At 36.9% G+C, this 144,179-nt stretch overlaps 10 protein-coding genes across 11 annotated transcripts; 6 read left to right on the forward strand and 4 right to left on the reverse strand.

Moving 5' to 3' along the window:
- The first annotated feature begins 14,117 nt into the window (after positions 1-14,117).
- Positions 14,118-26,033, forward strand: LOC123702437 (aldo-keto reductase family 1 member B1-like). Its single transcript, XM_045650184.1, has 7 exons — positions 14,118-14,241; positions 16,724-16,866; positions 21,684-21,825; positions 23,606-23,800; positions 24,138-24,337; positions 24,814-24,969; positions 25,654-26,033. The coding sequence occupies exons 1-7, from the start codon at positions 14,170-14,172 to the stop codon at positions 25,691-25,693; spliced, it is 948 nt and encodes a 315-aa protein (XP_045506140.1). The 5' UTR covers positions 14,118-14,169; the 3' UTR covers positions 25,694-26,033.
- Positions 26,034-26,940: 907 nt separating this feature from the next.
- LOC123702341 (3-oxoacyl-[acyl-carrier-protein] reductase FabG-like) lies at positions 26,941-27,784 on the reverse strand. Its single transcript, XM_045650060.1, has one exon. It carries the CDS (start codon positions 27,753-27,755, stop codon positions 26,997-26,999), a length of 759 nt encoding a protein of 252 aa, XP_045506016.1. The 5' UTR covers positions 27,756-27,784; the 3' UTR covers positions 26,941-26,996.
- Positions 27,785-30,973: 3,189 nt separating this feature from the next.
- LOC123702340 (3-oxoacyl-[acyl-carrier-protein] reductase FabG-like) lies at positions 30,974-32,142 on the forward strand. Its single transcript, XM_045650059.1, has one exon. It carries the CDS (start codon positions 30,989-30,991, stop codon positions 31,763-31,765), a length of 777 nt encoding a protein of 258 aa, XP_045506015.1. The 5' UTR covers positions 30,974-30,988; the 3' UTR covers positions 31,766-32,142.
- A 562-nt stretch (positions 32,143-32,704) lies between these two features.
- On the forward strand, positions 32,705-40,724 carry LOC123702338 (WD repeat-containing protein 74). Its single transcript, XM_045650058.1, has 8 exons — positions 32,705-32,863; positions 33,022-33,176; positions 33,387-33,606; positions 34,762-34,933; positions 35,464-35,556; positions 38,163-38,355; positions 39,284-39,438; positions 40,502-40,724. Exons 1-8 carry the CDS (start codon positions 32,800-32,802, stop codon positions 40,704-40,706), a joined length of 1,257 nt encoding a protein of 418 aa, XP_045506014.1. The 5' UTR covers positions 32,705-32,799; the 3' UTR covers positions 40,707-40,724.
- A 2,367-nt stretch (positions 40,725-43,091) lies between these two features.
- On the reverse strand, positions 43,092-48,334 carry LOC123702317. The gene is made up of 5 exons (XM_045650036.1): positions 48,119-48,334; positions 47,915-48,003; positions 46,486-46,610; positions 45,632-45,708; positions 43,092-43,283 (listed from the first exon to the last, which is right to left on the reverse strand). The coding sequence occupies exons 1-5, from the start codon at positions 48,195-48,197 to the stop codon at positions 43,162-43,164; spliced, it is 492 nt and encodes a 163-aa protein (XP_045505992.1). The 5' UTR covers positions 48,198-48,334; the 3' UTR covers positions 43,092-43,161.
- A 230-nt stretch (positions 48,335-48,564) lies between these two features.
- On the forward strand, positions 48,565-50,341 carry LOC123702273. Its single transcript, XM_045649967.1, has 4 exons — positions 48,565-48,811; positions 48,936-49,119; positions 49,417-49,524; positions 49,957-50,341. Exons 1-4 carry the CDS (start codon positions 48,735-48,737, stop codon positions 50,254-50,256), a joined length of 669 nt encoding a protein of 222 aa, XP_045505923.1. The 5' UTR covers positions 48,565-48,734; the 3' UTR covers positions 50,257-50,341.
- A 5,264-nt stretch (positions 50,342-55,605) lies between these two features.
- On the forward strand, positions 55,606-61,077 carry LOC123702550. The gene has a single exon (XM_045650326.1). The coding sequence runs from the start codon at positions 55,606-55,608 to the stop codon at positions 61,075-61,077; it is 5,472 nt and encodes a 1,823-aa protein (XP_045506282.1).
- Positions 61,078-61,853: 776 nt separating this feature from the next.
- LOC123702493 (segment polarity protein dishevelled homolog DVL-3) lies at positions 61,854-71,995 on the forward strand. The gene is made up of 9 exons (XM_045650271.1): positions 61,854-62,792; positions 65,599-65,770; positions 66,036-66,221; positions 66,511-66,656; positions 67,673-67,830; positions 68,251-68,352; positions 69,121-69,203; positions 70,457-70,607; positions 71,818-71,995. Exons 1-8 carry the CDS (start codon positions 61,911-61,913, stop codon positions 70,603-70,605), a joined length of 1,878 nt encoding a protein of 625 aa, XP_045506227.1. The 5' UTR covers positions 61,854-61,910; the 3' UTR covers positions 70,606-70,607; positions 71,818-71,995.
- An 11,955-nt stretch (positions 71,996-83,950) lies between these two features.
- LOC123702472 (UDP-glucose 6-dehydrogenase) lies at positions 83,951-98,249 on the reverse strand. Its single transcript, XM_045650234.1, has 2 exons — positions 96,421-98,249; positions 83,951-84,183 (listed from the first exon to the last, which is right to left on the reverse strand). The coding sequence occupies exon 1, from the start codon at positions 97,860-97,862 to the stop codon at positions 96,423-96,425; it is 1,440 nt and encodes a 479-aa protein (XP_045506190.1). The 5' UTR covers positions 97,863-98,249; the 3' UTR covers positions 83,951-84,183; positions 96,421-96,422.
- A 2,371-nt stretch (positions 98,250-100,620) lies between these two features.
- On the reverse strand, positions 100,621-127,469 carry LOC123702471 (U4/U6 small nuclear ribonucleoprotein Prp4). 2 transcript variants are annotated; one of them, XM_045650233.1, is made up of 15 exons: positions 127,128-127,469; positions 126,172-126,281; positions 124,856-124,950; positions 124,115-124,273; positions 123,207-123,312; positions 122,332-122,402; positions 116,019-116,148; positions 115,458-115,591; positions 114,618-114,748; positions 103,689-103,773; positions 102,695-102,759; positions 102,211-102,287; positions 101,801-101,870; positions 101,221-101,342; positions 100,621-100,738 (listed from the first exon to the last, which is right to left on the reverse strand). In XM_045650233.1, exons 1-15 carry the CDS (start codon positions 127,291-127,293, stop codon positions 100,646-100,648), a joined length of 1,614 nt encoding a protein of 537 aa, XP_045506189.1. In that variant the 5' UTR covers positions 127,294-127,469; the 3' UTR covers positions 100,621-100,645. The 2 variants fall into 2 exon arrangements, with proteins under 2 accessions (XP_045506189.1, XP_045506188.1); XM_045650232.1 differs by lacking the exon at positions 102,211-102,287 and having other exon boundaries at positions 102,618-102,759.
- Between the last annotated feature and the right edge of the window lie 16,710 nt (positions 127,470-144,179).

Consider the following 144,179-nt stretch of genomic DNA (forward strand, 5'->3'; position numbering starts at 1 on the left):
TAGGATTATTTTAGCAGATTCAATTGTGTCATAGCAAACCTTTATTCTACGATTTTTCCCCGGTGAATACTTGCCAATTCTATATATCTTTACTGGCTTCGGTAGGTCTGAACTTATTAGCGAGGTAATTTTTAAAATTTCGTAGTTGTCTTTAGATATCCTCTCCTCTGAGTTATAAGATGTCGATTCTGGGAAACCAGCAAAAATTACATTTTTTTCGCGGCTTTTTCTGTCTCGTAGTTCCTTGATTAAGTGTTCATTTATATGTAGTTGATTTTTAGACGTAAAACCCGATGGATTGGATGACTGATTTATTGATTGAAGATTTAACTCCAGTGATTTTATTTTACTCTCACCCTGGTTGATCTGGGATTCTAATTGAGAAATAGTACTCTTCAATATGTTTTGTTCAGTAATTATCATACATGCTGATGACTTAATTTCATTGATTTGATTCGTATTTTGGCGAATTAAATTCAAGGATTGTTCGTTGGACGATTTAATTTCGGTAATTTGTGTTTTTACCTCAGAAATGTTTTCATGAATTTTGTTTATTATTTGTTCGTTTGAGCAAACATATTTTTCAAGTAATGTACTAATACGGCTCAACTCCGAGCGAATATCCTTCATATCATCACTACTTCATATCATACGACATTACGTTTTATAAATTCCAAGTAAGTATACATATATCACATCTAATAATTTATTATTTGCTTAATCTGTAGGTTATAACATTTATTTTATTTAACTTCTTTTTAACCAAAAAATAACAACTATTTTATACGCTTACACTTTAGTCAGTAATCATAACAAAACAAATACTTAAGTAGATAAAATAAATTGAGACAACTCAGACAATTATCACCAAAACTTAACTCTTAACTCACCAAATATTAACTTACTTAATACAGTATGAGTAAATTTGACGAAATATTTACCTGCGGCATTCCAGGCGGCTGACCGTACGGCGGAGGGCTTACATTAGCCGGGGGCGGATAGGTATCCTGATATCCAGGGCCGAACGGTCCTTGCGGCCCTATGCAGTATACAAAGTGCTTGAGAATAATTGTATAGCATAGTACAAGAAATAAATACCTTAAGCAGAGAGCAAAAAAAATTTGTGATAAAATAAATAAAATTATTCATAACATTCAATAAGCAACAAAATAAAGTATAGGTGATTGATAAACATCGATGTTATATACATATATTAACTAGCTGCTCCGCGCGGTTTCACCCCCGTGGTTCCTCTCCTGTTGGTCGTAGATAGCGTGATGATATTATAGCCTATATTACTCGTGGATAATGTAGCTTGATGAAAGAATGTTTAAAATCGGTTCAGTAGTTTATAAGCCTATTCATTACAATCAAACAAACAAACATTAAAGTTTTCCTCTTTATAATATTATTAGTGTAGATAAAGGGATTGTGATCTCTTATTATTAAATAGAAATAATAATCAACTTTATTACTGAACTGATGCTGTTTTAATAAAAGTTAACCTTGTGGTCCCTGTCCAAAAGGGCCTTGCGGTCCCTGTCCCAATGGCCCTTGCGGTCCCAGCCCAAATGGGCCTTGCGGTCCCTGCCCAAAAGGGCCTTGTGGCCCTTGTCCAAAAGGGCTTTGAGGTCCATAAGGACCACCGTACTGACCATGGGCACGACGAGGCTGTAAGCATTTTAGTACATTTATCTTAACTTGTTGGATGTATATTTTTAAGTCACAAATAAGTATAACATGGATATGCTAAAACACGGCTAAAACGTTTTAATCAATATAAATAATTGTGATTCTAAATATCCAAAGAACAGAAAAATGATTTGATCTAACAAGGGGTAAAACATTTTGTGCGAAGAACGGAGTATTAAATAATTGTTATCAAACTCTGTAGATAAGTACTAAAGTTACATTAGTTTTTACTACCAAATGTATGTGTTCTGCTCTGTGTATGTTTATGAAATTACGTACCAAGATATTAAATTTGTTGCGCCTGTGAAAATTATAAGTTACGATGCAAATAGATTCGACATTAGAATGTAAAAGGCGCTAAAAAACTTACTAAGGTATTTCCCATTAATATCCTGTGTACAAAAACTCCATAATTTATTATATAAAAGTAATACTAGAATTTCTAATTAATTTCTTATATAAGCTTATTTACATCAAAATTTTTGAAGACATGTTTTTATTACCAGTGACATTTTAAACGTCTTTCTGCATGTTTGATAGAAAAATTATTATCAAAAAGATAAAGTGAATATGGTATTCATTTATTAAGGCAAAGTTCTCACACATAGTACTAAAATCATTGAGATAATATTACTACGTATGGAGGAGACACCACGAACAAAATCTGTGCGCCGTTTTTTTGCTCTAAGTTTTAAAAATTATTATCTAGTAAGGTACCTACTTACCGATGAAAGTAATTCCTTTGCACTTTTCCGTATTAATTGTATTATTTGTGCAATATCGTAACACACACGAAGGCATATTTGATGCGTTTCACTTTAAAACAAATAAAAAATGAGCGTGCAGTTACGCCATATGGCGTATGTTGAGCGGAACATAAGTGATGTAGGCGGTGTCGTCTCCATATGTATATTTCTATGACTAAAATAGGCTAATGCTCTAAGGTGGAGCCTGTGGGTGGAGCCCTGTGGTGGAGCCACATATAAATGTATAAAATTAAATTGTCTTTAAAATTGATAAATATGTGCGAAAAATCATGCTTTGCTGAAACATATAATATTGTTCCGAGCTGAGCTAAAATATATAAAGGAAAGTATATTAATTTAAAAAGCCCGCACAGCACCTATGGACCGTAGATTTGAGTAGGTACTCAATGTACTTTCAGCTTGATAACTCCACGCGTTCCTGAGAAAAATGGTTTTGACAAACAGACTGACAACAAAGTGATGCTGGGTCATTGAGTTACCATGTATAGTACTTTTTTTTTTTCTTTTTTTTTGGGTGGTGTCTCTCAATGTTAGCCAGAAGGGCTTCTACATTTTAACGCGGACGCGGGGGTGAACTGAAGGTTCACCCTGGTAGCGACATGCACAAGGGCGTCCCCCCTTGACGGGGATCTCGAACCTCGGCTTGGGCTGTCGCTTGAGTGGAGGAGGCCAGAAGGGCCCTAATCGGACGGGCATGTATAGTACATATTAACTCAATGTGCTGGGTACCGTTTTTTCCTTTTAAAACCACTTACTATGTATAATAGTAGTATGTATAGTAATCTCTGACGTAAACTGTAGGTAAACAAAACCATAAAACATTACCTACCTCACATATAACATTATGGATCTAATTGGCCATGGAGAAGCATTCAGTTAATTTTCAATGCTTTTATGTATGTAGCCGACAGTGAAAGATGATCGAGACGATGTATAAGTTAATAAATGGTGACAATAATTCATAAAAGAACAATACATTAAAACAATACAAATTGCTGCTTGCGTTGTTGCTATTGGAACAGCTAGTACCTAATAGATATTGATTTTGCCCTTTGCTTAAAACGAGAACTAGGTAATCATTATATTATTATCATAATACTAGCTTACCACCCGTGGCTTCGCCCGCTTTGTGTAAAACCTAATAAATTATATACTAAAACCTTACTTTTGAATCACTCTATCTATAAAAAAACCGCATCAAAATCCGAAGCGCAGTTTAAAAGATTTAAGCATACAAAGGTACATAGGAACAGAGAAAGCGACTTTGTTTTATACTATGTAGGTAGGTAGTGATTGCAGCGGTACCATAGAGTTTAGTTTCTGTGATCTGTGAGCGGTACCTAACAGCGCTGAACAATATTACTTATTTGTTTCAGCAAACCATGATTTTTCACACATTATACCTATTTTTCCATTTTAAAGAAAATTTTATTTTATACAATATGACATCATAAAACTTTATTTTATTAGTAACTAGCTTTCCGCCCGCGGCTTCGCCCGCTTTTTCTAAAATCTAATAAATTATATATCTACTTTTACCTTCCATATCTAATAAAAAACCGCACGTATTAAAATCCGTTGCGTAGTTTTAAAGATTTAAGCATACAAAGGGACATAGGGACAGAGAAAGCGACTTTGTTTTATACTATGTACCTAGTGATGATGTAGTTAAGTACGTGCATCACTATCACATCATGATTCAAGAGGAAGGTTTTAGTATATAATTTATTGTTTGAGACAAAGCGGGTGAAAAGCTAGTATATGTATATAAAACTTCTCCAACCCTTCTAAACCATCGCTCTTTTTTTCCAAATTCACCATTCCGTTCGAAAACCCATTCCTACAGGTTGTTTCCGTGTGTGTCATGCGCACACGCAATTATTCAAGGCCGCTATATTTTTCCACCCTTGCGCTTTGTCATTATATCATACACGGTGTGATTTCATTAATGTCGCTGCGACTTTTTCGTCGCATTGCAAAGGTGGGTCGATTAATAATCGCTGAGTTTTTGAGTGACTATTTTGAAATGAAACGACGATCTACTTTTCAAATACTTTATTATTGCAATGTAACATGTGGGTTTAAATTCATATCATACTTGTATAAAGGGTAGGGTATTTCGTTACATTTTTTCTTAGTGACCTATCTCACCAATAATAATTTTAATACATTTTTAAATACTTTGATTTAACATCAATTATTATTTATAATAAACTACTAGCGGTCCGCCCCGGCTTTGCCCGTGGTACCTACTTACATGTTTAAACTATCCTATCTCTCAAGTTGGATCGAACTGCACATGGTGTGTGAATTTTATTATAATCGGTTAAGTGGTTTAGGAGTCCATTGAGGACAAACATTGTGACACGAGATTTATATATATTAAGATAAATAAATATCAATAATCAGGCTGGAAAATGTAAAAGTTTAAACATAACATTATGTAAAGCCTGAAGGTATATTATTATTTATTAATACTACATAATCCATACTAATATTATAAATGCGAAAGTAACTCTGTCTGTCTGTCTGTCTGTTACTCAATCACGCCTTAACTACTGAACCAATTTGCATGAAATTTGGTATAGAGATATTTTGATACCCGAGAAAGGACATAGGATAGGTTTTATCCCGGAAATCCTACGGGAACAGGTTTTTCTTTGAAAACGCGGGCGAAGCCGCGGGCGGAAAGCTAGTGGTATATAAAAATAAACCATAAAATATCGTTGATTTATGACATATTTTTTACACAATTATAATTTTATTTATATCTGTACAAACTATGTATACGTAATACATATAATATTTATGTTTCGTATTAATACGAAAACAGTACTTAAATGAGCAATTAATTTTAACGATTTTTGAATGCGATTTGCAAATTCAATCTTGTAAAGTGTGAACTATCAGCAATTTTTACGTTACATAAACATAGATCCATGCTCACAAATTTTTTTCACAATTCATCTATATATTTGTAAAAAAAATTGCGTCTGGAATTTTATAAGTATTTTTTACGTACTCAGTTGATGCATAAGTGTTGGTTAGTGTATGTGTGTGTTGTGTGTGTGTGTAAAAGAAGGAAAGGGTACACTTGTATACGTACTACGTAGTATATTTTATTATTATTATAGTCTGTGCTTGTACTATCATTAAACAAAAGAAGTAGGGTCATTGCGCCTGTTCGCGTCCACCTGCCTATTCGCGTCCATTTTGGGGACATCTTTTAGAAAATTCACGAAAATAAGTATACTTTAAGTAAAATTGTAATAAGAAAAATTTCCGATAATACCTCAATGTATAAGAGACATGCACACATATTCAAAATATACCTGCGGACCGCCTATCCTATTTAAAAAAAATATTTAATTTTGGCTATTAAACGAGAGAGCTAAAACGCGCGGGATTTTGAAAAAAAAATAGTACGCAGCGTCGCGTTTGACGGTAAGTATCTTATTGTTAAATGTGAATTTTTGAATATGTAACTGTTTCTTTGCTTTGCTAACAAAACATGGAATAGTATGGATTATAAATCAGCTTATTTATTTTACAATTAATAGCTAAAATAAGGTGGACGCGAATTACTACACCGAATTTGTACAACTTCCATTTTGCGTCCACGGTGGGCGCAAACTATACCTATAGTGCATAACAATAGAACATATTGCGTCCACATTGTTTTTCATTACGTAGCAATGAATTGTTTGTTAAAATATGTAATTTAAAATAGATTGTAAATTTTTGACTAAGACCACAAGTTGATAATTTAAATTTTCATTCAAATTAGCAAATTTTGATGCTATTTTTTCATTTTAAAAGGGGTATTCTGTGAATGAGACTTGATCATCAATTTGATATCCGTCCGTCAGTATGTCCGTCTGCCGGTCTTTCTTTCTGTCAAGACCCTTTTTCTCAGTAACGCGTGGAGGTATAAAACCGGAAGGAAGTTAGCGCGGAAAAGTTTTTTTTTTTTAATTATTAATATCTCAAAAAATTGCTCCTTAAATGCTCCATCAGAATCAGTAATTGCTCCACTTCTATAATTATTAGTTTATTTATAATTAATTTTTTTAAAAATCCAAATACTGAAAACTTGATTTCCCTATAGAATGAAAAATATTCACTTTTCATAAAAAATTTTTTTGCAAAAAAATTGCTCCTTAAATGCTCCATCAGAATCAGTAATTGCTCCACTTCTATAATAATTAGTTTATTTATAATTAATTTTTAAAAAAATCCAAATACTGAAAACTTGATTTCCCTATAGAATGAAAAATATTCACTTTTCATAAAAAAATTTTTTGCAAAAAAATTGCTCCTTAAATGCTCCATCAGAATCAGTAATTGCTCCACTTCTATAATTATTAGTTTATTTATAATTAATTTAAAAAAAAATCCAAATACTGAAAACTTGATTTCCCTATAGAATGAAAAATATTCACTTTTCATAAAAAATTTTTTTGCAAAAAAATTGCTCCTTAAATGCTCCATCAGAATCAGTAATTGCTCCACTTCTATAATTATTAGTTTATTTATAATTAATTTTAAAAAAAATCCAAATACTGAAAACTTGATTTCCCTATAGAATGAAAAATATTCACTTTTCATAAAAAAATTTTTTGCAAAAAAATTGCTCCCGATTTGCTCTATCAATTACAAAAAAAAAAATTTAATTTTGATAATTTTTACAATAATTAACTGAAAAACTATGTTTGCATAGTAAACTACTGCGCTGTGACGTCATCAATTATTGTCGTTGCGACGCATAAGGGCCATATTTACATGTATCAGCACTGCAGCGATATGTATAGACCTTAATGTTTATGTTTTCTTATTTATATTATTCACTAGATTTCCGCCCGCGGCTTCGCCCGCGTTTTCAAAGGAAAACCCGCATAGGTAGTTCCCGCTAACGCAAACGATAGATACTTGACACCGAAAGATGAAACAAACGACTGAAACACAAATTAATTGATAATTACTTGAAGTTTTAATAATACGAATAAACGTACGAGTTTAGGGATGGGTAGGGAAATGTTTATAAAAATACCTATAATAAGAATGATTTAAATAGGTACATAATAATATCTGTTCCTTGAAATTTTGCTAGATGAAAACTCAATAATTAAAATATGGCGCCTAGATATTCTTAGAGTACCTATAATTAATAGCAACATAAGGTAAGTACTAAGTATTAAATAATAATATTATTATTCCCAGCATAAAACTTATTAATGTCATTTTAAGGTAATTAATCATATTAAATAGTTGCTCTTTTAAAATCATGTCAATATTACATAATCTGTAAGTTATATCTAACTTCATAATATATCATTTTCATCTTCCATATATTCCTTAATGCTCTAATAGGCTCTCTGAACTAATATATTTTTTACATGAGTTTTACCTGAATTTAGCACTACCAAACTCTATAATACAATGTGGAATTCTGTTGTAAAAGCGTATACCTAGACCCATAAATGAATTTTTAACTTTGGCTAACCGGTGAAATGGCATTTCAATTTTATTTCTGTTCCTTGTGCCATAACAGTGTTTATCTCCTACTCTTGTGTGTAAGTCGGCGTTTTTGTGTACATGCAAAATATTATTAAATATATACTGTGATGGTACAGTATGGATACCAGTATTCTTAAAGAGATCTCTTAGCGAGTCCCGAGCACGTAAATTATATATAGAGCGAATGGCTCTTTTCTGTAAGATAAATATAGTTTCTATATCTGCTGCCGGGCAGGGCATAGTAGAATTCCATAGGACATAATACTTTTTATACACCATTACAATTAATCTAATATTGATTGTGTTCATTGGTTACATTTTTAAAATCTTCGTGTTTTATAAATTTATAAAGAATAGAAAAAATTCGATCACGAGGCGGGACTCGAACCCGCATAATTTCGTGATCGAATGTTTATATTCTTTATATTTATAAATTTATATTTATAAAGCATTTGAATGTCATTAAACCAAAAATATCAAATTCAATCTTCGTGTTTTGTGAATTATTTAATAAATCATTTACGTGATTCTTTTTTTGTTCGATGCGGGAGGGTGTCGAATTGGTCCCATAAAAATTTTATTAGGATAGGCCCAGTATTTTATTTTATGAGCATTTTTGTCTGTATTTGTAAATGTTGCAAGTGCAAGTTTGAAGTCGGTTGTTTTTAACGCAGTTATGTCTTGTACGTAAAACCTTTTGTCAAAAATAAAATTCTTTATAATTAGCACATATTTTATTATTTATACTCTAGTGAAAAATTTTCAGGTGATTATATAAAAGTAGGGCTCAATTTTTTCGCGAACCCTACTTCTAAATAATTACCACTCTTCAATAATTTAAAACTCCTTGACTGAATCCCTTCACACCCTAAAATAAAAAGTGCCTATTAATTTTTCTTATAGTAAACAGAAATTTAAATTCAATTATAAAAATACTTATTACCGATTTAATACTTTGATGATAATTGATAGTAGAAATATTTATTACTAACCTTGATATTGTTGTGGACATGATGAAATGTCTCCATATTATGTTATATGTAATATATACGATGGTATACAAAAATTATTATCATTCGAACCTGCAATCCTAACTTGAAGACTCAATAAAACAAAAATTATAATTATTTCTTATTATTCTTATCATCAGAACCCTTTAGTTTCTGTGATCTGTGATCAGAACCAAATAATTACATGATAATAATTAATTACCTTTTAATCCTACTAATCTATACTTCTATACTAATATTATAAAGAGGAAAGGTTTGTATGTATGTATGTATGGTTTTCACGCATAAACTACTATACCGATTTTGATGAAATTTGGCACAGACAATCTTTAGACCCTGAGAAAGAACATAGGCTACCTTTTATTGCGAAATATGTACCACGGGCGAAGCCGGGGCGGACCGCTAGTAATATAATAAATGCGAAAGTTTGTGAGGATGTGTGTGTGTTTGTTACTCATTCACGCAAATACTACAGAACCGATTACAATGAAATTTAGCACACATATAGACCGTAACTTGGATTAACACATAGGATAGGTTTTATCCCGGTAATCCCACGGGAACGGGAACTATGCGGGTTTTCCTATGAAAACGCGGGCGAAGCCGCGGGCGGAAATCTAGTGAATAATATAAATAAGAAAACATAAACATTAAGGTCTATACATATCGCTGCAGTGCTGATACATGTAAATATGGCCCTTATGCGTCGCAACGACAATAATTGATGACGTCACAGCGCAGTAGTTTACTATGCAAACATAGTTTTTCAGTTAATTATTGTAAAAATTATCAAAATTAAATAATTTTTTTTGTAATTGATAGAGCAAATCGGGAGCAATTTTTTTGCAAAAAATTTTTTTATGAAAAGTGAATATTTTTCATTCTATAGGGAAATCAAGTTTTCAGTATTTGGATTTTTTTTAAAATTAATTATAAATAAACTAATAATTATAGAAGTGGAGCAATTACAGATTCTGATGGAGCATTTAAGGAGCAATTTTTTGAGATATTAATAATAATAAAAAAAAAACTTTCCGCGCTAACTTCCTTCCGGTGGTATAAAGCTGAAATTTATATTGAATACTCAAATCTACGGTCCCTTGAAGCAGTGAATAAATCAAACTTATAAGCAAAAGATACAGCCGTTTATGCTGCAAATTTTCGCAAATTTCGTCATTCGCAAGGGAATCAAAACCTACAGGGTACTTTACGTGAATACAGACACTTGAAATTTGGTACGATGCAACGTCTTATAGCACAAATAAGGGAAACATTGAAAAAATAATCATTTACAGTTAAAACATACGAAAAAAACAGGTTAATACGGAAGCCTCGATGTGCAAGTCCCACTCGCATTTGGCCGGTTTTTATTAAATAGCTATATTCGTAAATAAATAATTCATTAAAATCTATTTTTTATTTGCATATATCTGATAAAATATCACCCAATACACTCTTAATTCCTTTTCTAATCTGGTGGACGCGAACTGGTCCACGGGTGGACGCAAACTGGAATTTTTGGACGCGAACTGGGTAAAACGCCTAATTCTGCTATTTGTCTAGATAAATAAAAACCACATGATATTTCCAACACAATCGAAAGTAAATCTTAAAATAGACTATGTAATGAACACGTTACATAAATTTTGCGTTGAAATTTGTTCTGGAACATTTTTATTTTCTCCTTCAAACTTTCCAACTGCACTAAGTGGACGCGAACAGGCCCAATTACCCTATGTATTTACGGAACTAAAAGGGCTGCACTAGCAGGTAGCTTAAAAACCCTTAACAAATGGTCGACAAATGGCCTGTATGACCATAAACCTTTCTGTGGGAATTGTTTAGGCGTTAATAAAAAATTAAATCAACCCCGATACGTCAAAAAGGGTTTGCAATTTTAGTAAAAAAATGCCGTCTTGTGATAATAAAACGCTGTAAAATTTGTTCCCGAAAACAAAAAAAAAGATAAAACATCGTTTCACAGGTTTTCTGTAGATTATTTGGCTGATTTATTTCTTTAATACGAATTAATAATTTTACAGTTATGAAGGAATACAAAACTTCAACGTATGTTGCCAGTATTTTGAAAATGAATTTGCCATTTTTATTGGTAAAACGGTAAAATGGTTAAAAGATCTTCAGGGTAATGCTGTTGGATTTTTCGATCGTGAATGTGATTATTTGTATAGTCAATAGTGCACTAAAGGTTCATGATAATTATTAGATTATTTTAATAAGCATAATACATTATTTTGCACACGGCGGTGTGCTTTCCCCTCTTCTTTTTAGTATATTTATAAATTCAATATCCCTGAACATCACTTCTCTCTATCATATGTATGCAGATGACTTTCAAATTTATTGCCACGCAGCGATCGATGATTTGTCGAATGCTGTGACAACAATGAACAACGACATTTCCACTATTGTCAGATGGAGTTTCAATCATGGCTTAAATGTGAATCCCAATAAGACACAAATTATTGTTTGTGGTACGAAATATTTCGTATCCAAGATAGATTGGACTTCTCTGCCAAAAGTTGTAGTTGATGGGGTTGCAATACCATATCGCAACGAAATTAAGTGTTTAGGGATTTGGATCGATTCATGCTTAACTTGGAATAATCAAATAAAGGAAGTGCGTAAAAAGGTTTTCGCTGCTGCTAGTTCTATTCGCCGGCTACGCAACTTTCTGCCGATACCAACTAAAATTGCGCTCGTTCAAACACTCCTTTTACCTATTATAGATTATGCCGACGCGTGCTATCCTGTCCTCTATGAACACCACCTTGACTGCCTTGAGCGCCTTCAAAATTTTTGCATAAGATTTGTTTTTGGCTTGCGCAAATACGATCATGTCTCCGAATTTCGTTCTAAGCTAAAATGGCTTCCCATTCGTCTTCGCCGAAATACTCATATCCTTCACCTCCTGTACTGTGTTCTGTTTGATCCGAAAACACCGCAATATTTAAAGGAGAGATTTGAGTTCCTTGTGTCTAATTTACACCCAATTCGATCATCAAATCAGTCTCGTCTGGTCGTACCGGGGCATGTAAATCATATTTATAATTCTTCCTTTACTGTGCGTGCCATCAGGCTATGGAACGATCTACCATTAGACATAAGAGAAGCTCAATCTCTACTCACATTCAAAACACTGCTGAAGCGATTTTACCTGTCCAAGTCATGAACTCAGATCTACCTGTTTCATTTAAGTTAAATATTGTTATATTGATGCTTTCACCGTATGTGTCTGTTTTTGAACTAGGTAGCTCATTTCTATGTGTATGTATGTATGTGTATATATGTATGTATATGTATGTAGATATATTATGGATGTATATATGTTCTCTGTGTTTATACTATTTTATTTATGTATTTTAAACTTTATAAATGCACCTCTTGCCCATAAACGAATACTTACACTGTTTTTCCTTGACCACCAGGTTGTCTGGAAGAGATCGCTGTCTTAGCGATAAGACCGCCTGTTGTGCTCAACTGTGTCTATTTATTTTATATATTTACTCTTGTAATTTTTTTTTATTTATTGGTGCACAATAAAGTATTTTTGTTTGTTTGTTTGTTTGTTTGTATTTTGTTACTTTTATAAAGCTTAAAAATGTCATAGTCGTTTTCGCTAGCGATTTAATTTATGTGAACTCCATGATGGATATGATGAACATAAAATGTCCCGTATTCTCGACTAAAAACTACCGCTATTCGTATTCATATATTATGAAAAATAAAAAATAATATACTTAATTATTATAGTTAGTATTGAAACTTTTTTTATGTAATTTATTTAATAAAAAATTGAATACAATTATTTTGTTGTTGTTTGTTAGATCATTGCAATGAAACCTCACAACTCAAAATCGGTCCAACGGTTTATACTGCAGGGCGTGTCAAAGAAATATTATACATACATCCATAAACTCGAAAAACATAACCCTCTTTTTTCCGTAGTCGGGGAAAAATTTGGGAAATTTTTCAATATCTGGCAACATTACACGCACACAGAAGCACCGTGTACGTACAGTGCAGCGGCGAAATGACAGCACACATAGCTTTATTGAAAATGACGATAAATTATTCGGTTTAGTTCGGCAACGCTCCATCTGTCTTTTATTTTGTAATCTAAGTGTGTAGTATTTTTTTTTTATAATACTTTACTTATACGAATATTTGTTCGCTATCACCATGTTAACATTGAAAATATTTAACACTTCAGCCATATCGTATTTCACAAACAATATGCATAAAATTCTCTATGATTTTAAACGTATTACAATAAATAGATTTAATAAACTGTATTTTATCTGGTCCTTGACATGAATAAATACTTTTATCCGAATTAAAGAAAGAGGAGGTTCTCAATTCCATTGTATTTTTGGTTGGCTTTGTTACCTCTGACTCTGTGAAGCGATTTGTTAATGCTTAGAAGCGATTGAAAATCATGCATATATTTATGCATCTAAATTACAATAAGCTAATCCATTTTATACAGGCATGCTTATCTCGATGGCAAATATTTGCGTCCTCATTACCTTGAGTTCATCTAGGTCCATCAAAATAGATAGAAAAAATGAATACCTAGATGTGACTTAAAAATCTTTAATGATATAAAATCTCATCTGTTCAGTGATTATTATGCCGATGTTACTCAGAACTATTGATAAACATCAATCAAGTAGATAACATTTTAAAGTTTTAAAAATCCTACATAAAGTACCTATTGAAGATGAGTAGTGTGATAAAATTTCCCGACCCCAGTAGTTCCTGAGATTAGCGCGTTCAAACAAACATACTCTTCAGCTGTATAATATTAGTAACTACTGATAAGTACTTCTATTCTGATAACATAACTCTAACGAGTTTGTTCGTTTGAACGCGCTTATCTGAGAAACTATGAGCCCGATTTGAATAAGTAATTCTTACGGTGTTAGATAGCCCATTTATTTTTTATTTATTAATAACGCTAAGACCAACAGGAGCGGAGCCGCGTGGATGAAACCGCGAAGCGCAGCTACCAAAGTAATAGGCAAAAAATTGCGACTAAAAATCGCATTAACGCGAACCGCGACCTCAGTCTAGGCCACAGAGTAGACTAGGTTTAAAAATACTCAGTCCGACATTAAAAATTCAGTACACCGCTGACTGTGTTAGAGTAAAGACGTGTTAAAATGGCTAACGTACCTCTCGTCGTGTTGAACAATGGACATACCTGCCCCATCATCGGCTTGGGGACATGGAAGGTAAGGTTATTTAAGAAGCTATTACTTCATATCTTATTACATAACGTTGGACGTTCTTACTCATGAATTGTTGGAGTATGAACATAATAATGATAGATGTGGATATGGAATTAATTCATGCCGGCTTTTGCCGGGTTCTATGTTATTTTGATGTATGTTTGTCTATTTCTCTGACTGATCTCAAAATTCTTTAAAATTTTTATAATAACTGTATTACCTCTGAGAATTCGAAGTTTGGACACAATCTAGTATTTCTATAGCTTATGTGTTAATCCGGTTTATAAGCTACAAGGAACACAGCCAAGTTTCATCAAAATCAGTTCAGCATTTATATCGATATGGATTGGATGGATAACAAGCATGTAAATTATTTTAGGCTTTAGCTTAAATAGGTATTTTATTATTATATTGCAAATATTTTATAAATATCCTGAACGTCCCAAATTTTATATGTAACGTACTTATTACATATACAATCGATTTTCGTAAAAAGATATTCTTTTTTTATTATTATATTTTAAAAAAATATTATCATATAGTTAGGAATATTTTACAATATCAATATACTTAATTATTACCTAGTCATTAGCGGTAAATATAATATTATGTAGTTGTGTACCTACTTAACTACTTAGTTACCTACCTAGACAGTATTTTAATTTTATTAAATGAAGGTGAAATGAAGGCCTTTTTTTTTTGAGTGGGGAAATCTTGCATAGATACCCACGGCCTCCGGGATTAAATGAAGGCCTAATAAAAGCTATATACCTAACTTATTTACTTTAAAAACTATATTAAACTAGCGGTCCGCCCCGGCTTCGCCCGTGGTACATATTCACGTTTTCTCTACATAAAAACCATCCTCGAACTTCAAGGAATATTATAAAAAAAAAATTAACGAAATTCTCAAGTTATGCGCTTACCAACACATTTTGGGATTCATTTTTATATTATAGTTATACTTTTAATTCATATTTAATAATATAAGTTTAATGTTTCTAAATACAAATAAAGAAAATACATTTACAATAGGTAGGTACTTAACTACCGTAAGTAGATATATAAATTAAAATATTAAAATATTTTTTTATTAATTAAGTACTTGACAGAAATTTAATTCGATAGTTAATTGTACCTTATTACCATCAATCCACATTATGATTTTATTTTTTATTTTTTTTGAATTTTTCCAAAAAAATAACTAGGTAAAAGCCAATCTATTTAGTCATTATTAGCACTGCGGTAATATGACATTGAGAAAGCGTTAATTTTATGAATTGTCTATCTAATATTTATTTTTTTAATACACGGAAACCTGAAAAGTCAATTTAGTCCATTTTTCGAGATTATGCAAGCTGTGTTTGGAGTGGTTTGGAGTTATATTTCTACACTAGACAACTCGTATAGTATATCGTACCCACAGATCGTACCTATATATTTTGACTATAAAGTTATCGACACTGGTCATAAAGAGACAACGAAAAAACTTAAATGGTTAAAAAAATAAAATGACACCGAATAAATACAAATTGGCGGATCGTAGGCGACAAATTTGCGCCAAAATAACTTAGATATTTTAAAAAAATTTCAGGAAACTCGATCGAATTTTTATACTTATAGCAATATGTGGCAATCTTGTGACAATATATTTTATGATTTTATCTTTATGACATTTTTCAGAAAAAAATACTAATCTAGTTATGGTTATCACTTAAAACGACCTTGAACTAGGAAATCCTTTGGGAAGGTCATATAGGCCATTACTTTTGTTGAATAGTGTCAACAAAACATAATATCGATTATTCCATTACAATATACCTACCTTCAAGCAACTTGTTTATGGGCTCACAAGTGACAAGACTTTTTTATCTACACTTCGTACTACTTGTATACGTAGTATATTATTATTAGTCTGTGCTACTAGATATTAACATCTTTCCTAATATTAATAAGCTGAACATTTTTTTGGTTTTACCGATATAAATTTTGTGTAGTTCCAAGAATCGACCAACATATCTTGTTCATACTAATACATGTTCAACATAAACAATGTTATTCTAAAATCTAAATTAAAAGGTTAATTTAGCTCTCCGGGAGTGGCACGTAGAAATGTGAAAAGGCTAATTAGACAGAATTTACATCAGTTTTCCGCTTACGATAATTGAATCATGCCATCTCGCTTCGACGCCTAATCGTGCTCGTCCTCGTACGTTACTGCGCCGTTTTTTAAATCGAATGTTGTGTTAGTATCATTGCCTCTAAATGATAAGAGTAAAGCCCGCTACTCACATTCCTGCAGCAGGGGCAATATTGGAATTGCACCCAGGCAAGCAGGGGCAATTTAGAGAGCAACTGAAATTGCTCCGACCACCCGCGCCGTGCATCCGAGATTATTCCAATTTTGCCCCTGCGGCTGGTACGAGAGTCGCCAGCTTTAAGGCATTTGTGGGGTCAGCTAGTAACAATATTATTCTGTTTTCAGTCAAAGCCAGGTGAAGTCACACAGGCTGTAAAGGATGCCATAGACATCGGGTATAGACACATAGACTGCGCTCATATCTATGGTAATGAAAAAGAAGTGGGGGAGGCGCTAAAAGTAAAGATGGAAGAAGGAAAGATTAAAAGGTAGTTAAGCTATAAATTTAAAAGTGAAACTTTTAAGCGCATTGAGAGTGAAATTTCAAGGTCGCGTCATTGAAAGACCGTCACATCATGGAGTAAGGCGACAATTTTGGTATCTTTGAATCTTGCCAAATAAGTTTCACTTCTGACACGTGTGCTCGGCACAGACACACTGTTTTATATTTTTAAACATTTCACTATGATTTTAACATGCAATACAAAAAATATATTTTTAAAATAAGATACAGGACAGAACGCGGCCTTATCACTATATCTACTATACTATACTAATTATTATAAAGCTGCAGAGTTTGTTAGTTTGAATGCGCTAATCTCAGGAACTACTGATCCGAAAAATTCTTTCGGTTTTAGATAGCCCATCTATCGATAAAGGCTATATGCTATATATGATATATCATTACGCTAAGACCAACAGGAGCGGAGCCATGCGGTTGAAACCGCAGGGCACAGCTAGACAATAAAATCTTAGACAATAATATCAATACTGCAATCACTTACCCCATCACCTACCCACCCACACCCATTAAAGAAATCTGAACTGGGTCAGCATGTTTTTTATTTATTCAAGTTTTATTGATTCCTAATGCGCAGTGTATATCGCACATCTATCTGTTTATAGGTAAGTCACTAAATAGTATAAAACAAAGTCGCTTTCTCTGTCCCTAAGTCCCTTTGTATGCTTAAATCTTTTAAACTACGCAACGGATTTTGATGCGCTTTTTTAATAAATAGAGTGATTCAAGAGGAAGGTTTTAATATATAATTTATTAGGTTTTAGACAAAGCGGGCGAAGCCGCGGGCGGTAAGCTAGTATAAAATAAAAAAGAAATTCATGTGTTACTTACACCACATAACATAGGTAACTAAAGATAAACGGATAATAAATTTATCTCTGGTTGGCAGGTTACGAATGTTAGAATCAATTAGTTTTTCCTGTTCTGTGGTTAGAATACTAATTATTAAAAAACTATAAGGACTCGGGGGCAAAGAGGCTTTACAATCCTACTAATATTATAAATGCGAAAGTTTGTGAGGATGTGTGTACGTTTGTTACTATTTCACGCAAATACTACTGAACCGATTACAATGAAATTTAACACACATATAGAGGGTAACTTGGATTAACACATAGGAGAGGTTTTATCCCGGAAATCCCACGGGAACGGGAACTATGCTGGTTTTTCTTAAAAAACGGGGGTGAAGCCGCGGAAAGCTAAAAAAAATGCGTGAAAAATATTTGCACACGAATTAACGCTTAGACTATAAAAAGAAAAGTCAGTAAATTCAGTCCAGTACTTGCCGAGTTAAATCATAACAAACAAATAAAAACTAAGCCGTTAAAATATTAATTAAAATTAATTTTGTTTAACATACAAGTAGTCATTTAGTAGGTAATGGCTTCTCTTATCTTGTTAAACAGTTGAACAATCTGAATTTTTATTGAAAAAATCAGTTCTGAGATAAGTATTTAAATCTAGATATCGACTCTCGCTATAACAATTTGTTTGTTTGAAAGCGCGAATCTCAGGAAATACTGTGTACTATAGGCAGTAGCCTACAGTACTCATTTCACGTCGGTACGTATCCGGTGGTAGTAACCACGAGCGAAGCCGGGTCAGTCCGCTAGTTAAAATTAAAATAGTAAGATCGTAGGCTATCTGCCATGTACATTTTGTGTCGGGACAGAGTAGCCTTATTTTAAATTCATATCATTACTTCTGATATAAAAATCTTATCTAAACTATAAACAATTTGATCACATTAGCGACCATGATACAAATTTTCAACATGGCTGACCTTGCAATCAAGGTCTGTAAAAAACCTGTTAAATCTTCCTACCAGTGATTCATTTGTTATCTATACTAATATCAATTACAATAGTGCTAATATTATAAAGGCTGAAGAGTTTGTTTGTTTGTTTGAACGCGCTAATCTCGGGAACAACTGGTCCGATTTGAAAAATTCTTTCGGTGTTAGATAGCCCATTTATCGAGGAAGGTATATATCATCACGCTACGACCAACAGGAGCGGAGCCACGGGGATGAAACCGCGCGGAGCAGCTAGTCTACTATATAAAAATAAGTCAGATTTTCCTTCCTGACGCTATAACTCCAGAACACACCAACCGATTTCCACGGTTTTGCATTCTTTGGAAAGGTCTCGGGCTCTGTGAGGTTTATAGCAAAGAAAAGGTGTCTCTGGTGGCGAAACGGAGTTCGCCCGGTTTGCTAGTTACCTACTCATGAAATCATGACAATTCTCCCATCAGTGTTCGGAAGCACACTTTTAAAATTTGGATTAAACACGTAGATTTCTTTCTTTTCTAAATATCTTTAACTAGCTGCTCCGCGCGGTTTCACCCGCGTGGCTCCGCGTTAGTCTTAGCGTGATGATACCTACTATAAAATATAGCATTCCTCAATGAATGGGCTATCTAATACCGAAATAATTTTTCAAATCGGACCAGTAGTTCCTGAGACTAGCGCGTTCAAACGAACAAACTCTTCAGCTTTACAATATTAGTATGGATGAACAGAATTTGACCTGTGAGTTGTGACATTTTTCAACCGACTTCAAAAAGGAAAAGGTTCCCAATTCGAGTAGGGATATTTTTTTGTTATTTGAAAGCTGATGCCGCTTAAATTTGGTACAGTATTGACGATTTGAAATCAGTTTAGTTTTTGTTAAAAATAAATATCCTACTAATATTATAAATGCGAAAGTTTGTGAGGATGTGTGTGTGTATGTTTGTTACTCTTTCACGCAAATACTACTGAACCGATTATAATGAAATTTAGCACACATAATATAGAGGGTAACTTGGATTAACACATAGGTTTTTCCCCGGAAATCCCACGGGAACGGTAACTATGCGGGTTTTCCTTTTAAAACGCGGGCGAAGCCGCGGGCGGGAATCTAGTATCTCTATATTTCTGTATATAGTAATTAAAATGTGAAACGAATAATATTGAATATCTGTATTGTATTCATTATTTGCACATTAAGTAAATAATACAGGACAATTATTATAAATTAATGTTAAATAATATAATATTGCGTATTTAATTATTCATTATACAGAGAAACAATGGCTTTTTTAAACTACATAATATAATACATCGTTAACGTGTATGAGCTTTATATAAGACTAGCTTTCCACCCGCGGCTTCGCCCGCGCAGTCAAAGAAAAACCCGCATAGTACCCGTTTCCGTGGGATTTCCGGGATAAAACCTATCCTATGTCCTTTCTCGGGTATCAAAATATCTCTATACTTACCAAATTTCATGCAAATTGGTTCAGTAACAGAGTTGCGTGATTGAGTAACAGACAGAAAGACAGAGTTACTTTCGCATTTTTAATATTAGTAAGTATGGATGTCTGCAATCATTTATCCATCTAGATACACATAAATGGAATCTTCAAATGTGTTGAGAAGCGACAATCTGTACAAGGCTTCGAGGCTGCTCGATATTTCGGCTTTTCTTGCTATAAAATGCGATTATTGAATGCGATTATAAAATGCGATGATTGAATTTTAATTTCTACCTCTAAATTGTTATTATAATTCATTTTTATTTATAACTAGCTTCCGCCCGCGACTCCGTCCGCGCGGAAAAATTAAGATTTTTTTTTCTACGTATTTTTCCGGGATAAAAAGTATCCTATTTTATGCCCAGGATAATAAGGTATAATAATTATACCAAGTTTCATCGAAATCGAACCGTTACTTTTCACGTGATGCCTGAACATACAGACAGACAGACAGACAGACAGACAAAAAATTTTTTAATCACACATTTGGGCTTGGTATCGATCCAGTAACACCCCCTGCTATTTATTTTTTCAATATTTTCAATGTACAGAATTGACCCTTCTACAGATTTATTATATGTATAGACTAGCTTACCGCCCGCGGCTTCGCCCGCTTTGTGTAAAACCTAATAAATTATATACTAAAACCTTCTTCTTGAATCACTCTTTAAAAAAAAACCGCATCCAGATCCGTTGCGTAGTTTATAAAGGGACATAGGGTCAGAGAAAGCGACTTCGTTTTATAGTTACTAGGTACCTTTATTAACTTTAACTATTATAATTATTATTGTTTATTTTATTTTTCTGTTGATTGCACGAATTTATTGGGTTGCATTGTTTCGATTTAATTTTGATCTTTGTTTGTAATGTGCTGTATTGTTATTTGTTAATTATTTTTGGATGATTTTATTAATGTAATGTAATGCGTTGTATTGTGCCGATATTGCTTTGTTGTGAGTTATGTTTTTATTTATTTTTTAGTACCTACTTATTTGCGATTTATTACAGTTTAAATTGCATGTAATTTTTTTTTTGACTTTATTTAAATTTTTACTGATAATATCTTCGTGTCCGTGTTATTATAGTAAATGGAAGACACAGGCTCCTGAAAAACAGTTCTTAATATAAGAGCCTGAGTCACTTTGTTTTGTTTTTTTTTGTGAAAATAAATGATTTATTTATTTATTTATTTTCGTCATACTTTTTTCCGCCATATTTTTCATCATATAAATTATCTTTTTACGGTGAACGTAGTTAAAAAGTCTTCAATTTCTAAATATTTCTAATCGTAAAATAAAACATAAGAAACATTCGTATAGATGTATACCTAGGTATTATTTTTACATTTTTTTTTATCTGTGAAGGATTACATTTATAACTCTAAACGTGATGTAAACCTTATAAATAACCGTCTAATCAGAACATTCGCTTTTGTTAAAAGTTTTTTAATTAATGTATGTAACATTACGTATTTACTTTTTCCAGAGAAGACATCTTCATCACATCAAAACTCTGGTGCACGTACCATCGCCCGGACCTCGTGGAAGGAGCAATAAAGACCACACTCGCTAACCTCGGGTTGGACTATTTGGACTTATACCTCATGCATTGGCCACAGGCTTTCAAAGTATGTATAGAATTTTAATCATTTGTTTTCGTAACAAATATTTGTAGTCCCAATTTTTTAATGGTTATGAGTTATTCTGTTTGCTTTTTTCGTATTTACAGTAGGTACATATATAGTTCAGGATACATCGCCCATTTTTGCAAGTGACTAATATCAAGCTAATTTTCGGTTTGTAGCTTTATTTTGATGAGACGCCCAATAATTTCGTGTACGAAAGTCTCGATTGTGGTAGCTAACAGAGATAACAAGGATAAAAATTTTTGATTTGATGGTTCTCAAATATTTATTACTAGCTGAATTTTTTTTTTGTTCAATCTCAAGATAATTACCTAAATTATTCGAAAAAATATTTGTCCTACAAGACCTATGGTTGGTTCAAAGAGTCCCCCTTTCCAAAGTGTATCGATAACGAGGTCATCATAAATGATTACTAACAAGCTGATTTTTTTGTTTTCATTTAGTTAATGTTTATATAATTCAACAGACATATTGTCCTACAAATTGCGTAATAAATATTTGAGAACCATCAAATCAAAAAATTTTATCCTTGTTATCTCTGTTAGCTACCACAATCGAGAGTTTCGTACACGAAATTATTCGGTGTCTCATCAAAATAAAGCTACAAACGGAAAATCAGCTTGATAGTAGTCACTTGCAAAAATGGGCGATGTATCCTGAACTAATAGAATAAAACGCGGGAAATGCTTTTTACTTTTGCAAATATTTTGCAACAAAAGAACTAATTTTTTGAATCATTTATTTTCTTACCAGCCAGTGCTTATTACAATCATGTGTTTTTAATTAAATTATGTTTCCTTTTAAACGCTATAACGATACGCTAGAAGGCGTTAAAATCGGTCCGAATAATTTTATTGCATTACAATTGATAGAAATTATCGTTGTTATGTCTCATATTCAAAATCAAAATCAAAATCAAAATCAAAAATATTTATTCGTTAACAAATATGTTTACAATTATATCAGTCATTGAGACATCCTTTTAAGCATTTATAAGCTTGTGGTAGAATATCTCGCTCTTCCTAGAGTACATTACCATTTATTGTTACACGAATAACATTTCCTTAATAAAGTAAAAAGTGATATAAAGATAAATGGGTATGTAAAAACTATTCAGATATACTTTATGGAACAGAACAGGTGTGTATCTTTCTGTATGTGTGTGTGTGTGTGCGTGTGTGTGTAATGTGTATATATTATATATGTTGCTTTATTTAAAAAAATATTTAATTTAATTTTAATAATTCCTCTATATCCTCATAATTTTTATATTTTAACCATTTAATGAGTTGTAATTTACACTCCTTCGCTGTTTTAGGATATACATTTATGTCTATTTTGGTCTTTTTCTAGTCTTTCTAACAAAAAAAAATTGGTTGTCTGTAAAGTCGGTTTACTGACGATAGCTAAACGTGACAACAATTGTGCTTCTTTGTCGCTCGTTCCGCGCTCTCGCTTGCACTTCAAGCCTCACGGAACTGTGACGGAACGCCTCAGAGCGCGAGGTAACGCCGCATGAGTCATGTTTTTTCGTGCGTGCAGCCGGCTCTATCGAATTATAAGACGTTGTCACGTCAAAAAGTTTCTTACCGATTAAGCTTCTTGGATTTTTCTGTGTACAAACCACATTCCAAATTTGAAATCATATAAAAAAAAAACTCTTCATGACATGATGATAACACGTATGCTTTTTATAACAAGCCAGTGATCAATTTTACGAAAAAAATATTTTATATAATTCGGTCCCCCCAAACGCTTCCAGGAAGGCGGCGAAGAATTCCCCCTAGATGAAAACAACAAAGTGATCCCGTCTCCCGTTGACTTTATAGACACTTACAAAGCTATGGAGAGTCTTGTAGACAAAGGTCTAACAAGAAGCATTGGGATCTCTAACTTCAATAAGAAGCAGATAGATAGAGTGATGGAAGCTGCGAGAATCAAGCCCGCTGTTAATCAGGTGAGATTTTTTTAACTTCCATTTTGGAAATACGTATAATTTATCGTTTGAAATTTATCTTTAAAGATTAAAACAATGTATTATTTAATCTGACAATATAATGAAGAAAGATAAAAAAAAAATCTCTCGAAGTTCAATTTTTTAAAACTTACTGGCCCTAGCATGAAATAAAACAAGAAAATTCCATTTTTTTAATATCAATATATGTATTTGTCGCATATAACAATTAACTACATGCCTAGGCAAATTAAAGAATTAAACCTGAATCTATCAATTAATTACTTACCTACAAAAAAAATTATCCAAAAAAAATGTATCTTTTTTATTAAAATTTCAGATCGAAGTGCATCCCTATCTAAACCAAACCAAACTATTCGAGCACTGCAAGTCCCACGGTATTGCTGTAACAGCGTATTCGCCACTAGGGTCCCCAGACAGGCCCTGGGCGAAGCCCGGGGACCCTACGCTCATGGAGGACCAGCGGCTGAAGACAATTGCTGAAAGATATAGTAAGACTGTGCCGCAGATACTGATCAGGTATGTTTTGGTTATGGTTTTTGCTCAAAATATCAAAAACCCACGTGCATGAGGAGTTTTGCTTCTATGACACATTATTATTTATAACTTTAGCTTTACTGTAACAATGGATTATTTAACCATAAACAATATATATTACTAATAATAAGATTTAAAAAAAGTTAAACTGCCTCCGAGCATCAGTGCGTACGTCAGTCGCGCTTGTCATATGTATGGAAATACGCGTGCGTGTATGTTCGGTCTACTTGTCGGTCTAACTATGAACGGTTTTATGAATTTCCACACATATGACAAGCGCGACTGACGTACGCACTGATGGTCGGTAAAGCTCTGCAACCAGCCTAAATAATTCCAACAAATGTTTCAATTTTCATTAACTTTTTGCGTTAAAATGGAACCATAGACACCATTTAAAACCACAGACTATAGATTAGACTATAGATTAGACTATTAACCACAGGCCAACATATTTCCAGATACGCCATAGACAGATCAATGATTGTCATTCCCAAGTCGGTCACCAAGAGTCGCATAGAGCAGAACTTCGACGTTTTCAACTTCCAGCTGTCGCCTGAAGACCTGGAGCTTATTGGCAGTTTGGAATGCAATGGCCGACTGTGTATGATGGGAGAGTAAGTTTATTTAAAAAAAAATCAATTAATGAAGTTGCTTTTCGCGTTGAGAGTAAAATTACAAGGTACAATCATGTCAATACTCTCACGTCATAGAGTAAGGCGACGATTTTGGTTAGGTACCTTTGAACACATGTGCTCGGCACGCACGCTCATTTTTAAGCTGACTTAAAAAAGGTGGTTCTCGATTCGACTGTTTTATTTATTATTTATTATTATTTAAATACCTTATTGTACTGCCAACAAAAAATTACAAAAAGAAAACTTATACTAAAAGAAGACACAGCACAGATGACGGCCTTATCATTTATAAGTGATTTCTTCCATTTTTTTTGGATTTGTTATCTCTGAACTTTTGACTGAACCGATTTTAATGATTTGAAAGTTATTTAGTTTTTTATATTAAAGAAAATTTAGAGAGCGGACAAACGAGCCGATCTTCTGATTGATCACAATAGTTAATGATCTAAGGTTTGATCGATTTCCACATTTAAAACTTGAAAGGATTTTTACATTAAAAATCTATTTAACTATATTAGATTTGATAGGATTTTTTTATTTAATAAAGATTCGTAAATTGATTACCGAAGTGAATTTAAAACTAAATACCATAAATCTCGATATCTCCCGCGATTTTTGTAGTGGTTGTGTTACCATTTCTAAATATGTAATAATTTTTTTCAGTGACCACCACCCGGATTACCCATTCCACGATGAATATTAATTCAACATCATTGAAGATATTTTCTAAAATTAGTGCAATTAATTTCAGCCGTTTTATTTAAGTAATACAATTAACAGTTAAATATAATTATTTCTAGACTACTTACGTATCTGTAATAAAAATATTTTGTTTACAAATCCTAGATTCAAATGCCATATTAATAAGCATTTATGTAGAAAAAATAAAACTTGTACAATGTACATGCAGCTTAATTCAATCAAAATGTCTATGGAATGTCTTTGGTTGTAATTTTTGCACCAAAATTGTGTTTTTGAAAAATTCTTGTTTATGCACTGTTACTCGCAATAAGCACAATGTCTTGAATAAACCATAAACAATACTTTATTGTCGTTTTATTTATAACTAGCTGCGCTCCGCGGTTTCACCTCCTCTCCTCTCCTTTTGGTCTTAGCGTGATGATATATTATATAGCCTTATAGCCTACCTCGATGAATGGGCTATCTAACATCGAAATAATTTTTCAAATCGGACCAGTAGTAGTTCCTGAGATTAGCGCGTTCAAACAAACAAACAAACATACAAACAAACTCTTCAGTTTTATAATAGTAGTATAGATTATAGTATAGTATAGATCTGTTCGATTTCCGAAGATTTTCCGAAAATGTATGAATAGTGAAGTAGCCTTGAAAGAGGATACTACAACACGGTTTAAAAACTAATTCTAAATGGTATTTTAATTAAATTTTTGGAATCAATGACAATCACCTATATTAGGAAATCGATATCGAGGGACAGTTGGAACCGAACTTTTTAAAATATTTTCATTCAAATTAGCAATTATACAGGGTTAGTTTTCAATGACCGGCCAAATTTTCAGAAATGGTTCAGAATCGATAACATTTTAGATCTAATGAAAAAAAAACGTTTATTTTTAAATTAGATTTCATTCCTGTCCGCCACTAAAAAGCGAACGTGTGGACATTACAAAAGCACAATTCAGTTCAACAACCTAGATAGGTAGAAGTTAGCACACACATAAATTTGGCGATGCGCGCACGCACACAAGTGCAATGATTATCGCGTGTTTACGATTTAGGAAATTTTTAAGACATTTTCAAATGAATGCTATTATTTTTTTTTTATTCGACAATAATATTTCAAATGTACCTTTGGTTTAATATCTAGATCTTAATTTAAAATTTTGGCTGGTCATTGAAAACTAACCCTGTATTTTAAAATCGCATTCACACGAAAGACAACAATTTGAAAATTATAACACGTTATTTATAATACATTTTGAAGACTTTATTATTAAACATCACAATTATTAATTAATCGTCATCTATGTTAAAAGAAAACCGTTGTCAGCAACATATTCCGAGCCAGTAATTCCAACAGCCTTGTCACTGGCCAAAAACAGAATAAGACGAGCAATCTCTATTGGATCAGATACTCTCTGAAGCGGCATATTAACCCCCATGTCTTCAAATTTGTATGACGTAACTCCACTGTTCACTAGGAAATCAGTTTTAACAGGTCCTGGGCTCACCGTGTTCACTCTTATACCTTTGCTTGCTAGTTCCAAAGCCGCACAGCGTGTAAAATGGTTTAAACCGGCTTTGGAAATATAGTACGGAGTTTTAGAAGCTTGTTTCGGCACCAATGTTCCACCGACACTCGAAATGTTTATTAATATGTTTCCTTTGGTTTTAATTAAATGAGGTGTTGCTAAAGCTGTAACGTTGATATGCGCTCGGAGGTTTATTTTGATGGTTTCATCGTAAGCTTCCAAGATGTTACCGTCTAAAATTGATCCGTATTTAGCTAGCCCGGCGTTGTTCACTAAGACATCAAGCTGGCCGTATTCGTCAATGACTTTTTGTACCATGCGTTTTGCTTCGTCATCGTTAGCAATGTCTGCAATAATGAGCAGAGGTTTGGAGCCAAGTTTTTCACAATTATCGGAAACTGTTTGTAATTTTTCTTCATTTCTGCCGACGATGGCTACTTTAGCGCCTTCTTTAGTGAATTCTATGGCTGTAGCTGCGCCGATTCCGGAGCTTGCTCCAGTAACTAAGACGACTTTGTTTTTAAAACTCATTGTGTGACTGCAAATGAGCAACTGTGTGATAACTATGACTGCATATTTTCTCTCGCTGCTGTGATAAGTTATATTTATTATGTTTGCTGATAAGATACACACTTCAAACTCGAGTAAGTATGTGATGCTTGGAGATTATGTGTGATTTAAGATATTATTTATGTAAATATTGATTCACCGTACTGAGAAAATTTTGTGTTTTGTTAAAAAAAAAAAAAAACATTTAAAAGTACTTAATTAAATAAATTATATGTAGTCAAATTAGGTAGTTAAGTGGATGTGGAACGAAAGCGCTTATCATTAACTATCTATCCGCCCGTGGCTTCGCCCGCTTTGTCTAAAATCTAATAAAATGTATACTAACTATACCTTCCTCTCGAATCAAATTCTCTTGCGTAGTTTTAAAGATTTAAGCATACAAAGGGATATAGGGACAGAGAAAGCGACTTTTTTATACTATGTAGTGTTGATGATAGTGATGATTACTGGATGGATGCCTGTGAATGAGTTTAGGGTCAACTCACACCAAAAGAGCGGCGAAGCGCAGCGCAGCGCGGCGAAGCGCGGAGTAGCGGATGCCCGCGACTTCTTGAGCATTCCAGCGACTTCTCGAGCAGTCGCGGGAATCCGCGCGCCTTCCCGCGATGAATAACACGGGTCGCTCTTTGCGCAGTTCGAATGCTCGCGCGCACAGACGCGTGCGGGGAGCGGGCGCGAGGGGCGGGATATTGCCAGCGGCCGCTCGCGAATGCTCGAGCATTCTCTGGAATTCCCGCGACTTCTCGCGCAGTCGCACGGTCCGTCCGCTGGAATTCCACGGAATTCCAGCGGCGCCGCGGGCATCCGCGCGACTCGTTCGAGCTTCTCATGCGATAATGAGTATTATAGTAATGAAAATAAAGTTAAAATTCATATGACACGGAAACTGCGCTCCGCTTCGCCGCGCTTCGACGCTCTTTTGGTGTGAGTTGACCCTAGCGTAATCAGTGGCAGGAGTGCGTGTCCACACTTTGATTAATGTTTTATTTATAGCAAAATTGAAACAAGGAACTACGTTTATCTATACTAATATTATAAAGCTGAAGAGTTTGTTTATTTGTTTGTTTTTTTGAACGCGCTAATCTCAGGAACTACTGAGTCCGATCTGAAAAATTCTTTCGGTGTTAGATAGCTCATTTATCGAGGAAGGCTATAGGCTATAATATATCACCACGCTAAGATCAACAGGAGCGGAGTAATGCGAGTGAAACCGCGGGGAACAGCTAGTAACATTATAAGCTTCGTAACGCGGTTTCACCCGCGTAATTGAGTTATTCCTATTTATCCTCAGGTTCCTATGGGAATATCAGAACAGGAAAGAGGTAACTTAGGCTACTAAGTTACTCATTATAAGATCAGCTATCTCTCACTGAAAGTCCCGTCAAAATAGGTCCAGCCGTTCCAGAGATTTATTAGCCATGCCACGCTTTCGCAACTTCTCGCAAGAAGCGCTTGACAAACTGTCGCGACAGAACTTGCTACATAGTTTACACTTGCAAGCTTCTGTCAGACAGACTGTCGGACAGTTCTTGCAGAAGTTTACTTCTGATGGAAACGCCGCCTAACGGCATCGGCAGCGCGATGAGCAGAGCGCTGAGCAGCGCGAGGAGCATAGTGTGGCCGCGGCATAAGAACAATATACAAACTGACGTAGAAGCGGTAGCTTAATAAATAATTAGTCTACTATATTACTTGCTCTGTGGTACGCGTATGCCGCATTAATCTCAGTTTAAATAATATATGTACCTATTTTAAGGGCTGATGATGATGAAGCACATAAGTTTTGTTTTTTCATATTTTGTTTATCAGAAAATACTAATGATGAATGATACATTTTTGGCTTAGCATCGTTATATTTAGTCAATTTCATTGAGCCGAATTATTTATAATAATATCATTCATCGTGATTTTAAGATGAACAACAAAAAATTAAGCAAAAAATAATAACAATGATATTAAAAATACAAAATATTTATTTATCAACGAGTGAATAAGCTAGTTCATTGATAAAATTAAAACACGCAGGGTTCCCTAGGATAATTATTAATATCTATAAGATACAAAACGGTACTTTACCTTTTAGACCACAATGTATTTGCAAGAAAATGTGCATACCTAACAAAACTGTAGATAGTATAGTTACCTACCTATAACTAAATTCTAAATGAATCTAAATGAATATTGCAGTGCATCTATAAGTAGATATCTATACATATAATAAATCTGTAGAAGGGTCAATTCTGTACATTGAAAATATTGAAAAAATAAATAGCAGGGGGTGTTACTGGATCGATACCAAACCCAAATATGTGATTAAAAAAAATTTTGTCTGTCTGTCTGTCTGTCTGTCTGTCTGTCTGTCTGTCTGTCTGTATGTGAAGGCATCACGTGAAAATTAGCGGTTCGATTTCGATGAAACTTGGTATAATTATACCTTATTATCCTGGGCGTAAAATAGGATACTTTTTATCCTGGAAAAATACGTAGAAAAAAATTAATCTTAATTTTTCAGTTTTATCCATAGACGTTGTTCCGTAGAACCGCGAACACACGTTGCGTATTATTATAGGCCTAGCCGTATTTGGGAATTGGGTCCAATAGATATTTATAAGATTTTATTGTCAGTACCTACTCAAAATGGAGAAATAAACCATCCACGCGAAGACCGACATCCGCGCGGACGGAGTCGCGGGCGGAAGCTAGTATTATAAAAAAAAAATGAAATCCGTTTTCCTTGGTCACGGCCTCACGCGTGAACGGGTGGACCGATTCCGACAATTATTTTTTTATTATATTCCTTGAAGTACGATGATAGTTATTATGGAGAGAAAACGTAAATATGTAACACGGGTGAAACCGGGGCGGACCGCTTTGGACCGATTTGTAGGTATTTGAGCATATAATTATTACGGATAAAACCTTGGTAACTAACCGAATTATATTCATCAATTTTTTTACCCATATTCGGGTAATATTTTCAAATAGTAAAAAATATGCTTAATACGGAACACTATCAAACTTTTAGATAAGCATTGATTTAATGCAAATCATTAATAGTACACAACTTATTTTTAGATATTTCTTATCAGCAATACGATGATATATATATATATATATATATATATATACATATATAACGCACGAGCCAAAACAAAATACTTCAATCTTGTAAACACAGTTGTCACAAACGAGACATGAGTTTTAAAAACAAAGTCGTCTTAGTTACTGGAGCAAGCTCCGGAATCGGCGCAGCTACAGCCGTAGAATTCACTAAAGAAGGTGCTAAAGTAGCCATCGTTGGCAGAAATGAAGAAAGACTGCAAACAGTTTCTGACCATTGTGAAAAACTGGGATCCAAGCCCCTGCTCATTATTGCAGACATTGCTAACGATGACGAAGCAAAACGCATGATACAAAAAGTCATTGACGGCTATGGCCAGCTTGATGTTTTAGTGAACAACGCCGGACTAGCCAAATATGGATCCATTTTAGACGCAAAAATAGTTGAAGCCTACGATAGCATAATGAACGTGAATCTTCGAGCGCAGATCAACATAACAGTACTTGCCACACCACATCTCATTAAAACTAAAGGTAATATCGTGAATATATCAAGTGTTGGTGGAACTTTGGTGCCGAGACAAGCTTCCAAAACTCCGTACTATATTTCCAAAGCGGCTCTGAATCATTTCACACGCTGTGCGGCTTTGGAACTAGCAAGCAAAGGCGTAAGAGTGAACGCGGTGAGCCCCGGACCAGTAAAAACAGAATTTTTTGTTAACAGCGGTGTGAGTGTAAGTACATTCAAAGTTGAGGACATGGCAAAGAATATGCCGCTACAGAGAATATCAGATCCGATAGAAGTTGCACACCTTATCCTATTTCTGGCCAGTGATAAGGCGGTTGGGATTACAGGCTCCGAATTTCTTGCTGACAATGGTTACCTATTAGCTTATTTAGAAAATAAATAAATGTGCAGTTAGATAGTTAAAAGTGTTTGTGTGTTGATATTGAAATTATATAAAAAAATCTCTATGCTAAAAAGATATTTTACTTTACACATTTCTGTTGTAAGTTTGATAATTAAAGCAGTGTGTGTAAATAACAACTGGACCCGTGGTCCTCGATCATTTACGTAACAAAAAATATTGTTGAGTAGATACTGGCTATACGTTATTACTATGTATTAGGCTTTATGCGGGATTTCCGCGATTTCCTTTTACTTCTCGAGCGAAGCCGCGGGTGGAAAGGTAGTAAATAATACATCATAATATTACGGTACATAAGTGAGAGTTTGTGAATTTTCGAATTGTAGAATTATTTTACCAATAAAAAGCCAGAGTGACAAGTCTATATTTTATTTTCTTAAATTATTATTAATATTTTTACCTTTCTCCCCAAGATTGCCATAGGGTATAATATGTCGCCGTCGTCGAATCTGCTATTTGATTGAATGACTAGCGCGTTCATTAAATGACGATTGTAGCAGACCTGGATATTTCACTGGACCAATCCAAACACAGGCGCATGTGGAGGGGCAAAAAAGAGGAGGGGCTTTTTCAATTACCTATACAATCTTAAATTTTTATCGAACACGAACAGCAAACAAGACTTACTAACAAATTTATTGTCATCATCTAAGAACTTCCAGTGATCAAGTATTGCGATTTTAATTTTAATGTCTACACTCTACTATATATTAATCAAAAAAACTCTACGTGTTATAACATATAAGCGATCTTACCCCTATTAGTCGTAAAAACACACATAAAAAACATATTTCAGTGACCAAAATATAGTAAATACTTTAAGTTAGTAAATAACCTAGCATCATAGACCATTGTTACAAAAAAAAAGATGAACGTCAGTGACGTTTGACATTGACGGACACTTCAACTTTCAAACTCAACTTCACATTTTCACGTGGTGAACTCGCTTGTAATTTGTAAATAGTGCAAATTATACTTTATTTTTATAAATAATGAGTGTATAAAAGAATATAAAAATGTTACTGAAAGAGGAGAAAACATTTGACTTCTTTGTTAGCAGCCGAATTGGCTCATTCAAACGTAAGTACATAAAATATGCACAAATTATATGCGTGCGATTTCGATTGCGAACTGCACTTCACCACGCACTTCACTAATAAAGTTTTAAGAATAAATAAGTATTATTATCATGTTAGCTTACAGCCTTTATAATATCCAATGGTCTATTTCCTCCACAGATATTAAATACCACACAGACGTAGCTAAAAACAATAAAAAATGTATCGAAAACCTGGTAGATGTAAAAACTTTACAAAAAGATGACACAATCACCTGTATGGAATGGGGCAACAAGGAACAGACAGAAATACTTATTGGAAAGAGGAATCAAAAGGTATTATTAATATATGTTTACATTTATCACCTCCATGTTGAAAATCTATCCCAAAATAAAATCTATCCTGTGTGTTAATCCAAGTTTCCCTCTATATGTGTGCTTAATTTCATTTTAATCGGTTCAGTAGTATTTGCGTGAGTCAGTAACAAACACACACACACACATAATACTAGTAGGATAACTCATAAAAATCATTAACTCTTTCAGATTGAAACATACAGCACAGAGAAAGGCTTCACAAGCACAGAGACAATAGATTTTGGATCTGGCGACATTGTAGGCCTCGGTCGCTATAAACGACGTCTCATTGCTGGTGTTGCTAGCGGCGTGGTCAAAATTTGGGGGAAAAAGGAAGATACTCTGGTTGAAACTGGCGGGAAAATAGATAGAATGAAGGTGTGGAGCGATGGAAATGTATTTGCAACTGGTAAGATCTTTGAAACTTGTCAAAATGCAATTTTACACAGATAAATGCTTCAATAAATTTAAAAATTCCTCTAAAAGTTACATATTCAACCTGTAACTTAAACCATGACTTATGTCTACGCATCTAGCTGCCCACCGCCTCAACGCGCTGCGCCGTCCTCGCATTGTATAGAATCACTTTCCTGTTTGACCATGCTCTGATTTTATTGTCACGATTATTTCTGATTAAATCAGCTTCCTATGTAATGTGCAGTTTACTTATTTATCATCAACTTCGTAAATCACTTAAACAATAAAATTATTATTATTTATTCAACAAGTGATAACTGCGTTAAAAACAAACAACTTCAAACTTGCACTTGCAACATTTACAAATACAGACAAAAAAGCTCATAAAATAAAAACTACTGGGCCTATTCGAATAAAATTTTGTATGGGACAAATTCGACACCATCCCGCATCGAACAATAAAAGAATCACGTAAATCGGTTCAGAAACCTCGGAGTAAGGGTTCATACGCACTATGCGGGTAGCCGTCCGGCTGACCGCAAGCACAATTATGTACGTAATATTCATTTCTATGCGCACTGCGATGCGGCTACCCGCAGACCGCTCCGGTTGCTCGGAGAGCTGCGGCCCGAGTGACGGCCAGCCGGACGGTTGCTATACGCACTGTGCGGTTCAGTCTGCGGCTGCCCGCCATTGAGTGAGTGTGTGCACGTGGTTGCAAAATGCTTGCTCTCATCTCGTGTTTGCAAATAAGGATGCACCCAGTACTTCTTTCTTTGCTTTTCTTCTATACGTAACGTGTGTAAATGTAGTAAATAGCTGCAACTTCTTCCATTTCCATCTTTGAAATGGATCGACATGACCGCAAATCGCAACGGTTCTTCAACCGCACTATGCGGGTAGCCGCATTGCGGGTAGCCGTCCGGCTGACCGCATTCGCAACCGCATCCTGCGGTCAGCCGGACGGCTACCCGCAATGCGGCTACCCACATAGTGCGTATGAACCCTAATCGGTGTACATACATAAAAAAAACATACCGGCCGAATTGATAACCTCCTCCTTTTTTTGAAGTCGGTTAAAAATAAACGTCTAGTCTCATATGTAATACCCACAAAATTATCTACCATTTTAAATATGTTTTTCCAGGTGGCGAAGAGAACGATTTAAAACTATGGCGTATAGGTGAAACAGCGCCTATATTTATAGCTAAGAATCTGCCGCACGACTGGCTGCAACTACGGAGGCCTGTGTGGGTCACCGATTTAACGTTCCTCGAGGAGAATTTGCTTGCGGTCTGCTCAAGACATGGTTATGTTAGGTTTGTATCAGGTTCTTAATATAGTGTTATTTTTCTGATCCTATATAACTTTATTTTCTTGTTACTGTATTGTATTCTTATACTGACGACGAAACTTTGTTTTCTTTTAATAAAAGAATATTTTCCATAATACCTGCGACATAATTGGAAAAAAATTCACTATCGCGCGTTGCGATAGGTGGCTAGAAAGAAAAAATGAAAAGGAAAAGTTGTACATAACGACACCTTTTGCTATGGTTGTGAGCCTTGCGGCGTTGCGCGTGTTTCTCTGTCTCTCTGTCTCTCTCTCTCTCTCTACCTCAAGTTTTTTTTATACATACACTTCCCCTCCATATTATTATTTTTATTCTCTCTTATTATGTATTGCCTGACCCTGCAAATATTGTTTTGCCCGTTACATATCACTTGTCCTAGATTTAATTATTGATTAGTATTTGTTGTTAGTTTAGTTACATTTTTCAGTTTCTCAAATCACAAATTCATATTCATAAACTTAATGGTAATAAATATATTTTCCATAATTATAACAGGTTATACGACACGCGGGTACAACGCAGGCCGATTTGCAATGTGGATACAAAAGGCATGGCCGCTACATGCATAGCTAACGGTTTTGACGAGAGGTAAGTAAATTAAACATATATGTAAAAAAAAAATTGGTTGCCTGTAAAGTCGGTATACGGGCGAAAGTTTTACGTGACAACGACTTTTTATGTCTGTCTCTCTCGCTCTTAGGCGGGCTAACCATGCCCGAGTGGAAGGGACGCGTGCCTCTCACTCGCTCTCATTGTGAGCGCATAACGTGAGCGGAGCGTAACGCAGTTTCTTGAAGTGTCACCCGGCAAACCATTTTATAAGACGTTGTCACGTCAAAAAATGTGTGCGTGTACTAGTGTACACACGTAAGAAGTGAAACTTATTTATTTTTCAAAAAATTATTTACTATAATATGCAACTTTACAGAAATACGTCGAATCACGCGTGGTAGGGATAAGAATTTTTTTCCAACCCCGATAAAAAAGTTTCACTTCAAAAAATATTGATCACGCATATTGTATGAATTGTGGTTACACAAAATATATTATATCTACACTAATATTATAAAGAGGAAAACTTTGTTTGTTTGACCACGGGCGAAGCCGGGGCGGACCGCTAGTCTGTTATAATTTAACTATTCAAACTCAAACTCAAACATTCATTTATTCAATTAGACTACTATTTAGTAGCACTTTCGAATCGTCATTACATAAGTATTTTTAACATTTACCACCGATTCGGAAAGCAGTATCTATGGAGAAGAATCGGCAAGAAACTCCATAGTTGCTCTTTTAAAATCATGTCAATATTACATAATATGTAACTTATATCTAACTTATACATAATATATCATAATATGCCAAAGAACTGCCCTGTGGTTTTTACGCGACAACCCTCCATGGGTCTTTATAACACATTCAATATCATATTCAACACAAATCACAAATTGATTTGCTAACATTTTGCTGAATTTACAATTTGTATTTGAAAACAATAAATAATACACTTACCTAGTAGCCTACTATCTATTAGCCAGACTTTCTAACCAAAACTATTTTATGTTCTTTGCAATCATCTTTTGCTTCCATGCTATCAATAATATTAGTATTAATCGTATAGGAGGTAGCAACGTTGACAAGTGAGCATTTTAGTATAGTTGGTTCGTTGATATGCTGTTCCTCTTGCTATTTCGGTTAGAGTCCGGGCCGTCTGGCTGGTCGCAGTGGTTGCGTTTATTAGTGCGCATCTTATCTGCACAGGAAAATATCCTTAATTTATCAGACATACATTTTTTATTGCAAGACGTTTTTTTCGTTGTTAAATAGGTGCCAGACGCAATTTTTTATTTAAAATAATTAAAATGTCATCGAAATAAGTGAAATTCTATCAAGATGAGTCCCCGTGAAGGATAAGTAATCACTGTGTAACTTATACTATATATAATATTCATTTTACTATTTACAATTTTTTTGCAACAATCTACCATGGTGCTTTCTTTTCCCAACGAACCTCAAATAGGACGTTAATGTAAACTTGATAAAAACCAGATATCATCAAGAAATTAAAGACTTTTTAACGGATTTTAAACGCGTTTTATTCATTATATTATATTCCCGAGTCTTTAATTTCTAAATGTATAATACTCGCGTAAAATCAAACACTAGAAAATACAAATATCATCAAATTCATATTTATACCCAAAAGTGTAATAAATATGAAACCATATATTAAAAATGTTAGTTTACTAATTATTCAATATAAGTATTAAAAAAGGATAATATAATATAAATAATAAAGTTAATACTTACCTTTTAAGCGGACTCATCTTGATAGAATTTCACGTATTTCGATGACATTTTAATTATTTTAATAAAAAATTGCGTCTGGCACCTATTTAACAACGAAAAAAACGTCTTGCAATAAAAAATTTATGTCTGATGGATCTATCTAAAGGCAAAAGATTAAAAATTACGCGTTAAAAAATGACTTTAAATTAAGGATATTTTCCTGTGCAGATAAGATGCGCACTAATAAACGCAACCACTACCGCCAGCCAGACAGCCCGGACTCTAACCAAAATAGCAAGAGAAACAGCATATCAAAAACCCAACTATACTAAAATGACTTTTTTTTAAACGTTGGTAGCTCCCGTACCATAATAAATAAATAGTCCCTATTATTAACTAGCTGCTACTACATATTTACTGTGTTAACAGCCTTATTGTAATAAGTTCAACGAGATTGTATAATGTATGCTTGATTTTTTAATAAATATTTTTTACTTTTACTTTTTTTTTACTTGCTATAGTAGACGTTTTTCTGCCTTATTGCCCCTTTTTCGTGTTTTGTCTCGTAACATTAAAAAATTGAGTTTAGCTTATCAACATTTGGCGAATCATTTTTATTGTATCGATATAATCCATACTAATATTACAAATGCGAAAGTAACTCTGTCTGTCTGTCTGTTACTCAATCACGCCTAAACTACTGAAGCAATTTTCATGAAATTTGGTATGGAGATATTTTGATACCTGAGAAAGGACATAGGCTACTTTTTATCCAGGGAAAATGACGCAATCCCGGAAATCCTACGGGAACGGGAACTATGCGGGTTTTTCTTTGACTGCGCGGGCGAAGCCGCGGGCGGAAACCTAGTATCAAATAATTATTTATATATTATTTCGATTTTCAGGCAAGTCCTAGTAGGTTTCGGTCGGGGCCAACTCCACCAAGTGGATTTCCGTCACACGCGTCTCGATAAAGGCTACAAGGGCGCAGCCGGGGCTATAACTAGTATAGCTGTGTGTGATAAAATGGTGATCAGTACCAGCCTGGATAGACATATCCGGGTGCACGAACATAGCAGCAAGAATTGTGTTTATAGGGTAAGTTTGTATTGTGATTTGTATAAAATATGTGTTTTTGTCATGATAAATGTGTGTATTGCTCTTGTTTTTATTTGTATATGTAACATGTTTGAAATAACAATTTATATTATACATACTAGCTTTCCACCCGCAGCATCGCCCGCGCAGTCAAAGAAAAACCCGCATAGTTCCCGTTCCCGTGGGATTTCCGGGATAAACCCTATCCTATGTCCTTTCTCGGGTATCAAAATATCTATATACTAAATTTCATGCAAATTGGTTCAGTAGTTAAGGCGTGATTGAGTAACAGACAGACAGACAGAGTTACTTTCGCATTTATAATATTAGTATGGATATTAATGATTACATAACAAGCAACACATCCTCTAGGCTCTAAGTATGTATAGAAAGCACTCGCTATCAATATTATTTAAAAAATGTGTCGTGATTTTTTTTTAATCTCTCTTTCTACCAAAAGCTAAAATCAACCCTCTTCCCTTCTCTGTTAGGCATCTTTTACTTATTAAATTTTCAGCCCAACATTGTTCCCTCTTATCTTATACTTTAAGAGAGCGTATTCTTTCCTAAAAGGCCGGCAACACACTCCCAATGTCCCTGGCATTGTGGGTGCTCATGGGTGACGCTGAACGCTTACCATCAGGCGTTGCGTCTGCTCTGTTGCCTCCTCTCATTAAAAAAAATACTAGCTGTTCCGCGCGGTTTCACCCGCATTGCTCCGCTCCTGTTGGTCCGAGCGTGATGATACATAAGCTTCCTCGATAAACGGGCTATCTTGTTAGATAAAAAGAAAGATTCCGAAAGAATTTTTCAAATCTGATTAGTAGTTTCTGAGATTAGCGCGTTCAAACAAACAAACAAACTCTTCAGCTTTATAATATTAGTATAGATATTCCATACTTATTATATCTTATTTTTCTTTTTACAGCAATACCTAACCTCGAAACTTACTAAAGTCCTAGTGCAGACAGCGACATCTACACCTTTGCAAAACTCTTCTGAAGATGTAAAGGAAGAGGAACAAGAGATTACTATAAAAGATGACGATTTGGATGAGATCTTTGAAAATATGGAAACTGTTGGGTAAGTAAATGCATGTGGCTTTGTGCGTAAGCCGTAAAGTATATTATGGAGGAAAAAACCCGCTAATAGCGATATTATAACTTACTAGCTTACCGCCCGCGGCTTCGCCCGCTTTATCTAAAACATAATAAATTATATACCTTTCTGTTGAATCACTATTAAACAAAACTGCATCAAAATCCGTTGCGTAGTTTTAAAGATTTAATCATACAAAGGGACATAGGGACAGAGAAAGCGACTTTGTTTTATACTATGTAGTAAAGTAATCTATACAAATCAAAATTTAACCGGTGCGGGAAGTGTAAAAACATTAAAAATATATAAAAAATACATACAATTTTAAGGTTCGATTTTTTTAAACTAGCTTATGTCTCGCAATGGTAGTACTAACTACTAGCTTGTTTTTTTTTTAATCTAATATATATTATAAAGGCGAAAGTTTGTAAGTATGGATGTATGGATGTTTGTCACTCTTTCACGTTAAAACTACTGAACCGATTACAATGAAATTTAGCACACATATAGAGGGTAACTTGGATTAACACATAGGATAGTTTTTATCCCGGAAATCCCACGGGAACGGGAACTATGCGGGTTTTCCTTTGAAAACGCGGGCGAAGCCGCGGGCGGAAATCTAGTATAGCATATTTCTTACCGATTATTTTCATTACTCATCAAAATATGAAGTGAAAGCGACAGACAGAAACTTAGTTTTATTTTCATACGCAAATTTTTAAAGGCGAAAATTATCTTTCTCGTGATTTTTTCCGCAGGCGAATCCGCGAGACATGTGCAGTTCTAGTATTTTATAGGGTTTGATTTTACGCGAGTATTATACATTTAGAAATTAAAGACTTTTTAACGGATTTTAAACTGACAGTCAGTCTCAGTCTCCCCGTGACCACGCTCGCTGTAAAGTATTCGAAACGTCGGGAAAATAATATAATGAATAAATCGCGTTTAAAATCCGTTAAAAAGTCTTTAATTTCTAAATGTGCATTGTGCAGTTCTATATAAATTATAATTAATTTTGTTGTTTTAAACCTTTTTTTTTTCTTTACAGAATAAAAACACCGCGCAAGAAGCATTTGGAAGAAGACACAGAAGTCGAAGCGAAGAAATGCAAACCCTCTACAGAAGGTAGTACGGAAGTAACGAGCGGAGAAGATGCGATCGTCAAACTTCTGCGAAGCACAGAAAAGCAGAAGAGAAGATTGGAGAAGAAGAAGCGGGAGAAGAAAGCGAAGAGCGTGTTTCATAATGCGTAATAAATGTTTTGAATTTAATAAGTGTTTTATTTTGATGAAATACTCCTGGGGCCTTAGACAAAGTAACAATTACAAAACGATAACGAAGTTAGAAATCGCAAAAATGTATGGGATTGACATACGCCGCGTTAGATCACGTGGTCTATCTAATGTCAATCCCATACATTTTTGCGATTTCTAACTTCGTTATCGTTTTGTAATTGTTACTTTGTCTAAGGCCCCTGATGTAGTCTAGTGATTATTTCCCCACAGATGAAATACAGTTTATAGAGAGGAGCAGATATTTTTTTTTTAAATAATGTTTGAAAAGTTATTGAATCAATATTAAAACTTTACATTAGCTTGCATTAGACACACAAATTGGCATATTATTTTACACAGATATACCCATTACATTAAAAATAAATAAAATCATCTCTAAGTATTTGGTTCTCACAACATTAATAGGTTACAAAACTTTAATTATATTACACAAAGTACAGTAGAGGATAACGTTGTGAGAAACTGGTGCCTGAAATAGACTATATAGAAGTCTGAGGTAAATAAGAAATAGAAATAGAAATCGTTTTATTTGCCACCATGTAACTCTTAGTAATTAATACACAAAACAGAAAAAAAAACATAGTAATGGAGGCAAAAAGGACTCCCCGTCAGCAAAGCAGCAACCATTACTTAAAATGTATTGCTGCACTGATTTTCAGAGGAGACCACGTGACTGTACAGATGCAATGATTCAGTATTAAATGATACATATAATCATGTAATAGGTTACTGATATTCTCGCTTTTTTCCGCGGGTACGTCTACAATTATTGAAACCGCGCAGCACAGCAAGTTTTTAATTATTTTTGTCAGATAGACCATAAAATAATAATAGTTTAAAAAAACTAAAAAACACGCTTTTTATAGAAAACCGAACTAAAAAATAGAAAATTTTATCAAATTAGTGTATTGTCATCGGTCTTCAATAAATCTACTAAGTTTGAACGAAATCTGGCCGTTTAAAGTGGGTCAAAATCGCGCCCAAAGAAGTCGGTTACAAACATACAGGTGAAGCTAATATAAAGCGTGTAAAAAGAAATCTATAACAATAATAAAATTGGAATGCCTGTTTTTAATATTGAAATAACGGCTTTTTACTGAAATGCATATACGTACTAGTACGTATGCACATAATTTTGTCTGTTTGTTCCGATTAAAATCTGTAACGGCTGCAGCCATTTTGACGAGATTTTCACTGACAGTATTTATTTATTCTTTCTTGTACATTAGGTTTAATCTTATTTTATAATATCTTAATGGATTTAAATGTACAAAAGGCGGCCTTATGGCTCTAAGCCATCTCTGCCAGGCAACCTTCAGGTAAAGGACAGAGCATAATAAAATACCAAAGGCTAGGAAGCCAAATAACTAATACTTAAATTTAAAATAATTAATTCGAAGAAAAAAAATATATATGTATTATGTAATAAATAAAAATAAAGCACAACGTCACACATCTATACTATAAAAATGAATCGCAAAATTAGTTCAGGATACATCGCCCATTTTTGCAAGTGACTACTATCAAGCTAATTTTCCGTTTGTAGCTTTATTTTGATGAGACGCCCAATAATTTCGTGTACGAAAGTCTCGATTGTGGTAGCTAACAGAGATAACAAGGATAAAAATTTTTGATTTGATGGTTCTCAAATATTTATTACTAACTGAATTTTTTTTTTGTTCAATCTCAAGATAATTACCTAAATTATTCGAAAAAATATTTGTCCTACAAAATCGATGGTTGGTTCAAAGAGTCCCCCTTTCCAAAGTGTATCGATAACGAGGTCATCATAAATGATTACTAACAAGCTGATTTTTTTGTTTTCACTTAGTTAATGTTTATATAATTCAACAGACATATTGTCCTACAAATTGCGTAATAAATATTTGAGAACCATCAAATCAAAAAAATGTATCCTTGTTATCTCTGTTAGCTACCATAATCGAGAGTTTCGTACACGAAATTATTCGGTGTCTCATCAAAATAAAGCTACAAACGGAAAATCAGCTTGATAGTAGTCACTTGCAAAAATGGGCGATGTATCCTGAACTAAATGTGTTGGTAAGCGCATAACTCGAGAACGGCTGAACCGATTCCGATAATTCTTTTTTTATTATATTTCTTGAAGTACGAGGATGGATCTTATGTAGAGAAAACGTAAACATGTACCACGGGCGAAGCCGGGGCGGACCGCTAGTAATAAATAAAAATAAATACAACGTCACACATAATTTATAAATATATAATAGGCTATATATAATTAAATAAATATATTTATAAGTATATAGGCTACTTTTTCTACTGATATTCCCACAGGAACATTAGGATTAGGAAAAAAACTCATTTACGATATACGCAGCTAGTTTAAAATAATTTAATTCCACAAAAAAAAACACAATTTATCACACGTCTCTTATTTCTCCCCCACCCCGGCGAGTGGGTTCGGGAACGCTGACCCCAGTTGATCCCACAGCATTTCGCTGTCCGCTTGTAACTCGAACGGCTGCAAGAGACGCCGGGACTTGTTCTTTATATCTGATACCGAGTTAGGGATATTTATTTTTGTAATTACAGTGAAATCCGTTTATAATGACATTGAAGGGGAATATCAAACACGTCATAATAACGTCATACAAAGCATTTTATAGTAAATAAACAATCTCCTGTTTTTGTTAGTATTTAATACAGAGAAACAAAATATAGATGCCTATACATTGAGACTCAAAAAAAACAAAAAAAAGTGGTGTCAGATATCACAATTTTCCCAAACAGAAATTAGTGTTGAAAGTTTTAGAATTCATTTCGGTCAGTATAACCGGACAATTCATTTAAAATTGGTCACAATAAACGATATGTCACTATAAAGGTGGACTTCCGACCAACGCGGCTCTATCGCAACGGCCGCAGCGTCTAAGCCGCTGCGTCACTGTCAAGCAAGACGAGGCACTAATAAATTTAGTCTCTCAACGTGCAATTTTGTACGATTTAAGTGAAACGGGCTACAAAAACCATCCTAAAAAGGATTCTATATTATTTATTTCTATATAATATCTATATTATTTATTCTATCTATATGATTCTAATAATATTTTTTTAATTGATCGGTTCATTCCTACTGTACCGCACAACCGTCAGGTATGGACTAATAACTGTGACTGACGCCGGAGTCGCGCTGCTCGGAAGCCAATCTGCGTCTAAGCCGCTGCGACAGTGACGCAGCGGCTTAGACGCTGCGGCCGTTGCGATAGAGCCGCGCTGCTCGGAAGTCAATCTGCGTCTAAGCCGCTGCGACAGTGACGCAGCGGCTTAGACGCTGCGGCCGTTGCGATAGAGCCGCGCTGCTCGGAAGTCAATCTGCGTCTAAGCCGCTGCGACAGTGACGCAGCGGCTTAGACGCTGCGGCCGTTGCGATAGAGCCGCGCTGCTCGGAAGTCAATCTGCGTCTAAGCCGCTGCGACAGTGACGCAGCGGCTTAGACGCTGCGGCCGTTGCGATAGAGCCGCGCTGCTCGGAAGTCCACCTTAAATGAAGTCATTTTATCCGACTTTTATTAGGAATTTTATATGAAAACCAAACTTTGCTGTGTAATACGCGGTATACATAATAAGCGGTTGGTCAATATAAATTATAACCGGAGTCATAATAAAAGGATTCTATACTGTATTAAGTTTCATTTGTATAAATGTTTTAAAAGAGTTAAAACATTAAGGGCTGATTTTTCAATCCTTGGTTAAAATTTATTCGTTGAATAACGTATTAAACTACCATTTCAAAAATGTATTCTAATTACCTGTATTTGACAGTTTACAAGTGAAATTTTAATATTATCGTGTACTATAAATGACAGATAAGTTTTAACCAAGGATTGAAAAATCGGCCCTAATAAAAATGTCAAATTTAATTATAAATTGTCGTTGTAAATTTTGTAAATTACATATTGACATTTTAGTTCATATTGTACTAAAATGTCAATATGAAAGTCGGGTAATTTCCCGACTCGTGTAAGCCAGCGTTTTATTATCATACATGTTAACTTTAGTAATTTGGGGCTTGATAGCACTGCGAAACCATTATTATTTTTATAGAGATAGTCAACCATTATTATTTTTATAGAGAGAGAGAGCATACGTTTTTCAGAGAACGAAATATTGAAACTAATTCAGTAATTTACTTTTTAAATGAAATAACTCGGTGATATGGGCTATATACATATTATACAGGGTGTAATCGATAAGTGTGCACAGGCCATTATTCCGTAACTATTGCAGATATCAAAAAACTTTAAACTGATATCGATGAGCCCTTTCTTTACCTACTGCGTAAAATGACAGAGATAACTTTTTTAAAATAAAACGGGAAATATCTAAAAATTTTACATAAAACACTCCTATACATTTACCTATTATGAGATATAACTATCCCAAACATGTAATATGGAAAATTTTGGTTCTTTTTTGGTTTTGTGCTTAAATTACTTTGCAAATTTTAATGAAAATTCATTTAGAAACTGTAAATAGAGTTCGATGTGGAATACAATGCTTTTCCAAAACGATGATGTCACTTGCTTTGAATACAAAATGTATGGGAAATTAAATGTATGGTAGTGTTTCATGTAAAATTTTTAGATATTTCCCGTTTTATTTTTAATAAGTTATGATAAATTGTCAAATGACAATCATCAATGAGTAAAATTACTCATTAGGTAAAAAGCTTTCGATATCAGTTTAAAGTTGTTTGATATCTGTAACAGTTATGGAATAATCACCTGCGCACACTTAACGATTACACCCTGTATACCACGGGCAAGGCCGAGGCGAAACTCTTGTCGTAAACATAACGTGATAAATGAATACACACTATTACTGCTTGTGTAAAAAGGATACAGCCCTTAGCGACATTTGGTGGTGCAGTAAAGTCGAAACGAATGCCAGTCAACTCCTTCCCAATTTGATATGCTTCCCTGTAATCACATAATTCATTACTAATAATTAATTTGATGATGAAATATTATACTGTGAATGCTTTATATGTAGCAATCACATCTCAAAAATTCTGTCCCAATTTTGATGAAACTAGCACTCATCTATAATATGCACGAGTATACCCAACAAAAAGCATCATTTTATTTCAACTTCTTGTTTCTGAGTTAAGCGTGAACAATTTATTCACGCATGAAATATATACAACTATGTTTAAAAACATTTGCAGATATACATATTGAAAATCATGAACATATGTACATCAAATTGATGAAATTTTGGAAGTTGCCTAAAAAACATGTAGTTTCTAAATGCAAAAAACTTAATCTATATTAAAATTATAAAGCTGAAGAGTTTGTTTGAACGCACTAATCTCAGGAACTATTGGTTTGATTGGAAAATTCTTTCAGTGTTATATAGCCCATTTATTGAGGAAGGCTATATAATATCATCAACCGCCTCCTGGGTACAGTGGTTGACGCGTGAGCGTATAACCGAGGGGTCCTGGGTTCGTTTCCCGGTGGAGACGAAGAAAAAATGTCTCGGTCTGGTAGGACAGAAGGCTGATCCCCTACTTGTCCCTAAAGAAAATCGATCACTGAAACAGATGTATGCATAATGCATCTGCCCCTTACCCCGCTACGGGGACACGGAACTTCACTACTTATAATATATCATCACGCTAAGGCCAACAGGAGCGGAGCAATGCGGGTAAAACCGTGGAGCACAGCTAGTTAGTAAAGAAAAACAAAACTTACTTAGCATTCTCCAGCCTGTTCTTATCGCTATCGGCTATAGTCAGTCTCGATTTGACCATCTCACACATTCTGTCCATTTCATTTGTCCTTTTGGACAATTCAGCAAGCTGCTGCGTCAATTCCTCCTGAAAAATGTATCCATAGTAATATTATAAACTAGCTTTGTAGATAACTTCACAAATTATATACCAAAAAAAATGTTCCTAGAGAACCACTTGTATCTATTAAAAATCTTCATCAAAATCTGTTGCAAAGTTTTAAATATCTAAGCATACATAAGGACGAAAGTGAGCAATATAATTATAAGTCAGGTGACTTTTTTTTATATTATGTAGTGACTAGATTTCCGCCCGCGGCTTCGCCCGCGTTTGCAAAGGAAAACTGTGGGATTTCCGGGATAAAAACTATCCTATGTGTTAATGAATGAATTAATGAATGAATCAATGAATGAATGAAAACGCTTTATTGTACACCATTACAAACAGGAAAAGACATACATATACAGAAGAGAGACATGCACAAATGGCGGTTAATCCAAGTTACCCTCTATATGTGTGCTAAATTTCATTGTAATCGGTTCAGTAGTTTTTACGTGAAAGAGTAACAAACATCCATACATCCATACAAACTTTCGCATTTATAATATTAGTAGGATGTGAAACTGTATTTGTTTGTTTGCCTCCCATGATTCAATGGAATTATTTTACGACTAGCGGTCCGCCCCGGCTTTGCCCGTGGTACATATTTCGCAATAAAAGGTAGCCTATGTTCTTTCTCAGGGTCTAAAGATTATCTGTGCCAAATTTCACCAAAATCGGTCCAGTATTTTATATATGTGCCAAATTTCATCAAAATCGGTCCAGTCATATATGCATGAAAACCATACATTCATACAAACCTTTCCTCTTTATATTAGTATGGATAGAGTAGTTAAAAGGCTAGAGGGTGACAAAGGCTTTTTACAGCAGGGAAGCATCTGATTCACATGGGAAACATAATGGGAGCTAATATAATATAAGAACTGAAAACTTAATAATATCTTTGTTATAGCCAACTTGCTTAATCAGCTGTTATATTAAAAGCCTAGCCTCTTTATTAACTGCCTGAATATTTTAAGCTTTTTCATAGCTTCTATCGCGGGACTTGAGCGCGGGGACCGAATCGAGAAATTCCTTAACGAAAAATCCTCACGCTTCCCACTCCGACGGGCGGAGGTGTGGCTTGAAGCCTGAAGGCATAGCATGCAATAGCTTTACCGCGGCAGTCCTCGAGTGTCACACGTCGTTTTTTTTTTTCTATAACATTAACTACTTGCCTGGGCAAATGATTAAAACTTAGATCCTCTACACACTGTTACAAATATTTTAAATGAATCAAGTATGTACCTTTACAGAAATAATGAAATATTTAATTAAGAAGTATTACTCACATTTAATTTTGATTCCTGTGCAATTTTGTGTTCTTTTTCAAACCTTTTTTTACATTCTTTCATTTGTTTTTGATCCTTATCAATTATATCTGCAAAAGAAAACAAAGTTACACGACCATAATTGAGAGAAAATAGAAGAGAGATGTGTAAGTGCAACTGCAAATATGAAAATAAAATATTGTTATAAGTTTATTTTCCTCTCACCGTCGATTCTTTTTAGTACAGCATCTATTCCCTGCATAATTTCTGATAGCCATGGTTCCATTGCAGTTTCAGAGGTCATTTTGTTATTATTTCTGCACTAACTAAAATTAATCAAGCAACAAAATTAACTTCGCGTCTTTTCAATATAAATTCAAACACAACGTTCAAATGTTCAAATTTCATCAAAAATAATTGAAATGACAAAGACAACCACAGATTACACAAAATAAACTGCCAACCACAGAAACCAAAAAGTACAGAATAAATATGAGTTAAGCAAAGTTCCCATTGATAGTACTTCGCTGTTGCCATGTTATAAAATTATTTAATGACAAGTACTAAAGCAGTTACCATCTCAGAGCAATAAACCTAGTTACCATGATAGTACGTCATGCATATTTTGCATTTGACGGATGTTGGTGATTTGATATTGTTATAAGTTGTTATTTTTATTGATTTTGTGATTATAAGCGTATGGAAGAGATGTGGACAAGAAATAAACTACTCCTTGGATGTGGAGATATGAAGATGAAAACCTAATTTATTTACAATAAAGCCTATTGAGTATGGCTTTTAAAAAACGCACAATTTAAATGTCTAGTCATTATTATTTACAATGCCCAAGTGCAGCTTTAAAGATTGCAGAAATGTAACATCGAAAACATTAAAGAAAGATGGGATATCTTACTTTCGGTTAGTATATTTATTAATACGAATATTTTTGCGAAAAAACAATGTTTTTATGGAAATAAATGTTCAGAGTTTAATTTGAAATAAAAATAATGAAGATATGCATTATTTCCTTTATGGAATTCAGCTTTCCCCGTGACCCTATACAGTGCGGAAAATGGTTGACGGTGGTATGCAGTCAAAGAGGAGAACCAACATACAAAATAAACAAATCCAGTGTAGTATGCTCCGAACATTTTGCTGATAAGGATATGTATGAAACACACACGGGGATAAAACGACTTCACAAGTCTGCTTGCCCAAAAAAATGTGTAAGGCCATCTCATAATCTTTTATTTCATTAATATTATTTTTTTTGGGTTGGTATTGTAGTTGGTTTAACTAATATGCATATACACCTGTTCAACTTCGTATATGATGTGATACCTTTTGATGACTGTTTACTACCAAATAATATAATAATTAATACTATCGTACAGCACCAATGTATTACATGGAGTTTGAATAGTTAGTTTGTTTTGGCGAAATTGCAAATATTTTTTTCATAGCCAAAAAGTGGATACTTGTTTATGTAATTTTAAAAGATATTTTATGTTTTATACTGTTAGGTGAATGATGATGAAAAGCCAAAGAAGAGCTTTGTAGAAAGGGTTGCCGTTAAAAGTTCCAGTGAATCGGAATCGTTGGAGAATGAAGCTATACCTCGTTGTCCAAAGGTACTGAAATCGAAATCTATATCATTATCATGATTTGATTTTTGAAGTGAAACTTCTTTAGGCGCGTTAAGAATAAACATTCAGCGTCATGGCAATATCGTCACGTCATGAGTAGGGCGACGAATTCTATTCTTTGAATTTTTCCATAGAAGTTTCACTTCTGACACGTATGCTCGGCACACACGCTCTTTTTGTTGTTTGTTTGTCATGATTTCCATAAAAATTACTGGAATGCATTAAAATAAATTGCTTATAACTCACTGAACAATTTCTTTAATGGGAAATAAGTGACTTGCCTTTTCTGGCTTGACAGACAATTTGCTCCCTACAATATCGAAGTTAGCTTTTACTTATTAACCTCTACACCGTGAAACATAATTATGATCAAAATTATTATCTTCCAGTGTTTACTAAAATAACTGTTTTTTGCAGCTTTTGATTGTAGATGATTATACTCAGATAGACAACGTTGATGTCGCATCCACAGCGTCATCAGAATCGGCTAGTGACAGTGCTCACTTGCGCCTCCTCAAGCGTGAACGCACGAAATTAAAAAAAAAATTGACGTCAAAAGACAAAGAAATTGAAAGTATCTTAAAAAAGAACCATAAAATTATCAAAAAAACTGAATCTCTGAGGACAGCACTGAAGTTGTTGAGAAGACGGTTGTATTTTATAATAAGAAATAAAGTTAAAGCAGCTGCAGCTGGTGCTCAAAATGCAAGCAAGTGATCAGAATGTTTTTTTTATAGTACTTTGTTATTTTTATGTATATTCCATGACTTTTAAGTGAAATAAAACTGGGATTTATAAACGCTTTGACTTAATATTCATTATCATCATCATCATCAGTACAGCCCATAATCCACTACGCTGGCTAAGTGCGGGTTGGTAGATGTCACATGTCGTCGAAATTTTGACTCTTTGAATGTCAGTTTCCTCAAGATGTTTTCCTTCACCGTTTGAACAGTGGTAATGTTATAACATGCACGGTTAAATTTAAAAATCTATTTATTTCCTTTACTCTCGCCTGGTCTCGAACCCCCGACTTATTTATTTGATGTAGAGGTCTTCACCACCGAGTCAACACTGTCCTTGTTTTCCAATTACAGCACTAGAGCGCATTATGCGGCATAATGCTTAACGTTGAATGTTTCAACTACAGCAACGCTTCGCACAATCGAGCACTCTTAAAAGTAATGCGCGTGATGCGTGCAATCGATGCCAACTCAGTGACGGAATTTTAATTTTTCCCCTTTAAATTCGGCATTGTGCGCCACTGAGTCGCATTATGCTCTAATATGCTCTGTAATTGGAAAACTACCTGTATCACTTAATATTTACTCACTTTAAAATTGCAAACGCTGGAAATAGAGATTGCGAAACTGTCTTTGTACCTTAGATTAATTATAAAAATAAAAATATGAATTATTTTTTATTATCTAGCCTCATCAAATATAATCCCTAACCATTTCTAAGCAATTTACTACTATATTACTTGCTCTGTGGCATTTTCCCTACTTTAAAGGCAATCTGTGTGAAACTATATAATAACTTCAGTTATTTCTATTTGGTATGCGTTTCAATTCATACAAATATAAATCCAAAGAGCATACTAATTATTCCACCTGCTTAAAGAGAAGATAAACATGGGCTTCTTATTTCTATAATAATATTGTCTTAAATCATCTCAATTTTTAATTGCATCAAACACAGGCAACAAAATACTACCTAAAAACCTTTTAGCTAGACCTTATAAGTGTCTGTGACCTAGTACTATGAATATTTTTTTCAACTCAGATACGTGCTTTGTACCCAGTTTGCCATTTCAGCAATCAGATCCATAAATCATTAAGATCCAGACCAATCCAGACGATCCAGACCACATTTTTTTATACAGGGTTACTTGTAACTGGACGTATTCCCGTCAAGAATAGATCGGGGAGCTCAAATGCAACAAATTTAACCCCCTATATGTATATCCGAAAGTTAACGGTTTTCGATTTATATTTAACTTTGTGATTTTTGAAAAAATATCAACTTTTACCCCTTTTTGACATTATTTAAAAAAAATGGGTGGTAAAATGTTATCAAACATATTTTTTTCTAGTAGAGGACTTAGCAACATAACATAATAACCCATAAACATATCAATAAATGCTTAATAAGTAATCGTTAAAAATAAACATATTTTTGATTTATTTGCATAAACTAACGTCACTCGAGTTAAAGTGCTACGCAGCTTAAAAAGTCACTATGAAGCTAAACGTACAAATTACTGATAAAACTTCCTCATCTAATAAGCTATGCAAAAAGATATAATAGTCAATATTTAAGCGCCTAAAAATAATTTTAAATCTTTTTTAACTTGACAAAGGTAAGCTGAATCTTAAAACGGAGTAGAATTACTTTGAAAAGAAAAAAAAAAACAAATGAATGCAGGAACATTTTTTTATTTTATTTACCTACACATCATGTTCAATGTGTGACCCTCTATTCCTGATACATGTGCGGACACGTTTTCGCACTTCGGTTTTTGTTATTCTTGAAGAAAACGAGTTCCTCAATTGGTCTGCTGCGTGAATAATTTTCTCCCTCAATTCTTCTATAGATCTGATTGGTGTCACATAAACCAAGTCCTTCATATGACCCCAGACATAAAAATCTAACGGCGTTAGGTCGGGACTTCTTGCAGGCCATGGCACTGGTCCACCTCTGCCTATCCACCTGTTAGGGTAATTTGCATCTAGCCACTGCCTAACACTAACGCGATAATGAGCTGGGCATCCATCATGTTGAAACATTAAATTATTTCTAATATCCTCAGGTACGCTGGTCAACAGTGCGGGTAGCTCGTTTCTTAAAAAATCTTCATAATGTTGACCATTTAAGTTCTGGGGCAAGAAATGTGGGCCAATCAATTTATCATTAATAACGCCCATCCACACGTTTAGTGAAAATCTTCGTTGTGATGCAGTTTCTTTCAGTTTTTTCGGGTTTTTTTCTTGTTTTGGCGCCCAGTAATGCAAATTATGAAAATTTGTTATGCCGTCCTTGTCAAATTTGGATTCATCGGTCCATAAAATGTTTTTTAAAAATTCTTCATCTTCCGCGTCGGCATTGAGTATGTACCGACAGAATTCTAATCGCCTTGCTGGATCTCCTTCTTCTAGCGTTTGCACAGGCTGGTAATGGTAGGGATGTCGACCCGATAAATGTACAACAGACCAAACTTTCCACTGTGATATACCTAACTCCCGTGCAACGATATTTGTTGACGTATTAGGATCATTAATAAAGCGTTGAATGATCTCTTCTTCGTCATTTGCAGTATATCGCCGAGGTCTTCCGGTATCAATTTTTCGTACTTGTACGGAGCCAGTTTCAGATAATCGTCGATAGGTTGATGAGAACACTGTTACATGTGGAATCCTTCGGTCAGGGAAACGGCGTTGGTATTCTCTCCGAGCTTCGGCAGCGTTGCCGTCACAAAATCCGTAACAGTACATTATGTCTGCGTATTCATTATTGGAGTAAGTAGCCATAGTCAGTCTAGATCACGCACACTACAAATGTGAAATAATCCGAGGAAGTAACACAAAACGATAGAAAATATGGGAATATTAGCCAGATACCAAACAATACGTGCTAACGCAAAGTAAAGTTGAAACTAACTGACTAGTGTTGCCGCTCGATAGTCCACTATCGATAGTCTATCGATTAACTATCGATAGTTGGGGAAAAGCAATAGTATCGATAGCACTATCGATACTATCGATAGTGTCGATACTATCGATAGTATCGATAGTCCTATAAGCGTAAATACTATCGACACATAGCAATACCATCGATAGTATCGATACTATCGAAGCTCAATATCGAACGAACTATCGATACTATCGATAGTGTCGATACTATCGAAGCTCAATATCGAACGAACTATCGATACTATCGATAGTGTCGATACTATCGATAATATCGTCCCATCGATAGTGACCTTTTTCTCGATAGTATTGCTTTATCAATAATATTATAGTGGATGACAGAGAACTAGATGTTTGGTTATAATACTTTTCAAGTTATCTATTGGCGCTTTGTACAATCCATTTTTTTTAGTTCGTTAATTCGTAATCCAATAAGCCACGTACATTTGTGCATAGTTAGTGTCTTCTAATTTAAATTGACCCATTATACCAAGAAATCGTGAACAATACTATTGCACAATTTACTACTATCGATAGCTCAAAACTATCGATAGTATCAGTACTATCGATAGTATCGATTGTAGTTGCAATATTCAGTAGCAATAGTATCGATACTATCGACAGTATCGATAGTATAGCAACTATTGGCAATCAATACTATCGATTTTATCGATACTATTGCAGTTCATCAATAGTATTCCATGATTAACGCTATCGATAGTATCGATAGTATCGATAATATCGATACTATCGATAGTGCTATCGATATTCTGACTTATTTTCAAGGTCAACTATCGATAGTCAAACTATCGATAGTTCGGCAACACTATAACTGACTGAGACAAGGCACATATTTATGAGTTTCAAATAGAAGTGTACCCAAAACACACACCATCAATAGGAACAACCAATCAGGGCCTTGTTTGCACGTGAAAAAAACTCACTCAGGTAGAAAACCGGTCGTCATAAAAAATACAGTGGATACTCTGTCATGTCTGTTACAGCGCCAATAATGATAATAATTATTTTTAGGCAGTTAAATATTGACTATTATACCTTTTTGCATAGCTTATTAGATGAGGAAGTTTTATCAGTAATTTGTACGTTAAGCTTCATAGTGATTTTTTAAGCTGCGTAGCACTTTAACTCGAGTGACGTTAGTTTATGCAAATAAATCAAAAATATGTTTATTTTTAACGATTACTTATTAAGCATTTATTGATATGTTTATGGGTTATTATGTTATGTTGCTAAGTCCTCTACTAGAAAAAAATATGTTTAATAACATTTTACCACTCATTTTTTTTTAATAATGTCGAAAAGGGGTAAAAGTTGATATTTTTTCAAAAATCACAAAGTTAAATATAAATCGAAAACCGTTAACTTTCGGATATACATATAGGGGGTGTTGCGGACGGCGATTACATAGACGACGGCGTTGCCGAGCTACAGGCAACGGGGAGCGCGCCTATGTAATGCGCGCTATACCCTCTGGTGCGGACGGCAACTACAGGGACGACGGCGGCGCCGAGCGACGGGCAACGGGAGCGCGCCTATGTGATGCGCGCTATACCCAGCGAAAACGGCACCGGGCCGCGGTAGTGGGGTCGAGTGGGCGGGGCGTATTGTGCCCTTACGCTCAAGTTGCTCATTATACCCACTGTTAGTTTTAAGTAGGATAGAAATGTACTTAAGCTGTAAGATTTGTAAATATTGTATGGTACTACCGAATAAATCACCTTGGAAATCGCTGCGAGTTTTAATCAACAAGTGGGAACCTCTGCGCCTCAACCCTATTCAAGAACATACAGTCCACTGACCGGGGCTATAATTAATAGTGCCTGGTCCATCGACGCGCCGGATTTTGTTGAAGCAAACTTCACTGCGAAGACGACGTGCTTATTAAGAAGAAAGAAGATAATACGCCGAGCTACGAACGTTGCGTATCTTCAGTCTTAAGCACAAGACACTCAGCCGAACGACGACTGCGCTGCGTGTCTACGAGGCTGATTTATCTAACGCGGTTTACCGCGGCTGTGTGTTAGCCCACCTAACGGTGCCAAACGGGCGCACGCAGTTAACGCCGCAAGGCGGGAGTGACTGTTCGAACGCAGTCACCAGTTCGCATCCAACGCGACTGTACAGTTCGACTTCGCCGGTAAGGCGCGAGATCGTGTGAGGGCCGGACTGTAGGCACGCTGACGGGGCAAGGTGTTCCTCCTTGTCCTCGAGCAACCTCACGCACTTGCGTCCTCTGCTGGGTAGTTCCTTCCTACCTCATCCACCTTTTCCATTCTCACGGTGAGCGAACACTGTTGCTACAGCACCTCGCCGTGGGCTGTTAGGGCTGCTAGGGACGTTAGGGACGTTAGGGAAGATGATGACCCGCAACCGACCGAAGAAGACAGACGAGGCGGATGCAGCGGCCGTTACACATACAAGACCGCCCGCATCACCGTCTGAGCTACGTGAAACGACGACGACAGCACCCGCAGAAACAGAAACGCGAGTAGACGACACTCAGTCACAGGCCTCAGTCAGAACGACGAGATCTGTGAGATCGCGAATGAAGGAAGCACAAGCAGAAGCAGGAAGCAAGCTACTAGCGCTCGAAAAGAAAATGATAGCGCTCGAAAAAGAGCAAATACTTAAAGAAATGGAAGCGAACATTGCGAGAATTGCTGACGACGCTAGCGTTGTTGACAGAACGGACGCGCTACCGATAGAGTCAGAAGATCGAGTACAAGACTGGCTCAAAAGACACAGCCAAGAAGCGACCGCTATACCACAAAGACACGGTGACGCCCCTTTTCCAACACGGGGGGAGTCATCGCGACAAGTCGCGTGGACTAAAGATACGGTCGGGCAACGTAGAGATGAGTCACCCGTCGTAGAACACGACACAACGAAAGTCGGAACACCGAGAGCAAGATCCCGAGATCGCGGGATAGAAAAGCTAACCGAAGTCTTTGAGGAGCTGACGAGACAAAGGCCGCCTCCAAGACAAGGCTTCGATTTACCTCAGTTCAATGGAAACGTAACAGAATGGCTGTACTTCAAGGCCGCGTACGAGGACACGACGCGACTGTACAAATACACAAACATTGAAAATCTAGCCAGGTTACGTGCTTGTTTAACGGGAGCCGCACGCGACACTGTTGCGGTTCTATTAAGCACAACGAACGATCCTGAGCTAATAATGAGAACGCTTAACCAATGCTATGGTCGACCCGAAATAATTATCGACCGTGCAATGGATGAGATTAAGAAGCTGCCGCGACCCGGCACGACGGCTGTAGAACTTAACCAATTCGCCGTGAAAGTACAAAATATAGCTTGGCTGTTAAACAGCATAGAGGATAGAAGCTACGTTAATAGTACGATGCTCGTCAGAGAAATATTAAATAAATTGAGCCTGCACTATCAAGCACGGTGGACGGACTACGGTCAAGCACATGGCACGACATATGAACCCATATTTCTCACATTGTCGAATTATCTCATCAAAGAAGCGGATCTACAACTTACATACAACTACAGTAAGAAGACAGAGACAACAACAGTTGAAAAAAGAGAAAGTCGACCGCTACGCCGCGCGAACATTTATGCGACTAATAATGATGATAAAAAGATAAGTTGCTTATGTTGCGGGCGCGAGCATGAAACACCAAAGTGCAAAGAATTTGCAAATATGTCGCTAAGTCAACGTTGGGAACGAATGAAGAAGGCGCGAGCCTGTTTTCAATGCATTGTTAGCACGCACCTGCGATCCCGGTGCAAGCATAAAAGGTGCGACATAGACGGGTGCGATAAACCGCATCACCCGATGTTACACGAAGAAAAAATAGCGATCGAAGAGAAACCGACTGAAGTTGTACTCTCGACTACTATTAACAGCAACAACCAAGCTGTTTTATTAAAAGTATGTCCGGTGTATATAAAATCGGATGGCGAAAAGCAAATCAAAACATATGCTTTATTAGACGAGGGATCAACAATATCATTGATCGACGAAGACCTCGCACGAGAGCTTGAATTAAACGGACCTACGCAACCCCTACGAATAAGCGGGGTGGGGGCGTCAAGCGACATTATGAACAGTAGATCGGTGCAAATTAAGATAAGCCGACGAAACAATGGAGCGTCACACGCGATCCGTGTGCGAACAATGACAAACCTAGCAATAGGTGGACAAACAATAAGCGCGAACACGCTGAAATACGATCATTTAAAAGGATTGCCTTTGAAAGACGTCATCGGTAAAGTCAAACCGAAGTTGTTAATCGGGTCCGATAACTGGGACTTGATTATATCAAGAAAGCTGAGAACCGGCAAACGTGGCGAACCTGTAGCGTCACTCACACGACTAGGGTGGGTCATACACGGCACCACACCCAAAACAACATTAAGTCGTGAAAATGTGTTACATACGTATGAAAACGACGATGACTGCGTTAGTAACAAATCGTTGGAAAAACTAATGAAGAAAAGCTACGAAATCGACGCACTCGGTATAAAAGTAACACAAAGAAAATCGAGTGTCGACGAGCGCGCTATACGCATATTCGAAGAAACGGCACGTCGCATTAACGGACGTTTTGAAGTAGGCCTGCCATGGCGAACCGATAAACCTACGCTGCCATTAAACTACGAAATGGCTAGAAAAAGGTTAAAATCCATTGAGAACAAAATGGATCGATGCGAAGAATTCAAACATGCATACACGGCGGAGATTCAAAATCTTATTAACAAGGGATACGCCGCACCGGTAACAAACGATGACTTACCGGCGACTACTACATGGTATCTCCCGCACTTCGCAGTCGTTAACCCAAACAAGCCGGGAAAACTCAGAGTAGTGTTCGACGCGGCCGCAAGAGATAAGGGCGTCTGCTTAAATGACGAGCTGCTAGACGGCCCCGACTTACTTCAGTCACTGCCGGGAATACTCTACAAATATAGAGAAAATGAAGTCGCAGTGACGGCCGACGTTAAAGAAATGTTTCTTCAAATTAAGATTAGAAAACAAGATCAAGGCGCGCAGCTTTTCCTTTGGCGAGGCGATGATAGAACGAGCCCTCCGAAAACGTTTAAAATGACTTCAATGATATTTGGAGCTCGTAGTTCGCCATTCATCGCACACAGCGTTAGAAACAAGAACGCTGAAGATTTCCGATTATCGCATCCGCTAGCATATGAAGCGATAACGAAAAATCATTATATGGATGACTTCGTCGATAGCTTCAGGACCGAAGACGAAGCTATACAAACAATCAAGGAAGTCATACATGTGCACGCCCACGCTAGCTTCACATTAGCTGGGTGGAGTAGTAATCGCGACACGGTGATACAACACACGCCGTTCGACCTGCGAACACGGGCGACCGCGAGTCTAGTGGCCACTAACCACGATATGAATAAGACATTGGGAATGGTGTGGATCCCGCGAGAAGATAAACTTTCTTTCAACACATGTTTAGCGAGGATTCACACCGACGTGAAAGAGCGCCGTCGACCTCCTTCAAAGAGGGAAGCGCTAGGAACGGTGATGTCAATCTTCGACCCGCTGGGACTCATAAGCTATTATACAATCACGGCCAAAATAATACTTCAAAATTTATGGAGGCTGAAGCTTGATTGGGACGAGCCCATACCGGCAGAAGACTACGCTAACTTCGATGACTGGCTGAAACGATTAAATGACATCACCAAGCTGCGAATACCACGATGGTACGGCAATACGGGGGGAGTTAAAGTCGAACTCCACGTTTTCTGCGATGCCTCTGAGCAAGCGTACGCAAGCGCCGCCTACTGGCGCTCCGAAGAGCCGAACGGAAACGTACGCATAGCGCTGATATCTGCTAAAGCGCGAGTAGCGCCGTTGAAAACACAAAGCATTCCAAGACTCGAGCTGCAGGCCGCACTAATTGGCGTACGTCTTGCGTCCACTATACTAAAGGAGCATAGACTAGCCGTGGCGAGTCACACATATTGGACGGACTCAACAACCGTATTGCAGTGGATACGAAACGACAAAGCTCGTCACACTCCATTCGTGGCGAACAGGCTGGGTGAAATAGCTGAATTAACGAAGATAAATCAATGGCGGTGGGTGCCTACCGCCGACAATGTGGCGGACGACGCGACTCGTATCAATAACGAAGAAAAGAACGAGAACGACCGTTGGTTCACCGGCCCTGCTTTCCTACGCGAACCGAGGGAATCATGGCCCGAACAAGCACCATGGCTAGAAGTGGCGGCTGTGGAACATCACACAGCCACAGAACGAGCCGACATAAGACAGAGCGTACCGGACGTAACACGCTTTTCGAAATACGAGCGTTACGTGCGGGCAATCGCCTATGTATTAATGTTTATAAACCGAGCTAAGAAAATCAAGACGACGCTCGATACTAATTTGCTAGAAGAAGCCGAACGCTTAGCAATAAAAGCTTCACAACACGACAAGTTTGAAGAAGATATAGAAAGATTGACGAACAAAAAGTCAATATGTCGAAGCAGCAGACTAGCCAAGCTTGACCCCGTGCTAGACGAATACGGCCTCCTGCAACTGAACGGCCGCTTGAAGCACGCAGCCATACCGAACGTATGCAAGTTTCCCGTCATATTAGACGGCGGTCATCGCTTCACAAGACTATTAGTGCGAAGAGAACATGAAAGAGCGCTGCACGCGAACAATGAGCGTGTGGTTAATGACCTACGGCAGCGATATTGGATATTGCGAGTCAGACCGACAGTTAAGGCCGTAGCGAAGGAATGCTCGACATGTCGTATAAAGAAGGCCACGCCCACTATGCCGAACTTCGGTGACCTACCTGCGGAGCGGACCGAGGCATTCGTGCGACCATTCACAAATTGCGGACTCGACTATTTCGGTCCAATGACGATCACAATAGGACGCCGAAGAGAGAAGCGCTGGGGGGCTCTATTTACTTGCCTTTCAACACGGGCTGTACACATAGAGTTAGTCGGCGCTCTCACTACCGACTCTGCAATAATGGCGATGCGGCGTATGGCAGCGCGACGTGGGTGGCCGCGAGTTATGTACTCAGACAACGCAACTAATTTCCGCGGCGCCGATACTGAGTTACGTCGAGCCATTGAAGTATGGGAAAGTGAACTTAAAGACTATGGCCTACAGCAGCGAATGAACTGGAAATACATCACTCCCGGCGCACCACATCAAGGCGGCGCGTGGGAGAGACTTATTCGTTCTGTAAAGACTTCGCTTCTCGCCGTACTTTTCCAAAAAGAACCGCACGAAGAGATATTAATTACGCTGTTAGCGGAGGTTGAGCACACGATCAATGCTCGACCGCTAACACACGTGCCGGTGACACCAGAGGACCCGGAGGCACTCACTCCGAACCATTTTCTGTTGGGTGGCCCTTCCGACATGCCATTAGTAGGCGCATGTGAACATGTAACAAAAAGAACATGGAAGAAAGCTCAAGCGCTAGCGAACGAGTTTTGGCGGCGGTGGGTACGCGAGTACTTACCTACACTCAACCCACGCGGCCACCTGCGACGAAGCGAGCAAGAGCTAAAGGTCGGCGATATTGTCATTGTTGCCGACGCTGCGCTTCCAAGAAATGTATGGCCACGAGGACGAATTATGAAAATATTTCCCGGACCTGATGGGGAAGTCAGAAGCGTCATCGTGGAAACAAGAGGACACCTGTTAAAGCGACCGGTAACAAAGGTCGTCGTCCTTCCCGTTGAAGAGGCTGCGTCCCGAGGACTTCACCGGGGGGAGGCTGTTGCGGACGGCGATTACATAGACGACGGCGTTGCCGAGCTACAGGCAACGGGGAGCGCGCCTATGTAATGCGCGCTATACCCTCTGGTGCGGACGGCAACTACAGGGACGACGGCGGCGCCGAGCGACGGGCAACGGGAGCGCGCCTATGTGATGCGCGCTATACCCAGCGAAAACGGCACCGGGCCGCGGTAGTGGGGTCGAGTGGGCGGGGCGTATTGTGCCCTTACGCTCAAGTTGCTCATTATACCCACTGTTAGTTTTAAGTAGGATAGAAATGTACTTAAGCTGTAAGATTTGTAAATATTGTATGGTACTACCGAATAAATCACCTTGGAAATCGCTGCGAGTTTTAATCAACAAGTGGGAACCTCGGCGCCTCAACCCTATTCAAGAACATACAGTCCACTGACCGGGGCTATAATTAATAGGGGGTTAAATTTGTTGCATTTGAGCTCCCCGATCTATTCTTGACGGGAATACGTCCAGTTACAAGTAACCCTGTATTAAAACAAATTGTTGCTATATACAATAATTACAATATTTTTATATTTGTGTGATGTATACAGATATTGTATAAACACCTTTACTTATATTTAATCTGTACCAGTGGAAGATAAATCATTTGTAGTTTGTACTCACTTTGTACTCCATTCACTTTTCTGTAAATTATTTAACAATCATAATCATCTTTTATTATTGAATTACATAGTTTCTGTTTTTCAAAGTTATTCATGATATTCGTAAATGCTCTTCCTTCACAAGGATTCGCGATACTAGCGCCGCGTACAATTCACGACAGGAACTAAACTCCAGCCATTTTTGTGATGGCGGCATAGGATGGCGGCTGATATTTATAGATCGTAAGGGTGTTGTTAGAATTCAATAATAAATGCATTAAAATGGAGGAAACGAAGGTTATTTATTACATAGACGATGAGGAGACGCCTTATTTAGTTAAAATCCCAATATCGCCGGAGAAAGTTACGTTGTTGGACTTTAAAAACCAGTTGAACAGGCCGAATTATAAATTTTTCTTCAAATCTATGGACGATGACTTTGGTGTTGTGAAAGAAGAAATAGTGGATGACAACGCTCATCTGCCGTGTTTTAACGGTCGTGTAGTGTCGTGGTTAGTGTCCGCGGAAGGTTCGAATCCGTCAGATGGTGCATCGCAGTGCACTGACAGCAATGCTGGTAAAACGAAACCCAACCCTCAGGGAGCGCCGACGGCTCCCATAACTCGCGATACTTGTACTGACACGGACAGTACGATAAGCTCCAGGCCTGGGCACAGAGCGTCATGCGACAAATACAAGTACAGAGGCCTCAGGATCAACGGCCACTCGAAGTACAACCACGGGCTGGAGTACGAGACAGCTTCCGTGTTAAGTTCTGACTTGGATTCCACCAGCCTATTCGACAGCCAGTCGGAGATCACCACAACGACTGGCAGGCACACCAACGCGTCCGTCGACAGAGCGCTAACAGAATGTTCGAGCGTTTCACACTTGCAAGTGAGTTCCAGGAAGCGGCCTCAGCGACGGCGCAAAAGACCACAAGCTATGTCAAGAACATCTTCATACTCATCTATAACAGACTCCACGATGTCAATGCATATTATAACAGTGACTCTGAACATGGATACAGTCAACTTTCTGGGTATATCGATCGTTGGTCAATCGAACAAGGGTGGTGATGGTGGAATCTACGTCGGCAGCATAATGAAGGGAGGCGCAGTTGCTTTGGATGGTCGGATTGAACCTGGAGATATGATACTGCAGGTATGTAAACAACTAACTAATGTTTTCATTTTTATAACGGGCCATTACAGACAGTAAATGTAACTAATTATTAGTTATGTAAATAAGTACTACTACTACTACTACTACTTCAATGATGCAACAACCCAAAAAGGATCTTGGCCTCCGACACCAAAAGGTTCCAGGTTTCGCGCCTTAGCTTCCTGGTGTTGAAGTCTTCTACTTGAAGGATGATGTAAATAAGAGATGTAACAAATATTCATACATCTTAAACATTTTCAAAATTTAACACCTGTTTTACAATTATCTAGCTGTTCTTTTTTCATTAAATTACTTCTTTAACTACAAATAAAATTGAAACTTGACTATATTTTATGATTTATTGAATTACGTTCAGATTTTTATTTTTCCAAGAAGAAACTGCTGAAGATTAGGTTCAAAAATATCCTATATCGGATAATTAACTCTAAAGTATGTAAAGTGTAATTATATGCTTTAACTATGTTATAGTAACAGAGTAACATTCACATTCTTAATACATGTAACGATTCTCAATTGAGTTGATTTTATTATCATCAGTTATTACAATCAAGTAGGTTCTTAGTGCCTTTACGCATTAGCGGTTAACCGCAGGGGCGGCTAACCGCGTGGTTAGCCGCTTTCCCATTTTAATATGCAACCGCTTATGATTGTACGCACTAATCATAAAAGCGGTTGCATATTAAAATGGGAAAGCGCCTAACCGCGCGGTTAGCCGCCCCCGCGGTTAACCGCTAGTGCGTAAGGGCACTTAGAATATTCATTGATATCAAAACTTGTCTTTCTTTGGTAGTATCATTGATTGCATATCACTAGATAGTATAAAACAAAGTCGCTTTCTCTGTCCTTATGTCCCTATGCATGCTTAAATCTTTAAAACTATGCAACGGGTATTTATGTGGTTTTTTTTTAATAGATAGTTAGAGTGGTTACAAAGGAAGTTTTTAGTATATAATTTATTAAGTTTTAGACAAAGGGAGCGAAGCCGCGTGTGGAAAGCTAGTGTTATTATAATATGAAGAACAAAATCACTATCAATGTAGATTTATATTTATTTAGATGGTATGGTGGATTATAATTTTTATTTTAGATGGTATCACATTTAATCCAAACATCCTTAAGACGTTTAAAGAAACTGTAGACTTGTTTACGCGTAGCCTTTAGCACTTGGGGATCACATACTAATGGTGAAAGATTTTTTTTTATTTGCCCAGTGGTTCCTGAGATTAGCGTGGTCAAATAAACTCTTCAGCTTTAAATACTTGAATTTTGTGAATCATGATACAAGATAAGGTTGGAGTTCTTGGATTTGTGATATAATCTCTTTGTACATTACATTGGCTTAATTTTCCTTTCCTTATCATATTATCCTCATTTACTAGATAAAACTGTTATATAATTAGAAAGCATTTGCATCGAAAATGCTGTGATAACGTTTCTTCTGTACATGATTTGACAAAATATTTTATAGTATATTGAGAAATTAAAATTAGATAATTATCTTTTATCAGTATTCAGTATATTTTTTTTCTTACATATTACATACAAACTATATGACATTCTTGGATGCATGATTATTTTTATATATCTAATAGCTTTGCGCACGCGGCTTCGCCCACGTTTACAAAGAAAAATCCGCCTATTACCCGTACCTGTGTTATTTCCGGGATAAAACCTATCCAATGTGTTAATCAAAGTTTCCCTCTATATGTGTGCTTAATTTCATTTTAATTGGTTCAGTAGTATTTGAATGAAAAGGTTACAAACATACATACACATACATTCATCCTCACAAACTTACGCATTTATAATAATATTAGGATAGGGTAGGATAAGATAACTATGTACTATTCATATCAAAGTAATATTTCAACATTCCTACTTTAACTGTTGTTTGAAAACAACTGTGTCACACATTGTTTTATCATCAAAAATAAGTTGCAACATTTTTCATTGTCGCTCTGCCTATTTTGTCCTATTTCTTTTTGTCGTAGCATTATGTTATATAGAGTATAGACTATTGTTTTTCTAAATATTTGGACCATCCAACACAATAAGCATTATTAAATTAGAATAATGAGTTTATGAGATTAACATGTTCAAACAACCAGCTAAACAAACTCGTCATATCTTTACTAATTTAATAAATGGGAAAAAATTGTTTATCCATTTTTGTCACGATGTAACAGAGCGATTTTATATGATTTTTATCTATGGGTGGAGATAGTTAGGAGGCTAGAGAGTGATATATAATCTCATTCCCATTTTCCATTGATGAGTGAAACTGCGTTAAACAACTAATATCGGTATGTTGTAGCCTACTGAAGATGAATAATTTAAACAAACTTATATTTTCACATTATTATGTACTAGCTTACCGCCCGCGGCTTCGCCCGCTTTGTCTAAAACCTAATAAATTATATATTAAAACCTTCCTCTTGAATCACTCTATCTATTAAAAAAAACCGCATCAAAATCAGTTGCGTAGTTTTAAAGATTTAAGCATACAAAGGGACATAGGGACAGAGAAAGCGACTTTGTTTTATACTATGTAGTGATACGTAAGAAAAACATTGTGGCAGGAGATATCTAGACGATTTTTAGAGAAATATTGCATAGATACGACGACAGTAGGTATAACTATGGGTTTATACCTATGAGTTGAGGGTTCAACATCCTACTGTAAATTGGCAATGGCCAGATTGTATACAATCTGTCTCGTCTTGTTGGTCATACTATAGATTTGAACCATATAGTATGAAACTACATTCATCACAATGACTTCTAGGTGAACGACGTGAACTTCGAGGACATGACGAACGACGAGGCGGTGCGTGTGCTGCGCGAAGTGGTACAGAAACCGGGGCCGATCAAACTGGTGGTCGCCAAGTGCTGGGATCCGAATCCGAAGGGATACTTCACTATACCGAGGACGGAGCCCGTGAGGCCTATAGATCCAGGTGAGATTAAGAGACAATTAAACCTATTGATTTCTGATCATTTTTGAAGTGAAGCTTCTTTAGGCGCGTTGAAACTAAAATTTCAAAGTCGCGTCATGGAAATACCCTCCCGTCATGGAGTAAGGCGACGATTTTGGTTGAAAAGTTGCACTTCTGACACGTGTGCTCGTCATACACGCTCTTCTTTTTTCTTTGTATTTGTATTTTGTAAGCGTTTATTTTTTATACCATCTGTAGATTTTAATAGCTAATCAAACAATTCCAGGTGCATGGGTAGCGCACACGCAAGCGCTCCGCGAAGCATATCCCCCACCCCCGCTATCCACGCTGCCCGCCCCCACCATACCGGAGCGGGCGTCCGACGCGGGCTCCATACCGGCACACGAGCCGCAGCTGTCGGTCGGCATGGACATGGCGCTCGTGGTGCGCGCCATGCTGCGGCCGGACTCGGGTGAGTCGTGTGTATGTGTGTATGTACATCCGACGCGGTCTCCATACCGGAGATCGTTGGATGGCTGGATGTTTAGATCGTCGTTAGTATTTGAGTCGGTAGCTCTTAAATACAAGTATTGGGAGTGGAGAGGCGAGTGGATGTTTGGTTGTATGCTAGATTTTGGCTGCTAACAATTTCATCCAAATGTTGTCATTGTTATTGTATGATTTATTACTTAAATATAGTTTGTAAGTAAGGTTTAGGGCAATTATTCCCCTTATATAATTAGTTTCTTTCTACATTGCAGGCTTAGAAATCCGCGATCGCATGTGGCTCAAAATAACCATACCGAACGCGTTTATCGGCGCGGACGTTGTTGATTGGATACTACAGCATGTGGCCGGTATAGCTGACCGGCGGGACGCTAGGAAGTACGCTTCGCATATGCTCAAAGTGAGTGTATACACACACCTAAAATACAAAACTTATTATTAAATTGTAATACACACACACACTTACACCTAAAATATAAGACACTAGCTGTTCGTATGTTCCTTCTCAGGGTCTAAAGATTGTCTGTGCCAAATTTCATCAAAATCGGTCCAGTAGTTTATGAGCCTATTCATTACAATCAAACAAACAAAGTTTTCCTCTTTATAATATTAGTGTAGACATACAAAAGTGCAAAAAACATACTCAAATATGTACTAGACCCTTATTTGCGCCTTTGTACTCATTAAATTAAAGTATGTACAAATCAACACTAGGTTCGATGATAGCACACTTATTTACGCTATTGAACCCAAAAAAGACAAAAAAATTACACAAATTTTACACTTCAATAGGACCATGAACCATACCGAACGTTTTACATGTCTACACTAATAATATAAAGAGGAAAACTTTGTTTGTTTGTTTGTTTGATTGTAACGAATAGGCTCATAAACTACTGGACCGATTTTTAAAATTCTTTCACCATTCGAAAGCTACATTATCCACGAGTAATATAGGCTAGGTTTTATATAGGAAATCCCACGGGAACGGGAACTATGCGGGTTTTTATTTGAAAACGCGGGCAAAGCCGCAGGCGGAAAGCTAATAGATAATAAAATATGCAGTCAGTATAGCCGACCGAGCCCAAAAAAATCGAAGTGAGTGAAACACACATCGACTCACGCTACATTCCTGTTATACTACACACACACAAGACACGCGCAATTTTTGACGTGACAACGTCTTATAATTCGATAGCGCCGGCTGCACGCACGAAAAAACATGACTCATGCGGCGTTACCTCGCTCTGAGGCGTTCCGTAAGGCTTGAAGTGCGAGCGAGAGCGCGGAACGAGCGACAAAGGAGCACAATCGGACGTTGTCACGTTCAACTATCGTCAGTAAACCGACTTTACAGACAATTTTTAACCAGCGTAATATCTACGGTATTTTATGTAATTCTTGTCCCATACACAGGCCGGCTTCATACGGCACACGGTGAACAAGATAACGTTCTCCGAGCAGTGCTACTACGTGGCCGGAGAGCTGTGTGCAGATATGGCGGCTCTTAGACTACGGGCGCCCGACTGCGACAGCCTCGCGAGTGATACCCTAGCGCCTCTGCCGAACCCCAAGTGAGTGACGCACACACACACACACAAACAACGCACACACACACTCAAACAACGCACACACACACTCAAACAACGCAAACGCACACACACAAAAAAAGACGTGTGGCACTCGGGGACCTATGCCTTCAAGCCACACCTCCGCCCGTCGGAGTGGGGAGCGTGAGGTTTTTTCGTTACGGAATTTCTTGATTCGGTCCCCGCGCTCAAGGCCCGCGATAGAAGCTATGCAATAGCTTAAAACGCACACACACTAAAAACTCACACACACACTGTGACAGCCTCGCGCCGCTGCCGAACCTCAAGTGACTTCCTGAACCTCGGACACACATTCGTACACAATAATACATATTAATGTCCCACGGTTACAATATTTATTTTTTATATATATTTATTTAAATTTTGTATCGTTTTTTTTTCCAGCATGATGGGCCCCGGTTACATGGCGTACGCTGGCTCGTACGGCTACCAGCCGATACCGTTCAAGTACAGCTCGTGCGTGACCAGCGAGCACACTATATATGGGTGAGTCGCATCGTTTTCGGTTTAGCTGTTTGTATTATGCACATTATTGTAATTAACTTATAGTAACTTGTTATCATGCGGTAATATACATGCATTGTGAGTTTTGTGACATATTAGGATTTTTTTGCCCCCTTCTTGTGTATTTGGTACGTGGTTTAATTTCGAACGTGTAAAATGCTTTTATTTAATGTTTCTATATGTGAGTTTCTATTCCAATATTCACAGGCTGTCCAATTTACAATTATTTATAAACTAGATTTCCGCCCGCGGCTTCGCCCGCGTTTGCAAAGGAAAACCCGCATAGTTCCCGTTCCCGTGGGATTTCCGAGATAAAAACTATCGTATGTGTTAATCCAAGTTACCCTCTATATGTGTGCTACTCTTTCACGCAAATGCTACTGAACCGATTACAATGAAATTTAGCACACATATAAAGGGTAACTTGAATTATTGCACACATTGGAAAGGTTTTATCCCGGAAATCCCACGGGAACGGGAACAATGCGGGTTATTTTTTGTAAACGCGGGTGGAAAGCTAGTCCCTACTAATATTATAAATGCGAAAGTTACTCTGTCTGTCTATCTGTTACTCAATCTCGATCTCGATCGATCTCAATCTAAACTACTCAACCAATTTGCATGAAATTTGGTATGGAGATATTTTGATACCCGAGAAAGGACATAGGCTACCTTTTATTGCGAAATATGTACCACGGGCGAAGCCGGGGCGGACCACTAGTATTGTATAAAATTTGAATTTATTTACAGGTATAATCGCGAGGAGAGCGTTCTCTCCGGCAGCGGGGGCTCTAGCGCAGGCTCTGACCATCTCACCGCGAAGGAACCCGCAGGTAAATGGAGATATTTATTATTATTACTAGCTTACCGCCCGCGGCTTTGCCCGCTTTCTCTAAAACGATTTGAGATTTAAACTATCCTATCTCTCAAGTTGGATCGAACTGCACATGGTGTGTGAATTTTATTATAATCGGTTAAGTGGTTTAGGAGTCCATTGAGGACAAACATTGTGACACGAGATTTATATATATTAAGATTGAGAAAAAATTCTAAAGAAATGTGCTAAATATTTCAGAATTAAATTTTGTACTTCTTATTTTAATGTAAGTATATAGATGACTTTTAATGTAAGAAGAATCATGTCTGTTTATATAAAAGAAATAAAAATAGCGTTAGTTGTTTCTGCCTTTAATTTTAATTTTTAGGTTACATTAGATTACGGAAATTAAAAGTTTTTGTCATGTATATTTTTATATTAATTTTACAAAGACTCCACCAATAGAGTTGAGAAAGTCAATAACAAATTTTTGGAAATCCATAATTTGTCGATAATGACTTGTGAATTTTTTACGGGACTTAAATAAATTTTGACAACAAATTTTTAATTTACAAAATCTTATTGAGGTTAACATTAAAGACGATGCACTTAGCGGTACAGATAACACTTAGTGGTACACACGATGAACTTAGCGGTGCAGATAACGCTTAGCTGTACAGACGATGCACTTGGCGGTACAGGTAGCACTTAGTGGTACAGACGATGCACTTAGCAGTGCAGAAAACACTTAGCGATACAGACGATGCACTTAGTGGTACAGATAACACTTAGTGGTATAGAAAATGCACTTAGCGGTACAGGTAGCATTTAGTGGTATAGATAACACATAGTGGTACAGACGATGCACTTAGCGGTGCAGATGATGTAATACGCGGTACAGACGATAGAAAATGCAACATGCAAAGATACGGCGTTTGATGGCGAGCTTGTGGGCCACGTGATTATATATTAATACTTAACATTGAGAGGGGGGGGGGGGTGAGGAGGAGCACCTATTTGAACACCCATTATACTTATTTTATTTGTTTTTGAAGTTATACTTCTTTTGGCGCAATGGAGAAAAATGATGAATATTTACGATACGCGCGCACAAACATAAACCTAAAATTAACAGCATGAAGTTACTTCTAGGTGATATGAAAATTGATAACTATGTTCAAGTTGCATATTCTAGTATTTTTTCCATACGCCAAAGAAGTATAACTTCTAACGCGTGTACATAAGTACACACACTCTTTTTTTTTTCAGCGAACCGCGAGGGCGAAGTGAAGTCCACATCAAGCGGATCAGGCACGAGCGTTGTAGAGGGTGGTGGTGGAGGCGGTGGGGGGGGCACGCGCCGGTCGCACTCGAGCGGCTCCGAGCGCGCGCACGAGCGGCCCGTGCTGTTCCTATAGCGGTGAGCGTGTAGAGGTTTCACTTCTGACACATTTTTTTTTAACCGACTTCAAAAAAAAGGAGGAGGTTATCAATTCGGCTGGTATATTTTTTTTTTGTATGTACACCGATTACTCCGAGGTTTCTGAACCGATTTACGTGATTCTTTTTTTGTTCGATGCGGGATGGTGTCGAATTGGTCCCATAAAAATTTTATTCGGATAGGCCCAGTATTTTATGAGCATTTTTGTCTGTAGGTATTTGTAAATTTTGCAAGTGCAAGTTTGAAGTCGGTTGTTTTTAACGCAGTTATCACTTGTGAAGTGAAAACTTCTTTAGCGGCGTTGGGTATAAAATGTTAAACTCGCGTCAGGACATGTGGCCTGATCGAAAAAGCGTAAGACGGATTTTTTTTTTTAGCCCTTATATTCCATGCGTAAGACGGATACCATTCCAAAATATCAAACATGCTGAACGTTAATAATCAAGTTTTCACTTCTGCCGGCACTCCCGGAGTGCAACCCGTCTTTTTTTTTGTAAGGTGTCTCTCAATGTTAGCCAGAAGGGCTTCTACATTTTAAAGCGGACGCGGGGGTGAACTGAAGGTTCACCCTGGTAGCGACATGCACAAGGGCGTCCCCCCGCCACGGGGACCACGAACCTCGGCTTGAGCTGTCGCTTGAGTGGAGGAGGCCAGAAGGGCCCTAATCGGACGGGATTCTGACACGTGTGCTCATTGGCACACACATCTGTATTTTTTTTATGCTATTGCATAGCTTCCGAAGAAGAGAAATTCCGTAACGAAAAGGCCTCACGCTCCCAATTCCGACGCGCGGATGTGTGGCTTGAAGGCATAGCATGCAATAGCATTACCGCGGCAGTCCCCGAGTGTCACACGTCGTTTTTTTTTTATATTTTGACAGCCATAAGGGCGGCCGTACACGGCTTCAAGCAGTTGAGACCGACGGCTTGAAGCCGCGACCGCGTGTTGAACTATGGACATTCATTCACTGCCGTACACGGACTGCTCGAGCAGTCGCGACCGCTTCAAGCCGTCAACTGCGCGGTTTGTAGCGACGGCTCGAGCAGTCCGTGTACGTTTATCTTTAAGATTCGTTTAGCCTTGTGTTATTTAAATTTTAAAGTGGTGAAACTAACATAATATTATTTTCTCTGTTTTAATTGATGTTTTTATGTTCTACAAAAAAATATTTTTTTTTTTCTCTTTTCAGGACGCAGTTATAAAATGTCCGTTACTGCCAAATAAGATAGTTTTATCCGTATTAATGTAGATTAAGCGAAATAATTCATTATTATATTAATAATATAATTATTATTCGGCCGGTTATACACCGGCGACATTATGCCATTATTTTGTATAGTTTTTTTATTTTACTTTTAATGTTTTTTTTTGAGGGGTCAAATTTTTATCTGTAATTTTTTGGAAATAACCATTTTGTAAGTGTATTTTTTTTGCTAATGTAGTAAGTACAGGAAACCGTGTTGTTTTTTGTAACTCATTTTTGAAATTGTTTTTCATAAATATGATATAACTGCGTAATTAATTCTCAATAAATAAATTTCAATATGTATTTATTAAATTAATTTGCGTATTTAATATTAGTGACAGTAATTAATACACATTCACATGTACTAAGCCAAGTTTTTATACTTTTCTATATAAATATGATAAAAACAAGGGAATTGACAAGGTTTTACGTGCCATTTTTTAATTTCTATCTATTGACCCCGATCGCGAAATATTGTCTAAATTATAATTATTTGTTTATATTATTTATTCGATTTGGATACTTAAATCTCATAATGCGTGTAATGTGTGTCTGTCTCGCTCTGACACCGGTCTTTATATGAGAATGAAAGAGACAGATAATTCAAAGGAGTAGATTTGTGGAAGATCGTTTTTTCATTAACGCGAAGCTTTTGAAACCATTTTAAAGAACGTATATTTTTTTTTACATTTTTTACACAGAGGATCACTTAAATATTATTCTGGAATTAAAAAAATCTAGAAAAAGAAAAAAAAATTTTCCTTTCCAATTCTGTAAAAAAGAATTTGTGCGTGTACTAGTGTTCACACGCAATAAGTGAAACTTCTTTATGACCTTATTTTTCAAAAAATGATTTACAGAAACACGTCAAATCACGCGTGGTAGGGATAAGAAAAAGATGGCGCGTAACGGAAAAATGTTACACTAAATTTTTTTACAACCCCCATAATGAAGTTTCACTTCAAAAATTCTCCGCGCAATAAAATATGATATAGATTCTGATTTTCATAAAATAAACTATGTATAATGAGATTTAATTATTTAAATTTAAATGTATTCTATGTTTTAAGGCATTGATATAATACCCATATTTAATATGAATAGACGTTCGTAAATAGTGAAATTTGATGTATAAGTTATATTAAGTTATATGTGCAAGTATGAAAATATCCAAATATTAATATGAACCTAGATACCCTAAGTTGCATACTGCTAACTTAATAAAAAAAAACTTAAAGTATAGAAATCGATCGTAAATTAATCAATCATACAATTTTTTTCCAGAAAAAATAAAAAATTAAAATTACGATTTTTTTTTCATATTTTGTGTGTATGTTCCATGTTTACTATGTTTGTAAAAAATGTGCCATGTCAAAAATGCATCGATATAGGTCCCACCAGTAAAAGATCACATTTTTATTTACTTTTTGCAAGATTTTGACAGAATTTTGATGTATGGTAAATTGGGGTAATTATGAACTACAGTAAAAAAGTATTTTCTGTTTCTATATTGATGATTAACGTTATTATTAAATTATACCATCTTTGACTTCATCGAATTTTGTTCTAACAATAAAACCAAGATTTCTGCTATCAAAAATTATCTAAGTCCATGATAACATAACAAGAAACAACTCAAAAAAATGTTATTTTTTTTAATTAAGTTACCCTCGTAATTACTCCAGTATACCCATAGCCTCATTTGGTTAAAAAAAACCCAATGACGTAAAGGTAATGTTCCCAACAATTCAAGGCTTATGAAAATAACACGAGTCCCATCGCAAAGTGCGCATCCGATGTCGTATGTCAATGCCTGTACGTTTGTTTATGCCATTCGAATGATTCGCGGCAAGAAGCTTATATCTAATACACTGGAGATTGCACTATGAACGTTGACTTGTCACGGGAAGGTATGACCTTGAATGACGCCTGGTTGTTCCTTCATCCCTTTCACACCAACTTGCCAAGTTAGGTGTGAAAGGGACAAAAAACAACCAGGCGTCATTCAAGGTCATACCTTCCCGTGACAAGTCAACGTTCATAGTGCAATCTCCAGTGTATTAGATATAAGCTTCTTGATTCGCGGACGACGTAATACAAAACCTGACGTGTGTCAAAAGTGACAGCTGTCAGTGTGACAGTTGTCAATGTGACAGCCAACCAGTAATTGTAACGAATTTATTCTTTTAACTTTTTCGTCTTCTCAACGTGACATTGGCAAAATTGTGTATAAACAAAATTGCCACCCTTCGAAGAAGTTGATATGAACTTTTTTTTTAAACTATGATTGAGCTAATTGATATCTCCTATCTAGTGTTTGTCTATACTAATTCATATATTAACTTGGTGCTGGATAATTTATATATTGTGTTGTTTTTTGTGTTTGTTGTAGATATTATCTGCGCTTGATTTGAAACTGTTGGAGCTAATTTGAACTTTTTGAACGTGAACAAACCCATTCACTACAGGACATTGGCAAAATTGTGGCAACGCAGTACTGCCATAAATTAAAATATTGAATTGAATTACTTTTTTGGACGTGACTAAATCCATTTACCTACACGAGTCACGACATTGGCAAAGTTGTAGCAACGCAGTACTGCCATAAATTAAAATATTAAACTGAATTATTTATTTAACTGTTACTTTAAATATAAACATACTATCTTACCGACCGCGGCTTCACCCGCTTTGTCTAAAATCTAATAAATTATATACTAAAACCTTTCTCTTGAATCACTTTATCTATTAAAAAAACCGCACCAAAATCCGTTGCGTAGTTTTAAAGGTTTATACTATGTAGTGATTTAAATTGTGCTTTTGTAAAATATTTTTTTTATAAGCTACGGCTTTACTCTAATAATAAAATGAACCACGAAATGAAAATCGTGTTTTTCAAATTCGGAACGAATCGATGTTTACATGGATCACGGAGATTTAATAAAACAGCTGCCGCGTGGTTTTACTTGCATTACTCCGCTCCTATTGGTCTTAGCGTGATGATAATATATAGCCTATAGCCTTCCTCGATAAAAGGCATATATCTAACACATAGTAGTTCCTGAGATTATCGCGTTTAAACAAAGAAAAAATTAAAACAGGTTTTGTATTGCGTCGTCGTTTTTTATGTATATTATATTACTGTTAGTTTAGACTGTGAATATGTTAGTTCTTACGCTAGGTAGGTGCTGTAGATTTAGCGTTTATACTGATGGTGTGCGGGTGCGGTGTTTGGGTTTAATTTGAATTTTCATAACTAAAATATAAAAGGATTTTAGAAAAGAAATGATCAGAGTGCGGGATTCGGACCCGCGTCTTTCGCCATTCCGGGGCAACGCATTATAAAGAATTTGAATGCTGTAAAACTAAAAATATCAGGAAAAATGGTACAAAAAAAATCTCTAAATTCTGCGCTGGCGCAGTATGTATGTATTGGTTTTTGTTTTCCAGTTCAAATAGTTAAAAAAAAATACATAATTATTTGCGGGAAATGTAAGTCTTAAACTTCGGTGGTCATATAAGCTTGACAAGTTGAATCATATTTTGTCATGCTTATTTGAGCAATATGAAAGTAAATGGTATACTGATATTTTGCAATACATATAACATAATACATAATCAATTATTTTATTTACCTTTTTTCGTATAGTTTTTGGTTAGATTTAAATGAAATAAATTAGACCCAAATATCGTAGCCGCGAAATGGAAATGGGACGTAGACTTTTTATTATTTCTATTACGCAGTATGTTATTTATATTATTATTACTATGATATATGGCAACATAGTCGCTAAGGGTTGCCAGCTAACGAATGTATACGTAGAAATTATTAATTCAAAATTAATATGAGGGTAACATTGTATTGTATTGGAAAGATAGAATTCATTTGGCGTGTGTTTAAGTGAACTTGAAAAAATTGCATTTTTTCAAGCGAATTAAGAAATACGGCAACATTTTTGAAGTTTACTTAAATATATGTCATTATTTTGTAGTTATCTGTAATCTAGATATGTTAAACGGTGCAGCTTAAATTTTTTAATCTGTAGTTATTTATTTAGAATTATTTGTGGACATATCACGTTGTTCGATCGGTATAAAGCATTGTATTGGCATATAGGCGGTGTACAAACGAGCGGTTGAAACGTACCAATTTAAACTTGAGTAAAGATTTTAAAATGTTAATACAATGAAATAGAGCACTTAGTCTCAGTTAAAAGTATTCTTCTGAAATTTATTTCACGTTTAAATACAAAAAAATTGAAATTGTGTATAATAATTATGTGATATTTTGAGTTGTCATTTTTCGTATCGACTATTAGAAAAATAAATAACATTAAAGTTTTCAGCTACATTTTACTCAAATTTTAAATTATCCTTATGTTAAGACAACTGCATCGACATCGAAACTCGCACAAAAAACGTCGCGTTTCAACCGCTCGTTTTTAAACCGTCGATTTTTCACAAATATCTAGTCCGCAGTGCGTCTGCGCCGTGACAAACGAACGTAATAGGCTTTATTGTGTATTTTAGATTTGTAAATATGTAGTTTTTTTTAATACTCATCGGTCACAGATAAAGCATTTATTATTTGATTTAAGACGCCATATTGGCAATGTTTTTGTATTGTTGCCATAAAAAAACTGTGAAAAAAATGGATGTAGTAGTATTTTTTTGAAATGTGTTGGAAAGAGACAGGTATAGGCAGTATCATTGTCTCTTTCTTTAGAAAGTCTTTTTGTATTTCGATGCATTGATTTTTTTGAGACTTGTGACTAAATAAGTTTGCGGGTGTGAATTTTTACGTTGGGAATGATGTGCAGAAAATTTAGTTTCTGTATATAAATTATATTTTTTGTACTCTTTTGAACGTTTTTTATGATATGATATGTTGCTATGACAACTAAGCATTTGGTTATTTTTATATTCAATTCTAATGATTTTTAATTTTTTATGTTATCAATGCTGATTTCTTAGTTTTATTTATTTTGTTTTCAACGTTCAAAAGCTCTTGACTAAAATAATCTGATTCAAAATTTCACATTCGCACAATTATTTACATAACATTACATTTAAAAAATTAAAAATGCATGGATCATTTTTATTTAACTGAAAAATATGTTTTTCAACAGTGTGTAATACAAAAATATTGTCATGATAGTGTAAGAATTATGTTGTGATAAGGGCAGCCTAAATTAATTTAATTTGACATTTTCGTCTGTATAATATTATTATTATTGAAGTTATTTTTGAGATATTTCGACGGAGACGTTGTTTATAATGTGTAATTTTTAATAAAGAAATAGCAATTTGTAATTATTGTTGTGTTTTATTGAATATCCTCTTTTAATCTATATACATTACTATTATTTTAAATAGATGAATATTTTGTCTATATGCCAATTTGATTACTTGAGACAGTAAATATCAACTTCTAATATCTAAAGTTATGGTATTCCTATCTTGTCACTGATATAAATGCTTAATATGGCCTATACCGCATCCTAAATAAAGTAGTTAATGAGAGAGATCCAGGGTTCGATTCCCAGTGAACAAAATAACAACCTTAAAAAGTCTTGGTCTGTCAAAATAAAGGTTAATCACCTATTTGTACTAAAACATTGGATCAGTGAAACAGATGTATAATGCATCTGCCCCATACCCCACTAGCTATGTCCACACTGTGCCTTTTTTCGTTCATCAAGGGCATGCGTCACAGCGCAGTCAACAGTGCACGCAACGCATGCCCTTGACGCATGCGTTTTTTACAGTTGAAAGCACAGCGCGCGCTGCGAAAGACGTTTCCCGCGTCTGGTGGATTTCTGTGCCACAAAGCGTTCAACAACAAGATGGTGTAACCAATTTCAAAAGTCTATCGAATTTTTTTTCAGACATATGTGTAAAATTTTTAAAAAGAATATCTTTATCTTCTCGTAGTTCTCTCATAATCACATTACTTCGATTATTGTAATAGCCTCGTATCCGAAACTTTCGCTTGGTTCTTTTTTTTCTGGAATTTCTTATGACCAAGTAAGCAGCACATATTCCACTAAGTAAAATGTTGTCGTCGCACATGTTTCCACAAGCTGACAAACTACCACAGCAAACTACGAATGAACTAGGTAAATGACTATATTGGCGTTGCGTTCGTTAACGCATTCAATATTGAATTCAATATTGAAAGCGACAAACGAAAGTTGAATAGTGCAAAGTGCATAGTGTGGACATAGCTAATAGGGGACATGGGGTTCATTTCATCTGTGCTATATTTAATGCTCTAAGTGTTGATAATTTTTGTAAATATATTTTTTTTCTACTACAGCAAATCTGCTTTTTCCCATACTTTGTACCAAGTTGAACAAATCAGTAACAAAATAATCGTTTCAAAAATTAACAATAATCAAAATACCTGCCAGACAAGAATTAATTGACTTGACAGATGAAAAGGTTATGCGGAAAAGGAAGCAAAATTACCTAGTTTAATTTTATGAGTTTTTAATTCATTCATCATTAGTTTAATGTCAATATGTAGATCAAAATCGAGGACACATAATGATGCCTTAAAAATCGTCAAATTGACATTATTTATTTATTTATTATTATTTATTACAAGCTGTACCCTCCTCGGCCTCCGCTCCTGTTGGTCAACGTGATGATATTTCCTCCTTCCTCGATAAATGGGCAATCTTATCTTATATCTAATAACGAAAGAATATTTGAAATCGGACCAGTAGTTCCTGAGATTAGCGCGTTCAAACAAACAAACAAACTACAGCTTTATAAATTATATTTTTATGAGAATATTAGTGATCCGCCGCAGCTTCACCCGTGGAATGTAATGCCTATAACACTCAGGGATCATCTATACTTCTATACTAATATAATAAAGAGGAAAGGTTTGTATGTATGTATGGTTTTCACGCATAAACTACTGAATCGATTACATAATAATATAATGAAATTTAGCACATTAGATTAATACATATAGGTTTTATCCCGGAAATCCCACGGGAACGGGAACTATTCGGGTTTTCCTTTGAAAACGCGGGCGAAAAGCTAGTGTAAATATAAAATAGTGAAGTCATTTTTCTAATCCATCCAGTAGTTCCTGAAACTAGCGCGTGTAAACAAACTCTTCCCCTTTTAATTAATAGAATTAATAGTACATGATGCCTAGTTAGATTTAGATAAAATTTTAATTTCATCCGAACTCCCAAGGCTACAACCTTTTCTGAGGTGTTGTTATTAACACGTTCACTGCGTAAAAAATAACAATGACTTTCAGCTGGTGCGGTGGCAGTCCAAAAAAGCACCCACTTGACTTTCTTAATGTGCGTGGCAGGCCCTTTCGACACGACAGCTCTGAGAAGTATTAAAGCTCTATTATCTTAGCCAACCCATAAAGTATCTATGATTTTTTTACAGTTTTGAAATCTTGATGAATCACTTGTCTATACATTGATCCCGCCCCTGGATTCTCTAAACAGAAATTGAGAAATTAGCAATCGAAATTGTCAGGCCGACAAGGCCTGATCCCGCACCAAAGTGTAATTTTTATAGTGATGGGATAGTGAAAGAAAATAAAATATCGAGTCATTAATTATATTTAAATCTTATAAGTACTAAGCCAAACATTATTAAAAACAAAATTAAATACAATTCTTTTTATTTAATTAACTTTAACTATTTAATGATTCTTACCACGATATTATTCGTAACCGAGTTATCATGGTCCTGACATAACATGAAGTTTTGTTCCACTCGGACTGATGTAAATATCATTTCTAGAATCAGGGTAGTCATATTTTTTTCTTTTAGGGAAAATTTCTTCGTCGCTTATGTCGTCGCCGAGAATACTTTGGCGTTTATAATTTGCTGGGCGGATTATTTTATTTTCTAAAATTGTGAATTTGCTGTTGGATGGCTTTGGTTCTTGCTTTTGAAATATTTTCCTGTATTTAATTCGTTTAGTCTCTTCGTAATCGTCTTCAGTATCAATATTACTTACATTTTCTAGCGTTATTTTTTTTACGATGCGCCATTTTGAAGTCGATGAGCGCGCGTCCTTCTTTTGACTGCACAACACTACTGGCGGCTCAACGCGTACGCATCTGCACAGTGCGGCAACAGGTCGCTACCGGTCACCCACCGAAACAGGCCCGCTCCCGCACTGAGGTAAAATTTTTAAAGTCCTGTGCGACGGAGGTCGAAAACGACCTGTCGCGTAAGTAAACTGCCTATATTACTACATTTCTTGTCACAATTCGAAAACTATATTTGTCTCTATCATGCTCGTAAAAATGCCCAGAAAACCTGTTCCGCACAAGCGAGAAAGACCTGTTTTTTCCGCGCGCACAGTGATTTGGCACAGCACCAGGCCGATTGTGGGTGACCCGCAGTGAACGTGTTAATGCTAAAGCAGCGAGCGTATCAAAATCACAAGTTTTTGAATAGGTAGTTCTAATAATACCTACATAGATACTCATACAACCATGCAACCCAATTTCAAATTCATCTGTTCTCAAGTTTTCATGGATTCTCCGTTCCATAAGTCGTTGATGATTTTCTTGTCGGCTCATCCCTGTAAAAACTGCTTTCCGAACCGGTGTACATTCTGTATTTTGTCGATTTAAAATGGATTCTGAAGGAAGTCTAGTTGAAAGAATAAATGTTTGAGAATTGAGTTTGAGATAAATGTCCTACATAGATAAATGGATTATTCAACAGAAAATATTTTTCACCTCGAACCTAGTAGCTCTAATCAATCAAACAGACTCTTCAGCTTAATAATATTCCACGAATAATCATTAGATAAAATTATTATCTCCATTTTAATATTTCTAAAGGAAAATCTTCAAAATTGTCTTGATCTAGGTATTTGGGTCTACTTTACAAAAATAAATTTTTGCACGCCTCATTGCAAAGTTATATCAAGATTTAGTTAAAAACAATACTAGATATAAGATATCTTTTAGTGTCATAATATGAAGTTTATTTATTTGGATATCTTTAGTTGCACGGTCCATATTTGAAACTAGCTGTGCCCCGCGGTTTTTTCCGTTCCTATTGGTCTTAGCGTGATTATTTATTGCCTATAATTATTATTATAACCTTCCTCGATAGGCTATGTACTGATTTTTTTTTCAAATCGGCCCCGTAGATCCTGAGATTAGCGCGTTCAAACTCAAACTCAAACATTCATTTATTCAATTAGACTACTATTTAGTAGTACTTTCGAATCGTCATTACATAATTATTTTAACATTTACCAAAACATCATCATTTATCAAACAAACAAACTCTTCAACTTTATAATATTTCTATTGTTTAAGGCTTTAATAGGGGCTAGCGACCTTGACGACGATTTACAAGGCGGGATCGGGAGACGACCGCGGAATTTACCGTAGTGAAAGTACGTATAAAAATTATTAAAAAGATATTTGGATATGGAATCAAAATTTAAAACAACCATGCCCTGTGTTTCAATTTGATAAACACACTGTAAAAACACTACAATAATTGATGTTATATTGACTTAGCGTTTTGGTTTAAAGTCCAAAAATCGACCTCAGTTCATGATTTTTTTCCAAAAAACCTAATTGTAAAATAAACAAATTAAAACAACCATGCCCTTTATCATATTCGAAACTTTAATATACATTTTTTTTAGATATGTACATTAAGTATCTAAGAAGAAAAACGGTTATAACTAGAGTTAATTTTCGGTATTAAAAGGGAACCCTACCCGATTCAAGCCTTAATAAGTACTCCTACAATCGACTCCGATATAGATAATATCTATAATATAAATATATGTATAAATTAACAGCGTGATGTATTTTATCATCGTTTTTGTTTTACTTTCAAATTAACAATAGATTTACGTAAGTCATTGTAATAAATTTGGCCTTAGAAAAACCAGTTTATTTCATCTAAGATTTCAATGTAAGGTAACTTCTGTTCAAACAATATGATTATTATTTTTTTTATTTTTCGTGTACTCATGATCAGAAATATTTTTGTTTTTAAGCTATTGCATAGCTTCTATCGCGGGCCTTGAGCGCGGGGACCGAATCCAGTAATTGCGTAACGAAAATTCTCACGCTCCCCACTCCGACGGGCGGAGGTGTGGCTTGAAGGCATAGGCCATAGCATGCAATAACTTTACCGCGGCAGTCCCCGAGTGCCACACGTAGTTTTTTTATTATTTAGGGGCTCGTGTAAAATAAAAAATCAAGTCTTGTACAAGTATAGGTACATTTATTTATAATAAAATACACTGGAAATAATACAAAAAATATTTGTCCTTTTCGACTATTAATTAATTTCTCTAATTACAATTATCTATTTAGTCAAATACATTGAAATAAGGGTACTTAAAAAAAATCAATTACATATTATATTGAATTATACAAAATCAAATGTAAATTCGTAAAGAACTAGTAGACAAAAGTTGCCATAAATTAAATCTATTTTTTTATGAAACATTTTATACAGAAAAAATCTTGTATTCATTTTTAAATATGGCAATATGAAACGTAAATATTGTTTATGCACGAAAAATCATAGATTAAAAATATATTCGATTTATAATTCTTTATTAACGACAATTAAATTTAAATAAAATATGAAACTAATATAGGAGTCAATATAGTACCAATATGCTACAATGCAAAAAATGTCAATGGGCATTGGGCGCTGTCAAAATAAAAAATTTGGAAAAAAAAATTTTTAAAGTGAAAGTTCTTTATTTTCTCGTTGGAAAAAAATAGTGTAACATTTTTCCGTTACGCGCCATCTTTTTCTTATTCCTACCACGCGTGATTCGATGTATTTCTGTAAAGTTGCATACATATAGTAAATTATTTTTTGAAAAATAAGGTCATATAGAAGTTTCACTTCTTACGTGTGTCACGCACACATTTTTCATTTGTATTTTTAATGTACCACATTAAATACAGATGGCTTTACACTTATACATGAAAAAACCAAAATCACGATTTTTTTAATTTTTTCATCATTGTAACAAATTAAAATGCGCATAATAATAATACTTAGGAGAGTAACTTAAAATTAGCTAAAAAATATGATTTGTGTATATATTTGAGTAAAAATAAGCGAGTTGAGTCGACCAGTCTTTGTTTTTAGTTGCCATCTATAAAAAATATGACTAAAATGTAAAAAAAAAACTCTGATCAAGTAATAGCAATGAAGTTAATTTCAGTTTTAAGTCATTCTCAACTTAAGTACATCAAAGCAAAGACCGGTCAAGCGCGAAACTTAATAGACTAAAAAATAGGACTTAGGAATAAACCAAATGCAAAAATAATTTTCTAGGAATACAAATTTAAATTAGGTACCTATGTAAACATTGAAAAGACGAAACTTAAAAAAATAATTCTTTATATATTAAAAAATGTTGTGTGGTTTTATGAAACCACGGTAAAAGTGAAACTTTTTTTCACACTATAAACATTTAACAAAAAATTATCGTATTGGTACGATAATTATCGTACGTATCGTGCGTCACGCGACATGCGCTACACAGACAAAAAAGTTTGAGACGATGTAATAAAAGTTTCACTTTAATATATAGTTTCTTTCTAATAATACTTGATTCAACAAGATTTTGTTCAAATATTCATGTTACTTAATAAAAAGTGTGATAATGAAATGACACAAATCTCTAAAAATAATATTTAATTGATGGCAAAAAAATAAAAATATCAAATTATTTTTATTATTTTCCTTGAGTAGACCTCTCTTAACATTCCAATTTTAATGTAGTGTAGTAGACCTATTTTATTACTATTTTGTGTTGAAGAGATAATTAGCTTTTAGATTGGATACAGGCATATCATTAACCGACTTCAAAAAAAAGGAGGAGGTTCTCAATTCGGCAGGTATATATTTTTTTTTTCAAAACAATGTTTCAAGGAATTTTACAAAAAGTCCATGCTACCAATATTATAAAGGCGAAAGTCCTCAATGGACTCCTAAACCACTTAACCGATTATAATAAAATTCGCACACCATCTGCAGTTCGATCCAACTTGAGAGATAGGATAGGTTTTATCCCGGAAATCCCTCGGGAACGGGAACTATGCGGGTTTTTCTTTGAAAACGCGGGCGAAGCCGCGGGCGGAAAGCTAGTCATTAATAATTATAAAAACTTTTTGAAATTAAGCATTTTTCATCAACACACTTTTTGAAACTTGCAACATTAAAGTTAGATACTTAAACTGGCAACCGGGGCTATCTACATCATTAATGGATCACTTCTTCTGTAGTCACCGAGTAGATTCTAATTTCCTGAAACAAAATTAAGATATTTTATTAATTTATGTCTACAATATACATTAACCTGGGATAAGATAATCTATACTAATATTATAAAGCTGAAGAGTTTGTTTGTTTGTTTGTATGTAAGTTTGTTTGTTTGTTTGAACGCGCCAATCTCAGGAACTAATGGTCCGATTTGAAAAATTATTTCGGTGTTAGATAGCCCATTCATCGAGGAAGGCTATAGGCTATATATCACCACGCTACGACCAACAGGAGAGGAGTCACGGGGGTGAAACCGCGGGGAGAAGCTAGTTAATTATATAATCTTTGACACTCAAGCTTTCGCATTTATCCATACTATACTAATATTATAAAGCTGAAGAGTTTGTTTGTTTGAACGTGCTAATCTCAGGAACTACCTGGTCAGATTTGAAAAATTATTTCAGTCATAGATAGCCCATTTATCGAGGAAGGCTATATAGATACAGAGTATATAGGCTATATTATTTCATTACGTTAAGACCAACAAGTGCGGAGCAATGCGGGTAAAACCGCGGGACACAGCTAGTAATATTATTATAGTTGGATTAAGTATAGGCACAGACTAATAATAATATACTACGTGTATAGGCTATGTGTTTTGAGTAATTACATTTTAACGTCACTAAAACACAGCATATTAATTAAAATACATGTATGTTTCTCTTTATCAGTACAGGAAACATACTATAGTTTTAGATAACGATCTTGACATAATTTTACGATTTCCAAACACGCATTCAAAACGAAATCTATACATATAATAAATCTGTAGAAGGGTCAATTCTGTACATTGAAAATATTGAAAAAATAAATAGCAGGGGGTGTTACTGGATCGATACCAAACCCAAATATGTGATTAAAAAAATTTTTGTCTGTCTGTCTGTCTGTCTGTCTGTCTGTATGTGAAGGCATCACGTGAAAACTAGCGGTTCGATTTCGATGAAACTTGGTATAATTATACCTTATTATCCTGGGCGTAAAATAGGATACTTTTTATCCTGAAAAAATACGTAGAAAAAAAATAATCTTAATTTTTCAGTTTTATCCATAGACGTTGTTCCGTAGAACCGTGAACACACGTTGCATATTATTATAGGCCTAGCCGTATTTGGGAATTGGGTCCAATAGATATTTATAAGATGTTATTGACAGAGATACTCAAAATGGAGAAATAACCATCCACGCGAAGACCGACATCCGCGCGGACGGAGTCGCGGGCGGAAGCTAGTATCAAATAAATGTGAAAATATTATAAATTATATTATCTTTATTGCCAATATCCGATTTGGTTATTTAGTGTTTTATGGTGTGCGATAAAATACACTATTTTCGTGGTTTATCTTTGCCAGATAATGGACGTTGTTTCCTCTAACTTTTACAGATTGGAATTTTGCTTTATATAATTCACTAGCTGCGCTTCGCGGTTTCACCCGCATTGCTCCGCTCCTGTTGGTCTAAGCGTGATGATATATAGCCTATAACTTTCCTCGATAAATGGGCTATCTAACACCGAAAGAATTTTTCAAATCGGACCAGTAGTTCCCGAGATTAGTGCGTTCAAACAAACAAACAAACTCTTCAGATTTATAATATTAGTATAGATTTAAAAAATATTAAAGTAATGCCAGCAACTCTCGTACCTGCCGCAGCTGCAGGGGCAATATAATCTCGGTTGGACGGTCGGAGCAATTTCATTTGTTCACTAAATTGCCCCTGCTTGCCTATACACATCACAATTAAAGAGCCAATTAGGTCCAAACTCCAATTCTAATATTGCCCCTGCTGCAGCCTACAGGTACGTGAGTAGCCGGTCTTAATATTATTCTACATTTCTATGTATCTCACTCCATATGAGGGTACCATCATGAGGAAGGTACCCGGTCCTTTGGAAGGCTTACGTGGGGACACGGATCCAACACGCAGAGCTGGTCCTTTAGAGAACTTTGTGTGTTTGTGTAGTGTTTTGGGACACCTGTACCTACATATAGTGCTGTTATTATTGTGTCATTAAGGAAGGTGGAGCCCAGAATACAGGCTATCCTAGTTTGGGGTCCAAATGTGACATGTTTGTATGTAATCCTTTTGGTTTTTCGGGTTGTCTGGCAGAAATCGCTTACAGCGATAAGACCGCCCTCTGTACATATTATAACTTGTATGATTCTTTTTTGTTATCTTGTATTTTTGTGTGCAATAAAGAATTTTTCATTCATTCAAACCCACAAATTGTTGAATGATTTTTTTAAAGGTTTATTACATACGAGCTTTCCGCCCGCAGCTTCGCCCCCTTTGTCTAAAACCTAATAAATTATATACTAAACCTTCCTATTGAATTCACTCTATTTAAAAAACCGCATCAAAATTTGTTGCGTAGTTTTACAGATTTAAGAATACATAGGGACAGAGAAAGCGACTTTGTTTTATACTATGTAGTGATACACGAATTTGAATGATATATTTGCATCTATACTAATATTATAAAGCTGAAGAGTTTTTTTGTTTGTTTAGATGCGCTAAACTCAGGAAGTAGGGGTCCGATTTGAAAAAATCTTACAGTTTTAGATAGCTCATTTATCGAGGAAGGCTATAATTAGGCTGTAAGTATAATATCGTCACGCTAACATACCAATGCAATAGGAGCAAAGTAAAACCGCGGTGTACATTTGTGTTATGTATTTTCAAAAGTATGGATGCTATTTATAATCAGAACAGCTGGACTGATTTTGATGATATTTATCAGATATATCCGGTATAACGTACAGACTGAGCGTAAATAAGTCGATATTTATAATCTTCCAAGAATATGATTTATGATAAAAAAAAGATTCATAAAAAAATTGATAAGATTATGGAAGTATGTAAGTACATTCTTGTATGATCTTTATCTGATTGAAACCGACTTCAAAAACGAGAAGTACTAAAATCAATTTGACGGAATATATTTTATTGTAACGAAAATTAAAATGAAATAATGTTTTCAAAAAAAAAATATCTGAATAGGTGCAATGATAATAATATGATCGAAATCGGATCGGATATGCGTCGAAAAAAATTGTTTCTATGAAAATTTGATATCTTTTTTACTTGGTCCTTGGTTTTAGCTTTTGTTATTACTTTAAGAATAAAAAAGAGCGTGTGTGCTGAGCACACGTTTCAGAAGTGAAACTTCTTTGGCAAGATCCAAAGATACCAAAATCGTCGGCCTACTCCATGACGTGACGGTATTGTCATGACGCGACCTTGAAATTTTATTCTCAATGCGCCTAATGAAGTATAACTGCAAAATCTAAAAATCTAATCTTCCTCTCAACTTTGAGATTAAGAAGTATGCATTAAAATAACGGAAGTTCACCTACCATTAGTAAATCAATTAAAATCATCAATTTATTATTTCCGTAATATAATGGCGTAACCGATACATCGAGTGATCACGAGCACTCAAGGCGATCGATGAACCTTCATTTTTCCTCTTTTTATAAAAATACGTGACCTTACGTCGCGACAGACGAGCGGCGGTTCGAACGCGGCGTTTATTTACGATAGTTTATCTTACTTACTTACTCCTGTGCCGCTGAAACCCCGAAGTGGGTCTTGGCCTCCGAGACGAGAACTATAGTTTATCTATTATGTTTAAGTACATATAATTAAAATAATTAAGTTTCATTTGATTTAGAAGAGCAGAAGGGTATTGTAACTTTCTGGTGCAGATCTTTTAAGATATGTGTGAAGTACATACACTACCTGAAGTCAGATTTTGAATTCAGTCTCACGCTTTCGCGTGATATCACATATTTTTGCTATACATGTTATAATGTCCTATAAAGGTCCTTTATTACATATTTTGTTTTTCAAATTAAATTGAAATTTAGTGGAAATTTAAGTTAGACAGAGCATATTATCCTGAAGTAGTGGAACTAGTTAACTATAATAAATTGCAGGAAAACTAACTACTGATACAGTAAATGTATATGTGGGATAAACTAAAAAGTATTATTTTTTAAAGTTTAGCTACTACGATAGTTTAGTGCCGTATCGTACAGATTATACAAACGAGCCGTTAAAAACGCTGCACGTCTGGCATGGCCATAAATATTAGATTGATAGCAGAGACCAGCAGAGACAATAAGCATAATATATGTCAAGGCTGTTTGCATATTGGCTATCGCACACATCTAATTGATGCGTTTTTCATGTCATGTCAAAATAAACAAAAAAAAAAACACTACAGAATAAAGACGTAGTTTTTGGTTTTGAAACAGGTAGGTAGGTAATTGCAAAATAGTAGATAATGTTAAGATTAAAAATAAAAGAAAGAGATCTAGGTAAAGATAAATTTTGTAATAAAAATAATAACGTTGTTATGGTGAGGTTTAGAAGACATAAAATTAGTTAACATTTGAGTTCATGTAATAATTTCAAAACCCATATTTCCGCCTGCGACTTTGCTCGCTTGCAAAAATTCACACACGCTCTATTTTAACTTTTTAATTTTATTTTTTCTTATGTTGCAAAAAATAGTCTTTATTCCTCCAAGGTAATTTTAATCATAGATAAAAAGAAACTAAACGCGTATTTTCATTTTCTATTTCAATTTTCCCTTTTGCTTTACGACAGACTTACAAACAAACCGACAAATTATACTTCATGTGGCGTGGTGAGAAAAGGTAATACTTATTTCAAGGTCGCGTCATCGAGAAAGGCGACGATTTTGGTATCTTTGAATTTTGCCTAAGTAGTTTCACTTCTAACACATGTGCTCCGCACACAAAATACAACTAGTCTAACATCCGACAGCACCCTCACTTCCTTCGTATATTTTTTCTGTACATTAACACATTGCAGCGCCACATGTGTTTCTGAGAAATAATGGTGCATGAACAAACACACGAAGTTACTTGTAGCTTCTGTCCGAAACTAATTTAAACGATTTTTTGTTTGTACATTATATTTCGACCAATTATTTAACTGGATGACCCCGCAAAGGTTTTTCTAGAATCTAGTGAGTTATAGTGAGTTAACAAGTACAACAACTTTTTATAATCATTGTTATTTTATGATACAATATTTTTCGAACCGTTTCTAGTGAAATTCTGTATGGGTGTCTAACATAATGATTACATTTTGAATTACTTTATCAGTAAGAAATTTGTATTTTAATTATAGTCTAAGATCCGGCTGCAGGATTAGTGCGCTCATCGGTTTTTTGCTGAAAACCGAATTTTTATGTATATTTATAATTAGGAGAATATATATCGACTAGGTTGCCAGTCAAAATTTGGCCGCAAGCATGTTTAATTAAAATTTTTCTAATCGATTTTTGGGAAAAAAATTCGTTCACTTGTTTTTTTGAATAAAATGTAGTCTACATCACGGCAAATGATATAAAGATTCAAAAAAATCACGGTTGCCGCTTTTCACCTGGCCGCAACATCTTGGCAGCCTGGTGTAGACAGGTATGATTTCGATTCATTTTTACGTTCATAACGTACATTTATGAATCATATATCAAATTAAAGCTAATTTTTTTCTATTTATTATCATATATGGTTGCCTAATTAAATCCGGCCGCAAATAAGGGTTGCCGGCTGTTAAAAATTATATATATTTACGCCTATTAGTACACCGACGCATTCTTTTTATGTATATTTATAATTAGGAGAATATATATCGACTAGGTTGCCAGTCAAAATTTGGCCGCAAGCATGTTTAATTAAAATTTTTCTAATCGATTTTTGGGAAAAAAATTCGTTCACTTGTTTTTTGAATAAAATGTAGTCTACATCACGGCAAATGATATAAAGATTCTAAAAAATCACGGTTGCCGCTTTTCACCTGGCCGCAACATCTTGGCAGCCTGGTGCAAACAGGTATAATTTCGATTCATTTTTACGTTCATAACGTACATTTATGAATCATATATCAAATTAAAGCTAATTTTTTTCTATTTATTATCATATATGGTTGCCTAATTAAATCCGGCCGCAAATAAGGGTTGCCGGCTGTTAAAGATGTTGAATATTTAAGGTTGAGTGAAAGAAAATATGTCGTCCTTTTCAAAATGACAAATTTAAAAAGTAATATTGATTTAATATAATTAACAGCCGATCCTCTCTTTTTCTCGTTATTTCGCTGCCGCACGCGAATGCGTCGGTGTACTAATAGGCGTAAATATTTATAATTTTTAACAGCCGGCAACCCTTATTTGCGGCCGGATTTAATTAGGCAACCATATATGATAATAAATAGAAAAAAATTAGCTTTAATTTGATATATGATTCATAAATGTACGTTATGAACGTAAAAATGAATCGAAATCATACCTGTTTGCACCAGGCTGCCAAGATGTTGCGGCCAGGTGAAAAGCGGCAACCGTGATTTTTTTGAATCTTTATATCATTTGCCGTGATGTAGACTACATTTTATTCAAAAAACAAGTGAACGAATTTTTTTCCCAAAAATCGATTAGAAAAATTTTAATTAAACATGCTTGCGGCCAAATTTTGACTGGCAACCTAGTCGATATATATTCTTCTAATTATAAATATACATAAAAATTCGGTTTTCAGCAAAAAACCGATGAACGCACTAATCCTGCAGCCGGATCTCGTACTATTACCTAATTTCCGAATAATTAGTGATTACTGAATACAATTTATTGTTAATTATAACGCGTTTTCCCTAGTTTAAATATTAATTGTAATTTGAAACTAAAAAGGAAAACATGATAATTGATAATAAAACTAGAATTACCTAACAAATTTGTTAATTGCCCAAAATTGAAAACATGGTATGTACCTACTTAATGCTTCAGGCTTCTGCATGAATTTCCGTATGTTTAAGGCTTGAATCGGGTAGAGTTCCCTTTTAATACCGAAAATTAACTCTAGTTATAACCGTTTTTCTTCTTAGATACTTAATGTACATATCTAAAAAAAAATGTATATTAAAGTTTCGAATATGATAAAGGGCATGGTTGTTTTAATAAGTTTATTTTACAATCAGGTTTTTTGGAAAAAAATAATGAACTGAGGTCGATTTTTGGACTTTAAACCAAAACGCTAAGTCAATATAACATCAATTATTGTAGTGTTTTAATCAAATTGAAACACAGGGCATGGTTGTTTTAAATTTTGATTCCATATCCAAATATCTTTTTAATAATTTTTATACGTACTTTTACTACGGTAAATTCCGCGGTCGTCTCCCGATCCCGCCTTGTAAATCGTCGTCAAGGTCGCTAGCCCCTATTAAAGCCTTAAATTAGAAATTACAATGCATGTTGGTATAATGTTTTTACTACACACATCGTTGTTTCCGTATCACAAATACCTAGGTAATGCGAATCTCTCGAATCATCGAATGTATGTTTCATCGCGATACGTGCTGTGCAACGAAAGTCTTAAAAATTAAAAAATATAAGTAATTTTAAAACTCAAAAGTATAGAGCTTTCGGCCCGCGGCTTGGCCCGCATTTTAAAAGAAAAACCCGCTTAGTTCCCGTTGCCGTGGGATTTCCGGGATAAAACCCATCCTATGTGTTAATCCAAGTTACCCTCTATATGTGTGCTAAATTTCATGTAATCGGTTCAGTAGTATTTGTGTGAAAGAGTAACAAACACACACACACACATCCTCACAAACTTTCGCATTTATATAATATTAGTACTTAGGAAGTAATCTAAAACTCACAATTTTTTAACAAATAAAAAAAACCGCCTTCAAATTGTAGGAACTAAATCTTTAGGCACTAGCTTTCAAAAAAAAAAGTATTCGCTACAGAAGACTTTTTCTTTGACGGTTGCAAATGTAATTTTTCACCTGTTTCGCCCACTTCATCCCGTGATAAATAAATGCACACTTACACGAAACATGAAAGTAAAATCATGAAATAAGAAATAACTGTTACATTATGTAACGTTAATAACTGTGAAACTCTGACAAAAACATAAATATTTACTGACTATTCACTTGCGTTTTCATCACATTGTTAATGCCATAAATTACGTAATAAACTACCTATGTAACTAGGTACGCGAAGATGTTGGCAGTTTTTAAAATTAAATGAAAAAATAAAAAAAAAATGTTTCAAAACGCGCATTCAATTTTTAATCCCTTATTTTTCACACGTTCACAAACATTACTGATATATTTTAAAGTAAATAGTAATAGTGAATTAAAAAAAGTGATATATTGTTAAGTGTAAGTAGTTAAAATTAATATTTTTTTCCGAAATTTCTTACCGCTTTTTTATATTCTAACTTGAAAATTCTGTTCCCAATACTGCCTATTTCGATTCCTTTATATTTTTTTCTTTTATTAATTATTCACTACGAAACAAAAAATTAAACCCAAAAAAGTTAATATACATTTTTTCACAGGTTTTAGCGCCAAAACTTCGCCACTTTTTAGGGTTCCGTAGCCAAAATGGCAAAAACGGAACCCTTATAGTTTCGTCATGTCCGTCTGTCCGTCTGTCCGTCTGTCCGTCTGTCACAGCCGATTTACTCGGAAACTATAAGTACTACAGTGATGAAATTTGATGGGAATATGTGTTGTATGAACCGCTACAAAAATATGACACTAAATAGTAAAAAAAAGAATTGGGGGTGGGGCCCCCCATACATGTAACTGAGGGATGAAATTTTTTTTTTCGATGTACATACCCGTGTGGGGTATCAATGGAAAGGTCTTTTAAAATGATATAAAGTTTTCTAAAAAACATTTTTCTTAAAGTGAACGGTTTTTGAGATATCAGCTCTCAAAGTCGTAAAAAGTATGTCCCCCCCCCCTCTATTTTTATAACTACGGGGTATAAAATTCTAAAAAAAATAGAGGTGATGCATGCTAATTAACTCTTTCAACGATTTTTGGTTTGATCAAAGTATCTCTTATAGTTTTTGAGATAGGTTGATTTAACTGTAATTTTGGTTAAGTTATTGTGCTTACACTGAAAACGATGGCTGAACCTTATAAGATAGATCAAAAAATATACTACAGTATTGTACACCTTTAAAAATCCGCGATGATATAAAATCTTTATAATGTAGGTACTTTTTACGAGAAATATTAGCTTATTCAAGCAATACGCCATTAATCCTTATCCAGTAATGTACCTTAAATACATTGTGCATTTGAATTGTATAACCACTAGAGGTGAAACTCACCTGGATAATATATTTGGTAATTTTAATTGTGAAGCTGGTGTATATACTTCTTTATTCAGTTATCACAAGCCGATTTGGGCACGCCTATAGCACGGAATATTTATAAATACATATATAAAATTAATATTCATACATAAAAGTACAAGGCAAAATATCGGGAGAGTTTAGGCTCCATTCACCAGGTGTATAAATTGACATAATAAGTTTATTATATTTGCTGCTACGGAACCCTTTGTGCGCGAGCCCGACTCGCACTTGGCCGGTTTTTTTTTTTTTCACTATGATCAAACCGCGGGCGAGAGAAATACATAGACATAGATAAAACATAACCCTAAATTTGCCGCAGTCGAGTAATAAAAATAGTATGTACAATGAAAGTATAATACGTAAGCAAAGACAACAACGTAGGTATAATATCAGTTTATCAGTTTCATATTTACTGGGAAATCCATATTTCCTTGTTGCAATGAATTTAAAATAGAAATACCCATTGTGATATTTACAGTATTGTAGATCAGTTCTTATATAAAAAATGGTAGATAATTTTTTTAATAATTAAAATTTAGGTAGGTTAGGTAATTTAAGAGCTCCTAAAAGAAAATGTCATATAAACTAACCTTCTTTTTTCTTGATATGAACAAAAAAAATCTAGTTTAAAAAAAATCCACAAAAAGTAGATAAGTTTTTTTTATTGAATTTAAATTAAGAAATTTAGATGGCTGGCGGACCGCTTGACGAGTAACATTCGTGCATGTTGCTATCTCTGTCTATCTAACTAGCATAGCATAGACAAGGACGCTAATAACACGCAATGTAAAATAAAACATTCTTAGTATTAAGAACTAGCTGTGCACCGCGGTTTCATCCGCATTGCTCTGCTCCTATTGGTCTTAGGGTGATGATATATAGCCTTCCTCGATAAATGGGCTATCTAACACAGAAAAAATTTTTCAAATCGGACCAGTAGTTCCTGAGATTAGCGCGTTCAAACAAACAAACTCTTCAGCTTTATAATATTAATATAGATATGATGACTACATCTTGCCAGTAAACGCAGTTACGTGTACCTATTGAATTTTTATATAAATATTTACATTTCATTATATAGATATCCTGTAATCATTATGTATTACTCACAAATAAATATCTGATGCATCATGTTTTATTAAGATATTTCCTTTCGTTTTATTTTATAAACTAGCTGCGCCCCGCGGTTTACCCGCCTTGCTCCGCTCCTGTTGGTCTTAGCGTGATGATATATAGCCTATACTCTATAGTCTTCCTCGATAATAAGGCTATCTAACACCAAAATAATTTTACAAAATGGACCAGTTGTTCCTGAGATTAGCATTTTATAATATGATATATTGTAATTAGTATAGTAATATTTAATTAACTGTCCCGACAAATATTGTTTTGCCATATCACTTAGGGATATTTTTTTTTACAAACCATTCCTAGCGACTTTACAAAAAAAAAATCATGAATATTTATTTAACCATTTCAGAGGAGATTGCTTACAAGCTTATAAAAACTTGCTTGTACAAAGCCTTTGAAATATCTATAATAAACCATGAAATTTGTAAAATATATAAAAACAAAACAAATTGCATACAATATTCTTCATAAATATTAATTTACAATGGCCTCCGATAACAATAATTCCATTTATTGCTATTAAATTCAAAATCTTATCATAGTTATTTAAATTTACTGTGAAATTGCAATAAATACTCTTTAATAATTATAAAATATGCATATTATTCTTTACTTCACCTGTTTATTACATGGAAACAGGTTTTAATAAAATGGTGAACCTATTTTTATCTTACATCTAGTTAAGTAGACTATAAGAATGTAGTTAAAACTTGAGTAAAAAATAAGATAAAAGTTGAGGACTTGTATCTTTGTGAATACAGGTTTAATCCCTACTTATATTATAAATGCAAAAGTAACTCTGTCTGTCTGTCTGTTATGCTTTCCCGCTTAAACCTCTCAACCAATTTTGATGAAATTTGGCACAATCTTTAAAACATAGGCTACCTTTTATTGCGAAATATGCACCACAGGCGAAGCCGGGGCAGACCGCTAGTAAGATAATATTTTAACACAAGTATGGCTTTAATTTTTTTTGTTTGTTTGTTAACTAAAATCCTATGAAGAGAGTTTATTCTATTTTACTATTTAACTAATATCATACACTAGCTTTGCCCCGCGGTTTCACCCGCATTGCTCCGCTCCTGTTGGTCTTAGCGTGATGTTAAATAGCCTTCCTCGATAAATTGGCTATCTAACACCGAAAGAATTTTTCAAATCGGACCAGCAGTTCCCGAGATAAGCGCGTTCAAACAAACAAACTCTTCAGCTTTATAATATTAGTATAGATTATGTTTGTTAAATTATTGTGTATGTATTATCATTATGTAATAATATGTATGTACATCTATCTATACATATAATAAATCTGTAGAAGGGTCAATTCTGTACATTGAACATATTGAAAAAATAACTAGCAGGGGGTGTTACTGGATCGATACCAAACCCAAATATGTGATTAAAAAAATTTTTGTCTGTCTGTCTGTCTGTCTGTCTGTATGTGAAGACATCACGTGAAAACTACCGGTTCGATTTCGATGAAACTTGGTATAATTATACCTTATTATCCTGGGCGTAAAATAGGATACTTTTTATCCTGGAAAAATACGTAGAAAAAAAATAAATCTCAATTTTTCAGTTATCCATAGACGTTGTTCTGTAGTAGGTACCGCGAACACACGTTGCGTATTATTATAGACCTAGCCGTATTTGGGTCCAATAGATATTTATAAGATGTCATTGTCCGAGTTACTCAAAATGGAGAAATAAACCATCCACGCAAAGACCGACATCCGCGCGGACGGAGTCGCGGGCGGAAGCTAGTACAAAATAATCTTCTACAACCATCATTCATGATTTAAATTAAATTCTTTTTGCCATCCTTGACTTTGTATTGATTCAATTTATTTCTATAAAAAAACAACTTATTATTTTTTTGTACATGAAATAAAGAAAATATACTCACACTTAAGGCAAAGTCTGGCTCCCCTGTGCACGAATACTGCCTGTTCTCGACAATTTCTTGCCAATCGTCTGCACATGGAATCCAATGTTCAACAAGGCTTCATGATCCAGAATCTTACGTCCATCAAATATATACGCTGGCTTCATCATTGCGTTGTAGATCCTTCTGAAGTCAAGTTCTTTAAACTCGTCCCATTCAGTACATAGTACTAACGCGTGCGCCCCCGTCACTGCTGAATACGCAGAGTCGTGGATTTCAATGTTTTTACGGACTAGTTCTGGCTCATTTGTCACTTGGGGGTGCGTTAGTTCGTAAAATATCTGGTCCATTTCAACTTTAGGGTCATAGATGTGCAGTTTCGCTCCCTCATCTAGGAGCGTACTTGATACGTAAATAGCTGGCGACTCCCTAGTGTCTCCCGTGTTTTTCTTGAAGGAGAAACCAAGGATGGCTATTTTCTTATCTGATACAGTGTTAAAAAGTGATTCTATAACTTTTCTGGTGAAGCGGGTTTTCTGGTAGTCATTTAAGTTGACAACTTGCTGCCAATATGCTGCTACTTCTGGTAGGTTCAAACATTCGGATAAATAGATCAGGTTAAGAATGTCTTTTTGGAAACAACTGCCCCCAAAACCAATGGACGCTTCTAAGAATTTTGGACCTATTCTTGAGTCACGGCCGACTGCTCTAGCTACCTCAGATACATCTGCCCCCGTGGCTTCACACACAGCAGAGAGAGAATTGATACTTGAAATTCTTTGAGCCAAAAATGCATTTGCCGCCAGCTTAGATAGCTCTGAACTCCATGTGTTTGTTGTTAAGATGTTTTTAGCTGGAATCCAGTGTTCGTATACCCAGCACAATTCCTGCACTGCTTTCTGACCCTCAGGGGTATCCTCACCACCAATCAAAACACGTTCCGCTTCCACCAGATCAACTATAGCCGTTCCTTCAGCCAAAAATTCAGGGTTCGACAGAATTTGATACTCAACACCGGGTTTAGTGTTAGCGCGAAGGATTTTCATAATAATTTCCGCAGCTTTTACGGGCACGGTGCTCTTTTCGACTACGATTTTATTGCTTGTTGCCAAATCGGCGATCATTCGCGCAGCTCCTTCTATGTACTTCAAATCGGCAGCCCTGCCTTTTCCGTTGCCTATTGTTTTAGTCGGCGTGTTCACAGAAATAAATATTAAGTCAGCTTCTCGAATACCTTTAGCAATGTCCGTGGAGAAGAATAGATTTTTGCCCCTACATTGCTTCACGACTTCATCCAAACCCGGTTCGTAAATTGGCAATTTATCTGAATTCCATTGATTTATTCTCTCCACGCTCTTGTCACATACAGTTACAGTGATGTTGGGACATTTCAACGCGATCACACTACACGTAGGACCTCCAACGTAGCCAGCACCGAGACAGCATATTTTTTGGATCACCATTTTATCAACTATCAACTCGTAGCGATGAATTACAACTAATAGTAAACACGGCCGACGGGCGTAATTAAACTTAATGTACTGTTAAATTATTTGTTCGATCGCTCGCGGCAAATAACGGGCAGTGTCTGCTATAAGTTCATTTTAAATGCAATTGGGAAATAACACCTCACCCCACAACCGAGCCTTCACTGTGGAGTCAATGACATTACGCACGAAATCTGGTTGGCTAGTGATGCGACAGACGGTTCGTTTAATGTCGAGCAACCTCGATAAGAATCAATGAACCACATTTGATTGTATGTAACATGTCGAAGAAATGTTATCTTTTCAATTAAGCAATTTTCTTATCGTGTGAACACGGTAGATAAAATCTAATTTGATGTGGACATTAAACAATGCGTATTAAACATTCCCTCATAAATGTTTTGTAACAAAAATTTATAGTATTTACTCATTGCATTTCTAGAAATGGAAACATGTGGAAATAATGTGTTGTAAAAAAATTAAGCACACCTTTAAGTTTTATATATAAACAAATATGTAGTTTATTATAATACGTCATAGATTTAAAACAATAGATTAGAAAAAGTGAAACTGGTTGATGATTCATTTGCAGATCGTGATAGAACGTCATTGTATTTCAAGTTTTCAAACCATATGAGTCAGCAGTACCTGTTGTTGTAAAACCCATTTGATTACCTATTCATCTTACTTTTGTTCCTTTTTTCTTTCATAAATAGAATTTAAATTACACGAGAGAGTTACAGTATTTTACAATACAAAATACATTGATTGATTAAACTGATAACCAGTTCTGAAAATCCGCAACATGTTATAATTATGTTGAGATAATAATCTGCCGATAATATTATTATTTAATTGATAGCCTAAATTATTACGTATTTGTCGATATTTTTTTAATGCATCGATACGTCCCTATTCCCGTTATTTTTTCTATGCGTTTATAATTTATAATATGTCAAATTACAAATACCATTTGACAAGAACTTTATAATTGCCAACAATAAAATTTAATAAAACCACCATTAGGTGACCATTAGATTGTAGGGAAAAATCAGGAAAAATCTTAGATCAGGGAAAAATATACATATTATTATTATCTGTGATTATTATCAATTATAAAAAATGCTAGTTCCACATGTAAATGTTAAATAAACACTAAAAACCAAGGGTTTCATTAATTTTATATGTTTGTATGTGAATACGATATAGAAAACATATTATCTTGTATAATCATTGAGATAATAATACTACGTATGGAGGAGACACCACGAACAAAATCTGTGCGCCATTTTTTTGATCTAAGTTTTAAAAATTATTATCTAGTTAGGTACTTACCGATGAAAGTTATTCCTTTGCACTTTTCCGTATTATTTGTGCAATATCGTAACACACACAAAGGCTTATTTGATGCGTTTCACTTTAAAACAAATAAAAAATGAGCGTGCAGTTACGCCATATGGCGTATGTTGAGCGGAACATAAGTGATGTAGGCGGTTTCGTCTCCATATGTATATCTCAATGTGTGTAATGAAAATATTCGTCAAGTAGGTATTACTAATTAATATTCACCGTTAAATTAATAAATAAAATATATAACGTACACTTGTGATTGCGGAATAAGCAGACCAAGAAGCATACAATACATATTACATTGAGTTACTATGTACTAGAGAGGACATCGCTACTACACTATTTGTAACACGAGTTAGAGTCAATTGCCTCAAACAAATTTTCTTTTGTTACATTGATTGCTTTTAATTGATAAGTTTATTCATATTTTTTTAATAAGATAAACAATATTTATTTGTTACATTGAGTGGTTTTAATTTATAAGTAATAAGAGGCAGAATATCTTCAAAGTGCTCACTAGCCGCCCTGCGCCGCCGTGCTTGTCGCACAGATTTTGTTCATGGTGTCCTCTCTATACGTAGTAATAATATCTCAATGACATATTACCTAAATTTATACTTTGCGCGTTCAAGGTAGAATAGAATTCAGCTATAAAGAAATTTGAAAATTGCGTTTTTTTTGGCCATTTTGGCGCTACTGCATTTTAATTTAGCTTAGATTAATATCTCGACTGTTGTCTTTTTCCTACTACTTAAAACAAGGCAACAAATCTAGGTGCGGAATTTTTCAACACGCTTTTATTAGCTTCACCTGTATCATGTCTTTTTTTTTGTATCTAATCTTCTCTGTAAGTGGGAGTCGAGCATGCTTCGGCACGAATTGGGCCACGCTCGCACCGGGGAAGGTACCACACCCTCACAGAATATCGGCGCCATAGTGACAGTTTACTGTCGCGTTCCGTACGGTGAGTGAGGTCACATCCCTTCCCATCCCGTACCCATCCTCTCCTTCCCTATCTTCATTCCCTCCTATCCTCGCGCCTTCTACCTAACTCCTTCAAAATCCCTTTGAGGACAGCAACACATCCACTTCCCAGTGGAGTGGATGCTTATGGGCGGCGTGTATCGCTTAACACCAGGCGACGCGTCTGCTCGGTTGCTGTCCTATACCATAAAAAAAAAATCTTCCTTATTTTGATTTGATTTTGGCCCAATTTTGACCCATTTCAAACGGACATATTTAATTCAAACTTTGTACACTTATCAAGGAATCCATACAACAGTTATAGTTGATATCATGTAGTTTTATTTAAAACTATTTATTAGGTATTTGATATTATTTCAACAGGAAAATTCATATAATGTACACAAATGAAACACACATATTAATTTCAAAATTTATTCACAAAACTATACTAAATCTGGAGCCCATAATTTAAATGTTCTGTCGTAAGAACATGTTGCTATGTACTTATTATCCATTGAAATATCTGCACTCATCACCTGAAAAAAGAACAAAAAAATATTACATTGTCAGCCGGCTTTACTCATTCGCGGCTTCACCCGCCTTTTCAAAGAAAAACCCGCTTAGTTCCCGTTTTCGTGGGATTGCCGGGAAAACCTATCCTATGTGTTAATCCAAGTTACCCTCTATATGTGTGCTTAATTTCATTGAAATCGGTTCAGTAGTATTTGCGTGACAAAACTAATTAATTACTAGCTACTAGCTATCCACCCGCGGCATCGCCCGCGCAGTCAAAGAAAAACCCGCATAGTTCCCGTTCCCGTGGGATTTCCGGGATAAAACCTATCCTATTTCCCGGGGTAAAAAGTTGCCTATGTCCTTTCTCGGGTATCAAAATATCTCTATACCAAATTTCATGCAAATTGGTTCAGTAGTTAAGGCGTGATTGAGTAACAGACAGACAGACAGAGTTACTTTCGCATTTATAATATTAGTATGGATTATAGTAGGATTGTTTTACCTTATTATCATGTCCAGATAATGTCCTCAGTGGATGCCAGGCGGGGTTCGACCACAATTTGGCGGTTTTGTCGTACGATGACGTCAACAGAAAGTGACCGTGGCTCTTTTGGTATCTGACGTCTGCAAATTGAGATATTTTATTTATTTTTTGATGGAGAAATTCAATCAAATTTTAAATGAATCAAGCAAGTATTATGAAAATATAAATTTTTGACGTAATTTTCAACTTGAGACGTATGCAACCACACAGTGGTATTTTAAGTCAATATAAATATTATCTTTAGTGAGACAGTTTTCAACTCTTTCAGGCGTAAAATGTCGACACTGTTTTGAAGAAATTTTGCTTAGAGATATGTTTTCATAGACAAAATGCTCATATCAGCGAAGCGGTATTGGCCGACTGAGCGAAGCTAGAGAAGAAAAATTTTTTTGCTAAAAAGTTAGCAAAAAATTTTTCACGTCATTTTGTTGTTTAAGTATTTTTTACGTGATCAGTGTATGCAAAACTACAAGTCCCTTCGCGCTTAGTATACCGATAGTGGGATACCCTGTATATAATTATTGTTATTATAACTCACCACTTAACAAATGCGTGTGCGCAGGTATTGTGTAGAGGCAGGCGCGTCGCCTTAGATCCCAGATTTTTGTCTGTAAAATAAATAAAAAATATCATAACGTAATATTATTTGACGTATAAAGCATACATATGTATGCTACCATTATTGCATGGAGGCTTTTTTTCCTATCTCTCGCGTTTATTCCACCTTTTAGTGGCGAATGCGAAGCGAAGCGAACGCGTGACGTCACCCAAACCCTACAAAAACCCTTATAATACTAACCTGATGATCAGCAGCGGCGGTGGCTAAATATACCTCTAAAAACGTGATTTTTAAACCTTGTTCGCTTCGTTATTCACTCGCGAATGCGAAGCGAAGCGAACGCGTGACGTCACCCAATCCCCACAAAAACCCGTATAATTAATACTAACCTGATGGTCAGCAGCTGCGGTGGCCAAGTGGTGGCCCACGGGGGACCAGTCGACCCCCAGCACGGCCCCCAAGTGGCCCTCCATGAACATAACACAACGACCGGTCCGAAATATTATGACACTTTATGTCGCTTTTCCACCTTTTAGTGGCGAATGCGAAGCGAAGCGAAGGCGTGACCACACTAAACTACACTTTCCTGACCAGCAGCGACCAATTGACCCCAAATATACCTTTAAAAACGTAATCAAACCCTGTATTCGCTTCGTCTCGCTGGCGTATGTGAAGCGAAGCGAACGCGTGACGTCACCAAAACCTACTCGATTTATTATCTTGCCTTATTTTAAATACTTTTCTATGCTGCTAATATATCATTAATAGATACATAATAATTAATTTATTATCTCACCTGATGGTCAGCAGCTGCGGTGGCCAAGTGGTGGCCCACGGGGGACCAGTCGACCCCCAGCACGGCCCCCAAGTGACCCTCGAGGAACATCACACAACGACCGGTCCGCAGGTCCCATACACGACCGAACGCGTCCATGCCGCTAGAATTGAGAATAAAAAACATTTTTTTTAATTACTTTTAGTGAACATGGTAAATAAAAGTATACTATTTTACAATATATAAAATTTTTGTCTTGTATCAATGTAATCTAGTATGAAATAAATAACGTAGATTAAGCGTAGAGTGAACAGGTACCTTCTAGGGAAGCGCGTACCATCTTAGACCACATCTCAGCTTAACATCAGGCGAGATTGTGGTCAAGCGCTTCCCTATTACCAATAAAAAAAAAATGGTCAAAGTGAAATACATGTGTTTTTATTTAACATTCCTCTGCTAAGTTAATTTGAACCTTAACACCGTAAACAGAAATTCTAAATTGAAATGCAAATGAAACACAAAGATAACTGTTTCCAAAATTAATATTAAAAATATGTCATTCTTTTATCTACTAGTCACTGTAAAATAACCTATTCTTTCAAGCTTTTATTTTCTTGTATCTATTGTCTTTATAAATAATACTAGCGGTCCGCCCCGGCTTCGCCCGTGGTACATATTAACGTTTTCTCTACATAAGAACCATCCTCGTACTTCAAGGAATATAATAAAAAAAGAATTATCGAAATCGGTTCAGCCGTTCTCGAGTTATGGAATTACAACGAAAAGTGGCATTGATTTTTATATATTAGATTAAAAGTATAACAAAAAAAAAAAAAATGTGTGTGTGTGTACTAGTGTACACACGTAAGAAGTGAAACTTCTTTATGACCATATTTAAAAAAAAAATAATTTACTATATGCAACTTTACAGAAATACACGCGTAGTAGGGATAAGAAAAGGATGGCGCGTAACGGAAAAATGTTACAATAATTTTTTTTCCAACCCCGATAACGAATTTCACTTCAAAGATTTATGAATATTTTTTTGTCAAAATAAAATACGGTCTAATTTTTTTCTTAAAAAATATTCACCCTGTAGCCGCAAGCGATCCATCGCACTGGAAGGACACGCTGTATACGGGTTTCGCGTGACCCTCTTGATGCAAAACTTCTGTGGCTGTAAGAGAGATATTTATTTATTTATTATTACCTATTTAATAGCCAAAAAAAAACCGCCTTCAAATAGTCAAAACTATACAAAATTTAAAATACTTTTAAATTAAAAAAAAAATAATCATCAAAATCTGTTCACCCAGTCGAAAGTTCTGAGATAACAGACCAAAAACTAAATACAGTCGAATTCAGAGCCTTTTTTAAAGTCTGATGAAAATGTACTGAAAACACTTTACTTAAACTTCGACATACTCATTACACTTAAGTTAAATGAACAATTTTTTTGTTGTTATGAAACACTAGGTTTCCGCCCGCGGCTTCGCCTGCGCAGTCAAAGAAAAACCCGCATAGTTCCCGTTCCCGTGAGATTTCCGGGATTGCGTCATTTTCCCGGGATAAAAAGTAGCCTATGTCCTTTCTCGGATATCAATATATCTCCATACCAAATTTATGAAAATTGGTTCAGTAGTTTAGGCGTGATTGAGTAACAGACAGACAGACAGAGTTACTATACTTTATAATATTAAAGTATGGATTTATAAGCGCACATAAAACGCAATTTCTGGCTTCATATAACCAGAAATTGCGTTTTTACTAATATTATAAACTAGCGGTCCGCCCCGGCTTCGCCCGTGGTACATATTCACGTTTTCTGTACGTAAGAACCATCCTCGTACTTCAAGGAATATAATAAAAAAAGAATTAAAAAAATCGGTTCAGCTGTTCTAAAGTTATGCGCTTACCAACACATTTTGGGATTCATTTTTATATTATACTAGCGGTCCGCCCCGGCTTCGCCCGTGGTACATGTTTACGTTTTCTCTACATAAGAACCATCCTCGTACTTCAAGGAATATAATAAAAAAAGAATTATCGAAATCGGTTCAGCCGTTCTCGAGTTATGGAATTACAACGAAAAGTGGCATTGATTTTTATATATTAGATTCTAGGAGGTAGCAACGTTGACAAGTGAGCATTTTAGTATAGTTGGTTCTTTGATATGCTGTTCCTCTTGCTATTTCGGTTACAGTCCGGGCTGTCTGGCTGGCCGCAGTGGTTGCGTTTATTAGTGCGCATCTTATCTGCACAGGAAAATATCCTTAATTTAAAGTCATTTTTTAACGCGTAATTTTTAATCGTTTGCCTTTAGATAGATCCATTAGACATACATTTTTTATTGCAAGACGTTTTTTTCGTTGTTAAATAGGTGCCAGACGCAATTTTTATTTCAAAATAATTAAAATATCATCGAAATAAGTGAAATTCCATCAACATGAGTCCCAGTGAAGGATAAGTAATCACTGTGTAACTTATACTATATATAATACTAGCGGTCCGCCCCGGCTTCGCCCGTGGTACATATTAACGTTTTCTCTACATAAGAACCATCCTCGTACTTCAAGGAATATAATAAAAAAAGAATTATCGAAATCGGTTCAGCCGTTCTCGAGTTATGGAATTACAACGAAAAGTGGCATTGATTTTTATATATTAGATTCATTTTACTATTTACAGTTTTTTTGCAACAATCTACCATATCGCCTCCTTTTTCCCAACGAACCTCAAATAGGACGTTAATGTAAACTTGATAAAAACCAAATATCATCAAGAAATTAAAGACTTTTTAACGGATTTTAAACGCGATTTATTCATTGTATTATTTTCCCAAGTCTTTAATTTCAAAATGTATAATACCAGCGTAAAATCAAACACTAGAAAATACAAATATCATCAAATTCATATTTATACCCCAAAGTGTAATAAATATGAAACCATCTATTAAAAATATTAGTTTACTAATTATTCAATATAAGTATTAAAAAAGGATAATATAATATAAATAATAAAGTTATTACTTACCTTTTAAGCGGACTCATGTTGATGTAATTTCACTTATTTCGATGACATTTTAGTTATTTTGAAATAAAAATTGCGTATGGCACCTATTTTACAACGAAAAAAACGTCTTGCAATAAAAAAATTATGTCTGATGGATCTATCTAAAGGCAAAAGATTAAAAATTACGCGTTAAAAAATGACTTTAAATTAAGGATATTTTCCTGTGCAGATAAGATGCGCACTAATAAACGCAACCACTGCGGCCAGCCAGACAGCCCGGACTCTAACCGAAATAGCAAGAGAAACAGTATATCAAAAACCCAACTATACTAAAATGACTTTTTTTTAAACGTTGCTAGCTCCCGTACTATTATAGATGCCAAAGTTTGTGAGGATGTGTGCAGTGTGTGTTTGTTACTCTTTCACGTAAATACTACTGAACTGATTACAATGAAATTTAGCACACATATAGAGTGTTGGCGGCAGGCCCTCTCAAGTGGACTGTAGTGGCGGGGGGGTTTGTAAATAATACAAACAATTATTTCTTCATACGCAGAGGGCCAGGGTGCCAAGCCGGAGCGGAGTTATTTCCTTAGTTTCTTCTTGTAGCGCGGGAGCAACTGGAATGCCATGACGCAACCGGTTTTGCGTCGATATTTATACTCTACGTGTTATCCCCTCCACTCCGGCTGGCCACGCCCCTTTCCTCACCCTTTATTTTCATTCTCTTTATTTTTACACAATTTTACATTTTCTACGTTTTCATTACATTCATTATTACATTACTAATTAATTCTACATCCATAACATATCCCGCCAACGCCCCGTTTAGACTGCGCGCACGATTTTCCCGAAATTTACTTTTATACTACCCCGTCCCCCGCTTCAGGTGTATAAATATACTGCGGGGAACGGTTTGTGCCCGCAGTCGCGGACGTGATGCTGTCGGGAAAGGAAACATTAAATTTACATAATATCCTAATCATTACATAATCATTAAATATTAACATCTACAATAGTAAATTCAAAGAAAGACAAAACATTATCGTATACTTAAGGCAACACATAAACAAAGACATTTTCAATATTCAATAAACAAACATAAACATTTACTATCATTAAACAAGACATAAATATTTTAAATTCCAAGTAAATAAGTCTTCAGTCATAATCTTTCATGAATTTTCCTATCTAATTATGACTACGTAATAACAATTTAACAAACATCTTTACATATAAATTCGCTATTCTATTCTTAGTTATAAAATAATCCTTCAGGCATAAGCCTTCAGGAGCTTACTCTACGTTAATACTAGACAGATTAAATACTTTACTTTCCAAACATATAAAACTTTACATTTAAGAACTCAAATAAGACATACATTTATTCATACTAAAAACAAGCCTTCAGGCGTAAGCCTTCAGGAGTTTACTCTACGTTATCTTATAATTCTATACTAATTAAATGAGTTGTGTACTTTACATTTACGTTTCGTCGTGCACATTTCTCCCGCCGTCGCACTCTGCGATTCGAACTGGTAGCACGACGATCTTCTTGGTGGGCCGCCGGAGGATTCTGCCGCCGCTGGTCTCCACGTCGACCACTCGTACCTCGCCGTCCTTGCCGGGATACGTGGCGATGACTCGTCCTCGGGGCCACGTGTTCCTCGGATGATTGGAGTCGCACACGATGACCAGGTCGCCGATCTTGGGGGCCGCGCCGCTTGCGTGGGGCTCCCGCCGCTGTTGGAGTACGGGCAGGTACTCTCGCACCCAGCGTCGCCAGAAGGTGTCGGCGAGCTGTTGCGCGCGCTTCCAGTGTGTGCGCGCTGTTGTTTGGTCTTCTTCGATGGTGCAGGGTGGCGGCACGTAACAGTTGGAGCCCAGCAGGATCATATTCGGTGTGATGGCGGGCGGCACGTCGGGGGTCACGGCCACATGAGTGAGTGGGCGTGAGTTTACGGTGGCTTCTACTTCGGCGAGGAGTGTGACGAGCGTCTCGTCACTGGGGTGCTGCTCGTGAAGCGTGTGGCGTAGGGCTTCTTTCACGGTGCGTACCATGCGCTCCCACGCGCCGGCCATGAATGGGGCGGCCGGCGGAAGGAAGCGCCAGCTGATGCGGCGGGCTGCTGCTTCTTCTTCAAGTGCGGCCCACGCGTCCGTGAGCTCTCGGTTGGCCGCGCGGAAGCACGTCGCGTTGTCACTCCATATTTCGGCCGGGCAGCCGCGCCGCGCTATGAAGCGGCGCAGCGCGTTGATCGCTGAGTCGGTGCTGAGCGAGGCGACGACTTCTAGATGTACTGCGCGCGATGTTAAGCACGTGAAGAGGGCCACGTAGCGCTTCTCTCGATGGCGGCCGACGGTTACTTCTTGCGGGCCGAAGTAGTCGAGTCCGGTGAATGTAAATGGGCGCGCGTGATGCGCGAGGCGTGCGGCAGGCAGGTCGCCGGTGGATGGGCGCGCGGGTTTGGCGCGCAGCAGGCGGCAGCGCGGGCAGCTCTTTAGCACCTCCTTTGTCGCGGGTCGTATTCTTGTTATCCACAGTCTTTGCCTTAGTTCATTTACTACAATTTCGACGCCGCCGTGATGTAACTTTTCGTGTACATGCTGTATGTAGAGCTGCGTATACTTGTGTTTTCCGTCGAGCACTGTCGGGTTTGCGGCCTCTGCCTCGATCGCGCTGGCTTCATTCACCCTTCCTCGTAGTTTCAGTATTCCTTCTTCGTTCAATGCGACACTTAATCCCGCTAGTGGACCTTGACATTTTTCAGTGAGCGGGTCTCCTCGCTGTAGTATCGCTATCTCTTTTCCGTACGTTGCTTGTTGTGCTAATTTCACAAGCACGTTTTCCGCGGCGCGTAGGTGGCGCGCACTCAGTATTATATATTTTCTTTCTTCGTTGTTCGGACGCGAGACGATTTTCTCTTTGTTCTTTTTCGTATTTCTTTTCCACGTCGCGTCCTTTTCTTCGTTTTTTCTTGTACGTTTTCGACGTGTTGCGTTGACGAGTTGTTTGGGGCGACGACAGAGTTCGATGAATTGCAGTACGCGGGCCGTTGTGCGCACTAGCCGAGTCCATGTTGAGAAGCGTTCGAGGTCGATGAACGCGGGGGCGGGGTCCGACGAGTTCAACGCGCCGCATTTTTCTTTTTCTTCGCCCGTGTCGGTGATGTTTTCCTTCTTCTCAACCGGCCAGTCGCATTCTTCATAGCGGAGGAAGTCTGGACCGGTGAACCAACGGTGTTGCGGGTCGAAGTCAGCGGGGGTGTTGCGTGTAGCGTCGTCCGCCGTATTGTGCGCCGTGGGAACCCAGCGCCATTCATCCTTCTTCGTGAGATCTTCTATTTCGGCTAGTCTGTGCGCTACAAACGTCTTGTATGTGCGGGGCTCGCCGCGTATCCATGCGAGTGCTGTTCTCGAGTCGCTCCAATACACTTTTCTCTTGAAGACAAAGTCGTGGCCTTCCTCGACTGTTCGTGTGAGGCGTGCTCCGAGCAGGGCGGCTTGCAGCTCCAGACGTGGAATCGATACCGGTTTCGTGGGCGTGACTCTGCTTTTCGCGGCGGCGATCGCGATGTGTATTGATCCGTCGGCGCGCGTCGCTCTGATATACACGACTGCTGCGCATGCCTCTTCGCTGGCGTCCACAAACGTGTGTACCTCTCTCTCAGCAGCGGGTTCGTAGTCATAGCAGCGCGGGATGCGGAGCGCGTCGAGATGCTGTATATTCGCCACCCAGTTTTCCCAGCGGTGTTGTAGCGCGTCGGGAATGGGGTCGTCCCAGCCGGTGTTGTACTTCCACGTATCCTGCATTATCCTTTTCGCCGGTGTGAGGATGGGCGCGATGAGGCCGAGTGGGTCGAAGACCGACATGATGAGACTGAGGGCTTCTCTCTTCGTAGGTGTTCGCTTATTTTCGATTATTTCTTGTGGTACACGTTTCGTGTTGACACGAAAGCCTATGTAGTCCTGCTTCACATGCCAAAGTAGCCCTAATGTTCGCTCTGTCTCGCTCCCGCCGATCTCGACGGTGGTCGCCCCGGTGTTCGTAAAGTTTCTTATCGCGTTTTCTTTGTTCGACGCCCACCCACGTAGCTCGAAGCCGGCGTATCGATGTATGCGATCGACGTGCGCCGTTATCTCCTTTGCTTCATCTTCGGTCGCGTAGCTATGTATATAGTCGTCCATATAATGGTTCTCTTGAATCGCGCGTGCGGCTGCCGGACTCTCGTTCGCGTGTTCTTGCGCGTTTCTATTCTTGATGTAGAGCGCGGTGCACGGTGATGAAGAGGCGCCGAAGATGAGCGATGTCATACGATATTCATCGGGCGGCCCGTCGTCGCGTCGGTCGCCACGCCAGAGGAAGCGCAGCGCGTCGCGGTCTTCTTCTATAATTTTTATCTGCATGAACATTTCCTTGATGTCGGCGGACACGGCGATTGGATGTTGACGGAACTTCATGATGACGGCGGGCAGAGATTGCAGTAGGTCGGGCCCGGGCAGCAGCATGTCGTTGAGAGAGCGGCCGTGTGACTTAGCGGCCGCGTCGTGCACCAGACGAATCTTCGCTTTGTCCGGGTTGATCACTGGAAAGTGTGGGAGGTACCACACTCTCCCGCCGGTGGGCGGAGTCTGCGCCTTCTCTGCATAGCCGGACGAGAGTAGATTTTCGATTCTTTCCTCATATTGTCTCTTCAGCTCTCCGTCTTTGTCCAATTTCTTTTCCAATGTCTTCAGTCTTTTCAGTGTGTCGCCGTAGTTGTTCGGTGTATCTGCGGACTCGTCCCTCCATAGGAGTCCGGTTTCATATCGGCCGGACGGCAGGCGTTGACTTTTCTTTTCCAGTATGTTGAGTGCCTGCTGCTCCGGGTCGCTGCGCTGTCGCTTAGGTTCGATGCCGATGGATTCTAATTCGAAGTATTTCTTCATCATATTTTCGAGTGTGTCGGGTGACTTCTCCGCTTCCGAGAGATGAGAACAGAACAAAACTGGGTGCTTGTTCGATGAACGGCAGCCGTGCAGTACCCATCCTAACAGTGTCTTCGATGCGACGGGCTGACTCCTCTTGCCGTGCCGTAGTTTACGTGTTATAATGAGCTCCCAGTTGTCTTGTCCGATCAGCAGCTTCGGTGTTGCATTCTCGTACAGCAGGTCGTCTTGCAGGTCGTGCAGATGGTTGCAGCGGGCGATGTCACTTTCGCGGATGGACTGCGTGAACGCGTGGAGTTGGTGCACGGTGCGGGCGTTGTCTAATACGTAATCTTTTTCTTCATGCCGTCCTCGTACTCGTGCCTTCACTCTCTTGCTGTACTCGTGCTCGTTCTCGTGTCCATTCACACCTTGAATTGTGATGGACTCGCGTGGCCCGTCGAGACCCAGCTGTTCTGCAAGCGCCGTTTCTATGATGGTCACCGTGCTTCCCTCGTCGAGCAGCGCGTACGTGTCGCATTTTCCTTTCGGCCCCGTGATGGTGATGGGGGCGATCTTCAGATACGCGCGGCGGCGCGTAGGTTGCTCCGACGTAGCGCTGTTGATGTTTATCGCCGACACGAGGACTTTTTCGTCGTTCTTCGTTTCGGCTTGCGGTTGAGTCGTTTCTTCATTTTTCTTTTCCGCTGTCTTTGTATGATGGAGCATCTTGTGGTGCTTCATGGTGCACCCGTTGAGGCCGCATGGACGAGCGCGGCATGTTGCTCGTTGATGTTTGCTTCGCAGACAGCGGAAGCACACTCGATGTTTCTTCGCTATTTCCCATCGTGTATTTACGTCGCTGTTCGTAAATTGTCGGCACTCGATAAGCTTGTGTTCTCGCTCGCACACCGGGCATCTTGTTTCTCGCTCGCTCGCGTTGCTTGCTGCGTAGGCGCGCTCCGTCCTTTTCCTTGTTATCCTCTCCGTCTCTGTGTCTAACGGAGCGTAACTGGAGCACTTGTCTGCTTCTTTATTCAGGAACTCTGCGAGCTTTTTCAGTAGCGGTGTCTTGTCTCGTTCGTCGGCGGCGAAGTCGTACCACTTATTCTTCATGATCGGTGTGAGCTTCTCGAGCACCTGCCGCAGCATTTCCGGGCTGTGCAGGTATTCTGGTTTTCCTAGTATTTCGACGGTGGCGACGATATTCGCTATTTTGTTTGCGAATATGCAAACATCCCGGGGGTTGTCCGACACTCGTGGTAGCGATTTAATTTTTTCCATTTCACCCAAAACGAGCGCGTCTGGGCGGCCGAACCTTCTCTGCAGGGCTTCGATGATCTTCTCGGGTCCGGTGTGTGATATGAGTAGGGCGGTGACGGCTTCTAGGGCTGCTCCTTTCAGCGCCTTCCTCAATCGTGCGACGTTTTCCCCGTCGGTGAATCCCTCTTCAGTTTCTTCATACGATGCCTTGAACGATAGCCACTCGTTGCTGGAGCCGGTGAACGTCGGTAGTTCACCGCCGTATCTTATTACTTTCCTTTGGCTTCTTGCGACTTCGTTGAAGGCGGTTACAATTGCCGCAACTTCTGGTGACCGCGTGGGCGGGTCTTTCTTCGGTTCCCGTTGCCCGTCGTCCTGTTCCTGGCGGGCCCCCCATCCTCGGTCTTCCTTGTTGTCGGTGTTCTTCGCTATGTAGCGTGGCGGTGAGAGCTCGCGAGTCGGGTTGGCGGCGGGTGGCAGTGGCTGGCTTGAATGCTGTTTCAACCACGACTCGACCCGTCGTTCCGGTTCGTAGTCCTCTTCTTCCTCTTCCGTTGTTGATTCTTCTTCAGCGCGGATTCTTTCTAACCGCGCCTTTTCTAGTTCTGCTGCGGCCTTCGCTTGTTCCAGCTTTAGTTCGGCTAGGCGTTCCTTCGCCTCCAACTCCGCGAGGAGTCTCTTGCGGGAGGCTACGGAGCGCCGCGACCGCACCTCTGATGCCTGGCGGAGCGTCTTCGAGCGGCGTGCTGGCGACCCGACGGCGACGTTCGATGGCGCCGCGAGAGCGGCGTTTGTATTTAAGTTGACGTTGCTTATTGGCGCCGCGAAAGCGGCGGTCGTCGGCGCGTCGGCGTTGTCGGCTGGCGCCGCGAAAGCGGCGTTTGTGTATCCTACGACGGGTGACGGCGCTGGCTGCAACTTGTCGGCGGGCATGGTGCTCGGCGTAGGTGGCGTCGAGCTGCTCTTTTCTTCTGTCCTCGTCGTTCTCGTCGCGGTCGTGCAGGTCTCCGATGTCTCCGTCGTGCCGCTCGTTTCTTCCGATGTGTTCGTTGATGACGTTCCTGTGGCGGTGGCGGTCGTCTCGGATACCGATGGCGTGGCTCCTCTTCCGCTCCGGCTTCTCGTGTTCATTTTTCTTCTGATCCGGCTCGAAGGACCAATGTTGGCGGCAGGCCCTCTCAAGTGGACTGTAGTGGCGGGGGGGTTTGTAAATAATACAAACAATTATTTCTTCATACGCAGAGGGCCAGGGTGCCAAGCCGGAGCGGAGTTATTTCCTTAGTTTCTTCTTGTAGCGCGGGAGCAACTGGAATGCCATGACGCAACCGGTTTTGCGTCGATATTTATACTCTACGTGTTATCCCCTCCACTCCGGCTGGCCACGCCCCTTTCCTCACCCTTTATTTTCATTCTCTTTATTTTTACACAATTTTACATTTTCTACGTTTTCATTACATTCATTATTACATTACTAATTAATTCTACATCCATAACATATCCCGCCAACGCCCCGTTTAGACTGCGCGCACGATTTTCCCGAAATTTACTTTTATACTACCCCGTCCCCCGCTTCAGGTGTATAAATATACTGCGGGGAACGGTTTGTGCCCGCAGTCGCGGACGTGATGCTGTCGGGAAAGGAAACATTAAATTTACATAATATCCTAATCATTACATAATCATTAAATATTAACATCTACAATAGTAAATTCAAAGAAAGACAAAACATTATCGTATACTTAAGGCAACACATAAACAAAGACATTTTCAATATTCAATAAACAAACATAAACATTTACTATCATTAAACAAGACATAAATATTTTAAATTCCAAGTAAATAAGTCTTCAGTCATAATCTTTCATGAATTTTCCTATCTAATTATGACTACGTAATAACAATTTAACAAACATCTTTACATATAAATTCGCTATTCTATTCTTAGTTATAAAATAATCCTTCAGGCATAAGCCTTCAGGAGCTTACTCTACGTTAATACTAGACAGATTAAATACTTTACTTTCCAAACATATAAAACTTTACATTTAAGAACTCAAATAAGACATACATTTATTCATACTAAAAACAAGCCTTCAGGCGTAAGCCTTCAGGAGTTTACTCTACGTTATCTTATAATTCTATACTAATTAAATGAGTTGTGTACTTTACATTTACGTTTCGTCGTGCACATAGAGGGTAACTTGGATTAACACATAGAATAGTTTTTATCCCGGAAATTCCACGGGAACGGGAACTATGCGGGTCTTTTGAAAACGCGGGCGAAGCCGCGGGCAGAATCTAGTAGTAGTATATAATATTCAGTAGTGTTTTCACTAAATACGTCGTACAAAATAATGTCCATGTCCATGTGACGGCTCACAATTTTTTTAATTCATTGGCGACGATTTTGGTATCTGTGAATCTTGTCAAAGAAGTTTCACTTCTGACACGTGTGCTAGCTGTGTCTAGCACACACGCTCTTTTTTAACCGACTTCAAAAAAAGGAGGAGGTTATCAATTCGGCCGGTACGTTTTTTTTTTTAATGTATGTACACCGATTACTCCGAGGTTTCTGAACCGATTTACGTGATTCTTTTTTTGTTCGATGCGGGATGGTGTCGAATTGGTCCCATAAAAATTTTATTCGGATAGGCCCAGTAGTTTTTATTTTATGAGCATTTCCGTCTGTATTTGTAAATGTTGCAAGTGCAAGTTTGAAGTCGTTTGTTTTTAACGCAGTTATCACTTGTTGTATTATTACATCTATGAATATCATGCACACAACACACAAAGATTAAACCTCAAATCATATTATGACAAAAAAAATATATACATTACCAGTCTCCAAATCCCACAGCCTCCACGAGTTATCAAAAACGCTTGCTGCCAAAAATCTGCCCGACGGATGGAATTGAACCCGGGACACGCGGGACGGCGAGTGGCCTTCTAGCGAGGCTAGCGGTTTGTCGCTGAAAAAGTTATATATAATTTTATTTTATATATAAACTAGCTTTCCACCCGCGGCTTCGCCCGCGTTTTCAAAGAAAAACCCGCATAGTTCCCGTTCCCGAGGAATTTCCGGGATAAAACCTATCCTATCTCTCAAGTTGTATCGAACTGCACATGGTGTGCGAATTTGTGGTTTAGGAGTCCATTGAGGACAAACATTGTGACACGAGATTTATATATATTAAGATAATTTCAAGAAAGAGAGATAGAAAGCATTTATTTCAACACAAACAAACATACAAAGATAATATTATAATTTTATACAAAGTAAATTATATAAAAAAAAACATAAATGAATATGACGTGGTGGCGTACGGCAAAAATAATTTTCTGAGGAATGTCCCCTCATCACTGATAACTAACTAATTTTCCACCCGCGGCTTTACTCGCTTTGTCTAAAACCTAATAAATTATATACTAAAATCTTCCTCGACAACCATTATATCTATTAAAAAAAAACGAATCAAAATCCGTTGCGTAGTTTTTTTTAAAGATTTAAGCATAGAAAGGGACATGGAAGGATAACAAAATATTATGGAGAAAATTAAACACTTTTAAAGGGAATATTTTAGTTCATAGAATCTAGTATCCAACAATTAATAACTCATGTATGTGAACAAGAAGAATATATTTTTTCCAGTTCAAAATCAGATTATAATAAGTACTAACCTAATAAAATTCCACAGATGCACGTTACCGTCATACGAACACGACGCCATCTTGACGGACTCCGACGCGTCTTCGATTGCGTCCATATTTTGTTCTAGTTTCGCGGCGCCATCTTTGTTTTTGTTTTTTTCTATCTGAAACACATATGTATTATGTAGATAGATGTATAATATAATTCAAAGTTTACTCTTGAACATAAAAAACATGAAATTTTTATAAAAAGCTGTATACTATGCGATTCAATTTAGAATAGGATCGATTCTGCGTCATTTTGTGACGTCACTAAACGTCGCCTAATTTAAGGAATATCGTTTATATTTAAATTTGACGCATGATATATTCTTGCTTCAGGTTTAAAATGTATAACCGTTAAAATTTTTTTAATAAGACACATGGCTTTCAAAGAATAAAATAATCATTAAAATCGGTTCACCCAATCGAAAGTTCTGACAAAACAAAAATTCTTTAGTTCTGTGAACTCCGAACTTTAATACATTCGAATTTAAACCTCCTCTTTTATTGAAGTCGGTTGAAAATAAATATTTATTTTATTTTTCTTACCATATCCAAAAAATGGTGTGGAACCGTGGCCTGCGGGTGGAAGGTCGCTGAGCTGACGTTACACTTGTGACCTTTTAACGTATGTAAAGGGATACAGTCTGGCACCGACCAGACCTTTACCAGACCTGACCTGTGGATTAGAGTAAGACGACGATTTTGGTATCATTGAATCTTGCCAAAGAAGTTTCACTTCTGACACGTGTGCTGGACACACGCTCTTTTTTATTATATACAGCTGACAATACACTACTGGCTCTTTAGCGTCTGTAATGGGATACAGTTTGGCATCAACCAGACCTTTAACTAGGGCATGCACCCGGGTTTACCCGGTTCCGAAAAACCCGGGTAAACCCGGGTTTTTTGAAGATCTTGAGAACCGGGTCTGAATAGCTTGAAACCCGGTTCTCCCGGTTCCGACCAAAATATTAAAATATAAAGTATTATTTATATTTTGCTGCAACGTCAGACTCACGTGCATCGCGAATTTTCGTGCCACGCCTCAAGCGTGGCTCTGATTGGTTGTCTAACCTTAGATGCTATAAGTTTCCTACGGATGTATTACCAAAAAAAATTAGGCTTCAAAAATGACAAAAAATAGGCTACTGAAATATTTTCATTAGATTTGTCGTGAATTTGAAATGCTATTTCATTACTTAATGATCTAAGGTTTCATAATATTATATTGATCCTGTCATGTTTTTGTTTTTGGTATCAAGCTGAAATTTATATCGAATACTCAAGTCTTCGGTCCCTTGATGCTGTAAAAAAGTCAAACTCACAAGCCAACGCATCAAAAGATACAGACGTAAATGCTGTAAATTTTCGAAAATTTCGACATTCGCATGGGACTCTAAACCTACAGGGTACTTCTCATGAACACAGAGCCTCTAAATTTGGTAAAAGTAACGTCTTATAACACAGATAAATAAAAAATTGCTAGAAACATATATTTTCAAAGTTACAACAATATAAAAAATAGGTTCGGAGCGCGAGTCCGACTCGCACTTGGCCGGTTTTTTGCTTTACAGTTTACAGTCATGGGCGTAGCTAGCCATGGGCTCAAGGTGGGGCAACAATAAATAAAAAATAAAATAAAACAATAAAAAAATAATATGTAACTAGCAACTGTATGTACCCAAAGTCATATCCAGGTCTTCGAACCTTAAATGCCGGTGGCACGGCCGGCGGCTGCGCCGCCGGCATTTGCGAAGGCATTTGCGAAGGCATTTGCGAAGGCATTTGCGAAGGCATTTGCGTACGCGCTTGCGAACGCGCCTGCGAACGCGCCTGCGCGAACGCGCTTGCGAACGCGCCTGCGAACGCGCCTGCGAACGCGCCTGCGAACGCGCCTGCGAACGCGCTTGCGAACGCGCTTGCGAACGCGCTTGCGAACGCGCTTGCGAACGCGCCTGCGAACGCGCCTGCGAACGCGCCTGCGAACGCGCCTGCGAACGCGCCTGCGAACGCGCCTGCGAACGCGCCTGAAAACGCGCCTGCGAACGCGCCTGCGAACGCGCCTGCGCGAACGCGCTTGCGAACGCGCTTGCGAACGCGCTTGCGAACGCGCTTGCGAACGCGCTTGCGAAAGCGCCTGCGAACGCGCCTGCGAACGCGCCTGCGAACGCGCCTGCGCGAACGCGCTTGCGAACGCGCTTGCGAACGCGCTTGCGAACGCGCTTGCGAACGCGCTTGCGAAAGCGCCTGCGAACGCGCCTGCGAACGCGCCTGCGCGAACGCGCCTGCGAACGCGCCTGCGCGAACGCGCTTGCGAACGCGCCTGCGAACGCGCCTGCGCGAACGCGCTTGCGAACGCGCTTGCGAACGCGCCTGCGAACGCGCCTGCGAACGCGCCTGCGAACGCGCCTGCGAACGCGCCTGCGCGAACGCGCTTGCGAACGCGCTTGCGAACGCGCTTGCGAACGCGCTTGCGAACGCGCTTGCGAACGCGCTTGCGAACGCGCTTGCGAACGCGCTTGCGAACGCGCTTGCGAACGCGCTTGCGAAAGCGCCTGCGAACGCGCCTGCGAACGCGCCTGCGCGAACGCGCCTGCGAACGCGCCTGCGAACGCGCCTGCGAACGCGCCTGCGAACGCGCCTGCGCGAACGCGCCTGCGAACGCGCCTGCGAACGCGCCTGCGAACGCGCCTGCGCGAACGCGCTTGCGAACGCGCTTGCGAACGCGCTTGCGAACGCGCTTGCGAACGCGCTTGCGAACGCGCTTGCGAAAGCGCCTGCGAACGCGCCTGCGAACGCGCCTGCGCGAACGCGCTTGCGAACGCGCCTGCGAACGCGCTTGCGAACGCGCTTGCGAACGCGCTTGCGAACGCGCTTGCGAACGCGCTTGCGAAAGCGCCTGCGAACGCGCCTGCGAACGCGCCTGCGCGAACGCGCTTGCGATTGCTATTTTTATATTTATTTATATTTATTGCTATTTTCTGAAAGTTTTTTTTTCTAAGGCCCATATTTTTTTGAGTTGTAACTCACGTGACACGTTCTTTAGAACGTGAAACTTAAAACAAAATTAAAAACAAAATAAATTGGATAAAATAGTGAGGTAACTAACTGTACTACACTCATTTTTCTTACAGCTTATGTAACATAGAAGCCTCAGCTATTTTCTTTTTTCGTGTGTAATTCGTTATTCGAATTATTCTTATTCAAAACACCTTATTGTTCACCTACCACATCACGAAATAGATCCAAAATGTGTCCCTATCTTCAGCCGTTTGGTCGCTGGGCGTATGACAATTATTTGTTAATCAGTCATTGTAGAGGTAAATAATACTAATGTTTTGATCTCATTTTCTGTGTCGACTGTCGACTTTCGAGAATCGAGTGTGAATTTTCTTACGGATATTAAGCTTAGTAGTTAGTACCTGGATAATTCAATTTTTAGATTTAGTTAGGTACCTTCCAGGTCAAAGCCTGGGTGGGGCAAGCGCCCCACCCTGCCCCACCGTGGCTACGCCCATGTTTACAGTTAATGAATAAGGTTTAAGTTTATAGGTGATATTATGATAACAAGGTACTTTTATAAGACTGATAAATAAAGAGAAGTATTGAAATTTTGTTTCTTTATTAATTTAATAAAATAAGGGTTCATACGCACTATGCGGGTAGCCGTCCGGCTGACCGCAGGATGCGGTTGCGAATGCGGCCAGCCGGACGGCTACCCGCATAGTGCGGTTGAAGAACCGTTGCGATTTGCGGTCATGTCGATCCATTTCAAAGATGGAAATGGAAGAAGTTGCAGCTATTTACTACATTTACACACGTTACGTACGTACGAAAAGCAAAGAAAGAAGTACTGGGTGCACCCTTATTTGCAAACACGAGATGAGAGCAAGCATTTTGCAACCACGTGCACACACTCACTCAATGGCGGGCAGCCGCAGACTGAACCGCACAGTGCGTATAGCAACCGTCCGGCTGGCCGTCACTCGGGCCGCAGCTCTCCGAGCAACCGGAGCGGTCTGCGGGTAGCCGCATCGCAGTGCGCATAGAAATGAATATTACGTACATAATTGTGCTTGCGGTCAGCCGGACGGCTACCCGCAACGCGGCTACCCGCATAGTGCGTATGAACCCGACACAAGCCGCGTAAAATAAAAGGCCCATCAGGTACTTTTACAGTAACTTTTGTTTAATTTCGTTATTTTTCCGAGGTATTATAAAAGAACCGGGTAACCCGGTTCTACCCGGTTCTGAGCTCGATTTGGAACCGGGTTTCAGAAACTTGGAACCGGACTCGGTTCTGCATGCCCTACCTTTAACAGATGGGAACTGTGGATTTGTGTACGGAGTGTATTTTTATTATAGATTATTTCATAAAAACCATCCTCGTACTTCAAGGAATATTATAAAAAAAGAATTAACAAAATCGGTTCAGTTGTTTTCGAGTTATGCGCTTACCAACACTTTTTGCGATTCATTTTTATATTATAAGATAGCTGACGTTAGGGCGGCCGTGCACGGACCGCTTCAAGCAGTTGAGACCGACCGCTTGAAGCCGCGGCCGCGCGGTGAACTATAGGCATTCATTCACCGCCGTACACGTGACGGCTCGAGCCATCGCGACCGCTTCAAGCCGTCAACTGCATGACGAAATTCCATCGTGCCGTTGACGGCTCGCGAGCGGTCGTGAGGCATACACTGACTGCTCGAGCCGTTGACTGCGCTAGAGCCGTCGACGGCTCCCTATACCCCTGAAAATCAATGACTTGACTAGTCAAAAAAATCAACCGCTCGAGCGGTTGATAGCGACGGCTCGAGCGGTCAACAACCGACGGCTCGAGCAGTTGACGCCGACCGCTCGAGCCGTCCGTGTACGGCCGCCCTTACACTTGCGGCTCTTTAGCGTATGTAAAGGGATACAGTCTAGAGTCAGTATAGAGTGTATTAAGGGCCCAAATCACACTGGGCAGTATTGGCCCATCAAATTATAGTCGATATTTGCCGTCATTTTTATTTTATTTTTTTTATTTTTTATTTAGTTAGGCAATCACGACAGTGTAGAGGACACTGTCGTGATTGCCTCTACTCGCTCAACGCTGCCCATTGTACATTAACAATATATTTTATATTATACTAGTTTTCCACCCGCGGCTTCACCCGCGCAGTTAAAGAAAAACCCGCATGATTCCCGTTCCCGTGGGATTTCCGGGACTGCGTCATTTTCCCGGGATAAAAAGTAGCCTATGTCCTTTCGCGGGTATCAAAATATCTCCATACTAAATTTCATGATAATTGGTTCAGTAGTTTAGGCGTGATTGAGTAACAGACCGACAGACAGAGTTAATTTCGCATTTATAATATTAGTATGGATGGGGTGTGTTTTTTTGAGTGTGCGTGGATATTTTATATAGATTGTATTTTTCGCAATGATATTATATATAGAAACAAGAGGTAGATACGTTACCAACGCACCAAAACGTAAACCGTGAATTGGTCCTAATTGGGACCAGTGGAATCAGTCAGATTGTGACTTGTGACAGCGAACGCACATGCTGATATAAACGTTAAAATTATCAATAATGCCTTCTTGTGTGTTCAGAAAGTGCACAAATTACGATAGTAAAATAAAGAAAGATAGAGGGATATCATATCACAGGTAAATGTATTAAAATATTATAATTTTAGAGCAAAAATAACAATTTGCAATTATTAATGAATGACACTTGCTTGACACTTGTATTGAAATAATGAAAGGGATAAAACATTGCTTCAATCACTAGTGTGACAAAGCTAGCGCACACTGTGTTCAAAGATTATCATGTAGACACGATTATTGAAAATAGAACGGTTATTTTATTAATTTCGATTTGGGTAAATACTTGATTATTTTTATATTTAAATCCACACAGTGCATGTAATTAACAAATATATCTATTTATTATATACAATGAAATCGTGATGGCAAAAATGTTTGTTTGCAAAAATGATGTTGAATATACGTTTAAATTAAAGAAAAGATTATCGCTACTGACGAAAAATGCTATTTGCTTTTCTGTAAATAGCTATTGAACATAAATTTTATTTGTGTTTTAGATAAAAAAGGCTTATACTTCATCCTTTCTTTTATTTCATACTTTTTTTCACCTAGGCACCACTATTATTATATCCTACAAGTTGGAGTGATGACCTTGTACGGGTTCCGGGAACTGCCTTGAAACGAATAGCGTAAGATCGGTACATATGGAGTTCTATAAGGAGGACTATGCTCAGCAGTGGGTGTTTATCGGGTGAAATGATGATGACCGAAAACAAACACCACAGCTAGTAATAAATGCTTAATACAGTTATATCTCCAAAAAAGTTTTTTTCATTTTAATACAACTTCATAATAATAATTAAATAGTAAATGATATTGTCACATTTGTTTACGTGTGCAGAAACGAAACATCTATAACATTGAACCTTCTGTGTCGTTAGTCTATGCCAATTGCCATGGCAACTATTTGTTTATTTATATTTAATTGGTGAATTCTTATGACTTTTGCTTACACCTGCGCGGAAGTGACAAACTATCTTTGTCTTTTTTGTTTATATCATTTTATTATAGCCATCTCTCTTATACAGTCTGTCAATGTAATAAATTAAGTAAAATGAAACTTGTATTTGTGTGTGCCTGACACTGCATATGAAGCATTTTTTTTGGATATATTGTGAGTATATAACGTATCTATACATAAAATATCATAGATTTTTCGTGTGAATTTATCATAAAGGAGGTGGATATTTTATATTATACAGGGTGAACTTTTACAGTTAGATAATTAAATTGTTTCAATCAAAAACATGTATGAATACTGACCAACTTGAAGTTATCAACATTTGGCTGTCACTGCTGAAGCGGCAGAAACTTATGGGACGAGTGTCACCAATCTGAAAGAAATAACAAAAATAAATACGCTTTAGGGCCGATTTTTAACCGACTTCAAAAAAGGAGGAGGTTATCAATTCGGCCGGTTTTTTTTTATGTATGTACACCGATTACTCCGAGGTTTCTTAACCGATTTACGTGATTCTTTTTTTGTTCGATGCGGGATGGTGTCGAATTGGTCCCATAAAAATTTTATTCGGATAGGCCCAGTAGTTTTTATTTTATGAGCAATTTTGTCTGTATTTGTAAATGTTGCAAGTGCAAGTTTGAAGTCGGTTGTTTTTAACGCAGTTATCACTTGTTCAATCCTTGGTTAAAATTTATCCGTCCAATTAAGTATTACACGAACATTTTAAAATGTCACCTGAAAACTGTCATACACGGACAATTAGAATACATTTTTGAAATGGTAGTTTAATACGTTATTCGATGAATAAGTTTTAACCAAGGATTGAAAAATCAGCCCTTAATAAGATTAACTCATGAAATGATTATATTTTCGCAGATAAGTGTACAAATTTATATTAAATCCGTTTGCTTAAACAGGGTCAAAAATCTAAAGTCGGTTACATACAAACTTAACGCATGTTAATTACTAACTGCATCTTTTTTCCGGCTAATCTCTGAAACGGTTGGACCGATTTCGATAGAACTTTCACAGCAGATAGTTGATGTTATAAGAAGTAACTAAGGCTACATTTATAATTCCACACCAACGAAGTTGCGGGCACAGCTAGTAAATAAATAAGAGTTAAGAAGAGATAAATGATAAAGAAGAGATAACAAGATTCAAGAAGAGATCTCACCTGACTGCAATAAATAGACATGGCCGACGCTTTCCTCTGCGACTCTTGTTTCGCAGCCGCTCTTATACTACCCGCCAGTTGTAACTCTTCGCGGGCTTGCATTAACCTGAGAATGTGTATATTTGTTTATTAAGCTATTGCATAGCTTCTATCGCGGGCCTTGAGCGCGGGAACCGAATCGAGAAATTCCGTAACGAAAAAACCTCACGCTCCCCACTCCGACGGGCGGAGGTGTGGCTTGAAGGCATAGCATGCAATAGCTTTACCGCGGCAGTCCCCGAGTGAAACACGTTTTTATTTTTGACGTGACAACGTCTTATAATTCGATAGAGCCGCCTGCACGCACGAAAAAACATGACTCATGCGGTGTTACCTCGCTCTGAGGCGTTCCGTAAGGCTTGAAGTGCGAGCGAGAGCGCGGAACGAGCGACAAAGAAGCACAATCGGACGTTGTCACGTTCAACTATCGTCAGTAAACCGACTTTACAGACAACCAATTTTTTTTTAAAGATTTAAGGTATCTGGTCTGTTAAAACTTAAAGCATATACGTTTCATCAAAACTTCTGTTATCTGTCGAAAAATAGTTATCCGTAACATACATTTATTATTTTTCGGTAGATTATAATCTAATATTGATGTGAAACCGTTAAATCGTGAAATGGACATTCAATATGATGAGTAGTGTACCTGACGCACGTTTGGGAAATGATTATTGTCGGCATAACACGTTACTGAAATATATTCGGATTATAGTAAAATAAAAACTGTATATGTGCTGTGTATGTGTGTGCGAATAGCTGTTATGTCGTGTGTGTATTGCTTACGTGTGTGTGAAAGACACCTGCGTGCTTGTTTATACATATTGTACACAAACTGAATCTGTGTGTGTATGTATGTATATCCATACCTCCGCTTAGCCCTCGGCAGCGAGTATCTAGCTATCCAGAGCCTCGCTTCCCTCAACTCCGGCGGCCCCTCGTGGTACCATGTTCCCTCTCTGCCTCTGTCCCTCTCTATGCGAGCCTCTTCTTCTTCTAGCTTCTTATTTATCGCGTCTTCGCCTAGGCTAGAATAGTTTTTTTTTTTATTATAAATATGTTAATAAATAAACTAATTTACAATCACATGCGTGAGAGAAAGGGAAGCCAGACAGTCTGGCGCCGTAAAGAGTTAAGTAATGAAGGGGATTTTTTTGCCCATAAGAAGTTATCACAACAAAAATAAATATTCACATTATAAATTTTCAATTAACATGTTTTTCAATTATAAGCTAAGTCTTCTTGAAAAACTGTCAGTTAAAATTTAAAAGAATGGTTTATTTGGCAAAATCATTAGTAGGTACAGTGGTTTTATTCGCGTTGATGAATACCTACCAAAATTAATGTCTTGGGCGGAACACAGAAAAGTGATCTAACAGAGAAACAGATGTATCCTCTAAAGTCTAATCCATGCCTACAAAGGGATTTATTTTATTCATATATTATTTTTATCTAGCAAAACCTTAATTCTGATTTTATTTCATAGTAGTGCGAATGTGTTAAAATGTTTAAAATTCCATTGCATTAAAATACAATAGGATTGACATCACTTTTTCATACAAAAATCAAAATAAATAAAGATAATTGTAATTAACTTCAATGTCACTCACTAACTGAGCAGATCTCGCAGTCGCACCCTCCTCTCGGCCGGCCCTTCTCCGAACAGGCACACCGGCTCGCCGAGCTGTCGTAAACTTCTACGCACCTAAAATATATATGATGATTGATTTCTCCCAATAATTCCCTTATATATATACTTCAATTCATATACTACTAGGTTACCGCCCGCGGCTTCGCCCGCGTAGTCAAAGAAAAACCCGCATTGTTCTAGTTCCCGTGGGATTTCCGGAATTGCGTCATTTTCCCGGGATAAAAAGTAGCCTATGTCCTTTCTCGAGTATCAAAATATCTGCATACCAAATTTCATGAAAATTGGTTCAGTAGTATAGGCGTGATTGAGTAACAGACAGATAGACAGAGTTACTTTCGCATTTATAATATTAGTATGGATTTATAGAATGAAACAGTTGTAAAATAATGTCTGAGCGGCGCTTTCTTAAAATTTGTTCAACATTTTACTTTGATCCCAATAATTGAACTACCTTCAATTTACATACTATATAAAGAATGAAACAGTTGTTTTATATTTAGTGTTAAACTAGCTTACCGCCCGCGGCTTCGCACTAAAACCTTCCTCTTGAATCACTCTGTCTATTAAAAAAACCGCATCAAAATCCGTTGCGTAGTTTTAAAGATTTAAGCATACAAAGGGACAGAGGGACAGAGAAAGCGACTTTGTTTTATACTTTGTAGTGATAAATAAAATAATGTCTGAGAAGCTCTGTATTAAAATTTGTTCAACATTTTACTTTGAGTTGCAAGCAAAAAGCTACTAAAAACATATGATAAAAGTCAAAACTGTACATTGAATATTTTTTAAAAGAATACCTGGAGTATGATCTACAAATAATATCAAAGACAAAAATATAGTTTTTGAAGAATTAAGAAGAAAGTTTGTCTGTATGTATGTCCGGGATAAACTCAAAAAGTGCTGCATGGATTTATATCAAATTTGGTACCGAGCTAGCTTGAGACCTGAGAAAGAACATAGGATACGTTTTATCCCAGAAATCCCATGGGAAAAACCTTATGGGTAGATTATAATCTACTAAAGGTATTTACAATCTCAGTGGCATATACAACACTTACAGGCTAACGGCCTTACTAATTAAAAGTTAAACAATGAATAAATTTCAACAATTTTCTACCATAGCTGTGTCCTGCTCTCGCTCACATGAAAAGTCAATCATAAAAACAAGACAGGTTATTGCAATAACTAATCCATTGCATAGCGAATGGGTAACATTTTATTAGTAAGACCGTTAAGGTTAAATAAATGAAAAAGTTATTAATTTATCATACATACCTCATCATCATCAGTAGAAACGTTCAGTTGCCTAGCTTTCCGTCTCCTCTCAAACTCTTCAAGGAGAGCTTTTTTGTCCCTCGACATTTCTTCGTCGAGTTCCATGTATTCTGAAAAAAAAATGTTAATTTAGTTTTTTTTTTTATAATATTGCCAATGTATAATTAAGGTACAAATTTTGGTACGATACAAAATTAATTTGAATTTTTGCTATCCTATGTAGTTTACTAACACCATATCAGAGATGAAAATGAAAAATGAAAATACGTTTATTTATACACATATTATAAATAGTTACACAATAAAAAGACATGGCGGTTGAATAGACTAGGTACTAGACCTGTGCTATAGTCGATCGACGCTTTCCATTCCTTAAGACATAGTGCCAGCATTATAACGTGTGTAAAATTTTGTGTGTGTGTGGTTGTGTTTATAGGTATAAAGATCAATCATTAATTTTAAGGTTGTATATAAGCAATAATCCCTCAGCCCCCGGAATCACGGACACAATAGAAAATCTATTGTCGTGGTCTCATTGGGCCACTCGGTGGTCAGTGGGTTAAGCATGCAGTTTCATTCATACAGTAAATAAGGTAAGTAAATTGTTGGTTAAGTATAGTAATTGAAAAAACATTGAAGTAGCATTAAATAGTGAAACAGGTAATACTTAGTTCTATTCTTGGCATAGTGGGTTAAAAACGTATGTTAAAAGTCTATCTATAGAAAATTCACAAATTTAAACCCATTTTTGACTGTTCAGAAGTTGAAAAGATCGTAAATTCATAGTCATTCTACATCAGTATTGAAACGGGTAATAATAAGTTCTATTCTTGGCAAAGTGAGTTAAAAACGTATGTTTTAAGTCTATCTGTATATCATAAACATATGAGAACCCTTCTTCTACTCTAAAGAAGTCGAATAAATCGAATATTTAGTTGTAGTGCTGTTGTACTTACCATTGGATATCTGTATGTCTCCCATTTCTTTTCCATCGTCATCTTCGAAGCCTTCCTTAGCAGCGGCTGCCAGAGCAGCCAGCCGCGCTTTTTCTTGCTCCTCCAGTGATCCATAGTGCACTGTTTTTGGCTTTTTAATAACAATCACATCATCATCATCCGACATTTTGAGGTTATGTTTTCAAACAAGTTTTCTGATAGTTTGATACGTATTTTATTGTTAGAATCACACAGTGAGATTGCTTCTGTTTAAATTACCACTTTCTTCATATTTACAAGCCTTATAATTAAATTTTTTGTAAAGCTAAAAGCTTGGATTTTGGAATACAAACATTGATTTGTTTGTCAATTCGAAAATTCGAAATGGAAATGACGTTTCGGTTCACTCATCACAGACAGTTGAAACCTGAAAGTACAGATTATAAAATATTTGTCATAGCAAAAAATTCTAATTATTTTGTCTGTTATTAACACCAAGAGGGTTCATTAGGCCCTGTGATTAGGCCCATGGAAATCAAGAAACTTATATCACCTTGATGGAAATATATACTTGAGTGGCTGGCTGGCATGTTACCAATGCAAATTTAGCACCCTATCAATGGAATTTTGGATCGAAAATGACCTTAATCGATAGGTCTCTGTTAGGTCCTTTAAGATCCTATAATCTCTTTGTAAGGTCCCCTTTAGTTTTTTTATAATATTTTTTTTTTTAATTTTGGTAAAAAAAGTATACTTGAGCACATCATCCAGAGCAAAATTGGCGAATTTTATCAAAATCGTATTCTCGTTAGGTCCGTATAGGTCCATCATTGAAAATGTTAAATTATTTATTTTATTAAAGTGAAACTTTTATTACATCGTCTCAAACTTTTTGGTCTGTGTAGCGCATGTCGCGTGTATCGCGGCTGCCGAGTAGGTATACCTACTCGGCACGCGACATGCGCTACACAAAGCAGTGTTCGGAAGCGTTCGAACAGTTTCACTTTTACCGTGGTTTCATAAAACCACACAACATTTTTTTATTAATTAAAAACAATCAAAACCTGCGCATGCGCCTTAAGGCATGCGCACATCATACATAAACAGTGCAAAATTTAAATTGGTATCGTTTCATTTATTAAATCAATAAATCAATTGAGTCGATACATATCAAACTCCGGTAAGTCCACTCCCCGCCAAAATTGAGATAACAATGGCGCCAATTTTGAATTGTAAAACTAAACCAGTCTGTACTTTTCAAAGTTAGGTAAGTCAATCGTATCTCTATTAAAATAAGGTTTAAAGTAAATGTTTTTTTTCAAACTCCGGTATGTCCGTCGACAGTGGTTTATCAAACTCAGGTAAGTCCATTTCGACCAATCACAGCTCAGTATGGCAGTAAAATGGCTGCCATTTCTCTCAATTTTGTTGAAGCTAACACGTGTGACCAATGCTTATAAATCGTTTTAATTGATAAATGATGGAAGAAAACAGTTTTACTTTAGAGGTGGTGGTTCTAGATAAAGCAAGGAAAAAGCAATACTAAAAGCTAAAACTGACAAGGCTCAGAAAACAGCTAAAAGATAAATGAAACTAGACGCACAGCACGCGCACCGTAGTTATTCCCAGCCATGAAGACCAGGGCCGTACTGAGATTTTTTCAACCGTTTTGATTTTTTGACCCCTCTCTTTGCCCAGTAGTGGGATGATAAAGGTTAATAATAAGAATAATTTGTATCTTTTAATTTACATATTTTATTTTAATGTCCAATACTTACAACGCGACGAACTATCTACCCATTTCCACCACCTCAGTACGTCCCAAAACTTAGTTCTATCAAATCCCTGTAAGTCCATTAGAGATTTTTCAAATTCCTGTAAGTCCAAGACGATGTTTTTCAAAACCCGGTAAGTTTTGCTGTTGTATATCAAACGCCTGTATGTCCAGATTTAAATCTAATTTTGTGGCATAATCATCAAGTAATTCATTTCTTTTTCTTCGTAAAAATAATTCTAATGTATTATATTATATCCGTCATAAATTATAAAGGTCCAAACATATTGTTTTTTTAAGTTATTAAAAATACCTCGATTCCCACATATCTGTTAGAATGGACTTACCGGAGTTTGATATGTATCGACTCAATTGTTCTGAGTGCTTATTTATTAAAAATTTACATTTCAATCCAGAATTAAAATTAGTGTTAGTGTCAATATATCTATGCATAATACAGACAGATAAATGTATATATTATAAATACAGGGTGTCATATAATGTGTATGTAATAAAGGTGTGTACCTAATGGAGCATAATATAGTGTTTACTTGTTCATGCGTATCAATTATTTTTGTACAATGATATTGAAATAAGGTATATATATACCTACTTACCAACTAGTAGAAATTTCAGCATACAACCTGCAGTAGCACACACTTAACTTCTCAACACATTAAAGCACCGATACTCAAACATTTATTCATTCAATTATACTTCTTCTAGAAGCACTTTTGAATTGTCATACCATAGTTTTACCAAAATAATATCACCGAAACGAACAAAAATACGTTGGCTTGTTAAATTTAAATTTAAAGAAAGTGTTCAAAGTGTCTTTCTCCCTCTTGCGAGATTAGGTACCATCAAGATACCATCCTCTGCAGTCTGCACCCACACTCATTATTATATTGTAATACTCCGCGTTCGTATAATACGACATTACCGACTCAGAAGCTTACAGATGAAACACAGAAAATGCAAACGATAGCAACTTGACACCGAAAGATGAAACAAGCGTCTGAAACACAAATTTATTTAAAACTAGCTGTGCTCCGCGGTTTCACCCGTATTGTTCCGCTCCTGTTAGTCTTAGCGTGATGATATATAGCCTTATAGCATTCTTCGATAAATGAGCTATCTAACGCAGTAGCAGTTCAAACAAACAAACAAACTCTTCAACTTTATAATATTAGTATAGATGTGCGCATGGTTTTAATTATTTTATAATTAATAATAAAATATTAATTTTACAATTTCAATGATGGACCCGGAGTTAGTACCATGTACCAAGTACTTACCACTATGTACCAAGTACTAACCACTATGTACCAAGTACTAACCACTATGTACCAAGTACTTACTACCATGTACCAAGTACTTACCACTATGTACCAAGTTACCATTACGTACCAAGTACTTACCACTACGTACCAAGTACTTACCATTACGTACCAAGTACTTACCATTACGTACCAAGTACTTTCCATTACGTACCAAGTACTTACCATTACGTACCAAGTACTTACCACTACGTGCCAAGTACTTACCATTACGTACTAAGTACTTACCATTACGTACCAAGTACTTACCATTACGTACCAAGTACTTACCATTACGTACCAAGTACTTACTACTACGTACCAAGTACTTACCATTACGTACCAAGTACTTACCATTACGTACCAAATACTTACCACTACGTACCAAGTACTTACCATTACGTACCAAGTACTTACCACTACGTACCAAGTACTTACCATTACGTACCAAGTACTTACCACTACGTACCAAGTACTTACCATTACGTACCAAGTACTTACCATTACGTACCAAGTACTTACCACTACGTACCAAGTACTTACCATTACGTACCAAGTACTTACCACTACGTACCAAGTACTTACCACTACGTACCAAGTACTTACCATTACGTACCAAGTACTTACCACTACGTACCAAGTACTTACCATTACGTACCAAGTACTTACCATTACGTACCAAGTACTTACCACTACGTACCAAGTACTTACCATTACGTACCAAGTACTTACCACTACGTACCAAGTACTTACCATTACGTACCAAGTACTTACCACTACGTACCAAGTACTTACCATTACGTACCAAGTACTTACCATTACGTACCAAGTACTTTCCATTACGTACCAAGTACTTACCATTACGTACCAAGTACTTACCACTACGTGCCAAGTACTTACCATTACGTACTAAGTACTTACCATTACGTACCAAGTACTTACCATTACGTACCAAGTACTTACCACTACGTACCAAGTACTTACCATTACGTACCAAGTACTTACCACTACGTGCCAAGTACTTACCATTACGTACTAAGTACTTACCATTACGTACCAAGTACTTACCATTACGTACCAAGTACTTACCATTACGTACCAAGTACTTACTACTACGTACCAAGTACTTACCATTACGTACCAAGTACTTACCATTACGTACCAAGTACTTACCACTACGTACCAAGTACTTACCATTACGTACCAAGTACTTACCACTACGTACCAAGTACTTACCATTACGTACCAAGTACTTACCACTACGTACCAAGTACTTACCATTACGTACCAAGTACTTACCACTACGTACCAAGTACTTACCATTACGTACCAAGTACTTACCACTACGTACCAAGTACTTACCATTACGTACCAAGTACTTACCATTACGTACCAAGTACTTTCCATTACGTACCAAGTACTTACCATTACGTACCAAGTACTTACCACTACGTGCCAAGTACTTACCATTACGTACCAAGTACTTACCATTACGTACCAAGTACTTACCATTACGTACCAAGTACTTACCACTATGTACCAAGTACTTACCAATATCTACCAAGTACTTACCACTATTCACCAAGTACTTACCACTATGTACCAAGTACTTACCACTATGTACCAAGTACTTACCACTATGTACCAAGTACTTACCACTATGTACCAAGTCCATGGACTTGGACATGAACGTCGCGTGTGTCGAATGTCACTTGTTGTGTCACGTGTGTCGAAGGTCACGTGTTGTGTCACGTGTGTCGAATGTCACTTGAGGTGTCACGTGTGGTTTGGCTTGTACTAAGTACCAAGTGTCAAGTACCAAGTACACTTAGTACTTATTACGGACCTAATGATAAAGAATACGATTTTGATAAAATTCGCCAATTTTGCTATGGATGATCTGCTAAGTGTAATTTTTTTATACCAACAATTTAAAAAATTATTTATAAAAAAACTAAAAGGGACCTAACAAAAAAATGTAGGACCTTAAAGGACCTAACGGAGACCTATCGATTAAGGTCATTTTCGACCCAAAATTCCATTGATGAGGTGCTAAATTTGCATTGGTTGGCATGTTTCTACTGTAAAATTTATCCAGGAAGTTTGCCGTGGATTGCCGTAAAACGAGGTTCTATACTTGACACTGGCAAATTATTAATATTCTTGCCAATGTGTCATGTGCCAATATGGCAATGTGCCAATATGGCAATTATTAATATTCTTGCCATGAAGAAAAAAAAAGTTTGAAATTGAAATGACGAAAAAAATCTAGGCGGGCTTTTCTCTAACCGAATAAATAAAAGGGCTCAAGTACGATTGCATTATTACTTGCTCAGTGATAGCCAGTACGATAAGGCATATTATTATACATCCCGATTTATTCATTTTGAAGTCTGAAGAATGTTTACCACTTTTTTGTCGTGTGTTGTTCGTTAGTTTTCTAACATTAGACATGCAGACGTCATAATATACTTTATGATAGGATTTAACACTAAATATCAACATTGTTCAATGCCGAAGATATATTAATAGCATATCACATAGCTATTTTAATTAGTATCTTCATCTTTATTACATTTGCACCAAAGCAACTTCAACAAACTTCAACAAACAACAACATAAAATGGGGATTCATTAGGGAATCATGAAAAAATTTAAAAGATTAGAAAAACAAAGATGACGAGGCGGGATAATTCTTATCTTTAAAAACTTCTTGTTTATAAAGTACTAGCTTACCGCACGCGGCTTCGCCCGCTTTGTCTAAACACTAATAAATTATAGGCTTAATATAGGTAGGTATACTTACTAAAACCTTCCTCTTGAATCACTCTTGTGATGTCTGCCTCGTTTAGCTCATCGAATATTGATTATTGAATACTAGCTGTGTCGCGTGGTATTTCGATATATTTTCCAGACAGTTTACGCTGTGAATTGAACTGACTAGTGACTGGTAAACATAGAAATCTAAATAAGACACTATAAAACTCATATTATAGGTATGTAGGTACGTACTATAGGTAATAATTGACCATGGCTAGTTATTGCGTTCATGATATGAATTTGCCAGTCACTTCAATTCAAGGCGTAAACTGTCTGGAAATAAGAGGTCATAATACGGCCCCAGAAAAGTGTTTCTCGTTTGAAAAGTGTTCGTAACCCGAGAACAATAATTAATAAATTAAACATATAGCGTTTAAAATATTTTAATTTTCGTTTAATTCTCGCGTAAAATCAATCAAAAGAAAATACAATTTTTAAATATTAATTTATTTGAATAAAAAATAATAATTTGTTATTTACATAATGTAAATACATATATTAATTCGTCATTATTATACTTACGCATTGTTTACATATAATGCTAATTAAAAGCGCTTGCTACCTATCTACACTTAACCACTAACTTCAGCATCATGGCTTCACGCGTCATATGAGGAAAATATCTCAAATCAATCATGTTTATTTATATTTACACATATAAACAGTTTTAGAACCGACATTTATACCCCAGCCACACTATGCTACTCGTCCTGCTCATCGCGCTGCCGCTCGCCTCAATATTGCCGTCTGGCCACACACTGCTCTACAGACTACAAGTAAAAAGAACGCTGACGGTAAGCTGCGCATTGGCGATTTATCGGTCTTTTTGGTGTTATGAGGTGGTATAAGAATAACAAATAGGTAGTTACTTAGTTGCGAAGCCACGATTCGCGAGCCTAGTTCAAAAATAAAATAATCGGCACATAGCTTACGTGCAAAACTCGATCCATGCGCAAACACACCCCATCACTTTCATCCAGCGTTCTTTTTACGTGACGCCTACCGTACTCGCGCGATTAATCGCGATTCGCGACGCTCTTCAGTTCGCACTCGTATTGCCGGTCCTTTGACTCGCGTGCAAAAGCCGACAAAATAGGGAGCAGTGAGCAGGACGATGAGCACGACGAGTAGGTAACGTGACCACACTACGTCCCTGCCTACTTTCCTCGTCACTTCCCATACTACCTATATTACTTGCTCTGTGTCCCATACCACTCGTCGAGTCGTGTGGCTGGGGTAAAGACTAAAGATATATTAAAATTTAAATTCTAATCAGGATTACTTTATTTATTCATCGAAAATGATTTTTTTTTCTCATAGTTTGTATTATATTCACGTACTTATTGACCGGAAGGAAGTTAGCGCGGAAAGTTTTTTTTTTTTCATTATTAATATCTCAAAAAATTGCCATCAGAATCAGTATCCAATGTAGAGAATACCAAATAATATGAAGTAAATTTTTTGAAAAAAAAAAACCGTCTTCAATACTATACCTATATTATGTACAAATTTAAACTACAAAGTAGAATCACATTCAAATTCGATGGTATTACACAATTTTGTTACAGAGATCCCATACCCCTACCATTCATCATCAGCTCAGCAACATCAGATGGTGAACATTTGATGCAAAAATCTACATATTATATTTAGATAATTTCTGATAAACAGTGTATATGCCAACAAAATTTGAGGGATTCCCTCGATTTCCCCAGGATCCCATCATCAGATCCTGACCTGGTGACAATGGGACCACCTCTGACGTATGACCTACCAAATAAAAAAAGAATTATTCAAATCGGTTTATAATTGCCGGAGTAATCGCGTAACAAATATACAAAAAAAAAATACAGTCGAATTGATAACCTCCTCCTTTTTTTTGAAGTCGGTTAATTAGGCATCTGCTTGACGAGATAGAGTAGGAGAGCATTGGCTCTAACTAGTATATTAAAATAATGAAGGAGATAAAAATAATTATTTATGTTGATTAGTTGTTCAAATATATTAAAATAATAAACTACTTTGCATATAATGGTGTGGTGTGGGTGTGGTAAAGTTAAGCTGTTACCTTCTCCTTCTAATAGGTAGGTATTTACAATTCTCTCCTCCAAAATAACTTGACCGATTCTCATGATATTTTGTGTGCATATCGGTTTGGTCTAAGAATCGGAACATCTATTTTTCGTACCTGTAAGTGATAAGAGTGGCAGAACAACGTTTGCTAGCTATGGTCCGGGAGCCAGAAGCAGATTTTATGACCAAGTTCCTCTCAAGCCGTAATTAGTAAAATGCATCAAAGTATAGTATTATGAAGCCTCGTGAACGTCAGCTGGAGCTCGGTTGGGGGGGGGGGGGTGAGCGGTTGTAGCCTCCCACGCACTTAAGAAAAAAAAGTATATTCATTCATTTCCTCTGAGCTAAAAATTTGTCAAATTGTAGCTAACCCAATATCTCAACGAAAAATAATAATCAGCTGGTTACAGCATGGTGTATTATATTACGTCAGCTGGTGTCTCGAATATAATGAGACATTAACAAAATCATCGAGATACGTGGAATTCTATCAACATAAGTCCCCGTAAAAGATAAGTAATAACTTTATTAATTATATATTATACTCTTATTTTTTTAATAATTATAGTTAACTAATGTTTTTAGTGGGTTATTTCATATTTGTTACACTTTTAGGTAGTTATGTGAATTTGATGATATGATAGTTATTTTTAAATGCAGTTTATAATATTTGTAAAAACATGTTTACCGATGTGGCTGAATGTACGTAGTACCCCGATCATGCGCACAACTAACCACCACCAAGTACCTTATTACTGTCTATATTATGCTAGCGTGTGTTGCTTGAATTTTTAAAAATAACGATAATAATTAAAGATACGTCATTTCATCTCAGATGAAAATTTGTGAGCTGATTGTTAATATACTGATGCGATAAATAAAAAAATCAGCTAGCAATAATTCGAGGAAAACCTAGTCAGTTGATGCATATAAATTGGCAATAGATGCTTCTGTCTAACTCCTATGTCGTATTTTTCAAAGTACCAGCTGATGGTTTTTCCACCAACATACAGCCAGCTGACCTATATATATATCCACAGTTACATATAAGCTATCATCAGGTAAATTTTTGTTTGAGAGGAAATCACGGAAAATAATTTTATTTTTTTCATGTTCGAGACACCAGCTGACGTATAATACACCATGTTGAGCCATGTTGACCACCAGCCGATTATTTTTTTTCGTTGAGATATTGGGTTAGCTACAATTTGACAAATTTTTAGCTGAGAGGAAATGAATGAATGTATTTTTTTTACTACGTGCGTGGGAGGCTACAACCGCTCACCCCCCCAACCTAGCGCCAGCTGACGTTCACGAGACTTTATAATACTTTACTCTGATGCGTCTGACGAATTATCTCTTGAGAGGAAATAATTAACCAAATTTGCACCTGGCTCCCTAACCACTATTCTTATACTTAATAATGAATTTTATGTTTCAGAGCGAGCATGCGTGATTTAATCCGAGGCACAGTATGCGAAAAAGACTGATTGGTGTTTTTTTTTTATCATATTTGTAAATGTATAATTATTATATTTTATATTGAATAATTAATAAACTATTATCAATTAATGTGTTTTTTATTTCTTCCCGACTATATCTGGAGGTTCTTCATTACTAAAAATTATTAATTTTTAATAATTGTAGTGTAGTTTAAATTCTTGAAATCACTTAACACAAATTCATTTAAACTTTTTGTTTCGGTATGTCCGTAAATTTTAAATATTGGGCAAGACTATTTTATAGTCATTGCCGTCTGTACCAGGGGCACAGGGGGCCAGTGCCCAGGGCCCCCCATCGTCTGGGGGACCCCCTGGAGGAGATTTTTGGAGACAAATTTTCTCACATATATCTCAAAATATTTTATTAAAAGCACTAGCGTTCTGGCACTTTTCTCGTTGCCAGAATGTCAGATCATTTTCAGATTTATTCGAATCAAAACATCTATGTATAGGAATAATTCGAGTGATTCGAACACCATTATAATCAACTTATCAGACATTTACTTGAATTATTTTCGGAATTATGAAAATTAATAACAAGTCTAAGTTTACAGAATAGCTTTTAATATGGGCGTTGTGACAAAACTTTAATCTGGGCCTCTAGACAAGTGGCAGAAACGCTAGAGAATAGAATCCGCTATTACCAAAAACATAAATGTAAAAATTGGAGCCGAGTTCAGTTTTTACATTAATGTTTTTGGTGGGATATCATTACTTTTTGGACAGAAAATTACTCTGCAAATTTGATTTACTTCAAGAATATAATACTTTTTATATACGATTTTTTTTTCTTGCAGTTTCTCTGTATGGTTTGTTTAGTATTATTTTCTATATTTTCTTGTATGTTTTGAATGTCAGCGCACATTGCCCTGTGCAAATATTATCTGCAATTTTTTAAACACGTTTTCTGTTTAAAAAATTACATGATTTTCTAAACATCCAGCGTGAATTTGTACACACACTATTACCAAGATGCAAAGATCGTTGTAGAAGAATCGTCGCCGTGGTCGCCTTACTCCATGACGTGACGGTATTGCCATGACGCGATCTTGAAATTTTACTCTAAACGCGCCTAAAGATGTTTCACTTATAATAATATAACGTAAATTAAATCATTTCGACCTTCGACGAAGCCTTCTTTCATTACACTGAAATTAGGTAAAACTAAAATACGAACACGAACGCGAACGCGAACACGAACTCGAACGCGAATGCGAACGCGAACGCGAACGCGAACGCTAACGCTAACGCTAACGAGAGCGCGAACGCGAAAGCGAACGCGAACGCGAACGCGAAAGCGAACGCGAACGCGAACGCGAAAGCGAACGCGAACGCGAACGCGACGCGAACGCGAACGCGAACGCGAAAGCGAACGCGAACGCGAACGCGACGCGAACGCGAACGCGAACGCGAACGCGAGCGCGAACGCGAGCGCGAAAGCGAACGCGAACGCGAACGCGAGCGCGAAAGCGAACGTGAACGCGAGCGCGAACGCGAACGCGAAAGCGAACGTGAACGCGAGCGCGCACGCAAGCGCGAGCGCGAAAGCGAACGCGAACGCGAGCGCGAACGCGAACGCGAACGCGAGCGCGAACGCGAGCGCGAAAGCGAACGCGAACGCGAACGCGAACACGAACTCGAACGCGAATGCGAACGCGAACGCGAACGCGAACGCTAACGCTAACGCTAACGAGAGCGCGAACGCGAAAGCGAACGCGAACGCGAACGCGAAAGCGAACGCGAACGCGAACGCGAAAGCGAACGCGAACGCGAACGCGAACGCGAACGCGAACGCGAACGCGAACGCGAGCGCGAACGCGAGCGCGAAAGCGAACGCGAACGCGAACGCGAGCGCGAAAGCGAACGTGAACGCGAGCGCGAACGCGAACGCGAAAGCGAACGTGAACGCGAGCGCGCACGCAAGCGCGAGCGCGAAAGCGAACGCGAACGCGAGCGCGAACGCGAACGCGAACGCGAGCGCGAACGCGAGCGCGAAAGCGAACGCGAACGCGAGCGCGAACGCGAACGCGAGCGCGCACGCGAGCGCGAGCGCGAACGCGAAAGCGAGCGCGAACGCGAACGCGAACGCGAAAGCGAGCGCGAAAGCGAGCGCGAACACGAGCGCGAGCGCGAACGCGAACGCGAGCGCGAAAGCGAACGTGAACGCGAGCGCGAACGCGAGCGCGAACGCGAACGCGAACGCGAAAGCGAACGTGAACGCGAGCGCGAACGCGAGCGCGAACGCGAACGCGAACGCGAGCGCGAAAGCGAACGCGAACACAAACTCAAACTCCAACACCAATTCGAATTCGAACGCGAACGCGAACGCGAACTAGTACTTGTAGATCATAAAATTATCTATACAAAAGAATCAATACATTATTTTCCTAAGATAGCTTCCTACCATTTTAATAAGAAACGGCTCCGAAAGAATAATGTGTGCGTGTACTTGTGTACACACGTAAGAAGTGAAACTTCTTTATAATCTTATTTTTCCAAAAATTATATACCTATATGCAACTTTACAGAAACGTCGTCGAAGACATCGAATCACGCGTGGTAGGGATAAGAAAAAAATGGCGCGTAACGAAAAAATGTTACACTAAATTTTTTTCCAACCCTGATAAAGAAGTTTCACTTCACTTCAAAAAATCCAGATGCTAATATTAAAAAGATAAATTTGAAAAAGAGAAAGGTAATTTGAAAAAGTAATTCTTAAAATATTTCTTAATTAAATTTAATTTAAGTCAACTTTGGAGCGCCATTACAGCAGCAGCAAAAAATAAGGAAAAAAGTTTCATCTTTTGACAACCTAATACAAAATTGGTCAGAAGTAACTTTTTTGTAAAATGTAGGTATAAAAAATGGAGCAAAAATTTTACATAGAAATTTTCTCATTTCTTATTAGTTACTTCTATAAGTTTCAATTTAGGGCAAAAACACATATATTTATGGGAAAAAATTTGTATAACTAGTTTGGTTTCAAAGGGCCCCCAATTCTTGTGTGCCCAAAGGCCCCGGCATAGTCTAAGACGGCCCTGTTTATAGTTAGTTTTTATAATTTAAAGTTTTGCGTATTTCCTACAAAACCTCTGTAAAGATGATACAACAATCGATGTTTCTTTTTCTTAAAACAAAATTTGTACGAGAAATGAATGAAATTATCATCAACTCTATCGATTTCAGGAATAATTTACTATTAATTTTAAATTTTAATTTTTTTTTTCAATTCCCGGGCATGTCAGTACCTAATAAAAGGTTAGGCTTATGTTTGATTAGGTTAGGTTAGGTGTCTGTAAATGTTAGGTTTTTGATAAGTTAGGTTAGGTTTCTGAAAAGCTTAGGTTTGATTACCTAGGTTAGGTTAGGTTAGGTTAGGTTAGGTTAGGAGGTTCTTTATTGCTAAAATTTATTAATTTTTAAACTAACATACCAAGTATGTCCATAAATTTTAAATAATGAGCAAAAGCTCCTCACAAGCAAAGGAAGCTTTAGAATAATAATATCATGATGCACACATTTTGAAAAAAATATTGTGAAAATTTAGGTTTTTCAAAAGTTGTTAGGTTAGGTTAGGTTTATATATTATAACTAGGTTAGGTTAGGTTAGTTAAGTTTAGGTTAGGTTAGGTTATATTATTTTATTAGGTAAGGTTATATTTTTTTTCAGAGCGAACGTCCGTGACTTAATCCGAGGCACAGTATGCGAAAAAGACTGATTGGTTGTTTTTATCATATTTTGTAATAATATTTTTTTTTTTGTATAATTATTGTATATAATATATTGAATAAATAAACTATTACCAAAAAATGTGTTTTTATTTGTTCCCGACAATCTCTGGAGTTTCTTTATTGCTAAAATTTATTAATTTTTAATTGTAGAGCTGTTTAAATTTAATTACCTAACACAAATGTAGGGGAAACTTGCCTAATTCGTACCACTTAAGGAGAACCTCAAAAATTTTGGAAATGAACAATGATATACAGTTATTTATATTAAGTAATTATAATTTCACTAATGTTCTATTAGTATTTCAACAAAAAATAACATATATCTTATAAACTTCTGAGAAATAAACAATTTTCAAAAACTTAAAAAAAGTACGATTTAAGACCATTCATCTTAAATCGTACTAGTATATTCTTAAATCGTATTTTGAGATCCTATCATTGGTTTACAGTCTTAAAAATCACAATCTTAATAATCTTCTCCTCTTTTTCTTAATTTTAATGTACCTAGATTAATTCTTATTAATACAGCGGATGGTCTTTGCCAAATCCTGACAGTCATCGCAGTAATAACATTTTGTTTTTTTAGTTGTCCCTGCACATAGCTCATGTAGGTAATTGTGAAGTATGGGTAGGTACCCATACTTCACAATTACCGCATTTAATCATGTTTTCTTTAACGTCTTCTTGACATATTTTGCAATACCAACTGTCATTTTCATCTTGTTCTTGTTTCTTTTTCTTGTTTCCTTTTTGAGGTGTTTTCGTTCGTTCGTACAGGTACGTTTTAAGAAGTTGCTGCGAGTACGAAATAGGCACAAGTATCAAAAGAATTTCAAAATTGCCGCAAAAAAAACTGTCAACGAACAAGCCGGCTTTACTATGTGAAATATATTCACAAATATACGCATAAATACAAAATAAACAGTTAAACAACTTATGGACGGTATACTTGGAAGACAGTTCTTGTGAAGTGTGCGAAAAAATTACTCAAAAAGTAAGAAAAAACTTACTTGATAAATATTTTAGTCGGGAGCAACGTAACAGGTATTTATTTGTCACATGGCAATATGGCCGACTATTATTGACATTTTATGCCACCAGAGGCGCTGGTAACTATTACCCAAGCCGAGATATAGACGAGGTACGATTTAAGCGCAGGTACGAATTATGCAAGTTTACCCTATTTCACAATGAAATCTGTTTTTAATTTATTTCTAAAATTGTGTATACTTAATGTGCACACATTTTTACGCATGTTTTTGCATATTTTTGGCGTCTATTTACTAGTTATGAGCTACACTTTCACGTTAGGTCAAGTTAGGTTTCTGTCAAAGAATAAATACAAAGTTAGGTTAGGTATTTAATAAAATAGTATACAGAACTATGAAAAAATTCAATTTTTTGCATACATGTATTCTCTACGAAAGACCGCGTATCGATTGCGATTATTTCTTTTATATTTCCGATTTCTTTGAAAATAATAGAGTGTTTCCTTTATTTAATATAATAAATAAGTAGGTATTACAATTTGATAATGTTACGATGTAGGCTCGATATTTCCCACACTGTATACAACCACGGAAAACATGGTTTTCTTTTAATAATTATTGTTGTTTTTTGCACTGTGAGTGTGATGTGTTTATAAATTATCTAAGTATACTAATATTATGATAAAGAGGAAGAGTGATGTAACCTAACCTAACCTAACCTTTTTAGAGACCTAACATTTACTTCTGTAACCTAACCTAATCAAACCTAAGCTTTTCAGAAACCTAACCTAACCTAACCTAATCAAACATAAGCCTAACCTTTATTACTGACATGCCCGGGAATTGAAAAAAATTAAAAATTAATAGTAAATTATTCCTCAAATCGATAGAGTTGATGATAATTTCATTCATTTCTCGTACAAATTTTGTTTTAAGAAATAGAAGTATCGATTGTTGTATCATCTTTACAGAGGTTTTGTAGGAAATACCTACTCAAAACCTTAAATTATAAAGACTAACTATAAAAAAGGTCTTGCCCAATATTTAAAACTAGCTTACCGCCCGCGGGTTCGCCCGCTTTTTCTAAAACGATTTGAGATTTAAACTCCTATCTCTCAAGTTGGATCGAACTGCACATGGTGTGCGAATATAATAATCGGTTAAGTGGTTTAGGACAAACATTGTGACACGAGATTTATATGTAAGTATACTAGCTGCTGCGCGCGGTTTCACCCCCGTGGCTCCACCCCTATTGGTCGTAGCGTGATGATATATATAGCCTATAGCCTTTCTCGATAAATGGGCTATCTAACACCGAAAGAATTTTTCAAATCGGACCAGTAGTTCCTGAGATTAGCGCGTTCAAACAAATAAACAAACAAACAAACTCTTCAGCTTTATACTATTAGTATAGATTTACGGACACACCGAAACAAAAGGTTGAAATGAATTTGTGTTAAGTGATTTTAAGAATTTAAACTACACTACAATTTTAAAAATTAATAATTTTTAGTAATGAAGAACCTCCAGATATAGTCGGGAAGATATAAAAAAACACATTAATTGATAATAGTTTATTTATTAAATATAAATAAGAATTATACATTTACAAATATGATAAAAACCACCAATCAGTCTTTTTCGCATACTGTGCCTCGGATTAAATCACGCACGCTCGCTCTGAAAAATAAAATTCATTATTATATGAATAGCTCTGCCACTCTTATCACTTACAGGTATGAAAAATAGATGTTCCGATTCTTAGACCAAACCGGTATGCACACAAAATATCATGAGAATCGGTCAAGTTATTTTGGAGGAGATTAACTGTTTTATCTACAAACACCGCGACACAAGAATTGTAAATACCTATTAGAAGGAGAAGGTAACAGCTTAACTTTACCACACCCACACCACACCATTATATGCAAAGTAGTTTAATTATTTTTAATATATTTGAACAACTAATCAACATAAATAATTATTTTTATCTCCTTCATTAATTTAATATACTAGTTAGAGCCAATGCTCTCCTACTCTATCTCGTCAAAGCGGTCAAACAGATACCTAATTTGGTTATTCTCTACATTGGATACTAAGGAAATAAATTATTATCTTACTTCCTATTATTAATATTATAAATGCGAAAGTTTATGAGGATGGATGTGTATGTGTATGTTTTTTACTCTTTCATGAGTTTCACGCAAATACTACTGAACTGATTACAATGAAATTTAGCACACATATAGAGTGTAACTTGGATTAACACGTAGGATAGACCTTTTCCCGGAAATCCCACGGGAACGCGGGAACTAACCTAACCTAACTAGGGCATGCAGAACCGAGTCCGGTTCCAAGTTTCTGAAACCCGGTTCCAAATTGAGCTCAGAACCGGGTAGAACCGGGTTACCCGGTTCTTTTATAATACCTCGGAAAAAAAACGAAATTAAACAAAAGTTACTGTAAAAGTACCTGATGGGCCTTTTATTTTACGCGGCTTGTGTCGGGTTCATACGCACTATGCGGGTAGCCGCGTTGCGGGTAGCCGTCCGGCTGACCGCAAGCACAATTATGTACGTAATATTCATTTCTATGCGCACTGCGATGCGGCTACCCGCAGACCGCTCCGGTTGCTCGGAGAGCTGCGGCCCGAGTGACGGCCAGCCGGACGGTTGCTATACGCACTGTGCGGTTCAGTCTGCGGCTGCCCGCCATTGAGTGAGTGTGTGCACGTGGTTGCAAAATGCTTGCTCTCATCTCGTGTTTGCAAATAAGGATGCACCCAGTACTTCTTTCTTTGCTTTTCTTCTATACGTAACGTGTGTAAATGTAGTAAATAGCTGCAACTTCTTCCATTTCCATCT

Source organism: Colias croceus, chromosome 23 (genome assembly GCF_905220415.1).
Source record: "Colias croceus chromosome 23, ilColCroc2.1".
In the NCBI taxonomy this organism is placed as follows: Eukaryota; Metazoa; Arthropoda; class Insecta; order Lepidoptera; family Pieridae; genus Colias; species Colias croceus.

What these genes read in the sequence shown, in the direction of transcription:
- LOC123702472 (XM_045650234.1), bottom strand. Translation starts at nt 97,862, where the DNA reads ATGGTGATCCAAAAAATATGCTGTCTCGGTGCTGGCTACGTTGGAGGT.
- LOC123702340 (XM_045650059.1), top strand. Translation starts at nt 30,989, where the DNA reads ATGAGTTTTAAAAACAAAGTCGTCTTAGTTACTGGAGCAAGCTCCGGA.
- LOC123702471 (XM_045650233.1), bottom strand. Translation starts at nt 127,293, where the DNA reads ATGTCGGATGATGATGATGTGATTGTTATTAAAAAGCCAAAAACAGTG. An exon ending in AGACATACAGATATCCAATG is followed by an intron (nt 126,282 to 127,127) that starts GTAAGTACAACA and finishes TTTTTTTTTCAG; the next exon opens with AATACATGGAACTCGACGAA. An exon ending in TTTCTACTGATGATGATGAG is followed by an intron (nt 124,951 to 126,171) that starts GTATGTATGATA and finishes TATATATTTTAG; the next exon opens with GTGCGTAGAAGTTTACGACA.
- LOC123702338 (XM_045650058.1), top strand. Translation starts at nt 32,800, where the DNA reads ATGTTACTGAAAGAGGAGAAAACATTTGACTTCTTTGTTAGCAGCCGA. An exon ending in CCGAATTGGCTCATTCAAAC is followed by an intron (nt 32,864 to 33,021) that starts GTAAGTACATAA and finishes TTTCCTCCACAG; the next exon opens with ATATTAAATACCACACAGAC. An exon ending in GAAAATATGGAAACTGTTGG is followed by an intron (nt 39,439 to 40,501) that starts GTAAGTAAATGC and finishes TTTTCTTTACAG; the next exon opens with AATAAAAACACCGCGCAAGA.
- LOC123702341 (XM_045650060.1), bottom strand. Translation starts at nt 27,755, where the DNA reads ATGAGTTTTAAAAACAAAGTCGTCTTAGTTACTGGAGCAAGCTCCGGA.
- LOC123702273 (XM_045649967.1), top strand. Translation starts at nt 48,735, where the DNA reads ATGCCCAAGTGCAGCTTTAAAGATTGCAGAAATGTAACATCGAAAACA. An exon ending in CTGCTTGCCCAAAAAAATGT is followed by an intron (nt 49,120 to 49,416) that starts GTAAGGCCATCT and finishes TTATACTGTTAG; the next exon opens with GTGAATGATGATGAAAAGCC. An exon ending in CTATACCTCGTTGTCCAAAG is followed by an intron (nt 49,525 to 49,956) that starts GTACTGAAATCG and finishes TGTTTTTTGCAG; the next exon opens with CTTTTGATTGTAGATGATTA.
- LOC123702317 (XM_045650036.1), bottom strand. Translation starts at nt 48,197, where the DNA reads ATGACCTCTGAAACTGCAATGGAACCATGGCTATCAGAAATTATGCAG. An exon ending in TGTACTAAAAAGAATCGACG is followed by an intron (nt 48,004 to 48,118) that starts GTGAGAGGAAAA and finishes TTTCTTTTGCAG; the next exon opens with ATATAATTGATAAGGATCAA. An exon ending in CACAGGAATCAAAATTAAAT is followed by an intron (nt 46,611 to 47,914) that starts GTGAGTAATACT and finishes TACATTTTTCAG; the next exon opens with GAGGAATTGACGCAGCAGCT.
- LOC123702550 (XM_045650326.1), top strand. Translation starts at nt 55,606, where the DNA reads ATGATGACCCGCAACCGACCGAAGAAGACAGACGAGGCGGATGCAGCG.
- LOC123702437 (XM_045650184.1), top strand. Translation starts at nt 14,170, where the DNA reads ATGGCTAACGTACCTCTCGTCGTGTTGAACAATGGACATACCTGCCCC. An exon ending in TCGGCTTGGGGACATGGAAG is followed by an intron (nt 14,242 to 16,723) that starts GTAAGGTTATTT and finishes TTCTGTTTTCAG; the next exon opens with TCAAAGCCAGGTGAAGTCAC. An exon ending in ATTGGCCACAGGCTTTCAAA is followed by an intron (nt 21,826 to 23,605) that starts GTATGTATAGAA and finishes AAACGCTTCCAG; the next exon opens with GAAGGCGGCGAAGAATTCCC.
- LOC123702493 (XM_045650271.1), top strand. Translation starts at nt 61,911, where the DNA reads ATGGAGGAAACGAAGGTTATTTATTACATAGACGATGAGGAGACGCCT. An exon ending in CGTGAGGCCTATAGATCCAG is followed by an intron (nt 65,771 to 66,035) that starts GTGAGATTAAGA and finishes AAACAATTCCAG; the next exon opens with GTGCATGGGTAGCGCACACG. An exon ending in GCGCCTCTGCCGAACCCCAA is followed by an intron (nt 67,831 to 68,250) that starts GTGAGTGACGCA and finishes TTTTTTTTCCAG; the next exon opens with CATGATGGGCCCCGGTTACA.